Here is a 121,896-nt window from a genome sequence, read left to right on the forward strand (position 1 = left end):
TCGCGCCATTGCACTCCAACCTAGGCGACAGAGTGAGACTCTGTCTCAACAACAACAACAACAACAAATTGTTCAGGACTCCCATTGCCCTCAATATAAAGCCCACACTTTGCTAAGGCTGACAAGGGCCTTCACGATGGAGACCACATTCCACCCTCAGCATAACCCTTGCACACCAGACTGAATGCACTGTTGGTATTTTCTGTTCCATCTGCTTAGAATGCCATCCCCCTCATCTCCACTCTCCCCTGGATCTATAAAGCTTTCTTCCATCTAAGATATCACCTCCCCTGGGAAACTTCTCAGCCTTCCCAAGATTGAATAAGGGACCTCTCCTATGTGCTTCTATAGTACTTACGTCCTGTATTACCTATATTACAGCACTCAACACTCTGAATTTCAGCAGCAGCTTTACTCATCAGTTTTCTCAGATGATTGTAAAAACCTTCAAGGAGAGATGTATCTTCCTCATCATATCTCCAGTAATCAGCTCATTCTAGATTCTCAAAAAACATTTGACAGACAGATGAATGCAGTTACTTTAAAGATCTGTTTCTCAGTTTCCTGATTCTAAATTCTGAACAGGGAGAATCTAATTTGTCCAGCTTGGGTCAGTTTCCATCCCTGGAAACTCAATGAGCTGAGCTAGGGGTGTGAGAGTATGGATGGAATCTCTTAGAAAGGAGTGTGGGGTTAGAAGCAATGGGTGGCATGCATAACCGAATTATACAATGTTCTTCACTGAAACAATAAAACTGCATTTTAGTTTTTAAAAGTCATATGTTATATATTCTTCATTAATTCATGAGCCTCCTTTCATTAGTTCATTATAAAACGGTATCACTGTGCCTTCATTTTAATACATAAAATAAAAATTATACAGTCACTTTTTACTTATTATTAAGGACTCATTCATCCAACTGTTCACAAATATTACTAAGTACCTACTATGTGCGAAGCTCTGTGCTAGGGACTCGGTAGATAGCAGAAAATAAAATCAAATCCCTGCTGTCATGGTGCTTACTTTAAAAAATGTAAAACACAGATGTAGCATTTTAAATTAGAAAACTTAATATGAAAGAAGACAATATGATGCTCTGCGGAAAATAACTGGGGGGATGTGATTCAGTTATGAGAGCCAATGAAGGATTCCCAGTCGGGGAAAAAATTACATCAAAGCTAAGATCTGGCTTCTCTGGGAAGAATGCCTGGGATTGGAGAGTTGGGGGAGGACAAGGACGGAACTGGAGATCCCTGTGGAGTTATTACGATAGTTGCAGCAAAAGACTATGATGCCTATGACTGTTGATGAATTCAGGAGATTTTGGGAGCCGGAACTGATTGCACTTTGATTGTTTCTATGTAGCGTGAATTAAAGGGTGGTGCTAAGAATAACAGTTGGGGCACAGGTTAAGCACATGAACTCTGAAGCTAGATTGTCTGATTTTAAATCCCAGTTCCATTAGTAAGCTAGGTGACCTTGGGCAAATTACGTAACCTTATTGTGCCTTGGTTTCCTCATCTAAAAAGTGGGTGATAAAAATAGTAGCTACCTTGAAGATTGGTTGTGAGGATTAAACAAGTTAACATGCATAAAACATTTCAAACATTGCCTGCATGTCAATTTACTTACAAACTGAAAAAGAGAGGTAAGTTTCCGTGCTTCTGGCTTGAGCAATGGAGCGATACAGGTGACATTTATTGAAATGCGAAAGACCAGCAGAAAAAGAGACTTTGATGGACTGAAAATCAGAGTTTAGCCTTAGATACAGGCTTGAGATTGCTCAGACCTCTTGGACATCTCTCTTTGGGCAGGAGTCTGATTTCAGAAGAGATCCCTGGGATGGAGATGTCAATCTGTAAGACTTCCAAATACAGGCAACATTTGAAGCCCAGGGAATGGAAAAGACAAGCAAGGAAGAGTGTGTAGAGTGAGCAAAGTGTGAATACAGGGCCAAGGACTGACCATGAGAGTTCTGAAAGCCAAGGAGAGAATGAGGGGCCAACTACTGGTTTATGCGCAGTGCTTTTATACACATGCATTAGACAAGTGGAAATAGAATATCTGGTATAATTTGAATATAAGGAATATTAAAACAAAGGACATCCTTGTATTTCTATTTTAATGGAGCTTAAAACTCTAATTTTCTGTTTAGCCCTGTTACATTGATTTTGTGGCTTCTCCTATCCCTCACTGGAATCTCTGATCCAAAGATTTAAAAGAAAGTCTGGAGAATTTGGAGATATGAGTAGTTTCATGGCTAGATCTTCAATGGTGAAGACAGAAGGTGGGGCATAAACTAGAACCAGGTGATGAAATGTCTTATAAGCTATCACAGGAGTTTGAACTTGATAACAATAAGGAGCCATTCAAAGTGTTAAGCAACAGTGAAGCATGATTATTTCGTATTTGAGAAAGATCCCTGTTGAACAAGGTAGAAAATGCATTGAAAAGGAACAAATCCAGAAGCTGAGAGGCCAATGGTGCATCTGTAACAGTAACCCAGGAAAGAAAAGGCAAGACAAAGGCAAAGAAAAGACAAACCAGGACTGTGGGTGAGGCCAACGGTTCCAATTCAAGTAATGACCACAGCAAAAAACAGATAGGACGAGGTGACTGACTAGTTAGAGAAGGTAAGAGAGAGGATGACGCCATGGCCTCTGCTTTTGTTCAGACTATTCTGTGCCTTTAAAATATTACATTTTTCCTAATCCATCCTTATGCTCCATGCAGCACCCTCAATGTCTTCTGTAGGGATAACCCTTTAATTTTCAAATATGTTCTCATCCTGTCTCCTGATGAATGCATGCAGTCATTAATTAGCTCAAGTGGAAAATAAAGATGCAGACTTACTTCATATGCACTCTAGGTCCCAGGCCTGGGTAGAAAAAAAAAAATCTATTACCTAAACCACAGAAGCTAAAATCCTCCACAAAGAAGAAAATACCCCAGTGATTGACTTGGTCTCCACATCATCTGGCTTAACTAAGTACAGAAGTATTAATATGCTAGACCCTATTTATTAAAATAATTTAGCTCATCATTGTGAGAGAAAGCCCATGTTTCAAACAGCAGTATTTTTGTAATAAATAAGAAGTCCCTCAACAAACCCTGTTAAACCCCACGTGGATTTCTGTTAATGGGGAAGATTTCCCAGTGACCTAGCTTAACACTGCTGCTGCACATTAATTTGCTTTCCAGCTATACATAAATAAATAAGTGGCTGCCTCCTTGATGTGAGATGGAGGACCCAGGAGAAGGCATTTTTACCTCTAGGTGTCTTCCCCAGACTTCTTATGCTGTTTACAATTATCATATTCATCATTTTTTTCTTCTCCCTCTTCCCAATTTCTTTCTTCCTAGTCTCTCTTGAACCTATTCCTATCAGACTTATGCCCCCACCATTCCATCAAAACGGCTTGTCAAGGTCACCAATGATCTCCATTTTGCTAAATCCAATGGTCAGGCATCAGTCCTCATTTAACATGATCCATCAACTGCATTCAGTGCAGCAAATCACTACCTCTTCCTTGACACACATTCTTCATTTGGCATCAAGAATAACACATTATTTCCATTTTTTCCTACGTCATTGGGCTTAGCCTTCCTTGCTGGTGTTCTCTATGGTCTCTTAGTGTTCAGAATACCCCAGGGCTCAGTTCCTAGTCCTCTTCTCTATAACTTAAACCCTTGATCATCTCAACCAGTCTCATGGTATTAAATAACACTTTATCCTGACAACTCTTCAATTAGTACCTCCTGGTCTCCAGCCTTACTCAGCATCTCCACTTGGGTGTTCAATAGACATCTCAAACTCAATGTGTCAAAAATGGAACTCCTCATCTCCCTTCAAAAACTGTTCTACTCATAGCCTTCCTTATCTCAGTTGATGGCAACTTGATTAAGCCAGTGCTCATGCCAAAAATCTTGAAGTCATCTTTCTCTCTTTCTCTCACAATCCACATCTAATCTTGTTGATTGTGTCTGCAAGGTACACCCAGAATCCATTCTCTTCCTACCTTTCCCCTGCTACCATCCTGATCCACCAACTCTCGGCTCAAAGTCACTACAATATACTCCCAGCTTCTCTTCCTGCTTATACACCCTTGTCTAGCACCAGCACCATAGCTCAAGTAATCCTTCTTAAAAAGTAATCAGTGGCATCACTTCTTTACTCAAAAACTGCAGTGACACAGGGTAAAAGCCAAAGCCTTACAAATGCCTTCAAGCTCCTGCCCGGTCTGCTCCCTCCCCTGAGTTTCAGCCTCATCTCGTGCTCTCCCCTGCTCACTCTGCTCCTGACCACTGGCCTCCTTGCTGTTTCTCAGACATGCCAGACAAGCTCTATCTATGCCCTCTGCCTTGAATGCTGTTGGATACTAGAGGCCAGCCCCACACTACTTTCATGGCTTTGTTCAAATGCCATCTTCCCAATGCCACCTATCCTGCCGTATTTCATACTGTCACTTGTCCCAGCCCCAGTGGTCCCAGCCTCCTTGCCCTGCTTTACTTTTTTCTTTTTCCATAGCACATATCACTTCCTACTATGTGATGCAATCTGCTTATTTATTAGGTTCACTTTCAACTGTCATCCCTGCTGGAGTCTAAGAACTACAAAGGCAGAGGTCTTTGTTTTGTTCACTGATGTATCCTGAGCACCAAGAACAGTGCCTGGAACATAGGAGGCACACAGTAAATGCTTATTGAATTAATGGAAGATTGTTTCAGGCTTCAATCACAAGGGGCTCCTAGTATAAGGCAAATATTATTGGACAGGTGATACATTCAGCTTCAGGTTTCCAATCTGAGCCATTAACATATCTTATAAGTTTGAACGAACTACAAGTGAGATGTCTTTGATCCATTTCCTTTCTAGCTCACTCCTTCAACACATTTTTCATCCCAGTGCTCTGGTCCTCTCCTCAGGATGGGGAATGGATACAGTCAATAGTGTCTGCTCAGGGTTTATCCTCCCTAGAGTAATTTGGTCTTCTTTCTCCTTATCCCCATGAAATCTGAACTGTGATCCAATTTCTCAAGGCCTTGAAACTAAAAAAAATGAGAACTAGTGACTCCATTGTAAGAAATAGTGCAGATTGTAAATTAAGCCAATGCTACTGTTAAACCAGATTTAGCTCATTGACATCTAGAGGAAATACAAACGATCGCCAAAACTTTATAGCAAGAGAGAAGGGTACGGTATAGTGGGAAACCCAAGCAAAGGGCTGGGTTGGGAGCTCTATGTTACTAGAGGCTAACATGAATGTCCCAGAGGAGCGAGAAAGAGGGGCACGACTGGAAGGAACAGATCATGGGGCACACATCTTATTTTTGCCTAAGGTGGACAACTGGGCGAACTCACCAAAGGTTTTGTGAGCCCCCCATCATGCTGCTGGCACCTAGGATAGCCGGGTGGAGGCTTCTCCAAGAATTCTAAGAAATACCCATGGAATGAGAAACGCCCAGGCAGATATGTGGCGAGTGCTATCTCCCACTGGAGCTCTTCTGGAGACCCTGGGCCACTTCCACAATGCTTTCTACACTGAGAACACTCTACACTCTCACTCTACACTCTCACTCTACACTGAGAACACTCATTAGGATCAACTAGAGGCAGGTTGAGTTTTTATTTCACTAAGTACCCAAGCTCTTGTGCATAATTAATCCTCAAAAAACTCTAATTTCTTTCCCAGCACTGAATTAATCTTGGTCAAAAAAAAATCAACATGATAAATACTAGGCACATAGTGGGCATTTGACATCCTTCTTCCCATGTCTCTCGTTTTCCTCTAGTACCCGCCCTCCCGTTGAGATGGCAATTTTCCATATTTGCTTCTTTCATGGCATATCTGTATTTCTTCGTATTTGGCCCCAGATGTCAGATTGGCTTGCATTACTCCAGGCTGAATCATTTGATTTCCTGTCCATGTTCCTAACCTTTCCAGATCCTCTTGTATCATTTCTCAGTCATTCCCACTGTTTACAATACCTCTCAATTTAAAGCCATCTGCAAATCTCATTAACAAACCACTGACTCCTTCTCCCTCACGATCACAGGACATGTTGAATGAAACAAGACCTGACAGCAATCCTCTCCTCTCCATTTCAGGCACCACTTCTCTGGGTTACTTTAACTTATTATCATTTTTATATTATATTGTTATTGCACATGTACTCCCAGTCTAGGCATATCTAATATGTGAAAATCAGGATTCATCATTTTTTGAAATTAAGTTATTCACAGGCTGGGCGCGGTGGCTCATGCCTGTAATCCCAGAACTTTGGGAGGCCGAGGAGGATGGGTCATTTGAGGCCAGGAGTTCCAGACCAGCCCGGCCAACATGGTGAAACCCCATCTTTACTAAAAATACAAAAAGTAGCCAGGTGTGGTGGCCCACGCCTGTGGTCCCAGCTACTTGGGAGGCTGAGGCACGAGAATCATTTGAACCTGGGTGGTGGAGGTTACAGTGAGCTGAGATCTTGCCACTGCACTCTAGCCTGGGTGACAGAGCAAGACCCGTCTCAAAAAAAAAAAAAAAAAAGTTATTCACCCTAGAAAAACTTAATTATATTAATCCCTTTACTAGTGACTTTTCCTAGTATAGTTAAAATACTTTGCTTACAAAGTAATAATTACCCAACTTTTCAAGGCTGGTTACAGCCTTGAATATGGGTGTTTAACACCCTTTAGCTACATCTGTCTGTAAGAAACTTTTTCCTAGTAGAGTTTTTGAATAAGATTCAAATTCTTCCACACCAATATTAGTAAGCATCTGAGGAACACACCAGTTTTCTCACTGGTTATTCACTGGATCTTGTCTTCAACTTTTCTCACCGCTTTTCCTGATATACTCAAAATATTTCCAAATCTCACTATTCTTCCTTCCTTAAAACTTTTTGTGTCCCTTCTATGTGCCAAGCACTGTGCTCAGTGCTGGGGTACAATAAAGAAAAGAGTCTCCATCCTCTGGAGCTGTTAATCCAAGAAAAAACATAAAGGGAAATAGTACTTTTGAGTACCTGCCATATTCTGGACCTGCAATGTGTATAATCTCTTTTAGACCCCACAGAAACCCCATCTGATAGCTGAGAAGACAGGAGTTCAGAGAAGTTAATTAATTTGCCTGTGATGCAGAATACAAATAGACAATTTACAGAAGAAATACAAATGGACGATAGACATATGGAAAAAATACTCAACCATACAGTTATTAACTGGTTTATTAAGTAAATAAAATGCTACTTTTTAACCTATCAAGGTGGTAAAGAGAAAAATAATACTCTACACTGGTGGGGTTGCAGTAATACAGGCTCTCTTGCATAGGGCTGCAGGGAACAAAAGGGGCATAATATGTAACAAGGACCACTGTAAGAGGAACTCACCTTAATGTCCATCGCAAGGGAATGAAATAAACAATGTTACATCCATCCAATGAAATTGTACATAGCCACTAAAAATCATATAGAATATGTAATGACCTAGAAAGATTTACCAAATATTAAATGAAAAAGGCATATTACAGAATAGTAGATACTATTGGATGACAATATATACAGGATTGTGTGTGTGTGAGTGTGGAGAAAATAAAAGACTGGAAGAATGGATAATATGTTAACGGGGTTATTCATAAAAGACGGGACAGAGTTCTTTCTATTGGTATCTTCTACATTTCAATTATTTAAAAAACCCAAACATAAAAATGTTCATACATTCAGATCTTGTTATGCAACTATATTGCAACAAACAGCAATGCAGACTAAGAGTCAAGTAACTTGCTCAGAACCACCCATCTGGTATATTATGTTAAGTCTTGCTTTCTAAGTCTGAAATCCACTTTCTTTCTACAACCTACTCATTCAGCTGCATAACCCCAATTATATCCTAACTAGAGTAATCCCTTGATGACCTTTCTAGTTTCTAGGCTTTTTATCACGAGATAAATTTCTCCCACCAAAATGGTTTGTTGTTCTAAAATCTGTAAGCTGGCACTCTTTCTGCATTAAGCAACTCTTTATCTTTTCAAAGCCCACTTGCTGGCAGGTCATCCTGATTTTCATCATCTGCTTTTGTTCTGTGAAACCTGACAAGGGCTTACGAGGTCTTCAGCATCTCTCAACAGCAAACATTGGTATTTGGGTTTGAACAGTTCTTCGTTGAGCAGGGCTTTGTTAGCCCTGGCCAGCTTAAATGCCTTCAAGGCTTCACTGTGACAACAGAACTGCCACCACACATTTCTAGACACATCCCAAGGGTGGGCAATTGAGAACCACCCTATGATCGGCCACAGCTAACCCTCTGACCTCATCTTGCGCTACTCCCTGGCTCTCTGGCTCCATTCCAGCCACACTGGGCTCTTTGCTGCCCTTCTCATAAGCCCACAAAGGCAGGGATTTGGTGGTGGGGAATGGGGTGGGGGGGGGGTGTTCCTTTCATCTGTACAACCAGTTCCTGTATTCAATTCCCTCTCTTTTAAGCACTTAATTTGCTTTTGATCCCTTTTAAATTTGATTCAGCTTCCCCAACTGTAAATGAACTAACCAATGAAACTAATCACTGATTCCACATGTTCCCAAGCTGTGCACCTCTACCGCAGGGTCTCAGGGTCTTCCAAGGTCTGAACTGAAAACTGCGTCTGCATTTCCTTTTACCTTCTATGTTTTGGGAAGGTATCTCTATACTATCTCTTTGGGACAGAAGAGAAAAACTACATGGATGCAAATCAGTCATACTGCATTTAAATTATGTGTATCTCTCTCATATTTTTAGTTCCTTGAGGGCAGTCTTTGTAACCTTCTCTTCATATTCTCTCCAAATAAATGAGTGCCTGGAAATCACAGGTACTCAAGACCTCCACAGCAGCCTCCTCCCTGAGAGATTAGGTGGCTGGAATGTGATTAGACACGTGGGCATCTCCAGGCTTCCACACAGCAGTCATTATTGAGTGATAGATGTCAATCTTGGCATGAACGTGATTTGCAAGGCTCCAAAACCAGAGATTGGATTAAATTTGCTTAAATTTCCATTAGGCTGTGTGTGTTCCTTATTTTTTCCTTTCTTTTTGGTCTTTTTCCTCTTAATTTCTACATCTACTGTACACACTCTCCACTCCCTACCGTTTTCTAAACCATTTTAGCAGTAGTCAACCCTGTGAATTGGATGTCATATGCAATACAAAATGTAAATCATGTTCATTAGATGAAAAACGCAATTTCCCCCCTCATGGAGAAAACTGGGACAACACATATCAGAAGGGGCACAATATGACAGTCTTCAAATAAGTCAGTGTGCTTCCTGCATTTAAAACTGAAATCTGTTTGGTCTTAATTGTGATATTTGCAAAGTATCATGCTTTCTTCTACACCGAAAGATTTCTTAGCTTCTTCAAAATGTGAATTTGTGAGCAGACTACTTTCTCCAAACCAGGATCTGGGGAACCAATCCTAATTGTATTTATACATGTTAAAGTTCCCCTGTTATTTCCACTCACTCAAAATGCAGGATAAATATAATAGCTTCTCTTCCACTTGGAAAAGCACAAGCTTTGGAGCCCTGAGTTGGCTGCACTGGAAATTAGAAATGTCTTTGATGAGGCACAGCTGTCTTCATTTCTTAGTCACAAATGTCTAAAGCATTCCAGGAGGCTGACTCATATACCTGGAGAGGGACCATGGTTTCTCATTCTTTCTCCTGAAGCCCTTGTCTGGTCAAGAAGAGACCAGTTTCTCCTTTGTTCTGCAGCTAGGAACTACAGGATGATCTTGAGTAAGACAAAACCTGACATTTCTTCATCACCATTTGCTTTTTATTCTCTTACATTTGTCTCAAACATAATGTGCAGCACTTAGTGATCTTTCTGCTATGGAGACTCACTGAAGACAAGATCCCAACATGGCAAAACTTAAGAGTTTTCCCACCAATAGCTGCTATCTGCAGCAAAGGAAAGACAACACCTTGCATTGTAGCCTACCATCCACTGAAGGAGATCAGTATGGACATCCAGGAGTTTCTGAATTCCCCAGATAGTCTCAGACAAAAGTCAAGCCTCTGAGATGAGCAAATAAGAACCAAAAATTTCTGAAGCTCTTTGTCATATGGTTCCCAGCTTTGTGACTCTAAATAGTTGTCTCTCTGCAAATAATGCCATTATTCCACAATAGCAACTCCTCTTTTCTGTTCTCTTGCAGCAAGCAAGTGATCATTACTCACCACCTCAATCCACCCAAGGGCTTTCACCTGGAACCCAAAGTGCGTAAGTAATTAAGATTTGTGTTCTTTGGGGAAAGGAGTATCGACAAAGATGTAGCTGGCTTCTCATGTGAGAAAAGTACTTACATACCTGCACAGTTCTACTTGTAAGACCTACGCATTTTACTACATGTAAATTACACCTCAATTTAAAAAAATTCTACTAGCAAAGACACCCATTCTCTCAGAGAACTTGTCCATTTAACTTACAGCTATAAATAACAGGGTTCTCTAGAACCATATACTTTGTCCCATAAACGAAGCAGTAAAAAAACCTGAATATCTTCCCTCCAACTAAAATTACATTATTTTTCTCAGTTAAATCTTCCATTCAATTACAATAGACTATCACCGTACTATCTGGGTGAGCAAAAGGTATAATTTACAAGAAACTTACAGAGCTAAAGGGATGAGAGAACTATAACCCTGCAAGGCTGTGTAAGCATCTGAGGTCCTACACAAACCGGCGGCCTAGAGAACAGGCCTCTAACCTCCCTTAGCCTGGAGTGGCAAGAGCACAAGTGGTCTCAACACATAACAGAAAGAATGGACATTTTTTGGCCAGGCACGGTGGCTCACGCCTGTAATCCCAGCACTCTGGGAGACCGAGATGGGTGGATCACCTGAGGTCAGGAGTTCAAGACCAGCCTGGCCAACATGGTGAAATCCCATCTCTACTTAAAAAAAACCACAAAAAATAAAAATAAAAAATTAGCCAGGTAAGGTGGCAGGTGCCTGTAATCCCAGCTACTTGGGAGGCTAAGGCAGGAGAATTGCTTGAACCCGGGTGGCAGAGGTTGCAGTGAGCCGAGATCGCACCAGTGATCCGAGATCGCATCATCGCAGTGAGCCGAGATCACACTCTAGCCTGGGTAATAAGAGCAAAACTCTGTCTCAAAAAAAAAAAAAAAAAAAAAGAATGGACATTTTTAAAAAACCCACTATGTCTATAGCTCAGTCCCAGCCCTACCTGAACAACTACATTCAACCACCAAAAAATTCTTCATGATGAAAAGACTTACCTCAAAGAATAAATAACATTAAGTCAAGAATTAATAAGCAGTCAGGAGATTTGAGATTTTTATTGAGAAAATAGCTATTTTGACATTATATCCAGTTTCTCATTTATCAGAATAAATTCTTTACAATATTGATCACCATCACCACTTTTTAGTGTATTTATACACAGTCTCTGAGTAAAATATATTCACACTCGGCAAGGCTAGAATATTGAAATTATGGCCAACATTGCTTACTTTAAGATTGTTTACTTTATAATGAAGCTAGAGTAGTTGTGCAACTAGAACAGATGTTTTTAAAATGTTTGCCATTCAAAGATAGGCTTGGTGGGACAAAACTAATATACATACTACATACATATATTTCTTGTCTTTACTGTCAATGTTTCAGAACAGTGACGTGACATTATAAACACCTTGAATTCCCACTTCAAAATGAACAGAAAAATGGAAAAACATTATTTCCCATTTCATAAAATTAAAAATCAAGTCAGAAGAGAAGTAAAACTCATTTTTATGCATTTAACTTAAAAGCTTGAGTACACGACTCCTCCTAGAGAGAAGGAAGCCAGCACTTCAGAAGTAGCCAACGGTCCAAAGAATAAATGGCCCCATGACCTTCTCTATGGTTCATGACTTATTGAGGGCTGATGCAAACTCTGGCAAGTTATTTTTCATGATTTCCAAGGATCTGGGATATGTAAACGAAATGATTAAAAGACATTTCTCTGAATTTGCAAGAAGACGACTGAAGAATCAGAACAAAGATCCAACAGCCTTTCATGTGGCTACATGTTCACCATTACACCACAACTCAAAACCCACAGGTGAGCTTTCTCTCAAATACACATTCAAAATGGTGTTCCAAATAATGCAATTGTATACATTGCAAAGACACACAAAATGCTTCCTTACGCATGATTAGTAATCTGGTTTTAGACTCTGAAGTGATATCAAACATGTCTGCAGGCCTAATGAGGTTTAAATAAAGCTTAGGTTTAAATGTTTAAATGTTTAGGATATAGAATCTGCTTAGAATTTAGTGAAAACTATGAACCTTAGACTGTCTTCAATAATGAACAAAACTTGAAAATATTAAACTTCCTTTGCTTTCCCTTTCTATTCACAAACCTTCAACTCGAGTTACCCTTTCTGATACCTTTGTTCAAGAATGTTAATTCTTATCAGAAATCCATGGCAAAGAAAAATAATTTTGTGTCTTTTTAAACTCCTAGAGTACCTCTCCACTTCAATCACAATTTAAGTCCAGGGCAGGTAACCTGGGCTCCTAGCAAACACTATACCCCAACAAGAGTTTGGGAGCCAAATTATTTTGCAAACCCTTAAAAACACAAACTAAAACTAATTTATCCTTATATCTCTGCGAAAATTAGCATTTTGAACATCCAATGAAACTTCAAGTTTGAGGATAATGGGATTACTGACCTGACCTTTGATTGCACGTAACTAACAACAAGTTTCTTTAAAATCTGGTTAAGAAATATGAAAATATTGAAAAGTAAACATAAATTCCACAAAGCTGAATGGCAGCAAAAAATATTTCTTAACATCAAGAACATATACAAAAGACGATCATTACCACCCAAATTATCTCTGTTGCTCAGGATTTCAGTTATAAAAATAGCCAAATCAAGACAAAGACAATTACACCTTAAAACAAAAAGCTACACTTTCTTCATTAAAGGTGAGCATCTTGTCACACTGTGCATATGGAGAGAGAACAAGTACAAGGCACGGGAGAAGTACCACATCAAGGGACAGAACTTTTTCAAAATATTTTATCCTCAAAAGTAAACCCCGCTACCATAGAAAGAAAAAAATATAATTAGATATTTTAAATCACAGCATTTTTGACATCCTAGGGAAAAGGAGTTTTTGGTTTTAGGGTTTTTTTTTCTTTTCTGGTAAGGCAAAATAGATCTTTAGATATCATTTGTTACAAACGAGTTTTTCTTAAGAATGAAATAAAAATTGTATTTAACTTCTATCATATATTTATTCAACTAAGTTGAATACTATGTTTGGAAAATTAAAGTTTTAAATCATAGTTTATATAGATAATGATACATTTAATCTATGAATTTACTTTAAAGCCACTTTTATTTTGAAATACTTAGACTCATAAGAAATTACAAAAATAGTTCAGAGATCCCAGGTACCCATTGCTTAGCTTCCTGTCTTTACATGTAAGCATTTACATCTAGGTTTTAAAAGGGTTAAAGTTTTTGATAGTTGATGAAAAACTGTCCAAAAAAATGTAACAAGCCTGGTAAATGCATATTTTTGGAAGAGGTTCTAAGGAAACACTACCAAGTTCAAATACCACTTTTATCACATGCAGCTGCCTTAACCAACAGGTTTTCTAAGATACTATCCCCATTACCTATTTCTGCCTCTTTCAATGGTGTTTTTCTATTTTTACAGACTTCTGAAAATTTTAGCTTTGACTGAAATAAGTTTCCCCATTCCTTCATGTTAATGTATCTAGCAATATTGAATAGAAATTATAAATGGAAATAAAAATGCTTGCTTTTATAAAATCTCCAGTCTTGCAGCACCCCCAATATAATACAAACAGACTTAAGTTGAAATTTGGTTTGTTAATGCCCATCTTTTGTGTGGTCAAAACACAGTTTTGAAGGAATGACCACCTTCAATGTTCTTTACAGCTTCTTTAGTGTTACTTAAAAAAAAAAAAAAATCTGATGGATGATTGATGGTAGTTTGTTCATGGAAGATCTTCATCTTACGGGAATTAGCTAGTTTTTCTAATCATATACTACCAACAAAAATAAAAACAAGCATGTTCCCTTTAATCATATTATCCTCCACCATCACTTCCAAAAGGCATTGACTCGCAGTATTCTGTTTAAGATTGTGGGCCATTTATCCCAATGAACTCAAACTTTATCCAAAACATATCATGACAGGCTGGTCCAGCAGTCTGTTCAGTCTGAAAAAGTGTTCTGTGCTCTGTTCAGATTGACAAAATGTTCTTTTTGGCCGGGCGCAGTGGCTCAAGCCTGTAATCCCAGCACTTTGGGAGGCCAAGGCAGGTGAATCACATGAGGTCAGGAGTTCAAGACCAGCCTGACCAACATGGTGAAACCCCGTCTCTACTAAAAAAAATACAAAATTAGCTGGGCGTGGGGGCACATGCCTGTAATCCCAGCTACTTGGGAGGCTGAGACAGGAGACTTGCTTGAACCCAGGAGGCGGAGGTTGCAGTGAGCCGAGACTGCGCCACTGCACTCCAGCCCAGGCAACAAGAGTGAACTCTGTCTCAAAAAAAAAAAAAAGTTCATTTCTAAGAGCTTCCTACATGTGTGTCTGGTCCCTAAAGTACTTTGTGCTCAGTTACAGCTTCCTGTCATCTTATTTGCATATACATAAACAGTTCAACTAAGTAACCCAACATATAAACTCTCACTAAAATCACATGCTGCATCTTAGGAAAGGTGATCTGGAAGCATTATGGACTATAGTGAGAATGTAAGGCTAATGGCAGTTCGAAGTAGGGATGACACAAAAACGAATAAATCATATTGACAGTCATTCCTTCTACTAAAAAAGACAAATACTTGTTATTCTAAAATGACCTCTTTTGATTAAAATTTCAGTTCATAAAACATTACAGTATGCTTCTTTATCAAAGTCTAATATCAGAAGAACATGAGCTCCACGTTCCTGTAAAACTTTAAACACATTTTTCTTCCTAATAGTATTGAAAGAAAAATTGACATAACCTAGCATTATCTTTTGACTTTGCCCATGGAGAAACTTGGAGTTAAATTTACTACTTAATTTTAGAATCTGTCAGTGTTGATATGGTTCTACAAATTTTTAATTTTTTTAATTTAAATTTTTAAATTTTTTTAATTTTTTAAAATTTAAAATTTTTAAATTGTCCTGTTTTACATGTAATATACATGTAATGTACTTGTACGTTATAACTGTAATATATTTCAAATACTTTTTGGAGGGTCTGATACAAATCATAATTAAGCCAGGCGCGGTGGCTCACGCTTGTAATCCCAGCACTTTGGGAGGCCGAGGCGGGCGGATCACAAGGTCAGGAGATCGAGACCACGGTGAAACCCCATCTCTACTAAAAACACAAAAAAATTAGCCGGGCATGGTGGCGGGCGCCTGTAGTCCCAGCTACTCGGAGAGGCTGAGGCAGGAGAATGGCGTGAACCCGGGAGGCGGAGCTTGCAGTGAGCCGAGATTGCGCCACTGCACTCCAGCCTGGGCGACAGAGCAAGACTCCGTCTCAAAAAAAAAAAAATCATAATTAAAAATGACTGGCCTTGACCAAAGCATAAGCAGATGTCTGATGAATGTGCTAACCACCCTTCTCCAATATACATCCATCCTAGAGGACAATAAAGTCTCACAGTCATGATTTCCAATATAAAATATTTAGGTTTCAGACTGCTGGAATAATAGATTTCAGATTGCTGGAATCTAATCATCTGCCTTTGAAGATGACTGACACACACAAACACACACACACACACACACACACACATACCCTGTTGTAGAAGTAATGTGCAACTCATGAGGTACTTTCCCTAATCCAAACAGATGACCAAGATTTTGAAGACTACCTTACTTCTCACTTAGTTAAAACTTTCAAGAAAAAATATTTACAATGACTTAAAGACTCCTGTATAAATAACTACCTAAATACAGAACAAATTGGGAGGATGTGGGTCAAACACAGCTGAGCTCCACTCAGCTCAAATTAGATGAGTCTTTTGACTACAAAACTCGTTTTCTTAACATATGGGTTCCTGCACGACTTGATAAGATTTGCTGAGCACCACAGTAATCTTTTAAGACACTAATCAAAAACATGGTTCTACATTTTAAAAACCTCAGAAGTGGTTTTAGGACAACCAAAGCACCTCAACCACTAAAATAAGCAAGTTTCTATTATAAGTAAAATTACCACACAGCAAATCCCTTAACAGTTCAGCAACCAATAAATAGAAAATATTCGTTAAAAGCTGCTATTTCTGATTGCTCCTTTGTATTCTTCAACTGTAAGTGAAACGTATGAAAAATAATTGGTTGTCAGAAAGCTTTTGACTACATGATATGCATCTTATGAAAGAATATTAGCCTGAGCCAAGCACAGAAAACTTGGACCAGATGCACAGTTTTTCTACTACCCTGGCCATGGGCTCCTCCTGAGTAGTGTCTAACAAGTGGGCAAGTTCAGTAAGATTTTACAGCCTAGCATAGTAACGATAACCAGTACATTCACTTCTTCTGGAATTAATACAAGAAAGACAACTAAAGATGTACTACAAAGACATAGGTCTAAAACTGCCACATTCGCCCAAGTAAACTAATAGACCCCTTCCTAACCTATATCGAACACATCAGCAAAGACCAATGTTATACTGAAATGAGTATTATCAGATGTTATTATACGTAACCACCTTTAATATTTATCTATGTGCTACTAAACCCCCAAAAGATTAGACTTATGAGAGCATAATTAAAAACCACATTCCTCATCACTTTTTAAAGTTAAATATGGTCTCTTCTACTGAAGCAATTTATCTTTTTCTGGTTCCTAAAATAGGCATCAAATTTCTAAACAGAAGTAAAAAGCCTCAGCCAAAAAGCCACATATTAGGTATTCAGCCTGGTCTAAGAAAATTAAGTTAATAAATTGAATAAATTAACTCAAATAAATTAGGAGTGCACATTCAGAACAGAATTGTAGCTTTTGGTCAGCAACATGTGAACCAAAGGCAAAAATCTGCCATGATTAAGGCAGTTCTTTGTATACAGTACGAAGTGTTTTTCTTCCCCCCGCCCAAGTTCATTTAGCATTCTCTTTGATGTTATTAAAAATGCAGTGCCAAGCTAGAATACAAGCTTCCTAATAATAATAGTAAAAACAGATGGCATAGAAAGTTCCTTTTGGTTTAGAGTCTTCCTTAATACCTATTATGGTATCTTCTTTTTGCCTTCACACCCTTGGTGTAAGAGATTACTGCAACAATCATTTGACTTTGGCCACAAACCATGACTATCGTCAGGGTGAAAGCCGTTGGAAGGAATTATTTTCTTCTTCTGCTGGAGTCAATTTAAGTGTTGGCAGTTTCCGAGGAGGAAGCTGAGGGCTTTGGCGAAGATTGTCATCCATCTGTAGAAAGTACAAAAGATACATCTGACTAATGCTGTGGCACTGCTTATGTGGACTGTGGCCTCCCCATCCAAACTACAGCCTAGAAGAGTACAGAACCATATGTTTCCTGGGCTGCTAGAGAAACCTATTTCTTACAAATAATCTCAAGAATTCTAAATGTCATACCTCAAATACCAGCTGACTCAGTTTCTGTAAAAAGCAATGTGGCTCATTCCTGATACCTTCACAGAATTATAGTTAATTCCACAAAATAAATATTCTACTGAACTCAACCATAACTTAAAGAGGTCTTCTGATAGTAAGTGTAAAAGCAGTACTGTTACACTAAGCTCCAGTTTGCAAACTATGTTCACGTACAGTATCTTACTTGATCTTCCCGATACGCTAAGAAAAGGCAGACACAGACCTTCCTCGTTGTACAAATGAGCAAAACAAGACTCTGTAAGGTTAAGTGATTTCCCCACGTCACAAGCTAGTATGAGAGCTAAAACTTGAACCCAGGTCTTCTGATTCCAAAACTATTATTCTTTCAACTATACTTCTTTACCTCAATGAAAATGACCTGTATTCCAATCAAAAAAGACCAGCTTTTTAGAACTGAGAGTATGCAGACCAAAGGAAGCTAGGACATTAGGCAAAAAGAAAGATAAATTCTTTAAATCTAATCCAGTGGTTTTCCAAACACTGGATCAGTTCTAAATGAGGTAACCCACATCAAGCTCAAATAATACAGTGGTGGACCTCAAAAACTGTTAGCCAGTGTCATCAGGCCTCATTGCCCTATGAGTTTGTAAAATAGTAAGTAATACTATTTGTATCAGGAAAAAAAAAAGCAAGCTTATCAGTTACTGGGGAAAAAATATGTAACCTCTTTGTATTTTTCCTACTAGAATCACACTTGAAATTTCTTTTGTTGGCTCTCTCCCCTCCCAGTTCCTCAATGTTTCTCTCATGAAAAGAACACCCCAAGTGGCAAAATATCTACACTGGTGAAAAACTATAAACTATATCTAGAGCAGAGAACAACAAGAAGGAGAAAAAATAAAACTTTCACATGGAAAGAAGAAAAGAACACGGTGCTGTTAATAAGAAAGGATAAGCCCAGTGCTTACAATCTTAAGAAACATTAAGAGACAGAGAGGCAGACACACAGCAAGAAGTGTTTTTGCTTTGTGTTTTTTTGTTTTTTTTCAGACGGTGTCTTGCTCTGCTGCCCAGGCTGGAGTGCAGTGGCGCGATCTCAGCTCACCACAAGCTCCGCCTCCTGGGTTCACGCCATTCTCCTGCCTCAGCTTCCTGAGTAGCTGGGACTACAGGTGCCCGCCACCACGCCCAGCTAATTTTTTGTATTTTTAGTAGAGACGGGGTTTCACCGTATTAGCCAGGATGGTCTCGATCTCCTGACCTCATGATCTGCCCGCCTCAGCCTCCCAAAGTGCTGAGATTACAGTAGTGAGCCACTGCGCCCAGCCGCTTTGTTTTTTTTTAAAGCAAATTTTTTGGATTTCCTAGCTTAAAGGGTACTAATTGTGTGGCAAAAGTAAACCCTATACACTTACCTGATCTTTCCCCAATCAGGCCACTATGGGCTTCAAAATACTATGTTACATACAACTTTAGTGAAAGTATATTTAAACAGTTTTCTGAAAAATAAACTCTATAAAAAAACTAAAAGGGTACAGTTAAGCGTGACCCAAATGACAATATTAGCTACAGAAAGGAAAATACGAAACTATGATAAAATGATTGAAGTAGACTTGACCTTTTCAATCAAGTTGGATTCCTTATTTACAAGTTGTGTGAGTTTCTGCAGATTTGCATCTACCGTTTCTTGTCCAGCTGGAGAGATGCCTAAGAAGCCAGGACAGAAATCAGAGAAAGACAGGAAATTTTTAAAGCCTTTAAAGCTATTTAGATTGAAAGAATTTTGAGTCTACCCACCCTGTCCAGTGCCCCACCCTCCCCCAAAAAAGGCAAAGAGGAAAACCATTCTGGGTTTAAAGGCAAAGAGAGGAATTCGAATGCTCCAAAACTAAACCCTGAGCTAAACGGACAAAAATTTATCCACTAAGTAGACACTGCTAACCAAGTGTTCTGCAATTGGCCACAATAATTAGTATTTAAAAAAAAAAAAAAACAGCACAGTAGTCCTGATTTCCTTCTCAAGTTTAAGCTATTCCTTTCTCGCATCCATTTCAAATAGGTCTTTCGTCACAACTATCTGGATAGTTTTCTAAGGCAGTAACTCCCAAAAAGTTGCCCACCAGATATCCAAAGTATTTAGAAGAACTTAAAATTACAAATTCCTAGGATTGATGCCTAAAAGATTCTAATTTAGTAAGTCTGGAATAAGACCCAGGATTTTTTATCTGTCAAATAATCAGGTTTGCTAACCACTGCTCCCAAGTTAACAAGGTTGAACATTACTTAATTTCATGACTCCCAAACTACTAACCCCTTCCTGTATACAGAATACATAACCCACCATAAAATAATAAACTGTCCACCTAAGCCAGCTATCTTTATAACCTGTTTCTTAAAAGGACAATTTCAGCCAACCCTCCCAATAGAAATTTAGTATCTGAATCACTTAAGCACAAGGCCCCCACTCTCTCAACGAAGCACATCCTAAGTAACAGGTGCCCTCTATTTACTATACCTCCATTCTGATGCAATCAGTTTTCAAGTAGTGGAATCATGGGAGTGTACCTCACCAAAATCAATCTGCTGCTGATTTCTGTTCATGCAGGAAAATGCTAGAAGCAGCAGGTAAAAATCATTTAAAGTACTTGCCCATTTGCATTAGGATAAATACTGTTTTTCAGCAAAGACTTAATACCTGTGGTTTTAACCTTTTAGAAGAAAATGACCCATTTCAAAGGGGTAATATTTAAAGAACAAGAAGCAAGAAATGTAAAAATCCAGAGGAATAGATAAAAGGCAAATATCTACTTATCTATTTAAACAAGAACTAACATGAGAATAAAAATGAAGTCGGAAAAACACAAATCCTTGAAGTGCTATAAACCACTATTTAAAGACAATACACAAACTTCTAAAATTAAAATAAGTAGTGGATTTTGCTTATACATAGGAGAATATGCAAACAAACATTAGCTGAAAAAGAGCCAGCTTACCTCCAAGACTAAGCCTAAAATAACTGCTCAGGATGTCATCGCAAAAGCGACAGAGGTTGGAGAGCTGTTTCAGATGTTCTTGCAGCTGAACTTTAGGAAACCGTACTTTGTAAAGAGGTGCAAGGAAACCAAAAACATAGGCATCCAAGGTAGAAGGCCTAGAAATAAATTAAGGATTTTTAAAGCACATAAGACAATATTAACTGAAGGCCGGGTGTGGTGGCTCACGCCTGTAATCCCAGCACTTTGGGAGATCAAGGGGGGCAGATCACTTGAGGTCAGGAGTTCGAGATAAGCCTGGCCAACATGGTGAAACCCTGACTCTACTAAAAATACAGAAAAAGCCGGGCATGGTGGCAGGCACCTGTAAACCCAGCTACTTGGGAGGTTGAGGCAGGAGAATTGCTTGAACCCAGGAGGTGGAGGTTGCAATGAGCCAAGATCATGCCACTGCACTCTGGCCTGGGCGACAAGAGCGAGACTCCATCTCAAAAAAAAAAAAAAAAAGAAAAGAAAATATTAAATTAAGGATTTTTTTTAAGCATAAGAAAATACTAACTTGGGATGTTTTTTTTTTTCAAAATTCTCAATTCTGAATTACACAGTATACTCTCTTAAAAGGTTTACTATCCATTTTAGTTTATAAAAATGATGCAACTAAGGTTTTACTCATTGAGTAGCTTAGACTATAGAAGAAAATGAAATTGTCCTTATAGATTCATTTTTACTCACAAATGTTAAATAGACTGGAGGCAGAGTGGAAGCAGTCTCAGATGTTTTAAATTCACACATGCAGCCTATTAAGTCAATGTTAGATTATCACTGGTAGAAAAAGTTTCCGATAAAAACCCATTAAATTTTTTTGTTTGTTTTGGTTTTTTGACACGGATTTTCACTCTTGTCACCCAGGCTGGAGTGCAGTGGCATGATCTCAGCTCACTGCAACCTCCACCTCCCAGGTTCAAGTGATTCTCCTGCCTCAGCCTCCCAAGTAGCTGGGATTACAGGTGCCCACCACCACACCCAGCTAATTTTTTGTATTTTTAGTAGAGATGGGGTTTCGCCATGTTGGGCAGGCTGGTCTTCAACTCCTGGCCTCAGGTGATCCACCCAACTCGGCCTCCCAAAGTGCTGTGATTACGGGCATGAGCCACCGCACCGGCCTAAATCTTGTTTTTTTTTAAGTGAAAAACTCATCTTTTGGGGAGATAAGAGGACTTGCTTTAAATAGCTGCTCACTGAATATATGTGCACAAAATATCAAAATGATTTTTAAGGGAATACTCACGTATCTCCAAAGAAAAACTGAGATGTTCCCAATCTGTTTGATAGAAGATTTAGGCACTCCTTGGCATCTCTGTATATCTAATAAGGATGAAATTATGTCTCAAAAGTAGAAAAGATACTCTAAAACTACTTTTGAGGAAGGCATCTCTAGGTAAACTCATGTTGCATTTTATCTTGTCCTTTCTCTCTAGGGCCCTTGCTTGAAGAATAATCCATACTATACCTGTGCTTCCACTTCTCGGAGGTGGTAGAGGGGAGGCTGTCCTCTGGTCAGGAGAATCCTGTTCAGTGCTCCCTTAGACATTCTTCCAGGCAGGATCAAACTCAAAGGAAAAGGAATTTGTGAAGCAAACCATGGCTTTGTCACAGTAAAGTAATTGTCACTCTCAACCCAGAATGTGTGAAGCTGCAAAAGAAGAGAAAAAACACTACAAGGATGTTCTTTTATTAAATGAAAGATCACTCAATCAACATGAGAGTTTTTTATAAATATCTTTACATTAAGTGTCTTCATACAAATTTTCCAGTTAGAATGACTCAGGATAAAACAAGATTATTTTAAATGTGTGAGTTTTGTTGACTGCTATCTTCCAAACACCCAGAACAAGGCCTGACACACAGCAGGTGTTCAATAAACATTTGTTGAATGAATGAATTACACCCAATTCTATACATGGAGCAAAAAGATCCATCTCCCACAAAGAATTTCCAACATGACATTTTATTTTACTTTGTTGTTTCACATACTAGTTGAATGCCTAACAGAATCCAATTTCACAGTAATATGAAGGAATTAAGATTAACATATAAGTAAAATTTTCTCTTAAGACTTTTCTCATTGGTATTTTTCTAAACAGACTATGTAAATTTGCAACTAGGCTACTAAAATACTGTAATATTTAAGAACACTCACCACTGCAGGGAGAAGCTTCTCTTCGAGGAGAGCAATATAAGCCAATGTATCTGCCCCTTGTTTTGCTGAGAGTTCATAATCAGCATTATATTTCTATTAAAAAAAAATAAAACCAAAGAAACTCAGAAGTCAAAGAGCAGCCCAAAGACAGTAAAACTAATCAAATCAGGATTCATATTTTCCCTTATAAATAGTAAACGTGGTATTAAAATGGGAGAAAGAGAAATACAAATCCAGTGAAATCTACTGCTTAATGCACATAAAGTTCTTAGCACAGCATCACATACACAATACGGTCAATAAATGTTACAATATTAACTACTATTATTTTCATGCTTGTTAATGACCTAGTTCAGTGCATGGCATGTAGTACAAACTTAATAAAAGCAACTATTATTTTTAACAAGAAAGAAACAGTTCCAATTGGCTGTGTTTCTCCCCATGAAAAAAGAAAAAACCTTCCAATTTATAAAAGTTCAAAATGTTACTGACACAATTTTTTTTAAGTACAGTATTGGCAAAACAAGTAACTTATGCATTCATATAAATCTTTACATGTTTAAACATTTTGGATACATAACTCTCTACTGTTAAAACATTTAGATACATTATTCCATAAAACTGCTATAAGAGCTTTTTAAAAATAACATAGTTGCTAGTTGGTGAGAACTCAGGTGTCATGCCCAGCACAAAACGTGTACCAACTATGTGACAAAACAGACAATCCCATCAATAAGTGTAATAGTGAAAATGGCTAAATTAAATCTACTTACATATAAATTTCAATAAAATTCAAGCAAAGTTTATTAAAATATAAATTGACTACCTCTTCATATGACTTTCAAATCACAGAACTCATGCTTTAGAGCAGTGATTCTCAAATCTGTTTTTAAATCTTGTCTCAGGTATCTCCAATTGTCTAATGAGTTGGCAAAAAAAAAAAAAAGAAAGCCCAACATGCAGGGATCAACAATCTACCAATCTACTTCTTCAAAGTGAACCACCCACCTGTTTTCTTAAAAAGTTTAGTATTTTTGCTGGCTGAGAAACCATGTCGTCTTCAGTTGTCAAAATTGGTACATCACCTATAATCAAAAAACAGTTTACATACAAGGACACAGTGTGATTTCCTCTGAGAGAGTCCAATATCCTAAAAACTATAGCAGTTGCACATTTAGAGGGGAAAAAATGAGTAAGCTTGTCTTGGGTTTTTTGCTGTTTCACAAAGAGCAGTTCTAGAGAACATTTTCGTTTCTCATAATTTCCAGTGATTTCGCTTGCACTTTGAGATATTACTCAGAATGATCAAACCATAAACAACACAGAGCCAAGGTCACGGTAAGAAACTAAATCCTCAATATTATAGCTATATACCTCACAGCTTTAAATGGAGGAAGAAGAAAAAAAAAAGTGCAGAAAGGGGAGTGTAAAGGTTTACACTATACCTCTTGAACCTCTCCAGGTGTTATCTATCACATTGACTTTCAAGGGTGCACCAGAAAATTTGGCATAAGCCTGAAACAGAGTTTGCAATCAAACATTTTAGACCAAGTGCGTAATGCAAAGCTGCAGAGCAGCTTTACTTCATAGCCCCATCCCCCAAAGGCAGAAGGCGACTGATACTGAGACCGCATCCCTCCCCGTAATCTCAAGTAGGGACGCGGGCGCCAGCCACCCGGCTTTCGGGGACTTTGCTCCCCAAAAGGTCCTGGGGATGCAGAGTAGGGAGGGCGCGCCCCTTGCTTCGGGGTTTCACTCCACCTCCCAGACAGCTTTGTGAGGCGGACAAAACTCGGAGCCAAGCGGAGAAGCCTTGACGTTGCCGCCGGCGTTCGGCGGCGGTACAGGCCAGGTTGGGACTCGTCGGTGGGAGGGAGCCCAGGGCAATGCAGCGTGCAGCGGCCCGGCCCGGCCCTCCTGGACCCCGCAGCGCAGCGGGAAACTGGGGCAAGGTAGCCTCGCGCCTCCGGCCCCGCCCCTTCCTCCTGCGCCCTGGCCCGCGAGGCGGCCTCACCATCACCACCAGGGACTCGCTGTGAACCGATGGGAGCCCCCAGCCGCCTCCCCAGCAACTGAGTTCCAAGGGGGCCGCCATCTTGCGGGGGCCGACCTTTACGATCCCGGAAGTACTTTACCTCCTAATTTCCGGCACGTGAACGCGGGGGCGTGGCGAAGGGAAGGAAGGGTAATTTGGGGGCTCTTGAGAGATGAGGGAGAGAACGACTGGAGGGATTAAAAAGAACTCTTAGGAGCAGCTTGGCCTAAAGGGTAAGAGTTCTGCGCCTTAAGTCAGACAGACCCACCTGTAATTCTTCAAATATTAATATTTATTAGATCCCTAGAGTGTTCCAAACCCTTTGAACATTAAAGCTGTGTGATGCCTAAATTAACCTGTTTGTAAAACAGGGATGACCCAGTATTTACAAGATTGTGGTATTTAAAATGTCATGGAGAGAAAGAACTTGGCACACAGGAGGCACTCAGTAATTGTTCAACACCTTCTCCCATATATGTGGCCTCTGCCTGCCTTTCCAGCCTCATTCTGTTTTCACCCTCATGTTCACTGGCACCACCCTGCTTAAAAGTTACAGTATTTCTGAACATCATGTAAAGTGTGCCCACCTTCAGTGCTGGTCCTTCAATCTGGAATATCTTTCTTCCCTATGCAACTGCTCCCTCAAAAATGAGCTTAACTCACCTTCCCTGTGATGTTTTTACAAAGTTAGGAGCTCTGGGTTCCTGCAGTCCCTTGTGCATACTTGAATTGTAGTTTCTCTCCCTAGCTACAGACCTTTTGCCCTTCACAGAAGAAGGCTAGCTTCATAGGTGTGGGACCTGTACAGCCACACAAGGCTCTGTGCTTAAAAAGACTCCTCATTTGGCTGATGCTCTTCCGTCACTGTCTTGAAATTCTTAAGTTTTGAACAAGGGGCTCTGCATTTTTATTTTGTACTGGGCCCCTCAAATCATGTAGCTAGTCATGTCTGTGGGCCTAATGAGCACAGACTAAATGTTTCTTGACGTTAAACCTGACAATTTCTCAGAAAAACTATTAAAGAGGAAATTCTGGTCTTGGGAATGCTATGATCCAAACATATGACTGGGTCTCAGAGTTAGAACTTGGGTGCTGGGTCTTTTTTCTAGAAGGCACAGTAGTCTTTCTGGGATACCCTCCCAGTCATGCCTCTGAGTTCTTTCCTTTCCTCTATCCCACTGAGATGGTCGGATCTTCTTAACTAAAACTCAGAAGAAACCTCTGCAACTTTTCGTAAAATTACTGTTCAACAAATATTTGCTAGGCACTCCCTTACTGTTTACATAATCATCTAAATTACAGTGCCAGCCTGCTAAAGTCTTTTTTACATGTTTCAAAACCAAGAGTTCTCAGAAATGAAAAAGAGATATGTCAGAAATGAGAATTCATTAATAATAACTGTATAATTGGAAAATGTGCAACATATGTACCATTACAACTGTCGAAACATTTATTGAGCAGCTCCTATGTCTTAGACATCATAAGGCTCTGGAACAATACAGAAATATATAAAACATGAATTCTGTCCACAGGAGTTCACAGTGCACAAAGGAGATATACACACACCAAGGTGTAACAAGTCAGATAATCACGAGTAGGGTTAGAAATATAAGCAAAATACTACAGAAACACAAAGGAGGGACAATGCATCCTCTGTGTGATCAGTGGAGACTATCTGTTGAGTCTTCAGTATAAAGAAAGTAAAGTAATTCAACTTTCAGGTTGTAATGGTGCCTCCCTGTTTTGAGGGTTAGAAATGCCAAGCCATAGACTGACAAAGGCAAGGCAGGGGGAAAAAAATCCTAAGCCATAAAGCTGAGGGTCCATATACTACAATCAGGCATTTAAAACAATCATACAGAAAGAATGTGGATTTCCTGAGCCTTGTTTGTAGCAGGACTGAGAGGAGTGAATGAACATTCTTAGTGGACACATAACACAGTTACTCAGTTTGGCCTTCTTCCGTACTGCTGCTGCTACATACAGTGATTTCATTTGCATTGAAGAGAAGTTAAATCTCTTCCCTTAGTGTTGAATTGAGACAGAATAGCATGTCATTTAATCTGATGAAAGAATCCTTACGCACAGGTTTATTAGTGCATAGATAATAGCAATCTTTTATTGCTGCAGTTCCTCTTGAGAGTCTGTATCTGTTAGATTGAATTTAAAAACTCTAACATAGCTGATTGCACAAACAGGCTGAATACTGTTCCAGAGAACCACACAGAAAATTGAAACCTTCAGAAATTATGCCTGGTATGGTCAGTTGGCTCTTCTGCCTTTTCCTGGCTGTTTTAGAGTATTGTTCAGAGTTCATCTAAATCATAACTTCAGATTCCTCCCGGGAAGAATACTATCTGCAAAACATCCATGTTTGTGTGGGATGGCCTGAATCACAGCTTTATAATGAGTATCCCAGACAGTGTTTTCCCGGAAAAAGAAATCTTATTTTTCAAAAGATGATCATTAAGAATGGTTTCATCTGGTGATAGTCATCTGAACTCAGGCAACCTGACCTTGTCATCCATACCCATCCTTCGTGTGTTTCTTAACTTGGGAGCCACAGTGCAAGGTTTGTTAGGCTCTTTTTGTCTGGGTGATTAAGAATCTGGGAAATGATGCTGTTGGGAAAGATGGAAAGGTTTGTGACAAGTGATGGTGCAGTATATGGTCCCTTATGGGAAAATTAAATTGTAAAGTCTTAAATATCCCTTTGAACTTGAAGATTCTGTAATTTGTGTTCAGATATAAAATCCTTAAGGAGGGGAAAGAACAAACACTGAATAGAAATCAGGAGAGCTGAGTTGACTTGGCCTCTGATTAGCCATATGCGCTTGAGCCAATCATTTTACATTGATATCTCTGCTCATTCATTTATGAAGCAAAAGTTCTTTTATCTCTGAGATGCTATCATTTTGTGTGTAATGAGCATTTAATAATTTCTGACATTTATGGAGCAATTTCTACATGCCAGAAGTTGTTTCAAGTATCTAACGTAACTCACTTGATCTCCATAATGATTTCATGACACAGGTACCTTCCTAAGGTTAACTAACATCTTTGTGTCCCTCCTTGAAAATAGAAGAAAATATCAGTACCCATATAGCCAGTAGGTGGTAGAACCAAGGTTTGAACCCAGGCAGTTTTGGCTTCAGCGTTTATACTCTTTTATTTTTCAATACTTTAAGTTTTAGGGTACATGTGCACAATGTGCAGGTTTGTTACATATATATACATGTGCCATATTGGTGTGCTGCACCCATTAACTCGTCATTTAGCATTAGGTATATCTCCTAATGCTATCCCTCCCCCCTCCCCCCACCCCACAACAGTCCCCAGAGTGTGATGTTCCCCTTCCTGTGTCCATGTGTTCTCATTGTTCAATTCCCACCTATGAGTGACAACATGCGGTGATTGGTTTTTTGTCGTTGCGATAGTTTGCTGAGAATGATGGTTTCCAGTTTCATTCATGTCCCTACAAAGGACATGAACTCATCATTTTTTATGGCTGCATAGTATTCCATGGTGTATATGTGCCACATTTTCTTAATCCAGTATGTCATTTTTGGACATTTGGGTTGGTTCCAAGTCTTTGCTATCATGAATAGTGCTGCAATAAACATATGTGTGCATGTGTCTTTATAGCAGCATGATTTATAATCCTTTGGGTATATACCCAGTAATGGGATGGCTGGGTCAAATGGTATTTCTAGTTCTAGATCCCTGAGGAATCGCCACACTGACTTCTACAATGGTTGAACTAGTTTACAGTCCCACCAACAGTGTAAAAGTGTTCCTATTTCTCCACATCCTCTCCAGCACCTGTTGTTTCCTGACTTTTGAATGATGGCCATTCTAACTGGTGTGAGATGGTATCTCATCGTGGTTTTGATTTGCATTTCTCTGATGGCCAGTGATGATGAGCATTTTTTCATGTGTTTTTTGGCTGCATAAATGTCTTCTTTTGAGAAGTGTCTGTTCATATCCTTTGCCCACTTTCTGATGGGGTTGTTTTTTTCTTGTAAATTTGTTTGAGTTCATTGTAGATTCTGGATATTAGCCCTTTGTCAGATGAATACATTGTGAAAATTTTCTCCTATTCTGTAGGTTGCCTGTTCATTCTGATGGTAGTTTCTTTTGCTGTGCAGAAGCTCTTTAGTTTAATTAGATCCCATTTGTCAAATTTGGCTTTTGTTGCCATTGCTTTTGGTGTTTTAGACATGAAGTCCTTGCCTATGCCTATGTCCTGAACGGTATTGCCTAGGTTTTCTTCTAGGGTTTTTATGGTTTTAGGTGTAACATATAAGTCTTTAATCCATCTTGAATTAATGTTTGTATAGGGTGTAAGGAAGGGATCCAGTTTCAGCTTTCTACATACAGCTAGCCAGTTTTCCCAGCACCATTTATTAAATAGGGAATCCTTTCCCCATTTCTTGTTTTTGTCAGGTTTGTCAAAGATCAGATGGTTGTAGATATGTGGCATTATTTCTGAGGGCTCTGTTCTGTTCCATTGATCTATATCTCTGTTTTGTTACCAGTACCATGCTGTTTTGGTTACTGTAGCTTTGTAGTATAGTTTGAAGTCAGGTAGTGTGATGCCTCTGGCTTTGTTCTTTTGGCTTAGGATTGACTTGGCGATGCGGGCTGTTTTTTGGTTCCATATGAACTTTAAAGTAGTTTTTTCTAATTCTGTGAAGAAAGTCATTGGTAGCTTGATGGGGATGGCATTGAATCTATAAATTACCTTGGGCAGTATGGCCATTTTCACGATATTGATTCTTCCTACCCATCAGCATGGAATGTTCTTCCATTTGTTTGTATCCTCTTTTATTTCATTGAGCAGTGGTTTGTAGTTCTCCTTGAAGAGGTCCTTCACATCCCTTGTAAGTTGGATTCCTAGATATTTTATTCTCTTGAAGCAATTGTGAATGGGAGTTCACTCATGATTTGGCTGTCTGTTATTGGTGTATAAGAATGCTTGTGATTTTTGTACATTGCTTTTGTATCCTGAGACTTTGCTGAAGTTGCTTATCAGCTTAAGTAGATTTTGGGCTGAGACGATGGGGTTTTCTAGATATACAATCATGTCATCTGCAAACAGGGACAATTTGACTTCCTCTTTTCCTAATTGAATACCCTTTATTTCTTTCTCCTGCCTAATTGCCCTGGCCAGAACTTCCAACACTATGTTGAATAGGAGTGGTGAGAGAGAGCATCCCTGTCTCGTGCCAGTTTTCAAAGGGAATGCTTCCAGTTTTTGCCCATTCAGTATGATATTGGCTGTGGGTTTGTCATAGTTCTTATTATTTTGAGATACGTCCCATCAATACCTAATTTATTGAGAGTTTTTAGCATGAAGGGTTGTTGAATTTTGTCAAAGGCCTTTTCTGCATCTATTGAGATAATCATGTGGTTTTTGTCTTTGGTTCTGTTTATATGCTGGATTACATTTATTGATATGTGTATGTTGAACCAGCCTTGCATCCCAGGGATGAAGCCCACTTGATCATGGTGGATAAGCTTTTTGATGTGCTGCTGGATTCGGTTTGCCAGTATTTTATTGAGGATTTTTGCAACAATGTTCATCAAGGATATTGGTCTAAAATTCTCTTTTTTGGTTGTGTCTCTGCCAGGCTTTGGTATCAGGATGATGCTGGCCTCATAAAATGAGTTAGGGAGGATTCCCTCTTTTTCTATTGATTGGAATAGTTTCAGAAGGAATGGTACCAGCTCCTCCTTGTACCTCTGGTAGAATTCAGAGTTTATACTCTTAACCACTGTGTCATACTGCCTCATGTAGCCTCCTGTGTAGTCCATTAAAAAGCCCAGTTTCACCCAAAGTGGAGATATCAATGCCATGATATTATTGTTATTATTTATGTAAATAATATTTGTTTAGTATTACACCATGAAACAAATTCATTAAGCAGCTTCTGTATGCCTAGCACACTGCAAAGCTGTCAGGGAATAAAAATTTATGTTCGCCTGTAATCCTAACACTTTGGGAGGAGGATCACTTGAACCCAGCAGTTCAAGACAAGCTTGGACAACATGATGAAACCTTGTCTCAACAGAAACACAAAAGTTATAGCTGGGCATGATGGTGTGTGCCTATAGTCTCAGCTACTTGGGAGGCTGAGGTGGGAGGATCGCTTGAGCCCAGGAGGAGAAGATTGCAGTGAGCCATGATTGTGCAAAAACTTATGTTCAAGCTTTTAGAGGCACAGTTGATAAAACAAGGCCCACATATTTGAACTAACTAGAGACTATTAGGAAGTACCATTTTTGTCAAGAAGACAAGTCTAATATGGTTTTAGACAAAGGCTTGAATGTACTGCAATGCTTGGCAAAGGCCTAATGAAAGAAGTAAGGTGCTAGCTTATCTCGAAGGGTGGGTACGTTGCATTTAGATTGGCACAGAGTAAGGCATTGCATGTGGGCTGTGCTATATGAGTGAAGGCATAGAAACAGGACCGACTATGGCAAGGAATCTGAAGATGAGTAAACGAATGCTGGGTTTGATTATAAGCTGGAGACTGCTCAGGGAGAGTATTGGTTGACTAACTTGAGAACCAGAATTGGAAGGCATGGTAATTTATAGTTTTGAGAAAGTAAAGACGAGTAAAAGTCCAAATACAGTATTAGTGGATTTACATAGTCAAGGATGGGAGGTAGACAGCTATTGTTACATGGACATTATAAGAAGAAGCATTTTATAAACCCATAAACTATTAAATAAAGTAAAAGTGTGGTGGAAAATGCTGCTGAATATTATTGGAGGAAGGTCACTTGGCACCCTTCCGCTGAGCATTTTTGATAGAGGAGGTTGTTAGAAATCAGTGGCAAGGGATTACTGGAGAAAAGGGTATAAACAATAAGGACAGGTCTAAGAGCATGAGGAATATGACTGATGAAGGAAGAAGAGAAATGGGACAGGATCGAAAGACTCAAAGTTTTTGAAAGAGATGACATGGTGAATCTACACACATATGAGGACAAAATTGGCTATTAGTGAGTAAAAGTCTGAAGATGCTGGAGAGAAGAAGGATGTGATCCTAGGAATTGCCCTAAGAGTTGAGGCTGAGATCCAGGGCTTGAGCAGCGGGGCTAACATTGAAAATGAGAGACATGCTCTCTTTCTGACACTGGAGGAAGTTTCAAGGGGAACTATGGGATGCTGAGTAGATAAATCAGTTACCTTCAAATTTCCCTATTACATTAGAAAACAAATAAAAAGTGCCTGAGAGAAAGAGATTGGGGCTTTAAAAAGACAGCTGGGCACAGTGGCTCACAGCTATAATCCCAGCACTTTGGGAGGCCAAGGCAGGCAGACCACTTGAGGATCACTTGAGGTCAGGAGTTCCAGACCAGCCTGGCCAACGTGGTAAAACACAATCTCTACTTAAAAAAAAGAAAAAAAATTAGCTGGATGTGGTGGTGCACACTTGTAATCCCAGCTACTCAGGAGGCTGAGGCAAGACAGTCTCTTGAACCCAGGTGGCAGAGGTTGCAGTGAGCTCAGATCATACCACTGCACTCCAGCCTAGGCGACAGAGTGACTGTCACACACACACACAAAAAAAGATGGAATAATTTAGAGACTATATCAGGGGTTAGTAAAAAGTGAGTGGGAGCATTGCTGACAGTGGTAAAGGTCAAATGTAAATTAGTATTAAGGCGATAAATCAAGGGAGAGCCATGGGCAGACTAATGATTAGGTGCCCCTTTAAACAGATATTCTTTAAATATTCATTCAGTTTTTTTAAATGGAAATGAAGTTGGCCCCAGAATGTAACAAGATCAATTTATATTTTACCAATTATTTTAAAAGTTTTATTTGGAAATCCAGATTTTAGTACCACTTAAAAGTTGGTCCTGAGGATGATGGAAGAGGGATGGTACCCTAGGAGTTGTCCCAGGAATTGAAAGAAGATGAACTCTGTAGCTTCAGCATGATGGGGGCTCAGCCATCCTGATGTCTAGCTAAATTTGTACAGTTGTGTGGCTTCCTGTAAAGGTACTTTGTTACCCAGAAGCATAAAAAGCCAAGTTCATGTGTGGTAGCTATGTAAAGGTGATCAGGCAGTAATATATACTGATAGGGATTCATTTTGCTCCTCCAGCATAGTAAACCTGCTGTCTTTTGTATGAAAAAGAATTAAATGAAACAAAAATGAGAATATTATAATCTGACATTGTGCTCAATTTATGTTGAGGAAATATGACAATTATACTTAAAAAGTGAGGTTCGTAAAGGGTCCTAGGTGGAAATAAGGACCTTACAATGGAAGTAAATAATGGAAATAATGGAAGCCTTATTTCTATACTTCACTCAAAGTGGTAAAACCTAATATACCAATAGACTGTGATGTTAAATATGTATATTGTAATACTGAGAGTAGCCACTAAGAGAACTATACAAGTGATATACTCAAAAATACTAAACAAATCAAAATAGTTTTGTTTCTTTGTTTGTTTTTTTAAGTCCAAGTAACCCACAAGAAGGCAAGGGGCCAGCAGGGGAGTGATAGGTTGGAGGTGGGGAGGTAGTCAGAGAGATGAGAAGTTGAGAATAAACAGAAAACAGGTAACAAAATGGCAGGCTTAAATCCTAAAATACCAAGACTTACTCTAAATGTAAAGTTGATCTCAATACACCAATTAAAAGACAGAAATTGGCAGAGTGGATAAAAAGCCTAAGTCAAATGTATGCTGTCCATCAGAAACTTCCTTCAAACATGACATTGGTAGATGGAACCTAAAAGGATGGAAAAGTTATACCGTGCAAACATTGATCAGGAAAAAAAAAGTAGTATGTGTGTAAGTGTGTGTGTGTGTGTGTATATAAGATATATGTATGTATATCTATAGCAGATCAAATAGACTTCAGAGAAAAGAAAATTACTAGGGACAAGAAGGACATTACATAATGACAAATGGATCAATCCACAAGATGACATATTTATCCCAAATGTGTGCACCAAACAACAGTGCTTCAAGATACATGAAGCAAAAACTGATAGAGGTGAAAGAAGAAATAGACAAATCCATAATTTTAACTATAACATATAAGCTATAGTTCTACCCGACACTCAGCAATTGATAGAACTACTGGACAAAAAATAAGCAAAGATATAGATGAATTAAACAACAGAATCTAATAGACATTTATAGAATGCTCCACCCAGTGACAGCAGAACATACATTATTTTTAAGAGCCTATATAACATTCACCAAAGTAGGCTATTATGAGTCATAAAGCAAACCTCAACAAAAGTTTTTAATGAAAGAATGCAGAATATATTACTTGACTGTGCTGGAATTAAACTAGAAATCAATAACAGAAAGACAACAGTAAAATCTCCAAAAACTTGGAAATTAACATACTTCTATGTAATCAGTGGGTCAGAGAGGAAGTGTCAACAGAAAAGAAATATATACAATTGACAATAAAAATACAACATTTCCTATTAAGAGAATGACAAGAAGCCACAGACTGGGAGAAAAAAAATTTCAAAACATATATCTGTTAAAGGACTTGGGTCCAAAACATACAAATAACTCTTAAAACTTACAACAAGAAAACAACCCAATCATACTGGATTAGAATAGACTCCAAATCCAATGACTGGTAACTGATACGGTTTGGATTTGTGTCCCTGCCCAAAACACATGTCAAATTGTAATCCCCACTGTTGGAGGAGGGGCCTGATGGCAGGTGATTGGATCAAGGAGGGATTCCCCCTTTGCTATTCTCATGAGTCCTGGTTGTTTGAACATGTGTAGCTTCTCCCCTTTCTCTCTCTTCCCTGCTCCAGCTGTGTGGGACATGCCTGCTTTCCTTTCGCCTTCCACCATGATTGTAAGTTTTCTGAGACCCCCTCAGCCATGTTTCCTGTAGAGCCTGTGGATTTGTGAGTCAATTAAACCTGTTTTCTTCATAAATTACCCAGTTTCAGGTATTCCTTTGTAGCAGTGTGATAACAGCCTAATAAAGGTGACCTTATAAGGAAAAAGAGACATAGCAACACAGACATAGACCCAGACCCAAAATTGGTGAAATCTGAATGAACTCTGTGGTTTGTACCAATGTCATTTTCCTGGTTTTAATATCGTACAACAGTTATAGTAGATGTTACAATTGGGGGAAACCTCCCTGTACATTTATTTTACAACTTCCTGTGAGTCTATACTTAATTGAAACTAGATGTTTTTAAAAAGAATTAAAGGTAATGTAATGGCATGTGATGCAAAAAATGGGCACATGAAATATCCAGAGCATTCAACCAGATGGCAGCTAAAAATGTGGACCATCTGCCTTCATGGAACTTTGTATTTCGGACATCTTTTCATCAGCAAGACCATGCCATTTAAATGTTTTCCCAGAAGTGATGCTGAGCTATGTTCAGTGGCCACATGGCTCTCTAGAATCAGTAACAATGAATAAGGATGGACAGCCGGGAGTAAAGATGCTCTCCAGGAAATCATCTTAGAACTGGGTAACCTCACTACACCCCTGGGATTCAGTCAACCTTGGAAATCACTGGAATCCTTAATATAATCTACAAACAATCCAGCATTCTCTGTTTGGCTAAAGATACATTTCAAAATTTTCTTTAAGAAAAAAAATGTATTAAAATGCTTTGTTTGAATATATATATATTTGCTGGATCAATAGTTCTTACAGCCATATTACTAAAATTAAGGGGCTATGGCATAATAAGAATTACTATAATTCTAAACCCATTAACAGTTTGTAGCTTATCCATTTCTTATACTATCCCTGTGAGGAATAATTATATCAAGCTTTATTTGTTTACACCAAACAGGAAAAAATAGATATATTTATTCATATTTCCTCCATTGGATTAGCCAAGTCTACTAGGGAGCAAAAATACTAAATTCACATGCCTCCTATTTTTATGGTAGTAATTGAAAAAGTTATGGATATGATCCCATTTTCTGAAATGTTTAAAAATGAGTGTATAAAATGATCTTAGTTATTTTCAGAACTTAAGTCATTATGTGTATTGTTTAGTTTATAGGGAGTTATATTACTTTTCCAGATTAATAGGCTGCCATCGATAATGAAGAACAAATAAATCCTGCCTTGTGAAATGCTGCCATTTTAAAATTTGCCTGAGGAAAGATTCATTAGTGGAGGATTCTTTGCTTTATACATAAATTGCTTTAAACATCTAACTCTCCTAGCATTTAAAAATAGTCCATATATAAAAATTCTCTCAATCCGCAATCGTATCAGTTGTGTAAAATGAGATATATCTGGTCTGATACCTCAATTTATGGAACTTCCTCTTGAAATGTCAGTCATTACTCACATCAGTGCTTTAAATGCCATCTTAGCAAACTAAAAGAAATTAGTGTACATTTTGAGTAATGAAAGTGACTTAGGAAGAGGAAGGAACAGGGTCCAATGAGTTTGAAATGGTGTTTACAGTTGGGTATTGTTCATAGCTTTTGGAACTGTCTTGCTTACCCTATTCATCAAGGTGCTGAGGCAACAACATTAAAATCAACCCAAGAAGTATACTGAGTAGGTATATGGGAGAATGGCATATTAACTTCTTGATAAAATGTCTCAGTATATAAATACTTGTGAATTATTATTAATTTATATTACTGTGCTTACACCATTTAATTACACCTGCATAAAGCTGCACACTCATTTTTACTTCAAATGCAGGGACTAACTCTTACATCCCCCACAGCATTTAGTAGGCACATAATAGATGCTTATAGTTGATGGACACAAAACATATTCAACTATTACAAGAATAGAACTTTTATTGCTTCTTCAGTTTCAAATGTCTCAAAGTTACCCTTTGCTTTTGACCACAAAGTCTACCCCTCCTTATGGTAGTTTCCCCAGGTGTCTGTGTCCTCTCTTTCCATTGCATTTTCTTCTCCCACATCTACTCAGTAACTGGAGTCTTCCTCCTTTTGCTGACCCTTGACTACAAGGCATTTCCATCTTTTGGCTTCCTAATATGTCATGACTTCTGTTATTGCCACCACAGCCTTCCATTCCCCAGCTCTCATTTCCATCCTAGGGATGAGACAATAAGGCTGTCATGAATAAGCATAATTTATATGCCTTTTTCTCCATTTGTTGGTATGGATAATTAAGTGACCTTCAGCTTTCATTCAAAGTTAACCATAGTGCTGAAAACCAAAAGGATAAGATGAGAGTGAGCAAATCAAGTCCAGAGAGGTGTATTTCCAGTGTGGAACAGTGACTCAGTATAAATATCCAGGAGAGAGGCTTCCAAGAGAGCGTATGTGTGTGCACTGTTGAGGAGAGGAAGGGTTACGGGTGGGAATTGTGGTAGAAGCTTCCCGAGGCCAAAGAAAACATTCCCAGAGGGTCTCTATTTTAAAGAAAAGATTTTCTTTTCTCTGATTTTTTTTATATGTAGATGTTTTCATTATATATTTGGACCTGTTTTTAAAACAGCTTAGTTTTAGATTTATTCTTCGAGATAACTTGTACCTATGGACATCGCCAACAACTTATAAAAATTAGACCAGTTGACTCTCAGTAAAACTTCTCACCTGGTCCATGAGCATCATCTCTTTATTTGGATTTCATAAGCCAAATCACATCTTAAAATTGACAAATATAATTACAACTCCATTGAACATATTTTTCTCCAGAAAATCTTTTGAGTACAAAAACGACATCTAGAGGTGACTGTCAATATATCTTTTCTTTGCACATACTACATATTTGTTGCCGTGTTTTAGAAATATTTTAGGAGAAGTTTGGGTAACAGAACCAGCAGTGCCATTTATTGAATTCTTCTTCACAATAACTGAAGGGATAGTATTCTACTTGTTTTGCAGATATAACCCTTTCAATCCAACTAACATTTATTGAGTTTACTAAATGCTGGCACCAATGATACCAAGATCAATCAGATGTAGCTCTTGTTACTGAATGGCGTACATGGAGGAGATAAACACGGTAACATCCACTCTGTGTGGTGAGTGCTGTTGGCGATTAATTGTTACGAGGTTATAGAAGACGAATTATTCACCCGTCTGCAGAGGGCTTGGGGATGAAACAGTGTCAGTAAAGCACTCCTGGAGGAGGTGTACCAGGGGAGGTGTTCCAGACAGAAAACAGCTGAAATAAAAACATGGAATAGAACAATAGTATATTGTGGTCTGAGAACTACGTATAATTCAACATTTCAGGAAGGTAAAGTGAGCAGTAGATAATGATGAGAAATAAGACTGCAGGCACAGTCAGAGGCCTATTTACCCACACTAAGGAATTTGGAGTTGGAGGCACAAAGGGTAAATATCTTGTTTCAAAAAGTGATTACATGAGGATTTTTACCCAGTTCTGTTTGTCTCCAAAGCCATGATTTTTACATTAAACCATATTTACTTCATAGACATTCTTCAAATTAGCCATTTACCAAAGATGTAAATAAGTTATAAGAAGAAAAACGATACTAATTTGGAAAATAATTGAAAGCATTATTTGGAAAAAGCCAGTGTAGTATCTCTATTTTCAATTTGAACTTTGAGTCCAATGATGAGACGTTTTCTAGTCCCATATTTTATACCATACCATGCACTCCGCTTTTGTTAACTGTCATTAATAGTGAAATGACAAACTGACCAGCATCTAATACTGGGGTTACACTGGTGGGTACCCTACAACAGGCGTTTTGTTCTTTGGTGTCCAGCCACTACCTTCAGTAGCTGCCTGACAAAGATGTGAATCTGAGGCCACACTACCTCAAGGGCACCTCTACCAAGACACATCTGCTGGGCCTAATGAAAACAGAGGTTTCTCCCAACCCTGGCATTGGAGACTGACATGCCCTCAATGGATGTCAGGGGAGACCCAGTCACTAAAGATGACTCTCCTGCCCCTAACCCATTAGCATGTCCCAAAAAGAAACAGGAGACCAAAGACCTTTGCCTTGTATAACAGTCATGCTGCCTCGGAAAAGCTGGGAAGTCCCCTCTCAGTGACCCCATGCTCTATCCTAATGTGAACGATGTTCATGCTTTTTCATCAAATCTTTTAAATAGAAAGGGTGCAGAGAAAGTCAACTGTAATCACTTGGTGCAGAGCAGAGTGCAGGGACAGAGAGCATTTCATATTCCAGAAGAAATTGTCCAAGCAGTAAATGTCATTGTGGTGAGTCCTGTAATTGGAGATAGTAGAGAAACACTGGACAGCTGAGGAAACTCCAGAAGGAAAAAAAAAAGGAAAAAAGGAAAACCTAAGAACAAAATAAAAGAGCCTAAAATTTACACAGAATCAGAAAAAGACTTCTGAACAAAATAGCATTGATGGTGCTGGGAAACTTAATTAGTGCATACCCCTTACAGCAGGAAGGTAGGTAGAGGAACTGTTATTTTAATGAAAGATCATTTGAAAAAAAAAAACATTTTTTCTTTCTCTTTAAAATTTTAACTAAATTCCCTGATTCTTAACAGAACAGGGAATATACATTTTTCACTAAGAACAAGTGTGTTTTCTTAAAATTCCATGTTATGATCTGTTACAGGTGAGTGGGTGGCAAGTAGAATATTGTGGTTAACTCTTGGGATGGAGAAGGGATAGGGGAATCGATATTAAGAGAGGGATATAGAAGAGGCTTCAGTAAGTTGCAGTTTGAATACTGCAAACTTTAGTTAAGTAGTAGGAACTAATGTTTCTTGAGTTATTCCTTATACCTTTATAAATCCCTAAATACTACAAACATTTCATAAACTTTTAAAAGTGAATTGGAGATTCGGGCAATATTTAGGGAAATGAGAGGGAGCAAGAAAGAAATCGGAGGGGCAGAGGATGAGAGGAAGAGAAGAAGTAAGGAGAGAGAGAGAGGAAAAGGGAAGGAATGGTTCTGAACCTAGTGAGCTTTTGGAAGGGTTAGGTTAGAGGTCACTTCATGCTGTTTGCCTTATCAATTCTTACCCTGATTGAGTAGCTCTCTACCTGTTTCTCACCAAATGGCTCAAGCAGCTGCCATGGTATTCTCATCTCTATGACCCAGCCACAAAATAGCTCCAGCCAACATAAAGCAGTTCTTCCTAGTAGAAAAAAGAAAAAAAGAGCAACTGCAATTCCCTCAAGAAGAAAAGAACAAAAACAACGAGTATATATGTATGAATGAACCTAAAGCAGTTCTAAACTACTCCCCTTTGGGGACAGAAGCAGATAACTTTGCCAAATTCAAAATGAAATCCCATATCTCTGAAGACCCCTTTCTTGTGTTACTGTATAATTTACATGCAAGTTGTCTGCATAGTTAATCGTCCTCTATAGCATCTGGTATTTATCATCAAAAGCAGCTTGTTGAGAGGTTCTGGAGAAGCTCTTCATGTATCCTGGGTTTTAAACATTCTTCCACAAGTCTGTTTCTTTAAAAGTTAAAAGTGTAGCTGAGCACAAGGAGGATCTGGTATTAAGTAGTAGGGAGGGTCATTCATACTTGGGATGCTGCTAATGTGGCCTGCATGATTCCGGGCCAGAGAGGTGAAGATAAAGGGAACTAAGCGTTACAGCTAAAAGAGTTCTGGAAATCTCCTAGTCAGATTCCTCAGTTTCCACATGTGACAATAGCTTTCACAGGGAACCCCAGCCACCATGACTGAGCTGAAACTGGAAGCCAGGTTTTTCAAGTGTCATTCAGGGTTGATTTAGGGTTTTGGTTTTCTCCCACAAAATGGAGAAAATGGGAAAATTTTAGATTATCCATGTTAGAGGGATGATGAATGTGTGTAAATGATATTGTTCAGATTCTGTGAGTGGGACCAGCACCACATTGGACTGGCCTAGGGAAGTCAGGATTCTGCCTTCCAGGTAGGTGCTCCCACATATTGGTGACCTGGAACATCTCTCTGTGTTCATTCTGGAGATGCAGATCTGGGTCCCGCAGACTCAGACCTTTGCAGGACACTAGGGTGGCCCCTTGTTGTTTCTCATCTGCTATGGTCTTCCTGCCACTGTGGCCTATGGGTTTGATTTAGAAATTCAGAAAAGACTAGAAGCGAGCAAATAGATAAAAGGTTAGAGAAGTGTTTCTCCACTAGGGCAAAGCCACAACTTTTCATATTATTTAGCTCTTATTATTCTAAATTTTAAATTGTCTTTTATTGTTTCACTTACCGTGTGTAACTTTCACTTTTCAATTACACATGGCAAGAGAAAGAATAAAAAACAATTTATTTATTTTTATTTTATTTTTTGAGACAGAGTCATGCTCTGTCACCCAGGGTGGAGTGCAGTGGCGTGATCTTGGCTCACTGCAACCTCCGCCTCCCGGGTTCAAGTGATTCTCCTGCCTCAGCCTCCTGAGTAGCTGGGATTACAGGTGCCCACCACCACACCCAGCTAATTTTTCTATTTTTAGTAGAGAGGCTGTTTCACCATGTTACCCAGGCTGGTCTCAAATTCCTGACCTCAGGTGATCCACCCTCCTCGGCCTCCCAAAGTCTTGGGATTATAGGCATGAGCCACCGTGCCCAGCCAAAAAAAAAAAAATCTAAAATTTAGAATAATAATAAGAGCTCAGAAAATGATAGTAATTAAACAAAGTTCACACGGAAAAGTTGCCCTTGATACATCTTGGGACAGGGTGGGTTTTCCTTATTGTTCTTAGCTCCTTTTATTAATATTTATTTTAATGCCTTAATGCTACTAAACAGAAAATTCAGAAAACATTGTAGATGTCTTCCTTTTTACTCTAATATTCTCCAGCTTTTCATACATTTGCAAAAAGAAATAGATTATGGATTTCTCAAGGTTTAGCCGCTTGTTATTTCCATGTGTAATACAAATAAGCATAGTTAAAGGTTAATTTAATTAGCAAATTTGCAGTTATCTGAATTAAGTGTACTTCAAATTTAATTTACAAGACCTGACAAGTTTGTGAATAAGTTAATTCATTTCTAATGTATTTTAATATACCCGAACCACAAAGCATCTTAAACTTTGTAAAAAGAGTGTGCACAGAGGAATGAGCACTAGATGTGAATTCTAGAGAACTGGGGTCCAGGCTCTGCTGTATATTGGCCTGAGCAGTTCACTTAACTTCCCTGAGTCTTGGTGTCCTGTTTTGTATAAAGGGGGACCTGATCCCTCTTCTGCCTGGCTGGCAGAGCACCGTGAGACTCTGGAGAAATGACATATGTTAGAGATGTTTATAACCTGGAACACGGTATACAGTATGTTTTGTTTGTGGCATTGTTGTTTTGTTTTGTTTTGTTTTGTTTTGTTTTTTGAGATGGAGTCTCACTGTCGCCCAGGCTGGAGTGCAGTGGCGCGATCTCGGCTCACTGCGACTCACTGCACCCTCCGCCTCTCAGGTTCAAGCAATTCTCCTGCCTCAGCCTCCCAAGTAGCTGGGATTACAGGTGTGCGCCATCAGGCCCAGCTAATTTTTGTATTTTTAGTAGACATGGGGTTTCACCATGTTGGCCAGGATGGTCTCGATCTCTTGACCTCGTGATCCACTTGCCTCAGCCTCCCAAAGTGCTAGGATTACAGATGTGAACCACCATGCCCGGCCTGTGGCATTGTTTTTAAACTAAAGCATGTATTATAGTTTTCCTGAAAAGTAAAGATTTCCAGAAAAGGAATTGGGAAACTCTTTTACCCTCATAGTTATAAAATATGGAGGTTTCCTTCCTCCAGGTTGATCAGCTTTCCTCTTGATATGGTTTGGCTTTGTGTCCCCACCCAAATCTCATTTGAATTGTACTCCCATAATTCCCACGTGTTGTGGGAGGGACCTGGTGGGAGATAATTGAATCATGGGGGTGCTTTCCCCTGTACTGTTCTCGTGGTAGTGAATAAGTCTCACAAGATCTGATAGTTTTATCAGGGGTTTCCGCTTTTGTGTCTTTGTCATTCTCTCTTTGCCTGCTGCCATCCATGTAAGAGGAGACTTGCTCCTTTTTGCCTTCTGCCATGATTGTGAGGCTTCCCCAGCCACGTGGAACTGTAAGTCCAATTAAACCTCTTTATTTTGTAAATTGCCCATCAGCAGCGTGAAAATGGACTAATACACCTCTGCTCTAGTTCTTTTTGGAAATAGGCCTCTTCCCTTTGGTTGTCTTGCCACTCACTGTCAGATTGGACACTTCTCCACACTGGACCTCAACATCACCCTGCTGGCAGGCCCACAGGAGTTAAAATGTCTGAAGAGGGAATGGCCCAAAAAGGAGTCTCACTGCCATTGCAAGAGCTGGTTTAGAATAAAGGGGGCAGGGTGGATGATGAAGGATTACTTAATGGGTACAATGTATGTTATTTGAGTGATGGATACTCTAAAAGCCCTGACTTCACCAATTTGCAATCTATGCATGTAACAAAATTACACTTACACCCCATATATTTATACAAATAAAAAGGAATTTTAAAGAAGAATAAAGGGGTATGCTGTTCATTCATATAATAAACATGTATTGAGCACCAACTATGTGCCAGGCACTCTTCTAGATGCCTGGGGTGCATAAATGAACAAAGTGGACAAAAATTCCTTCCCTTGTGGAGCTTACACTCAAGAATATGAGACCAAGGAGATAAAGTCTCAGAAGGAGCAGAGAGAAGGAAGAGTGGATGATGCCCAGTGAACAATAGGATAAAGCTTAGGAGTGTTCATCCTCATTCATAATTCCATAGTCCATAAATGTGTAGACCCAGACTTGACCATAATGTGACTAGATACTAACAGGGAGTAATTAAGTTTATTTTTTCATATGAATTTCACAGGCGTATACAATAGCATGGTTAAAAGAACTAAATTAATTTTATGGTGGTAATTTTTTTCAACTCTCTGATATTTTGTGTCAGCTCCTACTTGTCCCAGCCATGCCTATCTGTGGTCTGCGGGCCTTCAAAGGGCAGCCTTTGTGTTGCCCAAAGCCAGCACAGTGGTGCTTCGTGCAGGGGCATCCCTGTGCCTCCTGGAATTCGTCTGCCCCTTGAAGCTAGGTGGCTGGTGTTCGTGGCCAGTCCTCTAAGAAGCAGGCATCCCTACTACCGTCCACCATGTGTGTCCTGTCTGCAGAACGTGGCTACTACTCAGATCCTGTTTCTCACTCAAGTTCTACCTCAAGGCTCGCACTCTGTCAAATGATGTACTTCTTGGGGTCCATCTGCCTTGGGGGTGGAAACTGTGAATAAAACTGAAGCCCAGAGAATCATTGAGAGACTAGGTACAAGCCAGTGGCAGAACCTCAACCAAAATGCCGGGCTTGTGACCCCTAGCCCTGGGCTTGTGCACATACCACACAGTGCTCTGAAATATCATTGTTTGGGGCGTTATTGTCACTTTTCTTCTACTGATGTGGATGGCATGTTGGATTTTATCAATATCAGTTATTCAGATTCTTCTCAAATAGTAATTAGTTGGTTTTGAGAGTAATTAAGGCAATAGATGCTCCTACAAGAAAAGAGAATGAAAGACCCTGATTTGTGTATTTGGGGTAAGATCTTACAACAAACTGGGCCCAGGTCTGGAATAAATGTGGACAACTTCTAGCAGAGCATCAAAGCATTAAAAAGTTTATTAACACATCATATCGGTGTCAATGAAAATCAAATTGATATAATTTTCAAAGAAGAAACTAATGATACTTTAAGGCTGTGTTTATAGTAATACTGTCTTTTTGAAAGATACTTTGTTTATGTACTATATTAACATAGAAAAATAGTAAGCAGTTTCCAGCTACAATCAGTGGTTTAAATTAAGATATAAATGTGGGTCTACCAGTGAGAAACTAAGGCAAATGTCTCCATCTAAGACAGAGTTGCCAGATAAAATATAAGATGATGCCCACTTAAATTTGAATTTCATATGAATAACAGGTAATTTTTTCTTATAAGTAAAAATTTCAAACTTAACCGGGCTTCCCACATTATTTTTTTTTTAAGTTTCTTTTGAGACAGAGTCTCGCTCTGTCGCCCAGGCTGGAGTGCAGTGGCATGATCTCGACTCACTGGCTTCCCACGTTTTTATTTGTTAAGTATGGCAACTATAATCTAAAGGACAAAATCTGCTTCCAAACACTGCCCCTGAATAAGATCCAAAGTACATATGATAGCCAATTAATTTGGAAAATAGCTCAATACAATTTCAAATCTCACAGAGGCAGGGTTTCTCAACATTGGCACTATTGATTTTGGGGCAGTTAATTCTTTGTTGTGAGGGGCTCTCGTACATTGTTCAATGCTTAACAGCACCCCTCGCCTCTACCACCAGATGCCAGTAGCATACCCTAGTTGTGACAACCAAAAATGTCTAGACATTGCCAGATGTCTGGTGGGGAGGGGGTCACAAAATCATCCCTGGGTGAGGACCCCTGTTCTGAGGGAAGAAGCTTATTTATAAGTACAGTATATGTATTAATATCTTAGTAGAAAACTAGCTTGTCCTGATCTTGAACAAAGAAGAGGAAAGCCATATTTTATGTAGCCTTTATTTTAAAATGTCATGGGAGAAGCACCAATGGAAATGATTGAGGAACTAGAGAGCTGGTAGACGTGGGATTATTTTGCAGTCTGAGGCTCTATGACAGAAGCTTCTGTTTGCTCCAGCAGCTCTGAGAGAAAAAGGCAGTAGAAAGTACTCATGACACGGCTCAGGTTCCCAATATAGACTTCATCCAAGGCTTTGAAAGAACAGTTAGTACAGATTCTGCTGATTTCTGGAAAAGGAGTGTTTTATTTGGATAGCAATAACTGAAATTCCAACCTAGACCACCTAGCTGAATAATTATATGTGTGTGTCCAAAAAAAAATTGCCAAAAGATGCATTGAGAATCAGAATAGGAAAACTGTTTACTGTTTGATTTTTCAGAAAATAATTCGACAGGGAATTTTGCTAAAGTGTTGTTCCTTCTGTTTTACCCAAGAAAACATATGAATTTAGTTTGCTGTCTAAACCAAGAAACTAATGTGGTTATACATATTATGGGGAAGTTTTTAAGGAATTAACCTTTAGAGTCTTTGTGGCTCTAATTACTGCTCTTCGGTTGTATAGTGAGAGTCACTAAGCATTCCTTCCTCCAAGGAATTTTCAGCATAATCCTATTTTCCACTCAAATTCTTTGTGATTGCCAGATTGGAGTGAAAAATCAAATCTACTTCCAATGAAGAAAAACTCAAAAAAACAGTGGTTCAAACAAGTTTCCAAAGAGAATACATGAACTTCTTATTCTGCCTTTATTAATTGACACCTACAATTTTGTATTTTTCTCAGGATAATGCAAAAAAAATTCTTTTGAATCATTCTCACTAAATTTAGGGGCCAAGTGTCCTAGCTATATTGCTTTTTTTAAAAAGTTATGTTAAAGCAGCCAGCCTTGGTGGCTCAAGCCTGTAATCCCAGCACTTTCGGAAGAGGAAGCAAGAGGATTGCTTGAAGCCAGGAGTTCAAGACCAGCCCAGGCAACATAGTGAGACCCTGTCTCTACCCACACCCTACCCCCTAAAAAAAATTATCTGGATGTGCCTGTAGTCCCAGCTACTCAAGAGGCTGAAGCAGGAGGATTGCTTGAGCCCAGAAGTTGAAGGCTGCAATGAGCCATGATTGGACCACTGCACTGACAAAGCAACTCAGTTCTGATCTACAGTTCATTCTTTGGATAAACATAATACACAACACCTAGAGATACAGCAAAAACCCATTAACCTTAAGACAAAGTCCAGAATCCTTACTGCAGTCTACAAGGTCCTAAATTATCTGATTGGCGCAGACTACACTTTCCCCAACTCCAAGGTATAGGCTAAGCTGCTCTAAGTTAGAGATCAAAAAAATAGAGTGGCTCAAATGAGATCAAAGTTGATAATTCTCTCACCTACCAGGGTAGAAGTATGCAGTGGTCAGTAGTTCAGAGTTTGTGGAAAGTTTGATCCCTGAGGCCATCTAAGTAAGGTACTTTGACCCATGTACTTTCTATCTTGTTGCTCCCCACCCTTTAAGACATTCTCCTCATCCACATGGTCAGAGCTCACTCACCACTACCCTCACTCTGTCCCAGTCTGTAGAAAGGTAGGCAGGGAGGCCAGCAAATAGCTTTCTTTTAAATTTGTGTTGCTGAGTGGGTCCCCCAGGAAACAGACTCTGAGATGGAGATTAGTGTACAGGAAGTTCACTATGGGGTGCTCCATGAATTATCACCCACTGGAGGAAAGGAAGGAAGCAGAACTGGGAAGATGGAAAAGTTAAGCTGCAGTACAGTCACGACAGGGTCTCAACCCAACTGATACGGGGTGTTGAAGCTGAGCTGGTCCTTCAGAGCTGGGATGAGACCAGATATTGGCTGCAAGCCATTCCTGGAAAGGGATGTGACCTTGAATGAGATGACTTTTCTTAGCTGAGGCAATTCTCAAAGGGACCTGTCAGCCAGTAGCCTTGCAGTTGGACAGATGGCAGCACAGCAGAGCATCTGGGACAGGATGTGACCTGGAAATAGCATTGATATGGTTTGGCTGTGTCCCCACCCAAATCTCATCTTGAATTCCCATGTGTTGTGGGAGAGATCCAGTGGGAGGTAATTGAATCATGGGGGAAGGTCTTTCCCATGCTATTCCTGTGATAGTGAATAAGTTTCATGAGACCTGACAGTTTTAAAAGGGGGAATTTCCCTGCACAATTTCTCTCTTTGCCTGCTGCCATCCATGTAAGACGTGACTTGCTTCTCCTTGCCTTCGGCCAAGATTGTGAGGCCTCCCCAGCCATGTGGAACTGCAAGTCCATTAAACGTCTTTCTTTTGTAAATTACCCAGTCTCATGTATGTCTTTATCAGCAGCATGAGAACAGACTAATACAAGGGTAAACCACTTCCATTCACCCCTCATTATCTAGAAGGTCTAGAACAGCCACCATAGTTGCCACAGAAGCTGGGAAATACAGTCTCTAGCTAGGAGGCCCTATGCCTAGCTAGCACCAAAAGGAAGAAGGGAGAAGGGATAGTGGGGAGCAATCACAAGAGGGAAGGAAAATCATTGTTTGAATTTGTTCAGCTTATTGACTGTTTTAGATCAAAAACCACTTCATTGAGGAAAGCAACCCACCAAACAGAAGCAGAAAGAGAGCTAAAAATGGAATAAGAACAACTGAGAAACTGCTCATCCAGTAATATATTTTAAATAGTGAGGACTACACCAAACTTAGGTAGGCTTCAGAATGAGCCAGGGACAACTCCCCAGAACTCTGCAGGAAGGGGCTCCTGAGGACACACTTCTTCCAACCTGCACCTGAAACCCCAAGTCACAAGGACAACTGATACTTAGATGCTTTTCTTCCTAAGACCTGCTGCATATCAGAAAAAGTCACTTAAGGGAAAAGATAAAATATGCTGAGAAACGATTCTGTTTCTAAAAAAAAAAAAAAAGAAAGAAACTCAAACAGTAATTGTATTGACCCAAGATAGCACTATTAAAATGTATCACTTTCTGTTAGTGTTGCTTGGATTTTCAACATAATAATGTTCTGTTTAAAAGAAGGAGACCAAAGTATGCTTATTACCTGAAAGACAGAATATTCTGTGCACCAAACCCCCATGGCGTGCAATTTCGCTTTATATAACAAACCTGCATATGTACCCCTGAACCTAAAATAAAAATTAATAAATAAATAAAATTTAAAAGTAAAAATAAAAATAAAGGAAGGAGACCAAGAAATACTTAAGGGCCCACTCCCCTTCTTTCTGAACAAAATAGCCAGACCAGCCTCTGCCACTGATTGAACCAGGGATTGGAAACTAACATAAAGCAGCCACCACCTCTAGGATGAGCATAAGATTATCAGTAGCCTATGAGGAAACTTGGTAATAAAACTCTGACTGGTAGTGACACTGTATGAGGTAGTGTGGGCATCTAACTAACCAATGTGGTCCTCCTCTTGTGGACAGGGAGAGGGGTATGTGGTGTGTACAACAGGAAAAACACATTAAAACTCTAGAAACCCAAACAGAGGGAGTAGGAGGGACCATAAAATATCTGACTTCTCAAATGGCTGATGAGCTCCTAGAGGTGTCCTTGGTCTCTTCCCCAGAGGCAAATTTCAACTCGAGGTTGAAGCTAAGAAGCTTATCAAGACTCGGGGCTTCTCACTTTCCCCTCACAGGCCCGCTCCAAGGCTGTGATTTCCTGGGCTCTCTTTGCCTTGGCTTCCTGGCCATCAGTGTCCATCACTTGAGACAATCTGAGTGTCCCCACAACAAACACCTGAAATACGCCTAATGAGAAAACCTCATCCCATCTGCAAAGTATGCTGGAACTAAGATCCAGATTCACAACTCAGGAAATTTCACTCTACTTAAGTAGTGGCATTCTATCTTCAGATTAAAGTGTGTTTGAAAATCTTTACCCCTACTGACTGGGGCTGTCACACGAGGTCCCACTTGGCCCCGTCTTGGGACTCTCCTGCACAGCACTTGACTCTGCTACACATCCTCTCTCCTCTCCCCTGTGCCGTCATCCCCATCATCTCCCAGAAACTCAGTGCTGGAACACATGAGATTTCTCAGCTGCATATCGGCAGGGCCAAGGGATCCTCAAAACAAGGCAAGTTTCTGCCCTGTTCCCCCATCAAAACTGTGTAATTGTTTTGTTTTCTTTTTTGACACAGAGTCTCGCTCTGTCGCCCAGGCTGGAGTGCAATGGCGCGATCTTGGCTCACTGCAACCTCTGCCTCCTAGATTCAAGTTATTCTCCTGCCTCAGCCTCCTAAGTAGCTGGGATTACAGGTACCCGCCACTACACCTGCCTAATTTTTGTATTTTTAGTAGAAACAGGTTTCACCATGTTGGTCAGGCTGGTCTTGAACTCCCAGCCTCAGGTGATCTGCCTGCCTTGGCCTCCCAAAGTGCTGGGATTACAGGCATGAGCCACCACACCTGGCCAAACGTGTAATTTCTTAAACCCAAAGGGGTCTAGCCAGGATCCTGCATTGTCATATTTTAAGAATAAAGTGCTATCTCCATGAAGGGCCCCACTTTGAGCCCTATTTATGTTTGCCTCTGGGATTTAGCTGTAGCTGGACATATGTGATAGTGGGTAGGTGACAGCCTGCCCAGGGTATATTTGCACCCTGGCCATGTAGCATGGGGTTGAGAAAGCAGGCTCCAGTATTCCACTGGTCTGGGTTTAAACCCCAGATCTACTGGAAGAGTCCGTATCCCCTCTAATCCTTCATCTTCTCGTTTGTAAAATAGAGACATAATAATAGTTTCACAAGGCTGTTGTGAGAATTAAATGATATACAATTCATTCTTGGCATAGGGCCTAGAACGTAGTAGGCACTGATAAATGACAGTTCTAATAGTAGATACCCCATAAGTAAGCCTCTTTGAAGGAAGTTTACCATAAGGTAAGAAGAAAGTCAACTTGATCCAGTAACAAAACCTCAGAAGAAGAGATTCCAGACATAGCTTGGAGCCCAGCTCTTGGCTATGTCTCCTTGCCCAGCTTCCCTGTAATTCATCACTGAGTCCCATGTAGAGGTGGGATTGTAAGTAAATTGTGAAAAGAACGGTTTCAGTAAAAACTCCTTAAGGCTTTGGGGTACAGCACAGTGTTGTCTTGATGCCACCAACACCACTTCCTACAATACATATGTCCTCCCTAACCAGGAAAGAGATAGCACCTCAAATTTTGCTTCAAATGCTGCCCAGCTTTGGAATCTCACAGTGTCCAAAGCATCAGAGGATGCTCAATGGATGTAGCAGTGGCCTCCAACAGATATGACCATGGTCTTCAGGTGATGTGCCAATGGTATGTAGTAGACACAGCTCTGGTTCCCAACAGAGGTACTGATGATTCCAGCAGTCATGACAGTGGTCCCTCGCAGATGTGGTGGGATCTCTGGAACAAGCAGAATGATGTTCTGTGGATACAGCAGGACCCTTGGAAGCATTAACATTCTCAGACTGATTGAGATGTTAGGGAGTTCAGATATCTCTTAGGCTCAGCAAGAGTGGTACTGGAGCCCAAGGATGTGGTGTTAGCCAGTACTTGGGGGAAGAGAGGGAGAAAGTGTCTGATACCATGGAGTAGCTGCTGGTATTTATTTATGACCATGTGTGGGTTATAGCCCAAGGTACAGACATTTGGGGTATGAGGAATGTGAAGAAGAGACTTTGAATTGGACAAGCGTGAGGAAAATAGCCAAGGAACTATGGAGTATACTTCTATTACCTGGGGTCACCATAAGCATAAAACTAAGAGCTTCATTTACAGCCCTGTATTTCAATGAGAAAGTGGAAAGAGCACCGGACCAGCAGTCTGGAGAACCAGATGTTAATCCAAGTCTGTCACTTAATCTCTTCAAACCTTATTATGAGGAAAAAGAGTAGCACTCAATAACTGACGTCTTTTCTTTGATAATTTTATTTCATCACTACCAGATTCAGATAAAGCCAAAGTCTTGCTAACACTCATTGCCAGTTGAAATGTGGTGACTCTCAAAAACTTGGAAATGTCACCATTCTGGTAAGAAATCTTTTAATGGAAACTTTACATCTTCTAAAATAATTAACATTCAGTACTCAACCTTAGAACATTTTCCAAATTTAGATGAGAAGAGATGAAGCAAGAAAAAAAGGTGTAACCCTATCATACTTTTCCTTTTGGCGTTGAAATAAATATCCAATTAGGGGATGGGGAAAGTTTTGGTTTCTTTAGAACTGAGTTGGTGGCAGCAAGAGCTAAGTAGGGGCTGAGCATCTCAGGTATGGACTTCCCCTAGATGATCCAGCCATCAGGTTCTGCCAAGGTGAGTAGGCCCTTGTGGGGCTTGCATGGCGTGGTCACAGTGGGAGACCCTCTATAAAGGCCTACAAGTACTTAGGGAGGTAAGAGGACACTCCCTCAAGGGCTGAAGCCTGTCTCACCATTGAGGGGAGTGAGATCACCAGTATCCCTGAGGGATAAGTCCATGTTCTGGTGCCGATCCCTATGCCTTTTGGAACATTTCTCCCTCTGATAAGAAACCTCCTGATAATACTGTGTTTCACTGGAACAACATCATCCTCATCATTAGTAAAATGATTGCTGGTTGTCAACATTGACGGAGAAGGTCCCTGGGGAAGGTCAGCTGTTGCAGGAAAGACTGGCATGCTGGCTCCCAAGGCAAGTGTTCCTTTCCATGATGAAGGCACCAGGGACCAGGGTCAGGCCTTCAGTCTCAGAGATGCAGAAACTCTTGTCAGTGCCTGAAAGAAGCTGAAGAATAATAAGCAGACTGCCAATGTTGTCATTAAAAGGCAAGGTGTCTTTTACGAGGTGAGCATTAGCATCAGCCTGGCAAGTACATTCTTAGACAAACTGCAAGGAAGCCAATTTAACAGAAAGTTGCTTGGCAAGCAACAAGGGTGATGTTTAATGGGGTCAGTGTATAATTACATGATGCATCCATTTCCACCATGTGGTTCTGTCTGCCTCTTGGACCAGAAGGGCTGTTTTTGGGGCCAGGAAGACCCTTCCCTGGACAGTATTCACGCATCCACTGCCAGACTTTGCCTCACTGACTCTTCCTGTGTCACACATTTCCAAACCTCAATGACTCACCGATTCCCTTTCCGATTGACATGGTCTTGCCTTAAACGTGTTGATGTCTTTAATCAAGACAGATTAAAGTGAAGTTTCTTTTTTCTGGAAGATGTGACTGCATACTGTTTTGACCCATTATATGTGCTCAGCTGGCAAAGGGCTATGTCCCTTCATAGCCTAATTCTTGGGGTCACCCCATTGTTGCCTTCCTCCCATATAACACCTACAGTGTAGTGTTGAAATGTCATCATGTTTTATTTCATTTCATTTTTATTTTCTGTGTTCTTTTTCTGTGTTCCACTGATTTTTTTGAGTGGGATTGGTCTGCGAAATGGTATTATTTTTAGCACAAAATGAATCCAGTGAGACAAAATCTTATAACAAATTCAACTGTTTCATTGTATGAAAGCAGGGCAGGTTCTTTACTGATGACAGTTTCTGTTTGAGAAACCAAACTGAGTTCTTCATAAATGATGAACAAATAATATACACATATCATTGTATTTAGAATTATAGTACTGCTAGCCCTAAAAAATGATCAGTGAAGTATTGGCAATGGGAGGCGATAAGTTTTTGTTTCTCCTTTTCATAATAGATTTTGCCTGTCCTGTTAGTGATTTGCACTGCCCGCAGCTACCCAAAACCTCAAGCATAGACAAACTGCTTAAAATTCCAACCTTGGATGAACTGATTCAAAACGGTTAGATTAACCCATACCACACTCCCTGTGCTGACACTAATGAAGAAACAAAAGAGCAAAAGAGTTTACACTTCCCAGGTGTCAATCTTCTATTTGCTTTAATCATTTTATATTTATTTATTGATCCATTCAATTATGTTGGTTTATTCCTACTTAAGTTGTTCCAAAACATTTAAGACAGATGGTAAGAACACAAGATAAAAATCAGGATCAAGAAAAATAAAAATAAATGTTAGATGACAAAGATGGGAGGAGGAATTAGAATTAGAAAGATGTATAGAATGCTGGTTCCTACATAATTATTAAAATGGAGGCCAATGTTCAAGCTGGGCTTCCTGGTGGCAAAAGCATACATGAAATTATAATAGGTACGAAATAATACCGTAAAGAACACCTCCCCAAATAAAGAAAGCTTTTTCTTGGCACTCGAATCTGAAAGAAATTTTTTATTTAGATAAGAAAATCTCGGTGAAAAGGATGACACAATACCACAATACAATCGAACAACATGCAACCCAACAAAATGTGTGTTTTTTTAAGGAATTTTGTTCTTTGTTCAATTTCTTCCATCTACTAATTTTTAAATAATACATCCTCTGTCTATTCATTTGGGATTAACCTAAACATTTTAATATTTAATAAAATCTAAGTTTAAATCTTTTTACCTGCTTCTGAAAAATACAAGGGGATTATAAGACTAATCAAATTGCTTCCCATGCCACTTTATTTGTTGTTTTAGTTGAGTGTTTTAGTTCTATTTTGCTTTTTAATTCTACAAATTAAACACTATTATTATTATCATCACCATTGTTTTATATGGCCAGTGTTTACGTGTATTTATTTATAAATGTCTTTGCTCACCATTTCTTCTTGAATTTCAGACTTTCAATTTGGATTCATTTTCTGTGAGCCTCAAGTATATCCTTCAAAATTTTCTTTTGTGAGGATCTATACTCAGTTTTGTCTTAAATGTCTTTTATTTTACTTTTATTCTTAAACGATCTTTTTACTAATTGTGGGATTTGGGATTGATCTTTTTTTTTCTTTGACACATTGAAAATAATATTCTGGCTTCCATTAATGCTGTTGGAAATACTGCTATACCTCTACTTTTTATTCCTTTGAGGTGATTTGTTTTTTATCTTTGGCTACTTTTAAGATAGATCCTCTCTTTGACCTTGTTGTTCTGAACTTCCGCTATAATGTGCCAAGGAATTATTTTATCTGTACTTATCTGCTTGTGATTTGGCTTATCATCTTTCAACAATTCTGAAAAACTCTCAGCCATTTTTCCTTGGAATATTGTCTCTTTTCCATTCTTCCTCCTATGTTTTTCCAGAGCTCCAATTAGGTATATGGACTTTTTCAAAAACTCTATCTTCTTTTTCTCTTATTATATTTTGAAATCTCATTTCTCTGTACTATATTTTATATGATTTATTTAGATTTATCTTATACTTCACTAGTTACCTCTTTGTGTCCAGTCTGCTGTTTAATTCATACATTGATTTTAATTTAAATTATATTTTCCACTTACAGAAGTTCCAGTTCAAATATACTTTTTTTTTTTTTTTGAGACAGAGTTTTGCTCTTGTCGCCCAGGCTGGAGTGCAATGGCATGATCTCAGCTCACTGCAACCTCTGCCTCCTGGGTTCAATTGATTCTCCTGCCTCAGCTTCCCTAGTAGCTGAGATTAGAGGCACCTGCTACCACACCTGGCTAATTTTTGTATTTTTCGTAGAGATGGGGTTTCACCATGTTGACCAGGCTGGTCTCAAACTCCTGACTTTAGGTGATCTGCCCACCTCAGCCTTCCAAAGTGCTAGGATTACAGTTGTGAGCCATCGTGCCCAGCCCAAATATACTTATTTTTTAAACGTTTTTTATTTCTTGTCATTATTTTCAAATGTCTGTTTTACTTCTTAAAGCATATTAAATATATTTATTGTATAGTTTACTTCTGATATTTCTAATATCTGCAAGTCTGTGAAAGTGTGATGTTGTTGTTTGCTGTTTCCTCTGGTTCTTACTTGGCGTACCTTTTGCCTAGTATACTTTGTCTTTGTGTGTTGGGAGGGGAGTTCATATTCTTTAGAATGTTATCTGTAGGATTTTTTGAGAACTGGTTAAAGTTGTTGTCCTTCAGAAAGGATTTTCTTTTACTTCGATTGCCTGGGAGGACTACCAGTTCTCTCTTCGATTTTTTTTTTTTTTTCCTGGTCATGTTTTCCACTTCCACTGCATTTCTCACTGGCTCAACTATAGTAGCCAGTGAGAATTTGGAACTACAAAACCACAAGAAGCAACATCAACTATGAAGTATTATTGATAAAAATATTTAACTTGAATCTAATCATGAGAAATAATTGATCAAATCAAGACCATAGGACAGAATCTAGGACATTCTATAGAGCCTGGATTCTTCAAAAAAGTCATACACACACGTACACTTTATAAGATAACTTAGAAATCAAAAGAAACTACAGAGACGAACAGCCCAATACAAGGCATGCCCTTCATTGACTTCTGGATTTTTTTAAGTCATAAAAGGTATTTGGGAGTCACTAAAGAAAATTAGAATGCAGACTGTATATTAAATGACATTATGGAATTATCATTACTTTTCTTAGGTGAGATAAGGATATTGCAATTATACAAGAGATGTCCTTCATCTAGGAGATGGCTGCTGAAGTATTAAAGGGTAAAGTATCCTGTGCTTATAACTGGCTTTCAAACAGACAAAAAAAAAAAAAAGCCAGTCCAAAATGGCAGTGGCAATGGATATGTATACCCCAAGCAGTACTAACAGCAGTGCTTTGAAGTAAAAAAGTGAAATGCAGTAGCAGCCCTCTGGGCTTGGGATATTGTGGTTAATAACTGTGCCATCTGCAGGAATCACAGCATGGATCTGCATAGAATGTCAAGATAACCAAGAGTCTGCCACTTCAGAAGCTTGGACCATTGGACAGGGAGCCTGTAACCGTGCTTTTCACTTCCACTGCCTCTCTCACTGGCTCAAAACACAACAGCTGTGTCTGTTGGACAACAGACAGTAGGAATTCCAAAAGTATGGGCACCAGAAAAATAATTCTTCCATCAAACTTAACTGTTTTGTGATTCATTTAATGACTTGCCCTTCTGTCACTTGCTTATAAATTAGAACTGTGTCTTTTCTGCTTTGTCTTTGCCATTTGCTGTTCTCGCAGCCACGTTGTATTCTGTGTCAAAGTCCAGTTGGATTCTAGAGCAAATGCTGTCTCTTGTGTATGTGAAAAAAAGTGAACGTAAATGAAGGGTCCCCTCTTCCGAGGCTGAAAAGCCACCTTTTGAAAGTGAAATGTGCCGGGCGCGGTGGCTCACGCCTGTAATCCCAGCACTTTGGGAGCCGAGACAGGCGGATCACAAGGTCAGGAGATCGAGACCATCCTGGCTAAGATGGTGAAACGTCGTCTCTGCTAAAAATACAAAAAAAAATTAGCCGGGCATAGTGGCAGGAGCCTGTAATCCCAGCTACTCGGGAGGCTGAGGCAGGAGAATGGCATGAACCCGGGAGGCGAAGGTTGCAGTGAGCCGAGATTGTGCCACTGCACTCCAGCCTGGGCAACAGAGTGAGACTCCGTCTCAGAAAACAAAAAACAAACAAACAAAAAAAGAAAGTGATATGTGTGTTCATTAGAGCCAGAGCAGGGTTGTCCTGTGAGTGCATCGCTTAGTCAGAGGACTCCAACCGTACAAGGGGGAATGTGGATCGCTGACCCTGAAAACAGAAGTCAGCCCTGTCTTCCTCTGGTGTGATAGCAGCAGGCAGCTGAATGAGGAAAGAACGTGGGATTCAGAGTCATCAGACCCAGCTCTGAGTCCTGGTTGCATAGCCTGGCTACTGATGGCAATCTCGGGCACGTTGCCTGTCTACCCTGAGCTTTCCTCCTCTATAATGTAGGCTTCTGAGAACTACATGGCATTACATGGGGCACAGAAAGAGGCTTTATAAAATGCAAAACCACTATACAAATGTAAACATTGCTTGCATATGACATGTTGCTTTCTCTCCTTAGCTTAGAAAAATAAATTTTAAAAAATTGTAATATGTAATCTTGGCTGGCAAATGTGTGAACTCAATTTAAAAACTGATGTCACCTAAAATTGAATTAACACAAGAGTTCAAGTTTCCCTTACTATCACTACCTCATCACAACTTGTTAAAATGTTTTGGGCCACAGAAGGAATTGCCAATTCTAGTACTAATTTGGTAGCTATAGAGAATCTTCAACCGAGAAACAGTTTTGTTGCAGTGGTTCTCGAAATATGGTCTGAGGATTCCTGGGGGTACCTGAGACCATTTCAGGGGGTTCATGAAGTTCTCCCTCCAACTGCAAGTCTATGTGAAACTAGTTTTTCTTCATATACTTTAACCAAAGCAGTGCATCAAATGAAGAAGCAGACTTGAGAATCCAATTGTCTTCCACTGTCAGACATAAAAGAGATTTGCAAAAAGGTAAAACAATGCTAGTCTTATCACTAAATTTTTTTGTTTTGAAAAATCGTTGATTTTAATAAAAGTATGTTAATAAGTGAAAAAACATATTATCTATACACAGACACATACACACATATGTATAGGCATATGAGATAAAGTAGTGACTCTAAGAGCACTGTTTATAGTACTTTGTTTCTTAGAGACAGGGTGTCTGTCATCCAGGCTGGAGTGCAGTGGTACAATCATAGCTCACTATAGCCTCAAACTCCCAGACTCAAGGGATCTTTGTATCTCAGCCTCTACATGAGCCACTATATCCAGCTTAGATTTTTGTATTTTTTTGTAGACACGGGGTCTGTGTTTTGTATATTTTGTAAGGACGGGGTCTATGTTGCCCTGACTGGTCTTGAACACCTGGCGTCAAAGAATCCTCTTCCCTCAGCCTCCCAAAGTACGAGGATTACAGGCATGAGCAGCTGCACTTGGCCTCATTGTACTTTTCTTTCAACTTTTTTGTAGGCTCGAAATTTCCACAAATTTTTAAATTTTGTGGGAAAGTGTAAAAACAAATCAGAAAATCACATGAATTCCCCTAGAGGTGTTCTCCTCTACTCCACAGCCAAAATCAGGAGAGGCAAGTTTCTTGTTCTCTCCTTTTGGGAGGAGGGTTTTTGTCTAAGCTACCCTACACTGAGGGTGCGACTCCTGATGTCTCAGTTTTCTATGAAAGGTTTCCTACTGGGCTTTTCACCCTAGGATGTCTTTTTCTTAATCTCTTCAACCCATGATGCTGATACAACAGAAGTTTAAGGTCCCAGGTTTTATCAGACACTTTCGGGGTAAAATCTAGCTTTGGCACTCGCTTTCCCTCTCAGGACTCAGGCTTTCACTTTATATTTGGTCTCTATACGTTTCTTGCTTTCTTGCCAGCTCAATAATTCATTTAATTTTAAAATTTCTACCACAAGTTTTTAGTTATTTTCACTGGGAGGATCATTCAGGGTATGTCATCACATTACACTACTAGAAACGGAAGTCTCAATGCAACAGCATTTTAAATGGAAGTTAAATTGCAATCACGTTTCTTCCAATTCTTGCAGAGATTCAAATAGTGGTTACAGCCACAAGCAAGAGATTCAAATAGTGGTTACAACCACAAGCATGTTTTGAAAAAAAGATTCTTTACTGTAATACTGTAAAAAAGCTGGTGGCCCTAAGGCATAAATCCAGCATGTTCACATTTCAATTACTCAGTTGAAAATATAGTTGTCTCAACACAAAAAAGTGGTCTATCAAACCAATCTTTCCCCCTAATTTGTGCAGCTCATTTATTCAAATTACTGTGAATTCAGAATTCTACATTCTGTACAAAAAAAAAGTATGAAGATAGGCCAGATCATGAGAAAACACCTTCTCAAAAGTCATAAATACGTTCATAACAATGTGGAAATAGCCCTGTTGACAAGTGCAGTACATCTCTTTTTTCATGCTTTTTAATTTGCAAGGACATTTTTATATAAGAAGCAGGTTTCTAAAGCCAATGTCATTCATGGTTTCCTTTTTAGCGTAGTGGGCTTGGGATCCTCAGGACTAGGCTACTGCCTGAGGATGGTCCACTCCCCTTTACTCAAGCCTCCCCTTAAGATTTAGGATAGACCTTTCCCCTGGATAGCTGAGTAGGTGATCATCAGTTTCCTTAGTTGCAAGAACACCAGCCTCAATTATTTATTAAAGAAAAATAAAGAAAAAAGTAAACAGACATGATCCTGCAAAAAACAAATCTCAGAATTATAACATCACATGATAACCCAGTCCCTGATTATCACAGAATAATTATTCCCGAGTGTCACTTACAGGTTGTAGATGCTGGATATTTTTATCCTGAGACCTTGTTTGGCCTGAACCAGCCCTTGAACTCTATTTGTCTCATCTCTACGTTGGACAATATACCTAGCTGTACCTGCACATACACATGTGAGATATATCAGATCTCTATATAAAGTAACACAGACTCCACCTGAGTTTGGAGCGCAGTATTTGCTCTAGGTTACAAAAGCAGCTGAAATCACTCGTTCTACTTGTAGTCAGGGCAATTAAAATTTACTCTAAGTCCTGCTGTATTTTCCTTCCTTTTACAAGAGGGCTAGGTGCCCCTTCCCTAACAGAGTATGCTCTACTTGTTCAAAGATTGTCAACAATAACCTACAGTTTCCCTGTTTCCTCTTATTTAAGCTTTGGGTGATAATAGATTAACAAACTCAGTTACAAATGGAAACATCTGAACTCCACTGTCTTAATTCATTTAGTGTTGCTGTAACAGAATATCCAAGACTGGGTAGTTTATTTTAAAAGAAAGAGAGAGAGGTCTATTTGGCTTATGATTGTGGTGGCTGAAAAGTTCAAGTTTGGGCATCCGCATGTGGTGATGGCCTAAAGCTGCTTCAACTCACGGTGGAAAGCAAAAGGGGAGCTGGTGTGTGCAAAGAGATCACATGGTGCGAGGGGAAGCAAGAGAGAAACCAAGGAGCCAGGGCGCAGGCTCTTTCTCACAACCCACCCCATTCTAATCCATCCCACGAGAGTAAGAACTCACCTTTGCGGGAGGGCATTAATCTATTCCTGAGGAATCCATCCTCAGGATTCATACACCTCTCACTAGGGCCCACCTCCCCACACCACCACAAAGGGGATCAAATTTCAACATGAGTTTGGGTGGGACAAACCATATCCAAACCGTAGCACCCACAAAAATAAAGACAATAATGAGGAAACCACTATGTGCCAGGCAATGGGTTAAGTGTTTATATTCATCCTCCAACTAAGAGCAGTACTATTGGCTTTTCCACTCACCTGAAAACAGGTCCCATTAGCATCCTCATCTTATGAATGACCATTCTAAGGAACAGAACCATTAAATGGCTTCCCAAGGTCATATAGTCATGGAGCCAGTATTAAAGGCTGTTGCACTCCTAACCAGGACACTACCCCTTCTTGTTTTTACCGGCCGCTCTCAGACATATTTCAAGATCATGCACCCTGGGAATCAGTTTCAGGTCCCTGAAGTCAGAAGCCCAGTGCTGTTCATTGAGAGCCATGATATGTCACGCACCACCCTAGAGCTGGTTCTTAACCCATAAGGTAGCTATCATTCCCATTTCCCAGTGAGGAAAGTAAGACACCACTCCTTTATCCCTCCAAGAGCGTACGGGACTGCCCCAAGGCCACACAGCTAGTAAGTGGCTGGGCCAGGTTTCAAACCCAGGTGTGGCTCCACTGTGCTACCTCTCCAGATCTTACATAGCATTAGGATTCCTTCACAGGACAGGGCTATATCATGATGTATTATGCTGGTGACCACAACCATTTTGGCAATGGCTTTCTAAAAATATAGAGAAAAAAAGCAAATACTAAAAAACTGAGTTTTGGGCTTCACATAATATGTGAAGAAGGAAGTACATTCAATTAATTACAAGAAATGCATTCTCATGGCCTCAATTCACATAGTCTGCCCCAGAAGCAAAGTTTTATGCGTTGATTAGACATTCACTCTCCCTAAGGCAGTGCAGGCAAATAGAAGGACACTGTGCCTAGGGTCAGAAGACCTGAGTTCGAGTCCACTTTCTGTCATTTCCTTGGGAGGGTTGTTCAATCTCCCTGATGTTCAGTTTTCTAATCTGTGCAGTGGAAATTATAACTATAGTACCTGCTGAAAAAATTGGTGGGTTATAATTATAACTATGGCACCCATCTGTCCCACCTCACTGTTGTAAAGATTAGATGAGATCAAATATAAGACAAAGCTCCCTATCTGAATGAGATATTTAAAGTTGATTATTATTATGATGTGGGTTTCTAGGCAGTAAAAACTTACCATACTCTTCCACAGAAAAAGAAAAAGATGATGTGTGGGTATATGTGTACATATACATAAACATGCATATATATGCACGCATGAATATGAGTACACGTATATATGTATTAGAACATTGTGGTGTGCAAAAGAAGATGAGAAAAACTAGTCATAATCTCTCGCAGAAGAAGCCCTGATAAAGTATGCTAGGGCAAGTCTGCAGGCCTCTGATTTTAGCTGCTTAACTATTGGATACACAGACAATGTTGAAAGATTGTGTTCAAGACACTGCAGCCCTCAGAGAACTAGCCCCAAAGCCCATGACCCCACAAGCAACTTTAGGGAGCTGCTGTGGATGGAGCACCTGGCCCCACTGGAAAGGCACTAGAAAATGAGCTCTTACTTTGCAGGAAGTGGTCAGGGGAACATCAAGGAAAGAAGAAGGAATCATGAATGGGGCTTGGGGCTCACTCAGGAGGAGCTCTTCCTGATAGGTGCTTTAAAGGAATCAGTGCTCAAAACCCCTGGATGTGATGAGCTCATTCATCCTTGAGGGACCCTTTGTCGCCTCTCACCTGTCCTTCTGAGGTCCTCCACACGTCCCCCTTCTCTGTTCTTATTCCAAATTCCTCTACTACATTTACTCACCTTGGATTTCTGGGTAAACTTTATTAGATTTGTTACATCTATTTTCCTTTCCCATTTGTCAATTTTTAAATGTGGTGGCCAAAATAACCAACATCACTAGTAATTATACCCATATTCAAAAACTCTTCTGGTGAAGAGGCGTGGCAGAACTCCACAAGGAAATCCTATCGTGAGGATTATATAGGTCGCAAAATCATTTTTAACTGACATGCATGATAAAGCACATGCTACATACCAATGGAATTTAACGCTCAAATGGAATAATAAACTATGTTTGCAGTATACATTTCCCTAGATCCATACATGAAATCACATTTCTGTTAAACAGTTTTCAAATCAGTGACCAATTCCCTCCTACTTCTCCTGAAATTTATATGAGCCCGCATCATTTTAATGCCACTGGAAAGAAACACTATACTTAGAAGGAGATGAACAACAGATTTAATATTTTTTAGTTTGTGGTACTAGAAGGCAAGATGGTAATTCTAATGCCCTGTGTGCCTCGACTCCTAGATCTGAGTAGTCGATAAGAAAGTAGGGAAGGGACTACCAGCAAGAAAAGAAGCCTACTAATATTTCCTTCTCCTTCCTTCTGTGTTTTCTTCTGCTTAATAATTGAGTCTAATATTAATGGACAAGGATTGCCAGAAAAGGCATGATCTAGAACAGGGGTCAGTAACCTTTTCTGTAAAGGACCAGAGAGTAAATATCTGAGACCTTCGCAGGCCACATGGGCTCTGTTACAACTACTCAACTGTGCCATTGTGCCACAAAAATGGACACAGCATTGCTGTGTTCCAATAAAACTTTAATTATGAGCCTTGAAATTTGAATTTCACATGATTTTCACATCAGAAATATTAAATTCCAATCATTTAAAACTATAAAAAGTATTCTTAGCTCACTGATCCTATAAAAACAAGCAGTGGGCCAGATTCAGCCTATAGGCTATAGTTGCCAGTCCCTGGTCTAAAACTTTTAATACATTAAGAGTATTCGTTACATTAAAACCACTGAAATTGAAGTCATTTTCACTCTTTCCGCCCATTTACTTTTCCCTAAGACTTTAATTTTTTTCCCCACACTCTCATTCCCATTCTGATTTACCAGGACATTACTTCTCCTCTCTACCCCACATATTTGTTTTATCGCACTATAAACCTCACTGGAGAATAAAACTGTTTGCCAAAGACCCACCTGTAAACACCCAGCACTGCAGCAGGCACTAACAAAGCAGAAGACACAGAACTTGCAGCCAATCATGTGGACATGGGCAATAATCCATTCCCTTCTCCTTCTTTCTTCCTGGTAGAGTCCACCTCTTATAATAGTCTGAAAAAAACAGATTGTTACTTTTCCACCTTTCTGGCAAACAAAGGCGTATGTCTGTGACCAACTCCTGGACAGTAAGACCTGAAGAGAAGTCTGTTGGGGTGCTTCTAGGAAAGGTTTTTCTCACCGGAAAAAAGAAAGCTACAAGAGCAGAATCCCCACCCTCTCCTTGTTTCCTACTTTTGGATGATATCATGTAAAGAGACAATGTTTAGAGCTGCAGCAGCCATTTTGCAACCATGAGGGAAGTCCAGGAATTGGTCCACAGGCATAACATCATTAATTCACCAAAGCACCTCTGCAGCTCTCTCCCCATGGACTTCATGTTGTAGGAAATAATAAATCCCCAAGATGGGAATTTTTTTACCATTTATTACACTGACAGACTTCATTCTTGCAAAGCTTACATTGCTAGAGGAATGATGTGACACATAAAATGAAAAACCCGTTACAAAAAAACATAAAATATCATGCGGGACACAGCGGCTCACACCTGTAATCCCAGCACTTTGGGAGGCCGAGGCAGGTGGACTGCTTGAGCCCAGGAGTTGAAGACTAGCCTAGGCAATATGGCAAAATCCCATTTCTAAAAAAAAAATACAAAAATTGGCCAGGCATGTAGTGGACACATGTAATCCCAGCTACTTGGGAGGTTGAGATGGATCACTTGAGGCCAGAAGGTTGAGGCTGCAGTGAGCCGAGGTCGTGCCACTGCACTCCAGCCTGGGTGACAGAGTGAGACCCTGTCTCCAAAAAAAAAAAAAAAAAAAAAGGAAGAAAAAGAAAACTTAAAATACCATAACTCCTCCCTCCTTGGCAGCTCTATTCGACCTAAATCAAAATACGTTCATATCTCTCCCACAGAGTTACTGCTCTATATACATCTTCTGCTTTACAGACAAACTTCAAAAAGTTAATCTATCCTTAGCAGGGCACAGTAGTGCACACCTGCAATCCCAGCTACACAGGAGACTGAGGCAGGAGTATCTTTTGAACCCAGGAGTTTCAGACCAGCCTGGGCAACACAGCAAGACATCCCCAGCCCACCGCACCTCTGCCACTGTCTCTAAAAACCCACCAACTTATCTACCCTTACCATCTCCACTTCCTATTCTGTCATCCTCACTCCTCAAATAGCAATACTCTGCCCTTCTTTCACCCACATTACTCCATCAAACTGCTTTCAACAGTCACCAGTGACTTCCGAGTTGATAAACCCAAGCACAGTTTTTAGCTCTTATCTGGCCTGACCTCTCCACACAGGTCAAAATAGTAGATACTATTCACTATGCCTCCCCTGCACCATACTTTTTTTTTTTGGTTTGTTTGTTTTGAGACAGAATCTTGATATGTCGCCCAGGATGGAATGCAGTCGTGCGATCTCGGCTCACTGCAACCTCCACCTCCGGAGTTCAAGCGATTCTCCTGCCTCAGCCTCCCAAGTAGCTGGGATTACAGACTCCCACCACCATGCCCAGCTAATTTTTGTATTTTTAATAGAGATGGGGTTTCACCATGTTGGCCAGGCTGGTCTCAAACTCCTGACCTCAAGTGATCCACCCATCTTGGCCTCCCAAAGTGCTGGGATTACAGGCGTGAGCTACCATGCCCGGCCCACAAAACCATACTTTCCAGATTTTCTTTTGCATCCTTAAGTATTTATTTCTGGCTTCTCCTTCTACTAGGCTCTTAATACTAGTGTTCTCCAGTGTTCCTGTACCCCCCTCCCGGTTTTTTCTTATTTTACACACTCTTCTTATATAGTCTCATCTGTACCTACAGCTTTAGTGAACTAATTAGAGGTAATTTGTAATTAGCAACACTGACTTTCCTGTTGAAAGTTAACTACTAAAATTCTTCCATGTGACAGTTCTTTTAGTTAGGACAAACATGCCCCCAGGAATTGAAGTAATACTATTCATTTGCTTGCAAACCGTTTTTTCCCCATAGATGAACTTCAACCCAAATAAAATCAAACTATCCAAAATTCCCAGCTACTTGGGAGGCTGAGGCAGGATCCAAATTCATGTAATTTTCGTGTATTTTGCAAGTTTGTTTTATGTCATATTAATTCATTACACTCTGCATCATATTTTCTTTTTTTTTTTTTTTTTTTTTTTGAAACGGAGTCTCACTCTGTCGCCCAGGCTGGAGTGCAGTGGCGCAATCCCAGGCTGGAGTGCAGTGGCGCAATCTCGGCTCACTGCAAGCTCCGCCTCCCGGGTTCACACCATTCTCCTGCCTCAGCCTCTCCGAGTAGCTGGGACTACAGGCGCCCGCCACCACGCCCAGCTAATTTTTTGTATTTTTAGTAGAGACGGGGTTTCCCCGTGTTAGCCAGGATGGTCTTGATCTCCTGACCTCGTGATCCGCCCGCCTCGGCCTCCCAAAGTGCTGGGATTACAAGCGTGAGCCACCGCGCCCGGCCTCTGCATCATATTTTCTTAGCAAATACATCTAGACACCTGGCACTCAGTAAGGAATATTCCTGGCATGATAATCATTGTTATCATTAGACATTGCAGGAACCACCATATGGATGGATAAATGTGTTGTTTAATGAAGGCAAGCAATTACTTTAAGAGATCCTAGTTGTTAAAAACTCTCTCTGGACTTCAAGTTTGGTATATACATAATTATTAAATGTATACATAATTATTAATTGTAACAAATGTCCGCACAATTGATTTCTGGCTATTTTTCTAAGGATTTTACACTTTAGTAAAATATATTAAAGAGGTTAACGATAATTTTTTAATAAAGACCCTTAGTAAGATTGAAAATGAGTGATTTTTCACACTTCTTTTCTTGCTTTACTAATCGTCAGTGCCTAATTGCTACAGCAAAATATCTTCTAAATTCTGGGGAGGAAATTCTACTTTGAATTGCACACTAATCAAAAGACTCCTGTTTCATTTACTGAGCCCCTATCTGTGCTAAGTAGTTTTTGGAATAGCTTTTTTCCTGTCACTTAAGCACCTTCCTTTATTATTAACAGTGAACTAGATAGGAGTCCAAAGTCTGCCTTTCCCAGTGCTAGAGTATAAATGTCATCACACAGTAGAATGTAAACATCTTTTTTTTTGAGACAGGGTCTTGCTGTGTCGCCCAGGCTGGAATGCAGTGGCATGATCATGGCTTTCACTGCAGTCTCAACCTCCTGGGCCCAACCAATTCTGTCACCCCAGCCTCCCAAGTTCCTGGGGCCACAGGTGGGCACCACCATGCCTAACTAATTTTTTAATTTTTTTTTTTTTTTGAGACGGAGTCTCGCACTGTTGCCCGGGCTGGAGTGCAATGGTGCAATCTCGGCTCACTGCAAGCTCCACCTCCTGGGTTCAAGCAATTCTCCTGCCTCAGCCTCCTGAGTAGCTGGGATTACAGGTGCCCACCACCATGCCTGGCTAATTGTATTTTTAGTAGAGATGGGGTTTCACCATGTTGGCCAGGCTGGTCTCGAACTCCTGACCTTGTGATCCACCAGCCTCGGCCTCCCAAAGTGCTGAGATTACAGGCGTGAGCTACCGCGCCTGGCCTGATGTTTTAATTTTTATTTTTATAGAGATGAGTTCTCACTATGTTGCCCAGGTTGGTCTCCAGCTCCTGGGCTCAAGTGATTCTCCCACCTCGGCATCCTAAGTGCTGAGATTATAAGCATAAGCCACCATGCCTGGCCCCTTTATCCATCTTTTAATGTTAATAATTATATCCATTTCTGTTTCCTTCAAAAATTCAAGTGGAAAACCTGACATAAATAATGGTAACTTTATTATTATACCTGTATCAATTAACACATATGTATAAAACTTCTACTTAGTTGTGCCAAATATCAGTGCACAGTATGGGCGATTTCCCCTACTTGTGAAGAATAGTGCTGTAGTCACCCCACAGGAGCAGGATAGATCCCCACTCTCAAAACTGGGTTTGGATGTCAAAATCAATAATGCCATCACACATGCAGCAAAGGGGTTTGAAAGGTTTATTGCTCACATAATACGTTTTTTTGGGGAGAGTAAGATGGGCTTCCAAGCTGGTCTGAAAACTAGAGAGAACAAGAAAGGAGGATGGCTTTGGGATTCTTACTGTGGTTAGGAGTGGGGCTGTGGTGAGGGTTCCTGTAAATGGGCTAGGGCTTACTGTTGGAACTTCCTGCTAGTGCCAAGGAAGGAGCACCTAGGCATTCTTATCAGTTTGCCCAGATGTGGGGCAGAGAGGAAAGGAAGTGGTGGGGCTTGAGAGCTGTCAGTAGTCAAACATCAAAAATTAAGTCATACTCTGTATTACAACAATTAGAAAAGAAATAAAATGTAGTATATCAGTTCTCTATTGCTACAATATTGTTACATAACAAACAACCCCCAAACCTCAATGGTATACAAAAATAAATGTGTCCTGCTCACACATCTGGAGTCAGCTAAACAGCTCTGCTGATCTTGCCTGAACTCATTCATCTGTCAGCTTGATCTTGGCTGGCTTTGCCAGGTGTGGGCTGTACCCTGCTCCATGTCTCTCATCCTCCAATAGGCCAGCACAGGCATGCTATCATGGCAAAGGCAAAGGTGCAGGAGTAAACCAGCCCAATCACACAAGCACTTTTTAAGCCTCTGCTGTGGCACTTTTGCCAAAATCCCATTGGCCAAGCATGTTACATGGCCAAGCTGTGAGATGTGTACACAGAAAAATGAAAGATGTGTACATAGAAGAGCAAAGAATTGGGGCCATTTTTGTAACCTACTGCACCTATTAATGGATTACTAATATGTCACAGCTCTTATCCTAGTTTCAGTATTAAGAGAAGGAAAGTCAATTCAATGATATATTTACTACTAAATATTAGGTACTGTACTTAGAATTAGAGTTACAAAAATAAATGAGATAATCCTAAGGAGCTCACAGTTGGACACTGGAAAAAAAATCAAACAAATTAATACATTATTAAAACAAATGAGATAAAATCCAATGTAAGTACATGAATAGATATTTTAACAAGAAGTGGCATGGAAATGAAAATAAACTCTTTTGTCTCCTTTATCATATATTTCATAGCTAATTAAATTAATTTTATTATAATCAAATTTACTGTAGACCTGAGGACATAAAGAAAAAGTTTACTGAGACTCCCCAGTGAATGGCTGCATAAAAATGCAAGCCCTCTAAAAGCAAAACCAGATTGTAAATTCTGTTAGGCTAACAGAAAGTCATTTGATTCTTTTGTTTTTTCATTACACTTAGTAGTCAACCAAAATTTATTGTGTGCCTATATGTGTGTATTAGTCAGGGTTCTCTAGGGGGACAGAACTAACAGGAGAGATAGGAAGGGGAGTTTGGGTTCTCTAGAGGGACAGAACTAACAGGATAGATAGGAAGGGGAGTTTATTAAGGAGTATTGACGCACGATCACAAGATGAAGTCCCACAATAGGCCATCTGCAAGCTGAGGAGCAAGGTAGCCAGACCGAGTCCCAACACCTCAAAGTAGGGAAGCTGACAGTGCAACCTTTGGTCTGTGGCTGAAGGCCCAACACCCCCTGGCAAATCACCAGTGTAGGTCCAAGGGTCCAAAAGCTGAAGAACTTGGAGTCTAATGTTTGAGGGCACGAAGCATCCAGCACAGAAAAGGATCAAGGCCAGAAGACTCAGCAAGTCTGCTCTTCCGTCTTCTCCTGCCTGCTTTATTCTAGCCACACTGGCAGCTGATTAGATCGTGCCTACCCAGATTGAGGGTGGGTTCGCCTTTCCCAGTCCACTGACTCAGGTGTTAATCTCCTTTGGCAGCACCCTCACAGACACACCCAAGAGCAATACTTTGCATCCTTCAATCCAATCAAGTTGACACTCAACATTAACCATCATGATATGCAAGCTATTTTGCTGGGAATTCGCTAGGATCGAAAATTCCTAGTTTTTTTGTTTGTTTGTTTGTTTGTTTTGGTTTTGAATCTTTAATGAGAAAAAAATACTATTGTGCTCAAGAACACTGTGTATCTGGTATGTCATTGGGTCAAGGGTTGGGGACACACATGGCAAAATTCGGAAACAGGGTAACATCAACAAAAATACACACGGTCATAAAAAGAAAAACTGGCACCTGGCACAGTCAACTCTCAGTTTCCTCATCATTCAGCAGCATGTTGGGGACCCTGCAGCTGATGGGGAACACACGCCCAGACTCTGGGCACTGCAGGGTGCCCTCCAACACATCCACCTCCAGCAGCACGTGGTGCGTCGTCCTCACCACAGAGATTCCTAGCAAATACTCTAGGTATTTTAAATAGAAGAAATGTTAATACAGGGAAATGATTACATATATAATAGAAGAACTGAGATGTCAAACAGAAGAGTGAGGCAATCCACATTTTAGCAACTCCACTAAGTGACCTCCAATGTCATGGCTGGAGGGTGCAAATGGTGAGAAGGCAGAAGTTAGAATCATGGTGGACCTCACCTGCAAGAGTCACAAAGAAGATGCATCCATTCAGGTCACAGAGAGGGAAATACTCTAGTTTCTACCTTCTACCTTCTTATTGCTCTCTACTCTCCCATTTTATGTAGACTGCTGACAAGCATGCAGTGGAAGGTGAGCACCAGATCTGAGAGGAAACAGGCAATGTCTGGTGCACTGCACAAGAATTCTCACAGGCATCTACTAGGCTTGCTTGGTGACTCACTTAAGGAGTAACCCTATTTTATGTATCAGAGTAGTCTATGGTGTGATATAGTATATTGTTTCTTTTGATGTTTGGTTTCATTTGTTCCCTGTAGGCACCTAATCACTGTTTTTTAAATTCCCCAGGAGATTCTGATATACCCAAACAGCTGAGAACCACTGAATAGTGGTTTTCAAAATTTTGGGCATCCAAACATTGTCTTCACAGAAAATCCTAATCTCTGAAGTCTACTGTACAAAACATAGAAAGGCAAGGCTGTTCCACTTGAAGCAAAGATTGGGAGCCTAGATTCCTCTCAAACCCAGGCCACTCCTGGGAACAAGGTCTGGAGATTTGAAGATTCCCAAATCTAGTTTATCTCATTAGTTGATATGTATGGACATCCTCTGTGTCTTTCAGTGCTCTCTCATGTGTAGACATATGGTGCCCCATTCCAAAGAGTGACTTTAGTGTGATGTGGCATTAAAGGAACCCTGGATAGACCTGTATTGGACCTTACATATTAGAGAGCTCTGCAGATAGCTCACAAATCTCCAGGTCGATAGCTGTAAATTGAGTGATAATTGGTGTCAGGTTATTTTAGCACAGTTTGGGGATAAAATGGTGCATTAATCTCCCAGTTTGTGGCTTATTAAACTTTGAAATGGAATTATTTGAGACATAAAAGAGATAGCAATACTTTGCTGGATCTTCTCCATTAGTCGAGATTGTTACAGAGGAGAAATTTTTGCCACTGTTTATCAAATATTTTTTCCTCTAGTTAATCCATATCATTCCGGGAGCTTTGCCCAGGAAGAGAACGAATTACTTGCGTTCCTCCGATCTCTTTCAAGTCCTACTCCCATACCTTTAAACTGTCATACGGAATCTTTGGTGACAGAGGAATAGAGGTGGGCAAGCAGGGCGTTTGGAAACCATACTGAAAACAAATTATCCATAAAGCACAGATTCACCAGCCTAGAAATGGCTCTGTCTGGATGGATTCCTTGAGATGTGTTTTATTTCCATTAAAAACACAAAAACTTTCAAACTTTCACTGTGTCTCAAAATGATAGAGAAAAAAATTCAACCTTTCAAGTATTCAAGAAAAGCTTGAAGAAATAAAAGAAACTCTCTGCTCTCTGGGCCACTTTAGGAGGCAGAGCGTTCCTGGAGAACTTCAGGATTCATTCGCAAGGGAACCCAAGGTGGGCGTTCAAAGCCGATCCAAAGGATATTCTTCTTTTTAGAAAACAAAAGGAGCGCAAGGGGTGGGGGACTGAAGGTGCCCAAAGCGGGTGGGTCAGTCACTTTCTGCCTCCCTTTCGCCCCTTTCCTCCCGCTCCTTTCTCCCCTGTGGCCCCGAGTGCCTCTGCTCAGCACCCCTTTCTCTCCAGCCCCGACTGCCCATCTTCGCTCCTACCCTCGCGCGTCGGGGCCGTGTCTACACCCACCCCAGGACCTGGTCTGTCCAGGCTCCTTCCCATCCTCACACACGCGCCTTTCTCCCTGCGGCCCCGGCTCGCGGCTCCAGCTGCCCAGCTCTTCCCAGGACAGGGGATCCCGCCAAGGGGGCCGCCCCCGTCCCGGCCCTCCCCCGCCTGGCCGCACTATAAAGCGCCCGGCCGCGGCCGCGGAGCCCAGCAGCCAGCTCCCCAGCACCGCGCGGCCGGGACGCGAGCGCGCCCCCGACGGCAGCCCGGACGCCGAGCACGGGTCACCTGCGCCGCCGGCCCGGGCCCCGACCGAGGTTCAACGCACGGCCCGGGGACCCCCAGGCGGGGCCAACGCCGCCGTCGCCCCCGGCTTCGCGGGGAGCAGGAAGAGCCAACATGCTGGCCCCCCGCGGAGCCGCCGTCCTCCTGCTGCACCTGGTCCTGCAGCCTTGGCTAGCGGCCGGCGCCCAGGCCACCCCCCAGGGTAAGTGGGCTCCGGTCGGGCCCGGAAGCGCCGGGCACCGGGTGCCCCATCTGCTGAGTGAGTGGAGGGACCTGCTCGGCCCTGTGCTCCTGGGGCCTTGCTCAGCCCCTCTCTGTCCCTCCCGGGCCCAATCAAAGCATATTGTGATTGGAGGTAGTGATTAGTCTAGAATTTTCCGAAATTCGATTATCCAATGATGAGAACAATTGCCTAAATAGTTGGGGGATGCAAAATTGTTTCAGACTATGAAAAGACGTGGGGTTGCCTTCAAAACTTGCTACACGGTCCTAGACCTCTTAACATGTTAGGCTCTGGTATAGGGTGAATTCCGGGTCGTGTACCCTGTGCCGGTTCCCTCCAGGCAGCCTTGCTCCCTAAATCCTTCCTCAGGTGGAGCGATGTTCGCCCAGAGTCTGCTCTTGACATCCCTGAGAAAGACGCAGAATTACTCTGCTTGCCCTGCCACCTGCATTTTCTGCTCTGACTTTGCTTGAACGACAAAAAGAAAGTTTCTTTCAAGGGTTGGCTTGATGTCTTAATTTCTGAGGTAAATAGGAAGGGCTGAGAAACTGGTCTTTTTCAATGAAATCAGTTCTTTGCAGCAAGATGGATGCAGCTGGAGGCCATTTTCCTAAGTCAATTAAGGCAGGAACAGAAAAACAAATACCATGTTCTCACAAGCGGGAGCGAAACAGTGGATACATATGGACATAAAGATGGAAACAGTAGACACTGGGGGGAGGGTTGGGAAAACTACCAGTTGGGTACTACGTTCACTGGGTGATGTGTTCACTAGAAGCTCAAATCCCGCCTTATGCAATACACCCGTGTAACAAACTTGCACATGTACCCCCTGAATCTATAATTTAAAAAGAAAAAAGAAAGAAACTGGTCTTTTTCTACGAAACGGTAAAAATTCAATAAATAATGTGAAAAGATACTTGGACAATCCTCAAACCCCTTGGTGAAATGGGGTGAAATAGCCATTGGGTAGAAAGCAGTTAAACAGAATTTTTTTGTAAAGACCAAAAGGAAGACATGATTTAAGCAAAGAAAGATCTTAGGGCTATAACTGGCCCTAACTGGTCAGGGGTGAGCTTCATCTGTTTGGGTTGATTTATTACTGACTGTGGAAGTAAAACTGGAAGAGACACACAACTTGAAGTAAAAGTTGTTTTTCCTCTTGTAGCCACAACAAGGACGCCTATGAGGGCGTTCTCAACTTCCCTGCCTCCCGCTGCTGGAATCACCTATTTAAACTGCATTTCGCCAAATAACTCATTTTCATTCCAGACCAGACAACCAGAATTGTGGTTTCAGGGGTTAGAGTACTGCTAACTTTTAGTTTGTGTTCAAATATTTGAAATGCTGTAGTCTGTGCCCCATACTTCTAGGAAAGTAAAAAAGGAAGCTTTTAAACACTTCAAAAGTCTTATTGTGATGATATTTGGCAAGTTTGAATTTATAGGTATAATTTTTGTGTGTTATGTACGTTCTTGACTTTTGAACATACAGCTTTATGGTGTGCATTAGGTATGTCTCAGACATACCTGACCATTTTATGGAGATTTGAACTCGGCCTATACAACCTAAATTATCTGGGTAATTTAGTTGCTGTAGATGATCTGATTAAGTTTCTGATAGATTCTTTTATTGCATTATCTAGTCTGCAATTATCAGGCTTAACAGGATAATGTGATTATCTCCTTCTTCCTCTGAGCTTCATTGCTAGTCTTAAATTAGTATATATTCAATTTACATACCATGGTAGCTGTGCTCATTGGTAGCAGTAATTTCACCCCTAACAGTAGAAGGTTGTGCTTTGATCCTGGCACTTTTACTAAAATGTAATAACATTAATAGAAAATGGTAGTGTCTCATTTCCTTTTCAAAACACTCTCTATGTTCATTACTAACTAATCCCATCTCTGCCTCTTGAGAGAGATGCAAATGAATCAGACGAACCATAGATTGAAATACCGCAAGTTTAGTTGAGTTACATCATGAACCTGATCATAGTCAAAGCAAGAATCAAGAGTACTAAGAGTTTTGTTTTGAAGGTAGTTCCCATACTTTAAACACATATCTCTCTTCTGAAGATGTTTTGTCCTGAATGGAACTTTAAAACACATTGCCTTATTTCCCTTTGCCCTCATTAGTGGAAATGTAAAGTTTCCAATTCTCTTGAAAATTAAAAAATCCAATTTCCCTTTTGAAATGCAGTAGGCAACAGTGTTTATGGTTTAGGGATACAGGCACTAAGAGGAACACAGTAAATGTTCTGCTTTCCAACACATCTCATATTAATTTCATTATTGTGTAAGGACCCCTGGTACATGTGAAAAATACAATATAGATCCAGTTTGAAGACAAATTGCCTTTTAAAAAGGGTAGACATTCTTGAGTAACTAGTTTTTTGCCTGTTTGCTTTAGAACTTTCATTCATTCTTTTCTTATTACAAAAGCAATACCTGCCCATTGTAGAAAAGATAAAAGTTAGATAAGCAAAAAATCAAATAAAAAGAAAAGAGGAAATTTAAAACTTATATTTATGCAACTATATGTATAACTATATGTTAATAGACGCTATCCCTGGGGATAGCGTCTATTAACATTAGCATGTTGTTATATTGTCTTTCATTTCAAATCTTTTTCTATGCAAAAATATATTTCAAATGGAATTACGTTATACATATAGTTTTAGAATGCTTTTTTCTTAATGTATCATGGACATCTTTTCACATCTGTAAGTATTCAGCTACATTTAAAAAATAGGTAGTCTGCTTTTTGGAAGAATCAAAATGTATTTAGCCAGGGTTGTAATATAGAACCCTTAAGTTGTTTCTGGTTTTGATATTGTAAATAATAATTTATTGAACAAGTGCAAGTGTCACAGGATGGTTTGGGATGAATTTAACCATCCCCTCAATCTCAGCCAAGCCCTTGTTTTTTTTTGCTAAGGGCAGTTAATGTTTTCATAGCGAAATGCTATACCAACCGAGCTCAGGTTTACCTCTCTTCCAGTTAGATTTTCACCTAATTCTTTCCTAAATAGAAATTCTAGAATTACCACTAGTGTCTAATATTCTTGTACCTAAATCATTTACCATGTTATCCATTATTTCTCTAGAATAAATTCCCATAAGTAGAATTGCTAGATCAAAGAGCACTTGTGTTTTAGGGCCTTTGATACTGTTGTTTAAACTGTCTTCAAAATGTTTCTACTAGTTTAAATGTTACACAGAAACAGAAACCACATCATTTTGTTTTGTTTCCACGTTGGGATTTTTTTAAACAGAGAAATGTTGGAGAATTGTAAAGGCACAAGGGGAACACTTAGGTCTCACAAAGGTAGCAAATCATTTTCTGCCAGCACATCTACCACCATATCCATGTTTTCTGCTTCATTTCCTGTCATTTGTCACTGACCAGAAAAACACAATTGGCTCTGGTCCTGGAGGTGCCTATGGGACTCCGTGACAGAAATTCACTGCTTGGGGACATCAGTAAAGCAATGGCTTGGATGCTTTCACCAGTCCCCCTTGTACTTTAAGCCTTTAGTGCTTTTCCTGGTGGGCATTTTCAGAGCTACTTGTTCAGACAAACCCAATTTTGTGTTTGCAAATTCAGTCCTCTCCTGAGGGCTATACCCATTGATGAATATTGTGCTGTATTTCTTCTGGCTCAAATGTCCAGCCACTATAAAAGTGACAGGGAAGAACTGGTGAGTTTGGCAATATGGAAAAGGGATTATAAGATTAGTTTACATTACTTTGTAGCTTACTGTCAAATTGCCCCCCCAAACAAAAAAACCCTGTGTTCCCCAAAATTGAATCTTTCACTTATACACCTTGTTCTCCCTTCTTCCCAGTCTTTGACCTTCTCCCATCTTCCAGTCAGAGGCTAAACCCAGGCGCTCTGCTGCCAGTCCTGACAGACCCCACCCTGAATGATCTCTATGTGATTTCCACCTTCAAGCTGCAGACTAAAAGTTCAGCCACCATCTTCGGTCTTTACTCTTCAACTGACAACAGTAAATATTTTGAATTTACTGTGATGGGACGCTTAAACAAAGGTAAGCAAATTTGCTGAAATTATTTTCTCAAAAATCTCCTTTTTCTATTCCAGGATTAGGGGCATAGAGTCTTTGAGATGGTTTCCTTATACAATTATATTCTCACTCACTAGTCATTTCAGTTTTTAATACTGAATTCTTCTTACTGTACATTTACCTATATTGGTGGGTTGGCGGGGGGGTTCAGGAAGAAAGTGACATTGGGAGAAAAAAGGAATTGCTGTGACCAAGATGCCTTTTGACATTGTCTCATCCTCATGTTATTCTGAATCCAGTTCTGGAACAGGACAAGGGACAACTCAGCCATTATCTTAGGCAGCTCAGGCTGCTATAACAAAATACCATAGACTATGTGGCTTAAACAATAGACATTTAGGTCTCACAGTTCTAGACAGTGATAAGTCTAAGATGATGGTGCCATCTCAGTCCATTTTGTATTGCTATAAAAGACTACTGGAGACTGGGTAATTTATAAAGAAAAGAGATTTATTTAGCTCACAGTCCTGCAGGCTGGAAGTTCAAGGGCATGGCCCTGGCTTCTGACAAGGACTTTCTTGTGTCACAACATGGTGGAGAAGGTCAAAGAGGGAGCAGACGCATGGGAAGAGGCAAAAACCTGAGGGGCATCCTGGCTTTGTAATAACCCACTCTCCCAAGAACTAATCCATTCCCTTGAGAACTAATCCATTTTCACAAGAGCTGAAACTCACTATCTCGAGAACAGCACCAAGCCATTCATGAGAGATCCAACCCCATAATCCATATGCCTCCCACAAGGCTCTACCTCCCAACACTGCCACATTGGGGACCAAATTTCAGCACGAGTTTTGACACGGACAGACATACCATATCCAAACCATACCACCCGCAGATTTGGCTCCTCATAAGGGCCCAGTTCCTGGATTGTAGATGGCCATCTTTTTATTGTGTCCTCACATGATGAAGACAGACAGCAAGCTCTCTTGTGTCTCTTCTTAGAAGGTCACTATTCCCATCATGAGGGCCACACCCTCAGGACCTCATCTAAACCTAATCGTCTCCCAAAAGCCCCACCTCCAAATACCATCACACTGGAGATTAGGAGTTCAGTCTATGAATTTGGTGGGGCGGGAGGAAGGGGACAGATACAAACATTCAACCCATGACAGCCACCCCGTACCATTCGTATGTTCCCTTTGAAGCCAGTGCTCAGTAGACCTAGCTCCTAGCTCCTTAAGCACCTACCTGGCCATGATGGAAAGAATATACCTCAACCAGTAGAACAGGAGGAATAGGGCTCTTTTCTCCCTGTGCATGCCAATTTACACAGGCCTGTCTCTGGTTTGGTCCCTCTGCTGTCATTTGTTTTGTTGCCATAGTGAGTTACTATAAACACTGAGAAGTGGGTCCCAAAGAAAATGGTCACTATTTTTCATTGCCTTCTCCTCCACTCCTGCCCGGGGGACAACACCTGTTCCTGTTTATTAAGGAATGTGACAGATGAGTGTTCCTGCTGCTTCATGCATTTAATAAAATAGGAGGACTGGTTCTTCTGGCTGGGTTTTATGTTTATTTCAGTTTGCTTTACGAAGTAGACACTTCCTAGTGCTTCAAACTCTCTCTTAGATTATACATGTGATTGTACACTTAAATCTGTAGGCATTAGGAAATGAAAAAAGCTTCTAATTCTTAACTTTCATAGGACTCTAAAGTTAAAAGTATAAAGGAATGAGACTTTAACCCCTTCTTTTCTGTCAGATTCCAACGTGCTTCTTGCCTGCTTCCACTCTACTCCCAAGTGCGCTTTCTCTGTATGTGCCTCACAGCCTGTCAGGGGCTGTGAGGAGGTGTCAGATAATAAAGTGAGTCTGAGGACATGGCCAGCAGATGGGTCAACCATTCCTGTCCCCCTTTCCCCATCTTCAGCCCTAGTGAGGGGTGATTCTGCCCATGTCTCTGCCTTGAATCAAACAGCCCCATTTTGCCTAGCATCTGTTGAAGGAACTGCTCATCTTCTGACAACCCAGCTACTCAGTTTGTGATCTGTAAAAATCACCATTCTTCATCTGTGGATCAGCAGCTTCTCCTAACCTGTCTATTTTAGAGGCATTGCAAAGATTTTTCTTTTGGTTCATCCAGCTTAATGGCCAGAAGTTCCTCTACAGAGTAAAAAACTGCTCTGAGCTTTTGCCCTCACTGCCTCTCACCCTCTATTTCTAAATTGGCCAGTATGTGTGAGCCCATTGTGGAAAGTCTGGGTTGCTGGGAAACAGAAGGAAGCAACTTCCCTGAACTGATCCTTTCAGTTTGTATAGACAAGAGTAACACTAGATTTAATGGGCAGTAGGTAGAGGGTAAGGGAATCGTTAGTATGTTTCCTCTGAAGAATCACTAGTAATGTGAGTCAGCTGTAAATACCAGTTGATCAAAAATTTTAGGGGCTGTAATCCCAGCACTTTGGGAGGCTGAGGCAGGCAGATCACCTGAGGTCAGGAGTTCGAGAGCAGCATGGCCAACATGGAGAAACCCCATCTCTACTAAAAATACAAAAATTAGCCGGGCATGGCAGTGTGTGCCTATAGTCACAACTACTCGGGAGGCTGAGGCAGGAGAATCACTTGAACCCAGGAGGCAGAGGTTGCAGTGAGCTGAGATTGTGCCGCTGCACTCCACACTTCAGCCTGGGTGACAGAGCGAGACTTTGTCTCAAAAGAAAAAAAAAAATGAGAGGAAAAGATGAAAGGGTTGAGATGAAGAACTGAAAGATGAACATCTTCCTACCCTCCAACCTATTAGGAAAGATAAATTGTTCTTAGAAACTATGGGGGCAGAAGGACTCCTGGAAGAATCTAGAAATGAGAATTCTCATAAGGCAAAGAGGGATTTATGCCATTATTAGAGCTTGAAAAGTTGAAGAATGACATAGAGAAGTTGTTTCACTGGAGCAGTCGGAAAAAATACGAAGATTTGCCAGCACTGGTGAATATAAAAGTTTCAGGAAGGAGAAGTCCATTCTGACTGGAACAATAAAAAGAAGTCACTGGGTCCATCAGATCCAAGGAAAAGACAGAGCCTGTGGTTGGGACTCCCCACTGCGGTGTTCAGTGGTGGCCATGCTGGCTTGACATAATTCTCCCCACAACCCTCCATAAATTATCTTCCTGGACATGGTAGGCTCCAGACAGCATTCATCTGGCCAAGGTTCAGCTGATCTCCTCTTTTGCTGATTTGCGTGGAAAACGGTGAAACAGAAGAAATCCAAATGGATCTCTACTGACTTAAAACACCTGAGTAGGAAATAAAACACCCCCTTCCCTCCATTAAAGTCCAGGACTGGGAGATGAAGGAGGGTGACTACACAGCATCAAAGAGCAGAATTTGGTCATCTGGGCCCCGTATGACCTCCTGGAACAAATTAAAATGTAGCTAATGAAGACTGCAAAGAAAGAGTTTGCCACTGAGCTCTCTGCTTCTACTCTCACCCTCTCCAAGTCAGCATACCCCAGGCCACCTCATTACTGTTCAGAAACATAATTTGGATCAAGATACATCTGACCTCTGAGACCTCTAGTGGCCCACTTTCCAAACTGAATAATGTACCCATGTCTCAGCGAGGCATTCGGGGCTTCCACTGCATGGCCCCAGGCAGCCTTTCCAGTTTATCCCTCATTCCAACCTCCATGCAGCCTGAGCTTCACCAAGATAGGCTATTGCCATTCCTTGGGGCCACGCATGCTGCCTCTCCTCCATTCTTTTGTTCCTGCTCTCTGCTCCCTCGACACATGTCCTACATCACCTCTCGACACCCAAATCCTACACATTCAAGACCCATCTCCAGCTCCTTCTGATATTCTTTCTAATATGACTTTGTACCTCTTAAGGAAGACATTCATCTTAGCTCACCTTGTACTTGAATTACTTCTAGGTCTTCTCTCCATTTGGTTGGGAGCTCCCTTGAGACAGGGACTATACAGCCCTTATCTTTGCATTCGCTGCAGCACCTAGCAAGGGGCTTGTACATAGAAGTGGTTCATGGACAGATTGAAAAGAATAAATGGAGGCTGAGAAGAGTAGACTTGTTTGTAAAAAATGACATACACCATTGTGAAATTCTGGGATTCCACAATATCTGACACATATTAGGTAATTAAAAAATATTATTTATTTATTTATTGAGACAGAGTCTTGCTCTGTCGCCCAGGCTGGAGTGCAGTGGCTAGATCTTGGCTCACTGCAGCCTCTGCCTCCTAGGTTCAACTGATTCTCCTGCCTGAGCCTCCCGAGTAGCTGGAACTACATGTGTACCACTACGCCCAGCTAATTTTTCTATTTTTTAGTAGAGATGGGGTTTTGCCATATTGGCCAGGCTGGTCTCGAACTCCTGGCCTCAAGTGATCCTCCTGTCTTGGCCTCCTAAATTGCTGGGCTTACAGGTCTGAGCCACCGCACCCAGCCAAAAAAAGATTTTTTTTTAATGAATAAATGTTGAAGGCCTTTTGGAATAGGATGTAAGAGGATACAGGTAGTATTTCTAGTAGAAGTGGATCTGCCAGGTTATTAGTAATACAGGCTTTAAATCTTGATAGAAATAAGCATCCTGCAGAAACCACCTGGCTGGATAGAAGATATGGCTGGTGATCTTCTAGTATCTGGCATAAAGACAGCTTTCCAATCTGTATCCTGAGTTTGAGTCACAAACTGCATCACCATGAATACATCTCTGAATCTCTCTTAGCCCTGGTTGATTGCCTATAAAATGGGGATAATAATAGCTACCTCACAGGCCAGTTGCAAGAACTGAATTATATAAGGTATAATAACTTTCTTCAGATTATGAGGCTCAATAAAATTTTCATACTCTTAAACAGTATTAGAGAGAGAGAGATTTCCACTATTTAGGCAACTGTTTTCTAATGATGATGGTTTGGTGAACTCTTGGCTTGCCCTGATGACAATTTCACCTTTCAGAAAAAGAAAACAAGAACTGCTTCTTTAGTCTTAGTATGATTGTCTCAGAACAACTTGGTGCTGTGAAGTGAAGGAAACCCTAAGTGTTTGCTGTAATGACCAGAGAGTGTCAGTCAAACTCCTTAGCCTAAGGATAGGACATGTTAAATAGTTCAGAGTAGTGATTCTGAAGCTTGCAAGCTAAAGAGAAATATAGATTAAGAGAGATGGTGGAGCTTAAAAAATAAAGTTTTAGACCCAGTAATAAGTGGAAAAAATGAGGGGCCTCAAACGTTAATAATAATATTTATGGAGTCTTTTTTTTTTTTTGAGACAGAGTTTCGCTCTTGTTTCCCAGGCTGGAGTACAATGGCGCAATCTTGGCCCACTGCAACCTCTGCTTCCCAGGTTCAAGTGATTCTCCTGCCTCAGCCTCCCAATCAGCTGGGCTTACAGGCATGCGCCACCAGACCCAGCTGATTTTTGTATTTTTAGTAGAGACAGGGTTTCTCCATGTTGGTCAGGCTGGTCTCAAACTCCCAACCTCAGATGATCTGCCTGCTTCGGCCTCCCAAAGTGCTGGGATTACAGCCGTGAGCAACCACGCCCGGCCCTATGGAGTCTTTTTAATGTACCAGGACTGTGTTAAAAGCTCAAAGCCTATTTCCCCTTTTAACTTTCACAATATTCCTATGTCATGCCCTTGAATTAGCTTAATTTTAAAGTGGTCATATGCAGAAGATGGAAAGAATTTTAAAATTTGACACAAAACTATAATAATTAGGACAAAAAAGCTAAAACCTAATTGAGTCAAAGTTGGTGATTCACACACACATAAGATAATAAAATGGATGTTTTTAGCCATGTTCAGAATAAGATATGGAAGTATAAAAGAAATAAGCCTACCTCCTGGAATAGGTAATGGGAGATTAACAGGTGATGGAGGTAAGTCATAGATGGCTCTTTTATTTCTGTCTTACCCATCAAGGGGAATGTTCTTCAAATTGTCAAGAACAGTTAAAACAAAAATCTAAGCTAGATGAGGAGATAGCAGAAAATGCCCACTCTCTTTAGTGATATTAACTATTCAGGTGCAGATGAATTACACATTGGGATATTTAGTGAAGAAAGTGATAGTGGAGCCACTGTTAGTATCATTTAGAAATCATGGAGAACAGAAAGGTCCTAAAAGACAGGACAGGAAAATGTTTCCATTTTTATAAAGAAGGGAAGGGTGGATTCTGAAAACCACAGGCTACTGAAATTTAGGACAGAGCTCCAGAGGGTTATATGATTATTCATGTATTTTGGGATTGCCTAGAAAAGAAATCTGGGATTTTTTTTAAGACAAAATGGATTTACTAAGATAAATCATGCCAAACTTTTTTTTTTCAGTAACGTTTCAAAGCTGATAGATAAAAAAAAAAACAAACCATGCTGTGAGCATAATGTATCTGACTTCAGAAAAGAATTGGATGAAGTCACTTATTATACCTTTCTAAATAATATAAAAAAGAATGAGCTAGATAATAGTACTACTCGGGGTTGATAAGTGACTGTATAGCAAATTATCTAGTGGTTTTTGACAGGGCTCTGTCTTGGGTATTGAACTGTCCAACATGTCAGTGACTTGAGCAAAGACAGCATTGTATCGTGTTTGCAATTCAAAGCTAGAAAAGAGTTGAACATGTTGGATGCTATCATTCATATTTACAAAGTCCTACCAGATAATACAATGGGCCAAAATCAATCAGATGATATTTAACAAGAATAAATGAAAGCTGTCAACTAGGAGTGAAAAGCAAATTGCAGAAGTTCAGGATGGGAGACATCTATCCTAAGAGTTCTAATCAACAACAAATCCTAATCAGTGTTGAGGATAGTGCCTGACACATAACGGACACTCAAAAATGTTTGCCAAATGAATGGATGAACAGATACTGTGATGCAACTGTTTATAAAAAGCTCCTTACATTTTAGGTTTCATTAGTGCATACATATGGCCAGGTTAAGGAAGCTAATAGTCCCACTGTACTCTTAATTGTCCAGGCCACTTCTACTACTGTGTCTAGTCCTGGACACATTTCACAGGGACACTGTCAAGTCAAAGATTACCTTGAAAAGAGTCACCAAAAGAGCACCTATCCGGACCCCATTTTTTTGTTTTGTTTGGTTTTGTTTTTTGTCTTTTGTTTTTTACCACATTTAAGTAGAAAAGTTAAAGGAACTAGAAAAATGAAGGAGCCAGACAGAAGACATGAAAAATATGAAAATTGCCTTACAATATTTGAAAAAAGGGCTAGGTGCAGTGGCTCATGCGTGTAATCCCAGCACTTTGGGAGTCTGAGGCAGGAGTATTACTTGAGCCCACACATTCAAGACCAGTCTGGGTAAAAAATTAGGAATAATTTTTTTTTTTTTTTTTTTGAGACAGAGTCTCACCCTGTTGCCCAGGCTGGAGTGCAATGGCGTGATCTCAGCTCACTGCAACCTCTATCTCCCAGGTGCAAGCGATTCTCCTGCCTCAGCCTCCTGAGTAGCTGGGGTTACAGGCAGGCGCCACCACGCCCGCCTAATTTTTTTTGTTGTTGTTGTTATCCTTAGTAGAGATGGGGTTTCACCATGTTGGCCAGGCTGGTCTCAAACTCCTGACCACATGATCCACCCACGTCGGCCTCCCAAAGTGCTAGGATTACAGGCATGAGCCACCGCGCCCAGACAAAAATACGTTTTTTAAAAAATTAGCCTGGCTTGGTGGTACATGCCTGTAGTTCCAGCTGCTCAGAAGGCTGTGGCAGGAGGATCACTTGAGCCCAGGAGTTTGAGGCAGCAGTGAGCTGTGATCATGCCACTGCACTCCAGCCTGGGCAACAGGGCAAGATCTTGTTTCAAAAAAATAAAAATAATTAAAAATAATTTTTAAATAATATTTGAAAAATGTCATTTGGAATGAAGATCAGACTAAATCTCTCTCTAGCTCTGAAGAGTAAAATTAGGATCCATTGGTAGAAGACAGAGGAAACAAATATTGGCTCTGTATTAGGAAAGTCTTGGAGAGTGATCCAAAAGTGAAATGGACTTCTCTGCAAAGTAATGAGTTCCTTGTTACTGGAAATGTGCTGGTAGAGGCTGAACTTTTATTGAAGGAATTTGTGAAGTGAGATATTAAGCTGGATGACTTATAATGCTAATATTTTGTCATTCTACCAAGGCTAGAGAAGTTTCATGGGTGCTTAAGAAATTGCTTTGCAGCCCTCTCCTGTAACATGACCTTGGGCTTCTGTGCACACTCACAGCTTTGTTGTCTACTAGATAGTTGCATACTATGATGAATCTCATACTTTTTCAAAACATAAAGTCCTCTGCAGATATTTAGCATAATTGCTGTGTTTCCTTTCACTAGATGGATGTGTGTGTGTGTGTGTGTATACTCTGTATACTTTACATTTGTTCAAATGGCCATAAGAAAACTTTGAAACAGACTGCATTTATCACAGCTAGAAGTCACCCAGAGTACTTTCAGAAAAAGCAATTTGCTGATTTACCTTTTATATGTATTTCCAAAGCACTAAAGTTACAAAGACCTAGTGTATAGAGCATGAAGATAAATAAGCAAAGGCAAACAAGAATATCCATCGCAAGAGACATTAATGTCAAGGAGGCAATTTTTAAATGTACAATTATTTAAAAAGAAGAGGAAAGGTTGACAATGATGGCTTCCATCATATGTTTAAAAGTGCCAAAGAGCAAAGCCATTTGCCAAACAAAGCAAAGAGCTCCGAACTACCTTTGTGAGTTTGCTGCTTGCAGGCCAGGCCACTCTGGACTCCTTTGCCCAAGCAGACAAAATATTATCATTTCCAGTTCTTTAAAGCTGGCACCCTGCTTCATAACTTTGACATTCAACATATCATAATATTTTTGACTACCAGGTCCACTTTTCAAAAAGCATCTTTTGAAAATTCTTTCTGAAGATAGCAATATTTCAAATCTTCATTGCCTGGGCTTGCTTTTTCATCTCCTGCCAGTCACTGAAATCATATTTAATCAGACTGGGCTATGTGGTTCCTGTGTCCGGCTGGTCCCAAGCATGGAAATGTAGCTTTTGGACAGTGCCATAAAATCAGGCACTCCTAAGTAGCTGGGGTTACAGGCAGGCGCCACCACGCCTGCCTAATTTTTTTTGTTGTTATCCTTAGTAGAGATGGGGTTTCACCATGTTGGCCAGACTGGTCTCAAACTCCTGACCAAATTGTCAATTACACAAAGATGCCAAGTTTAGAGGGAAAGGATTTATATAACCAACAAAGTGTTCCACATTTTAAAAAAAGACATAATTGTGAGTAATAAAATTCAGAGTGGACACACTCTATCTATTTTTTTCACTTCATAAGTAGTTGTAGTGGTGCCCTCAGATACTATGGGATGTGGGAAAATCAGTAAGATATAGACTTGGCAGCATGAAGGGACTTAAGGTGGTGGGAAGATTAGGACCAGTCCTGGGATAAGGAGTTGAAACGTTATTTAGAATCCACTAGGGAGTTATTGAAGGATTTCATTTGCTTGCTTGCTTTGAGAAGGCAGTAACTTGATCAGAACAGTCCTACAGGAAGTTCAATCTCTCAGTCCAAAAAGTCCGTGCAGAAAGAGACCTAAAGTAGGAAGGGGAGTCAGGAATCTAACAGAAGCCCAGAGGTGGAGCAGAGTCAGAGACACCGTTTGAGATCCGAGCACCCACTGACTGACAGCCTTCAGTTCCAATCCAATCTGCACTGCATTCTGGGTACTAACCCTGCAAGATAACCAGCTGCAATCTCCAAGAAAACCTTTGCAGCTGGTGGTGAGTGAAAACCAAGGATGCGAACTCAATGTGCTGCAGCTGAAGAAAGCCGGGCTTGGGAAGTGGGGAGTGCTGATTGGTCAGGTTGGAAATGAAATCATTGTGGGTCGAAATTAGGTTTTCTTAATGTCTTCTGTTCCTGGGTGTGATGGCAGAAATGATTGGGCCAGATTACTGGTCTGGGTGATGTCAGCTGATACCTCCAGTGCAGGGTCTGCAAAATATCTCAAGCACTGATGTTAGGTTTTACAATAGTGATGTTACCCCCAGGAGCAATTTGGGGAGGTTCAGACTTTTGGGGCCAGAGGCTGCATGACCTCTAAACTGTAATTTCTAATCCTGTAGCTAACTTATTAGTCCTGCAAAGGCAGACTGGTCCCCAGCCAAGAAGGGGGTCTTCGGGAAAGGGCTGTTAACAATTTTGCTTCAGAGTCAAACCATCTACTGAATTCCTTCCCAAAGTTAGTTCAGCCTATGCCCGGGAATGAACAAGGAAAGCTTAAGTGTTAGAAGCCAGATAGAGTCGGTTAGGTCTGATTTCTCTCACTGTCATAATTTCCTGAGTTATAATTTGGCAAAGGCAGTTTCATACCCAGTGACTGTTTTCCTGAGTGCTCTCCAGGGTGGTGGCCAGGCAGAGGTGTGGTCGAGCCGGGAGGTGGGATGGTTCCAGCCTCAGGGGCCTGGCTGCTTCTTCCTTCGTGGAGGGACAAAAAGGTCATCCTCCTCCCTCTGTAGTGTTTTCCCCTGCGTTTTGCTCCTTCTGCTATGTGTGGATGTGTTGGGATAAGATAGGGCAAGATGAGCACCGGGAAAGGGGGCTGGCAAGAGGAAGGGAACCCTGTCTGTTCTCTTCCCCTTCCCGATGATGCTGCCTCTGGAGAAGGTGAGGAAAACTCGCACCCAAAAGGCTGCAGGCTCCTGGGGCCAGAGCTTTCTGCTTTTTCCAGACTCCATATGACTGATGTGAAAACGTTGAGTTTCCTGAGCCTGCTTGCCCTCTGGGTAGTCTAACTGCTCTGATGATAAAATAAGTGTAGAGGCACTGAAGTAAAGAATTTGCAATAAAAAAGAAAATGAAAAATGGAAGCCATAAGAGAAATGAGTATTGGATCAAGTGTGAAGAATGGGAAATGTCAAGGCACTTGATAATTTTTCTGCTAACAAACAGACATTGTGAAGGTGGACGTTTCCATGGTTTTCCTTGCCTGCGTTTTCTTTTGCTATTGTCATGAGATCTAGGGGCATGAGGGATTTGTCATTTGAGTGTTACATTGCAACGAAAAGCAAGGCAGAAGTACAGAATCCACTTAAATGAGAGTATGAACACAATAGGAGATGTTGAATTGCTGCTCTCTAAACTTTATTTTCTATATAAAAAGCTTTAAATACAATCATTGAATTATTCATTGAAAGTTTGTATTAACAACATTTAATGTGCACCTGCTATATATAAAGTATCCCACTAGGTACTATTCATCAAATTAAACCCAGTTATTTAGTTATGAAAATAAACCAGGGCCCACATACCGTGTGAAGCCCTGTTAAAAGCAGGCAACATGCCCAAGAAAATATGTTTCCTTTGAATTTCACAGAAATCTTAGTTTGAGGAGGAAAAATCAAGAGTTTTTGTTATAAGCCACTATGTGTATGCTCTGAAACAGTTAATGTAGAGAACAGAGGTAGTGGCCATAACTGAAATAAGGAGATAGTGAGTGAGTGTGTGTGTGACCTAATTCAAGTTTGGTGGTCCAAGTGGTATTTTTCTTGGCCTGTAAAAACTACAGGTATTTGCAAAACTGTTCTAAATAGTAATGTAATAGAAGTTTTTAAAAAATTGAGTTAGTGCGTATGTTTGGACTCAATTTCTCCCTCTTTTGGTTACTATATATGGTTCTAATTTCCAGCTGTGCAGTTACTATTGTAAATTCTCAACATTTAAAAAATTTTCAGATACAGATTATATTTACTGATAATAATTTTTACATATTTAAGGGGTACATGTGAATTCTCAACAATTAATATTAAATAAAAGGAGAAGAATTCTGTTCTATCCCAGATTAGAAATACCTTAGAATTTCTATTTGTGTCTATTTTCCTCCATTCCATTATTTTCTTCCTCTTCATACCACATTTATATACGTCTTACCATTTATTTATATTTATTTAATACTTTACTTCAGGAAACTTAGTATTGTTCTGGAATCAGAAAGCCCTTCTAGCTAGTCTGTCTTGCCAGGTCTTTCTGATTCTTCTCCCTCAGGAAGCAAGTGGTGGTGACCACATCGACATAAGAGATTTCCCATCTAACTCCTCCCACCATCTCTGTAGGTCACAGAACCTCACACCAACTGGCTCTCTTCAGACTATGGTCAACTGGAAAATCGAGTGAGATTTCAGAAGGGTGGGAAAATGAACCTAGAAAGTCTAATGTGGAGAAAGCCTTAAAATACATCCTTCATGTTCCACTGTAGTCATTATTTTCTTTGGCGATACTGCAACATAAATAGGTATTCTTGGCTAGTTCATCTGTGGGCAGCACCATCTTGGCATTTACACTCTTCAGAAAAGGTACCTGAGGAGAAAGATGGTCCAAGTTACTTGCCACAAATCACACAGACTAACAGCAGCACAGTCTGGGTGTATATGTGTAATATATTTCTTTTTATTATTTGTATATACAAGTAATGGTTTTTTCTTGTAGAAAAGTTAAAACAATGAAGATGAGCAGGAAGAAAAAAATACCATCCAAACACCCAGCAAATAACCATATTAATGTAGATATATTTTCTTCTAATCTTCTAGGTATGTATGTTTACATATATGTACATATATATACACATGCACACTTTTTTCTAAACCCATGTTGACCTATAACCTCCTTTTTTTAATACTTAACAAAATACTGGGAATGTCTTTTTGTGTTTTTAATATTCAGCTATTCCATAGTATTCCATTTTATTATTATACTGTAAGTAGCCAGCCCTCTCCTTTTGGACATATATGTTGTGCCAAGTGTTGATTACAATAAGTATTTCTGAAACGAACATTCTCATCCATACATCTTGGTGCTGCTTTTTTTTTTTTTCTGTAACCCAGGACAGTGCTGAAGTGCTTCTTTTTTTGTTCTTTAATTTCCTCAGTTTTAGTTCCTAGAAGTGGCAATGCTGGGCTATTGGGTTTACACATGTTTAAGGTTCTGATGCACGTGACTAAATTACCCTCCAGAAAAGGTCCACTTTAAGTTCTACTTAAGGCTTTCCCACCCTGGGACAGCTGAAGACTAGCCAGAGCCTTGCAGCTGCAATGATGTGTTTACCACCTCCCTTATCCAGCAACATTTGCAATTAGCCTCCGACCTTGTTCCTGGGATTGTTTCTGGTGAAAATTAGCCAGGCCTGGCTAATTTTTGTATTTTTAGTAGAGACAGGGTTTCACCATATTGATCAGGCTGATCTTGAACTCCTAACCTCGTGATCTGCCCACCTCGGCCTCCCAAAGTGCTGGGTTTGGGAATGGTACCTGTGGATGCACCTGGAGGCGTGTTTAGACACTAGCTGAAATCACTTTGGTCTTTCTAACAAACTTTAGCCAATGGGCTCCACTCACAAAGGGTCAGCTTCCAAGAGCAGATTTTAGCTCAGGGCCTCTTATGTTCAGGACAATAATGGAGTAAAAGAACAAGGCCGAAAACCAGAAGATATGTGGGCTTAAACAGATATGTGAATAGCTACCCACATAGGAAAAACAAAACAAAACAAAAAACAGAAAATAAGGTGGGAGTCCTTCTACAACCATGGATACCTTTTCTTTTCTTTTCTTTTCTTTTTTTTTTTGAGACGGGATCACTCTTTTGCCCAGGTTGGAGGGCAGTGGTTCGATCATGGCTCACTGCAGCCTCAATCCCCCAGGCTCAAGCAATCCTCCACCTCAGTGTCCCGAGTAGCTGGGACTACAAGTATGTGCCACCACACCTGGCCATTTTTTTTTTTTTTTTTTTGAAATGGAGTCTTGCTCTGTCACCCAGGCTGGAGTGCAGTGGTGTGATCTTGGCTCACTGCAACCTCTGCCTCCCAGGTTCAAGCAATTCTCCTGCCTCAGCCTCCTGAGTGGCTGGGACTACAGGCGAACACCACCATGCCTGGCTAATTTTTGTATTTTTAATAGAGATGGAGTTTCACCATATTGGTCAGGCTGGTCTTGAACTCCTGACCTCATGATCTGCCCACCTTGGCTTCCCAAAGTGCTGGGATTACAGGCATGAGCCACCGTGCCCAGCCTGGCCAATTTTTTTAAATTTATTTTTTGCAGAGATGAGGTCTAACTACGTTGCCTAGGTTGATTTCAAACTCCTGAACTGAAGCGATTCTCCCACCTCAGCCTCCCAAAGTGCTCGGATTACAGGCATGAGCCTCTGTGCCCAGCCAATACCTCTAATTATCTAACTGAGCATTGTTAAATTCAGGGATGGGTTGCTGAGGGACGATATGACAGATTACATTCCATTTGATGTGTGCTGACTAAGGCCTGTGCGTGCCTAGCATTGCTTTAGTCATGGAATGAACCATACTCACGTTCAGATTCTAGTCCTGCCGCTTCCTATGTCCTTGAGCAAGTGCCTTCACTTATCTGAGCCTCACTTTCCTCATCCACAGTTATTCCAATTGCATTTGGTTGCAGTGAGTAGAAATTAAGTATTTAGGCTGGGCACAGTGGCTCACACCTGTAATCCCACCACTTTGGGAGGCCGAGGCAGGTGAATCACTTGAGCTCAGGATTTCGAGACCAGCCTGGGCAACATGGCAAAACCCTGTCTCTACAAAAAATATATAAATTAGCTGGGTGTGGTGGCTCACACCTGTGCTCCCAACTACTTAGGAGGCTAAGATAGAAGGATGACTTGAGCCTAGGAGACAGAGGCTGCAGTGAGCTGAGATCATCCCACTGCACTGCAGCCTGGGGGACAGAGTGAGATCCTGTCTTTAAAAGAAAAAAAAAAAAAAGGGAAGAAATCAAGTATTTAAAGCACCTAAGGACAGCCCCCAGCCCCATGGTAGTGCTCAGCAAGTGTTTGGTGAATGAATGGATTCATACTCTAAGCTTACATAGAGTTTACTTTGCTTTCAGATGGGGTTCTGCTTGCCCATTGTACTAATCACTATATGAGAATTGTATTGTTTATTTTCAAATTTGCCACATATTGTCTGTTTCTCCATCAACACAAAACATTCTCAGGAGGAGAGTTGGTTCCCAGTGCCTGAAACAGTGCCTAGCACACAGAAGATGGTGAATCAATATTTGTGGTTATTTCTCACTCACATTCCGTCCAGCAACCCAGTCTTCTAACCAGGAGGCTGTTCAGCACAGGACACTTGCCACACCATTTGTTGACCCTCCACTTCCCCCTCTTCCACTTATCACACCATTTGTTGACCTGTGCTTGCTTCCAGCCATCCTCCGTTACCTGAAGAACGATGGGAAGGTGCATTTGGTGGTTTTCAACAACCTGCAGCTGGCAGACGGAAGGCGGCACAGGATCCTCCTGAGGCTGAGCAATTTGCAGCGAGGGGCGGGCTCCCTAGAGCTCTACCTGGACTGCATCCAGGTGGATTCCATTCACAATCTCCCCAGGGCCTTTGCTGGCCCCTCCCAGAAACCTGAGACCATTGAATTGAGGACTTTCCAGAGGAAGCCACAGGTAGGAACCCACAAACCATTCTCTGAAGTGGAAAAATGAGCTGCCAGTGCCTAGGGAGCGCAGAGGAGTGTCCTGAGAAATTCCTGCTGCAGGTCAGTGGGTCTAATGCCGCTTGCACATCAGAATCACCTGGGGAGCTTGAAAAGCAAGTGATAGGGGGCTGCCCCTAAGACAAACTGAATCCGAATCTGTCAGGTGGGGCCTAGCATATTTTTATGCTAGGGGCATCAGCATATTTTTAAAACACCAATTCTAATGTGATGCCAAAATTGAGAGCTTGTGCTTTCAATGATAAGTAGAGACTCTGGATACAATTGTAACGTTGGAAAGGAAGGGCAGAAGTAAAAATAACTACCTCAGGGTGATGACATTATCTATTTTCAATTTTCTATAATGAAAATAAAAAAGAATGATTGGAAACTGCCAAGCTTTCATAACAGCATTTTCACAGGTCTTGTCAGAACGTCCACTAACAAAAGGGAGCTTAGCTTAGCTGCATTTGGTCTTAAGATACCATCACCTCTGTCTTCTGTTTTACTCCATGTTGATGGTATTTTTATTATTCTGTCATTGCACTTGCTGTAGAAATTGCCGCATACATTTCTTTTAGAATTTTGTGCTAGGCAGTGCTTTGTTTTCTATAAAGAACTAGTATTCTTTGTCCTTTCCAATAACGTATAACTGGTTAAAGTTCCTGAATTTCATCCACTATATAAGCTAATGTCAAATCAGTAACTATGTTCATCTATAATGGCCCACATTACTTTTGTCTGCTACCTCTCAATCCTCACTTTCCATTTGTTAATTCATTATATTAATATATGCTTTAGTTACAAGCTACGCTGAGTCCTTTGTACAGAGAAGCAGGGTGTAAACAATAATTTCCATTGCAAGTAGGAATGCTGTGCAGTTTTAGATAGTAATATAAAAACTATGAATCTGATCCTAGAAGTTTTGCGCTTGAACAACAGGAGGCATTTTTAATCGGAAATTCCAAGAAAGCTAAAATCCAAGGTTTTTGGGGATTTTTGTTTTTCAGTCATCTATAGAGAGATTTTTAATGTAGATTTACATATGGAAAAAAATAGAAAGATATGCTAAACTCTATTTCTGCATCCCCAAAGTAGCACACATAATCAGAATGACAGTCAGAAATTGTGTCACTGCTCATTTCAGAAATTAGTGTTCACCACCAAATAAGTCAATTTCTAAAAGTCAGGACTCAGCCCTGACAAAGTCATCAGAAACTGTACTTACTGGAATTTTCTCAGAAGCTCTACCTCCTTAGACCATGGTAGTGATCACAGTGGCTCAGTCTCCTAGTCACCCACTCACTCATTCAGTCAGTCAACAAATAGGCACATTCTAGGCATTAGTGCTACCATGGTGGGCAAAGCCAGTCATTTTCCTGACTGCAGAGATTATAGTCTGATGTCCAATACAATATGTGTTAAACAGCACATGTTGCCTAAATCTTAGCTAAATCAAAAAGCAGAATTCCTCTGAAAATCCTTAGTTGTGCTCATTTCTAAAATAAGGATGATGACTTTGGCAGTTAACATAAACGTTTTGTTGTATATAGATATAATAAAAGTGATTGCAAGCAGAATTCACAAGATAAAAGGGCAAGGAAATTGACTTTTTGACTAACAATGAATAATATCAACCCGTAATGTAAAAATATGATGCCAACTACCTAATGATCATAGAAGATATCATTTATTCATTCTCATATCCAAAGAAATCAGAGGCTTTTCTAGACCCTTGAGCCAAGACATCCAAAAAATAATACTGCTTAAAATTGGGGTTAACACCTTATTTATTATGATCTAAATTCCATAAACAAATTACAGACAATTCTTAAGAGGCTCCTGTCACAAAATAACTCCTTTGCCATGTAGGAAAAGAGCCTTTTGTTTTCTCAGCCCTCTTGGTGACAATGCCAGCATTTTCCTAGGCTACTGGCTACTTACATATTCACTTTAGTCAAAAAGATAGGGCTGGCAGGCTTTAGGAAAAAATGTGATCCTACAAAATTATGTAAGATGTCAGAGGGTCCAAGTATACAGGACTACTTGATTATGAAAATTGCGTGAGTAGGCAAGCACATTGGCTTTTAACAGTGTCAGCAATCTGTGGTATGAATGTGATTTCTTCCAGGACTTCTTGGAAGAGCTGAAGCTGGTGGTGAGAGGCTCACTGTTCCAGGTGGCCAGCCTGCAAGACTGCTTCCTGCAGCAGAGTGAACCGCTGACTGCCACAGGCACAGGTGTGGGCTCTTGGGCAGTTTGCATACCTTCATCAACACAAACTCCAAAGACCCTGAATAGGCTGAGTCCCATCACCGAAAAGTGGGACTGTCAACAGAGCAGCCCAACAAAACGTATCTATGAAAATCGGGCTCTTGAACAAAATCCAGGGCAAGGAATATTTTCATTATGCTTTTATTTTTATGATTCACATGAATTTAGACTTAGTCAGTGGCATTATTATCATTATTTTTTTTAGCTGAATTAAAGAAATTACCCCAAATTAAATTCAAATATTCTGGGTTTTTGAATCATCTTGTCATGATGATTTCCTGGGGAATAATTTGGTTTTGAGTCACTTAGAAATGACCATCACTGGCTGAAAACTCTTTGCCTTTTGCTGTTCCTACAGGGGACTTTAACCGGCAGTTTTTGGGTCAAATGACACAATTAAACCAACTCCTGGGAGAGGTGAAGGACCTTCTGAGACAGCAGGTAACAAGCGGGACATATCATCAGAAAAGCCCCGGTCTTCTCAGAGCAGCTCCCCACAAGCTAGTGGAGCTGCAGGACTGCCCAGGCATGGGGGCGGCCTCTGAACCAGATTTCCGGGGGCCCACGCAGCCCCGCACACCAGGGCTGTGCTGGAAGTTCTCTGGAAATGGGGGCCAAACTCATGATGAACACACCATGGCTCTAAGCAGAGCAGGAGCCATCAAGGGCTGCTAACGCCACTGTAAGAAGTGTTACAGAGAGCCAGGTGCGGTGCCTCACGCCTGTAATCCCAGCACTTTGGGAGGCTGAGGTGGGTGGATCATGAGGTCAGGAGTTCGAGACCAGCCTGAACAACATGGTGAAACCCCGTCTTTCCTAAAAATACAAAAATTAACCAGGCATGGTGGTGCATACTTGTAATCCCAGCTACTCAGGAGGCTGATGCAGGAGAATCGCTGGAACCCGGGAGGCGGAGGTTGTAGTGAGTTGAGATTGTGCCACTGCACTCCAGCCTGGGCGACAGACTGAGACTGTCACAAAAAAAAAAAAAAAAAGTGTTACATAGATAGCTCCACATGGATTCTTTCATTCCTGGATGATATCAGGCATTCCTTTTCAATCCTTTTTTCCCCTTCTCATTTTTAAAGGTTAAGGAAACATCATTTTTGCGAAACACCATAGCTGAATGCCAGGCTTGCGGTAAGTGCTTTTCTAGTAACGGGCTCGCCTGAGTCGGATGATGCAGGCTGATGAAGGGCTTGTGGTGAGGCTGTGTTGACCGCAGTTTCTGAAGGTCTACCACATAGTTGGAGGGGATGGAGGAAGAGTTCAATAGGAAACCAAATTTTGTTTTGCTTTCCGTATATCTTCCTGGCGGTGAATACGCCTGTGGATGATTGTTTTTCTCTAGGTCCTCTCAAGTTTCAGTCTCCAACTCCAAGCACAGTGGTGCCCCCGGCGCCCCCTGCACCGCCAACACGCCCACCTCGTCGGTGTGACTCCAACCCATGTTTCCGAGGTGTCCAATGTACCGACAGCAGAGATGGCTTCCAGTGTGGGCTCTGCCCCGAGGGCTACACAGGAAATGGGATCACCTGTATTGATGTTGATGAGGTAAAAGTTCACTTAGACAGGGAGGGGATCCCTAAGTATCCTCCTCATCCTGCAGCTTTTAGAAAAAGAAGCCAAGCTGATGATTAAGGGCTGACTTGGGCTGTCCTCCAGGCTCCATCGAAAAACCACTTGCTTGGAGACCCTGAGACACAGGGACGGCGGAAGGAGACATGACCCAAGGTTATGGCTGCATTTGTCATTTTTCCTCTGTGTTTCCAACTCTTCTACTGGTCCATTGGCTACAGTGCTGAGGTTTCTGCTTTACACGCTGACATTTGCATTGGTTATTTCTCTTAAGTAGTCTGTGCTACAATTTTGTTTTTCCCCCACTTTTGCAAATATGGAAGGGGAGGACTTTTCTAAGGGTATATTTCAGGAGTCACCATGGATTTCTTCAGGCTTCCTAAAATAAAGGAGCAGAGGGGAATCTCACACCAACAAGGGGGAGGCCCTGTAACCTATGAGTAACTAAACGTGACCAGGGAGGGCCCCAGAGGAGGCACATCCAGCAAATACCAGCTGTTTGACCGGCTAGCAGAGCCCCAGAAGAGACTGTTTCAAGACCCTGGTTAGGCAGGCCAGGCCTAGTGGCTGAAGCCTGCAATCTCAACACTTTTTTTGGGAGGCTGAGGCAGGAGGATCACATGAGCCCAGGAGTTTGAGACCAGCCTGGGCAACAAGAAAAAACCCTATCTCTACAAAAAATATGATAATTACCTGGGCATGGTGGCATGTACCTGTGGTCCCAGCTACTCTGGAAGATGAAGTAGGAGGATTGCCTGAGGCAGGAGGTTGAGGCTGCAGTGAGCCATGATGGCACCACTGCACTCTAGCCTGGGCACAACCGTGTCTCAAAAAAAAAAAGAAAAAAAAAAACCAACATGGTTAGGCAATCACCAGTCCAGTTGCAAAGTAGTGTTCATAGCAGGTAGCAAGGCTGCCACCAAAATGTGCCTTCAATGTGCTTTTCTCCTCCCACCCAGCCCAAGGAAGGCTGAAAGGAGAAGCTCAGGGGAGAGATGCAGGTAGGGAACTTAGGCACACTGGCTCCCTGGGGCTCCTGCAGGCCCGTGGTAACCTTAGTAACACTCAGCTGATTACCTTCCCTAGTAGTAAGCAATTAAGATGGTCTCTAGTAATCCCTCAATTGGAGAAACATCTGCATACATTTCACTGAACTGCATCTGGTTTTTATCTGTGAGCTGGAATTTTCCTCTTTCTGAAAGGGCAGGAAGTGGTCATGTTTTTTACATTAGTTGAAGTGGTTTAAAAAAAAAAAAAAAAAACCAATCTCCAAGATCCCTAGAGCCTTGGAATAGCATGGACTTGACAGGAGGCAGGCACAGGCCCTGAGGGATTACATGGTACTGAAGAGGCACCGGCCCTGGCTTTGCCTTCTTGAGGTCTTTCTGATTGAGTAGTTTTGCTGATGCTTTTGGAGGCATCTAACAGCCTGCTAAGCGGTCCAGGGACATAGTCCTTTCACAGAGATTTGCAAATTCCATGTCAGAATATCAGGGGGCTTATTACATTGAGAGGTAGGCTGGTTAATATCAAGGACCCTTTCAACATGGATGTGCCATTATTCTACAACACAGCAAAGCCTACTAAAAAGCAACCTCAGATTGTGTGGTCAGGGATTCAGTGGGTAACGAGTTGGAAGCCTTTATTTCCTTTTATTATTTTTTCCACCAAAAGATAGTTAAATGACTAAACAAGTATGTGCAAATAGATGAAGAAAAGTTTGAGAGTGTTTTCTCGGTGTGGCTAAAGACTTTGAACTTTTTTGTCTCCAGTGCAAATACCATCCCTGCTACCCAGGCGTGCGCTGCATAAATTTGTCTCCTGGCTTCAGATGTGACGCCTGCCCAGTGGGCTTCACAGGGCCCATGGTGCAGGGTGTTGGGATCAGTTTTGCCAAGTCAAACAAGCAGGTAGGCTGAAGTCATGGTTTCTATTCATTTCTCATCTTAACAAAACAACTGTGGTTGGTTCCCACCTCTTCGGTATAACCCTTTACCTCCATGAGCAGCCAAGGCCATGTGGAATGTCATGGTGCAAAATGAGCAAATTAGGAAGTTTTTCAACTGTTTCTGAGTATTTACATTTATAAAATCTAGAAGGGAGGAAGTTTTTAAGATGAGATAATAGAGTATCTCTAGAAAAACAGTAAATGGGGTAATATGGCTATTGGCATAATTTCAGTCTTATTTTATTGATAGCCTTTGAACATTTTGTCCTGAAGAATAAGTTGAGAACCAGGGAGACAAAAGCTTTGAAAAATTAGGTCACTTTTGTAGAGTCATTGTTGCCAATCCGAAGCTGTTTCAGAGATGAGGGGATTTTAAGAGTAGAAATAATCCCCCAAAGCAACCTCCCCTTTTTCTTATGTAAGCTATAAATTGCCATAAAGTACTTGAGTATTTGACAGTCTCCACTTATTTCCAAATGCTCTACTATATCCTGGTCATTATTTAACTGACTGTGAAATCCTTTTTGATGTTTTTAGCCCTTAAAAATGGTTGTTCTATAAATATCTTTTACTACCTTAGGGAAATTATTAGCTTTGAAGAAGGGCAGGGGTTTATTATTTCCTAGCTGCCTATCAAAGGGTTCTAGAGGGCACGATTTTTTTTAATTATTGTTATACTTTAAGTTCTAGGGTACATATGCACAACGTGCAGGTTTGTTACATATGTATACATGTGCCATGTTGGTGTGCTGCACCTGTTAACTTGTCATTTACATTAGGTATATCTCCTAACGCTGTCCCTCCCCGCTACCCCTACCCCATGACAGGCCCTGGTGTGTGACATTCCCCACCCTGTGTCCAAGTGTTCTCATTGTTCAATTCCCAACTAAGAGTGAGAACGTGCGGTGTTTGGTTTTCTGTCCTTGCAATAGTTTGCTCAGAATGATGGTTTCCAGCTTCATCCATGTCCCTACAAATGACATGAACTCATCCTTTTTATGGCTGCATAGTATTCCATGGTGTATATGTGCCACATTTTCTTAATCCAGTCTGTCATTGATGGACATTTGGGTTGGTTCCAAGTCTTTGCTATTGTGAATAGTGCTGCAATAAACATATGTGTGCATGTGTCTTTATAGCAGCATGATTTATAATCCTTTGGGTATATGCCCAGTAATGGGATGGCTGGGTCAAATCATATTTCTAGTTCTAGATCCTTGAGGAATGGCCACACTGTCTTCCACAATGGTTGAACTAGTTTACAGTCCCATCAACAGTGTAAAAGTGTTCCTATTTCTCCACATCCTCTTCAGCACCTATTGTTTTCTGACTTTTCAATGATCTCCATTCTAACTGGTGTGAGATGGTATCTCATTGTGGTTTTGATTTGCATTTCTCTGATGGCCAGTGATGTTGAGCATTTTTTCATGTGTCTGTTGGCTGCATAACTGTCTTCTTTTGAGAAGTGTCTGTTCATATCCTTTGCCCACTTTTTGATGGGGTTGTTTGATTTTTTCCTATAAATTTGTTTGAGTTCATTGTAGATTCTGGATATTAGCCCTTTGTCAGATGGATAGATTGTAAAAATGTTCTCCCATTCTGTAGGTTGCCTGTTCACTCTGATGGTGGTTTCTTCTGCTGTGCAGAAGCTCTTTAGTTTAATTAGATCCCATTTGTCAATTTTGGCTTTTGTTGCCATTGCTTTAGGTGTTTTAATCATGAAGTCCTTGGAAGGCATGATTTTTTAGACAAGAAAAGGGAGGCCAGCTAGACATATAGGAATGATAAGAAGCTGTTAGAGTCCTCTAAAGATGAAATCTCTAAGAACAAACCAAGGAAACGTAAGGTACTTGGTGTAAGGTAGTAAGGAGTGCTTCTCAATAGATTTCCAGTAACATGGCAGACAGAACTGAAGTGGAAGGGAGCCACCTTGCTAAATTTAACAGCAAATGTTACTGCATTCCAAAGTCAAAGAAAATAAAAGGAAATGGCGCAGTGTCCAGAAACAAAGAGAAAACTCAAAGCCAGAACTGTGACTAGAGCTGATGCCACAGCAGATCCTGGGAGGTTGGAGTTGGGTCCAGGTCTTAGTAACAGGGACCTGGCTTTTACCACCTGTGTGGAGTGGATGCAGCAATGTAGTCTGAGAACTTTTTAAAGGCCTAACACCCCTGCATAAGTCCAGGACCCTCAAAGAACCACCCTATCCATTACAAGGAGACAGGAAACCTTTATTAGCCCTAAGAAACAACAAAGAAGCTTGACTTCAGCTTTAAGACATGGTTGACAAAAATGAAAATTGCCCACAACAAATCAAAGCACCACACTTGTACCACATATAGTTGTGAGTTCCAAATCTGTTATACATATAATGCAGAAACACAAGCCAAAAAATTAAAATAATAACCAGCCATGAAGAAGCGAAATCCCCAGGGCTCTGACTCAAGTCAAAGGCACACCACTCTGTAAAGACACGCCAAAATTCAGGGCCAATGGAATGCCCACAGGCAAAATTCGGGCTACTGAAGATATGCTCATAAACAAAAATGGCAGTTTATATAAAGAAACTACCATGAGGAAACATGATAAATGCAAAGTAAATATAAAAAAGTAAAGAAATAAATACCATACTTAAAGAATAGGGCAATGCCCCAACTGGGCAACATGGCAAAATCCCATCTCTACAAAAAATACACACAAAAAAATTAGCCGGGTGTGATGGTGCATGCCTGTGGTCTCAGCTACCTTGGGAGGTTGAGGTGGGAGGATCACCTGAGTCTGGGAGGTCGAGGCTGCTGTGAGCTGTGATCATGCCACTGCACTCCAGCCTGAGTGACAGAGTGAGACCCTGTCTCAACAACAACAACAAAAAAGCACAGGGCAATGTGAGAAAAACAGACAAGTTTGTAAAACAGACAAATAAAAGTTTTATCAATGGAAAATTGTTGAACTTAATAGATGGGCAAAACAGATTAAACACAGCTTAGCAGGGAATTCATAGGCTAGGAGGTGAGTCTAAAGAAATCATCTAGAACGCAGCACAGAGAAATAACGACATGGAGCATATAAACAAGAGGTTAGGAGTCAAAAGAAGATATTAACAAGAAAGTTCGATATTCATCCAATTGTAGTTCCAAAGAAAGACTAGAAAGCAGTCGGGGGAAGCTGAGAATGTTCCAGAATTGAAAAAAGCTAAGAATCCTCATATAGGAGAACTACATTGAGTCCCAAGCAAGATAAAAAATAAATAAAACTTTCCTAACCTAAAAAGGTGGTGGAACGGATGAATTACACAAGTTGTCTTTTCTGAATAACTTTCAATACCATGAAAGCAATTCTCATTTGCAATTAGATTAAGTACAAACTGGTATAAATGCAAGGGAGATGGCACAAATAACCCTCAGATTACCATTCTACCCGAAATTCTGCATCTTCACTTAACACAAAGATAGCAAAACAAAGGAGATTTGCATTTCTATTTAAGCAGCATGTCTCGCTAAACTTTCTCTGAACTTTTCTGCACTAGGTCTGCACTGACATTGATGAGTGTCGAAATGGAGCGTGCGTTCCCAACTCGATCTGCGTTAATACTTTGGTAAGTATTTCTCACAGCTGTTGTTATCAAAGCAGAACTGGTTATTAAAACAAGTGTATGTTTATAGATCATAGCTTCCAAACACACCTAGAACATGTTGGCATAATATATTCGAATATTGGCAGAATAAAGGCAAAAGTTTGTGCTGAAATAGTGTTTAATATGAGTGGTTTTATAAGTAATTTTTATGTAAGAATAATTTTATAAGTGCCAAGTTTGTTCTTTATTTTCTATCAAAGTTGCAATATTAGGCTATTAGATAACTATTTATTGAATAAATTAGTACTCCTGTATTTTAAAATTGTGAAGAGCTTCATAGTTTATATTAATAGTTCAGTATTTTACTGGTGACTACACAGTCCCCAAATGGCATTATTTATTTTCATAAAACTTTTCAATCATGGGGTCAGGAAATCGAGACCATCCTGGCTAACACGGTGAAACCCCATCTCTACTAAAAATACAAAAAAAAATTAGCCGGGCCTGGTGGCGGGTGCCTGTAGTCCCAGCTACTCTGGAGGCTGAGGCAGGAGAATGACATGAACCCAGGAGGCGGAGCTTGCAGTGAGCCGAGATCACACCACTGAACTCCAGCCTGGGCAACAGAGCAAGACTCTGTCTCAAAAAAAAAAAAAAAAAAAAAACTTTTCAAAACTTTTCATTGTATTAAATTGAAGTGCTTAGCACTTAGGGATGCCTACAACTTAAGTATTCAGATATGGGTTTTATTTCTGAAAGTTCCTATCAAACTGTGTCCAAGATGAGAGATGTACCAGAGTTGACTATCAAGAAAAGAACTACTGATTGTGTGTATGACTATTTGGAAGTTATCCAACCTCTAGATTCCTTGTTTCCTTGTAAGTAAAACCACTTTACGTTTATCAAGTCACTTATTTTAATCCTCACAACAACCTCATAAACAGGGATTATTATTATCCCCATTTTACAATTGAAGAAACTGAGGGACAGAAATATTACATCAAGTCCAGGCATGGTGGAGCATGCCTATAGTCCCAGCTCCCCAGGAGGCTGAGGCTGAAGGATCATTTTGGTACAAGAGTAGTTTGAGGCTACAGTGAGCTGTGATCGCCACTGCACTCTAGTCTGGGTGACAGGGAGACCCTGTCTCCAAAAAGAAAAAAAAGAAATGTTACGTATTTAGACTAAGGTCACACATCTTCCAGGTTGGCTACAGAGCCTGAGTTCTTCTCCACAATGCTATATTGCTTAGGAATAGATGGGGATTTATTGCTTCTCAGCTTTTTTTTTTTTTTTTTTTTTTTTGAGACGGAGTCTTGCTCTGTTGCCCAGGCTGGAGTGCAGCGGCGCAATCTCGGCTCACTGCAAGCTCCGCCTCCCGGGTTCACGCCATTCTTCCGCCTCAGCCTCTCCGAGTAGCTGTGACTACAGGCGCCCGCCACCACGCCCGGCTAATTTTTTTGTATTTTTAGTAGAGATGGTGTTTCACCGTGGTCTCGATTTCCTGACCTCGTGATCCGCCTGCCTCGGCCTCCCAAAGTGCTGGGATTACAACCGTGAGCCACCGCGCCCGGCTGCTTCTCAGCTTTTACCAGGACAAAGTAGTCTGCAAATAGATTTGCAAGATCTTGGTGTAAAGGTAATAACTGAGCCACCTAGAGAGAAGGAAAGAAGACAGTAAATAGAACTCCAGGAAACCCCAAAAATGAAGGACTAGGCTAAGGAAAAAGAGCAGAAGCCAGAAAAAGGAGCAGCTGACAGCACAGCCAGGGAGGCTGAGAGATCGAGACAGGTCATCGGAAATCATGCTTTGGATTTGGCAATTAAGAGGTTGTGAGTGACTTAAATCATTAAATTGTATACTTCAAATGGATGTCTTTTACGATCTGTAAATTTTATGCCAACAAAACTGCATAAGATGAAAAAGATCTAATGTACAGCATGGTGACTGTAGTTAATACTGTATTATATATATGAAATCTGCTAAGAGAGCAGATCTTAAGTGTTCTCACTGAAAAAAAAAAAAAGGAAGGTAACTATGTGAGTTGATGGATGTGTTACTTAACTGACTGTGGTAATCATTTCACAATGTATACGTATATCACATCATCACACTGCACATTTTAAATATATTCAGTTTTGTCAATTATACCTCAACGAAGATGAAAATTTTAATTTTGATTTTTATACATATTGTATAATATATAATATATATTACATATATAGTGCAGTGTAATAATATATATTATATATATAAAAGCTAAAAAAATCTGGCCCCTGAAGTGTCATTGCAGTAGAGCTGACAGCTCATTTGTCAGTTTCTCAGCCTACCTCATCAGAAATTCTCAATGCAGGCCACCAGCATTTCTCTGTGCACCCATTCCTTTGTCATTCCGTTGTAAAAGAGCCAAGGAACAGAAAGAAGAAAAATTAACTTGCTTTTTAAGCAGATAATCTCCCTGTCCCCAGAGTAAACTTCTCCCAGGACTTCACTGGAACTTTTGGCCTGTCCCCTATGCCCTCCATGGTGGTGGCACGGGCAACTCAGTGTCATTGGTTCACAGTCCAGCCTTCTTCCCTCACTTCTATTCCTACTTTGTCTGAGTGGCCGGACACAGCCTCCAGTCTGATGGTGTTTTCATCAACATTCACATGATCTTACATGTAAGCAGAGAGGAAGGCGTGGGTCTATTGCCTGATTCCTGCCAGCAATGAGTACCTGTGAAAATATACACAATTAACTGTACCTTTGCTCAAACTGTACCTTTGCCCACAGCTTTCAGCTCATCACCTGATCTTTGTTCCTTGCAGGGATCTTACCGCTGTGGGCCTTGTAAGCCAGGGTATACTGGTGATCAGATAAGGGGATGCAAAGCGGAAAGAAACTGCAGAAACCCAGAGCTGAACCCTTGCAGTGTGAATGCCCAGTGCATTGAAGAGAGGCAGGGGGATGTGACATGCGTGGTAAGTTGTTTTTTGACTTTCTCTATCATTTTTCCTCTTCCATTTTTAACACCAACTCTCTCCAGTTTCTATGTGCTTCGGGGTAAAAGTACTCCAAAATGAAAGCATTGCAATTAAATGAGCATGGAGTGTAATAGGAACAGGGTCCACTGAGTTTGTGGGGAGCAGCCTGGCATCCATCTAACCATCAGCTGCCTTTTCTCTCCCTCTTGGCTGTCGGGTAACACTGTCCACTTGGGCACCTGGATGCCAGAGCCTCCGGTGAAGCCCCAGCTCCCAAGCACCTTCTATGGAAAGGCCCAGAAGCCAGCAGCAGGGAGGTGAAGGAACATTCTTCTCCCCTTTCCTTCTTCTGCCCCATCTACCTGCCTGTATAATGACAACATACCTGCTGTCATCTCTAACTGTCCTCATTCTTACAACTTCCAGAGTCTGTCTGCTTCGACGTTCCTGTGGGGGGTGGGCCATCACGTAGAGGTGGGGACTGTCATAGTCCTTCCGGGAGAAACCTCCCGTCTTCCATAGGTGACTGGCAGGGGCCAGACGGTGCCATGCTCTATGTCTACCTCCACTCCAATCAGGGACAGCTCCGTGAATGGTCACGCCTCCTGTGCATTCTCTAGCCATGGAGCTGGTCTGGGGAGGGGAGGCTGGGAAGAGAGTAGAGCAGTCACAGCAGGGCCTGACATGGGTCTCATGCTGAGCTTGTAGTGGGCCCTATGTGAAGGAGAGGGCATGCTCCTGCCATCCATTCCCAAATCCAAGGATCCAAAGTCCTGGGGATCCTAGGTACTGAAAAGTCAGCAGACTTCAGCTGCCCCCCTCCTCTGCACTTCCTGGGGTGCCAGGCTCTCGGCAGGTGGCCCGTCAGACTCTGGAGTCACTGGTTCACAGTGATCGACCCTGAGTAGCAAGATGGATTCTCGGAGCCCTTTTCCATCTTTATCTCAAAGTTATGCTTCTTTATCTTTATGCATACACAATTTTCCACAATGAGCCTACCACTTTTCAAATAGGAAAAATAAGAGTCAAAAATGAGTTAAATAAATAAATATAATAAAGTCAGCCCTCTCTGGCAATACAGATATTCAGTAACAAGGTCAGATGGAAGAATGTGCTGTATCGGAGGGGGAATAACCCCAGCAAGTTCCTGAATTCCTCATGGTTGGGCTTATTACCAAAAAGCAGTCATTGAGAAGCAAGTGTATATCTCTGTTGAAATCCCCATTTTCTGTGAACAAATTGACAACTCCCCGGGGATGGTGGGTGATGGGGCTCTTAATATGTTTTTGAATTTGTAATAAGGCACAACGACAGATGGTAAAGGATTAATAAACTTGGTGTGACTACTAAAATAATTGAATCTGCCAGAAAATGGCTCATTAAAAATGTATTTGTTCCTAGAGGACATATTTCCTCATTAAAGTGAGTCAAGGACTAACCTCCTAGATCAGCCTTCCAGGCCTTCCAAAGGCCCTGCTGGGGCAAGTGAGCAGGAACCAGGAGCCCAGGAGGGTTTCTCTGGAGTCCTGCCTCCTAAATCCTGGTTGCAGAGGGAGAGCACGGATGATTGAGAATAGGCAGGCTGCGGCTGAGGAAGTCACTGGTCTGAAAGCTCCTTATTTTGGGTGGTGAGGCCAGGAAATTTAACCTGTGCTCACATAAGTCTGATTTCCCTTGGCCCAGACTCTGCTCCTCAGACTCTCTCCCTCCCCCCTCCTTTACCTCCCGTCCCAGGTCAGCTTTCTCTCCCTCTGCATTTCCAGTTCCCTGTGACCTTCTGGGTCCCCTCCTCCCATCTCCCTTCTGCTGCTCTGCCTGTTCCTGGAAGTGGGAGTGGGAGGGAGAGTTTTCTAAGTCTCCCTTTACATCTTTTGAATAGTGAACCATTACACTATTCAAGTGCAATTAAATAGTTTCTAAGCCCCACCGAACAAGGCTGAGTGACTCTGGGCCCTCCCCCTGGGAATGAGCAAAGGAGCAGAGAGGCCCTTGTCAGCCACCAGCTCCCTGCCAGGCTCAGCTTCCCAGGCCTCTGATGGGCTTTCCCTTTACAGTGTGGAGTCGGTTGGGCTGGCGATGGCTATATCTGTGGAAAGGATGTGGACATCGACAGTTACCCTGACGAAGAACTGCCATGTTCTGCCAGGAACTGTAAAAAGGTAAGGGGTGTGGGGTGGCAGTAGGCACACATGCACTGTGGCTTTCCAAAGTCACATCTTCTATGGGGAGAGATTCTGTGGATCTAATTTAAAATTGTACTTGTAAAGTAGCTGCATCTCAGATGAAGTGAAACAGCCACCAACAATAAAGCCACAGTGTCTTGAGGTCAGAAACAGTTACTGGCTTAACACAAATGTAGGATGTCACTCGGAACTGCGTTTTCCCCCTAAGGACAACTGCAAGTATGTGCCAAATTCTGGCCAAGAAGATGCAGACAGTGATGGCATTGGCGACGCTTGTGACGAGGATGCTGACGGAGATGGGATCCTGAATGAGCAGGTACCTGCTTCGCTGGGAAGGCCTGTGAATTGCCACGTACCAGGGATGATGGGAGAAAGCCTGTGATGTCAACTATGTATATGAATCATCCCAAATGTTAGTTTCCATGCCTGCATTCCACAGCACTGCAGCTTTTTACCCTGTAAGATTCACAAATGTTTGAAATATAAAACTGACAAACTTGGGCCACCAGAGTTCTGATGCTTCATAACAATGGGGGAAGTGGATTTGGTAAAAGTATGAGTGATGTTCTATCCTTCCATCTTTTAGGATAACTGTGTCCTGATTCACAATGTGGACCAAAGGAACAGTGATAAAGATATCTTTGGGGATGCCTGTGATAACTGCCTGAGTGTCTTAAATAATGACCAGAAAGACACGGATGGGGATGGAAGAGGAGATGCCTGTGATGATGACATGGATGGAGATGGTAGATTTGTCTTGCTTTTATCTTTTATTTGGGATTCAATTGACCTTGTTCCATTGTTCTCTGAGAGAGTAGGAATAGAATGACTGATTCAGGGCCTTCCAGCTGTGGGTGGCTCACTGTGGCCTGCATCTGGAGGACCCAAGGTGGACTTGTGTCTATGGAAGGAGACCCCACAGCCCACTCCACTACCTAATGGCTCTGGATGTTTCCAGGACTCTGTATCATTGCCAGAAACTTTATAGGACCCCTTCAAGCAGTGTCTTGTCAGGGTGTGTCTTTTTGGGGCATCTCCCTTCCCATTTCTACCTTTCCTCACTCTCCACTATCTTTTCTACATGTGAGAGACCCAGAAGTGGAGAACTGAATGAGAAGGCATTGAGCAGGGTCACAGACTACACATCCCATTGTGGGCATTTGAAGGAAAAACCTTTTTGAAATATCACCTGCCCCAACACACACATACACACACACCCACACACACACACACACCCCACTCCAGAACATGCACACCCCCCTAAAACATGACCTCACCTTCTGCAAGCCTAACTGATGACCCATTTCCAGTGGTATATGCTGGTAAGGAAACCACAGAAAGACCTAGTTGGTAGCATTTTCCAGTTTCCGTGATGTAACGCCATACTGTCCTCATTGCTGATTTCAAGCTACCAATGTGACATAATCAAACACAAAACTGAAAAGAGAGGGACACAATGGACCCAGCTCCAGCACAACACTGCCTAGAGCCCTAGGGTCTCAGTCATAGCTCAGATACCCACGAGATCCTCCCTCTCCAGGGTCAGTCCATACAGCCATCATGATCCCCTCCTTGTGGTTGCTATCATAGCCCTTGACATCTTGGACAAATTAGAATTCAGTCATAAATACTTCTGAGGCTCTTCATTTTTAAGTCTCCCAGAATCCATCCTTTGAAGCTACCTCTGAATAACTGCAGAAAACGGTAGTCCCTGTGTGACACTGGCCCAGGCAGAAGCGACTCACCATGAGCCTGATCTCTCCAGCACCTAGAAGTCAGTGACATTCCCCTGACTCAAGGTAGCATTTCTTTCTTACAGGAATAAAAAACATTCTGGACAACTGCCCAAAATTTCCCAATCGTGACCAACGGGACAAGGATGGTGATGGTGTTGGGGATGCCTGTGACAGTTGTCCTGATGTCAGCAACCCTAACCAGGTTAGTAGGATACTGGGGAATTCAAACTCCAGGATGAATTCCTCTATGCAAAGACTCACTTAAGACAGGTGTCTAGAAAAACAGCAGCACCTCTTAGCTGTTGCCACTTACCTAACAAAGCAGAGGTGGAAAAATGACACACTGTGAGCCTGAAGATGGTGGGATCAACACCACACGAGATCTGAAGCCCTAGGGACTATCTCCCAGGCTGTCGATTGCCTGTGAGGTTAGTAACACGAGCTTTATGATGCTCAATACAAGTACTTTTCCTGCAGAAATGAAAACGGAACATGGAAATTAACCATTGGGAGCCTTGTGTCCCTTTAGTCCCTAAACCCCTACACAGCCTATGTATGGACATTTCAGATTAAGTTCAGCCAGGGATGTGTTGCATCTCCCTTCTCACTCCTCCTCCCTGTCTGGATAATTGGGTATGATGTGTCATTTATTTTTAAAGCCCTGAGAGAGGGGAGTCATGGTTGCCCTCTGTGACTCACTCACGATTTTGGCTGAATTTCAAATTGCAGAAGCAAAGCAAAATCAACTTGCCTTCTCCCCATGCCTGTGGCTGGCTGCCTCTGACCCGTGCCAGAGTTCCATGCCTCCACCTGCCACCATGCTACCCCAGCGCCCCTTTCCAATCAGCTCATCTGGTGTGTGGGCAGCCCATCCATGTAGCTTGATATTTTAGAAGGCTTTTTTGAAAATTCAGCATTGTGCCTACACCAATATGGTGTTGTCCTTTTGCAGTTTTGCACCACCCCAGTTCCAGAGAAATAATTCCCCAAATCCAATGATGATGGGTGAGGTCTGCCTTCTCTGGAACATTCGGTACGTGCAGGCCCAGGAATAAATAACATGTGCTGTTCTCTTTGCAGTCTGATGTGGATAATGATCTGGTTGGGGACTCCTGTGACACCAATCAGGACAGGTATGACATGTCTCCCAACTGCAGAGAGCCAGATGCAAACATCCGGAGAGGGTTTTTTTTTTTTTTTTTTTTTTTTTTTTGAGGTGGAGTCTCGCTCTCGCCCAGGCTGGAGTACAGTGGTGCGATCTCGGCTCACTGCAAGCTCTGCCTCCCAGGTTTACACCGTTCTCCTGCCTCAGCCTCCAAAGTAGCTGGGACTACAGGCGCCCGCTACCATGCCCGGCTAATTTTTTTGTATTTTTAGTAGAGACAGGGTTTCACCATGTTAGCCAGGATGGTCTCGATCTCCTGACCTCGTGATCTGCCCACCTCAGCCTCCCAAAGTGCTGGGATTACAGGCATGAGCCTCCGCGCCCGGCCCGGAGAGGGTTTTAAATTTCAGAACTTCCTGCTGCTCCATTCCTTGGGATCTTTCTGGGTGGACTGAGCTGCTGGCGGGATAATAGCCCTGCCTCTGGTCAGAATTACCATGAAAATTCTCCCTGAAAGTTCTGTATAAGGGATAACGGTGTCAGAATAGGTTACTAGGCACTCCAGCAAGCGAGATCTATTTCAGGAGAGGTAATATAGCATCATGCTTCACAGATGGGCTCTGGAATAAGACAGCTAGATATAAATTTCAGCTCCTTCTCTTACATGCCAGCTAACCTCAGGCAAATTACCTAATACTTCTGTGCCTCAATTTTCTCATCTGTAAAATGAGGATGACAGTAGATCTAGCTCATAGGACCATCGTGAAGATTGAGTTGATCCACGGAAAGTGCTCATTATGATTTCTGTAATATACATAGCACTCAATAGACATTAGCTCTTTCATTTTTATATTCTTTCAGCTCAGGAAAACTTCACCATCATCCCAAAATAGAAGGCTGTCAGTTTGCTGAGGGATTGCTATTATTTCCTGGTCCTTGAAATTTTTTTAATTCAGTTTTCCTTATTTAAGTGGAATTGCTCTGTGGAAGTGAGTTTTGTGAACCCTCCTAGCTCAACACGATGGAGTCCTACATTAAGACTCAAGTCTGGATCAACTGATCAGATTCTGGAAGAACATCATCAAAAACAGACGTGTGTCACTCAGCCCTAGAGGCATCTGCAACCCAAGGTTCTAAACCCTTTTGTCTCCTTAGGGAATTCTTACAAAGGCAGTCAGGACAAGGATGAGAGGGAAAGGATTCTAAAAGACAAAGCAAAAAAAGATGTAATTTCTCTCCTGATACCTGGATTAGAGGTTGCCCTGCAGAAACCAGTTCCTGACCCAAACCTTACTCAAGGACAGCGCCTATGAAGCCACAGCTCTTTTTTTTTTTTTTTTTTTTTTTGGAGATGGAGTCTTGCTCTGTCACCCAAGCTGGAGTGATCTCTGCTCACTGCAACCTCCACCTCCTGGGTTCAAGCAATTCTCATGCCTCAGACTGCCACGTAGCTGGGATTACAGGTGTGTGCCACCATGCCTGGCTAATTTTTGTATTTTTAGTAGAGACAGAGTTTCACCATGTTGGCCGGGCTGGTCTCGAACTCCTGGCCTCAAGTGATCCACCTGCCTCAGCCTCCCAAAGTGTGCATCTCTTTCATTATGCTCTGTGTCCTTGCTGCGAAGTACATATAGTCATCCCTCAGTATCCCAGGATATTGGTCCCAGGATACCCCTCTGCCCCCAGGATACCAAAATCCTCAAATACTCAAGTCCCTTATATAAAATGATGTAATATCTGCATATAACCTATACCTGTCCTCCTATATGCTTTAAAAATCCTCTCTAGATTACTTAATACCTAATACAATGTAAATACTAGGTAAATAGTTATTATACTGCATTGGTTTCTTACTTGTATTATTTTTTGTTATTTTTTATTGTTCTTTTTCAAATCTTTTCAATCCTCAGTTGGTTGAATCTGCGGATACGGAACCGCGGATACAGAGGCCTGACTGTACTAGCTAAGTGAACTTAAACATATTTCCCAGTCTCTTGGCATCTCAACTTCTTCATCTGCAAAGAGGAGATGAATAAATGCATCACTCAGGTTATGGTGAAAATTCAAGATAATGTAGGTAAAGCTCCTGGCACAGCGCTGGCCCAAGGGTGACATGCACAAAACAGAGGCCATGTTATTATTGGTATCACAGTACAAGGAAAGGCACATCAGCAACAGAGCCTGACGTCAGATGTCCCTCTCCTCTTCTGAGGGGAAGGTGGGACTGTATCCTGACAACTGCCGTAAATGATGTGCATCAAGAATGTTCCCTGGTGCAGGTCATCTTGCACTCTGACTACCGTCTACATTAATTTCTAAAATATCCTGTCCCACCAGCCTCTAGATATTTGCCCAAAACAAATGACTCATTCTGCTATGCTTTAATTCCCACAAAGTTGAACCTTGGAGAAGAGGACAGGAACTGCTTGTTTTTAATGTTCAGGGCTATATAGAAGGGCTGCTAATGGAAATAGCTCAGTCTTGTGTTTTATAAAGCAGACCTGCTGCATGCACAGGGAGGGATTCTGCTGTTTGAGCCACATCATCTGCTTGTCCAGGCTGACTTCACTTTCTCTGGACCCTTTCTGTCCCCCTGTACCATCTGGAAGGTGTGGCTCTAGAGCATGGTCTGGTCCCTGGCTTCCCTCTCCAAAAGGGTGCAGGGGCAGCTTCTGGCCCAGGACAGGCCACAGGTGGACCAGGTCTAAAGGAGTACTCATTCTTTTCCAGAGTAACCATGAGAGGTCTCAGCCTCCAGGACACCTCTTGGAGGCAGACTCATCTTCAGATGGCCCCTCAGCCTAGAAAGTCAGGTGGACAGAGAAGGAGAGTTCTGAGAAGTCCTTTAGACCAGCACTGAGCCCGGCCTACATACTCCCCTCGAGAAGGCGTGGCCCTGTTCACTTTGCCCTTCTCCCTATGGCGTTCAGGTCTGAATCCTCATTGGATCCATTAGCCAGGGATTGTGAAGAGTAATATAACAGAAAACACTGTAGGGCTTCCTAAGAGTCCGTACTTTTTCATATATTGAAATTTAATATGCAAAATTCTGATTTTCATCATTTAATCTTCATAACAACCCTATGAGGTAGGTACTATTCTCATTTTACAGATGAAGACACTGAGCCATAGAGAGGTCAGGTGTCATGCCTGAGGTCACACACTGGCCAGTGGCTGAGCCAGGATTTATACTGAGGCTGTCTGGTTCTCTGCCTGTCACTCTGTTCCCCTCACACATCCTCTGAGTTGAGTATCATCTAGCAGTTCCCAGGGACTGATAGGAGCATCTGGTCACAAATCATAGAAATAGACCCTTATCTTCTTTAGGAGGAAATGACTCACTTGTTTCAAGAGGTTGGGGATGGGAAAATTGTCTCTGAGGCCCATAGGGCAGCCTTATCTAAGGGAATGACCCCAGTGGGTTTTTTAAAAGCCAACCCTGGTTTAAAAAAAAACCTCAAGCACAGACCCTCCTTCCTAAGAATGGATCCTTCCTGTTCCCTGCTAAACTGTGAGCCACATCACCTGTCCTTTCTCCTGCAGTGATGGAGATGGGCACCAGGACAGCACAGACAACTGCCCCACCGTCATTAACAGTGCCCAGCTGGACACCGATAAGGATGGAATTGGTGACGAGTGTGATGATGATGATGACAATGATGGTATCCCGGACCTGGTGCCCCCTGGACCAGACAACTGCCGGCTGGTCCCCAACCCAGCCCAGGAGGATAGCAACAGTAAGCAGGCTCAGCCCAGAGCTGCACAGCACCCCTGGGCTCCCTTCAGCCAGGCACATGGGGGCACGCCTCTCTCCAGGCACCAACTCAGAACATCCCCAGCTCCCATCAGCTGCTTCTCCACACCCAGCTTCTCTGCATAGCTGCAGCTTGTGTGGACAGCAGATATCTGGTAGACACCAGTCTCCAACTCAGTCAGGACTGAGCTGCTTTGCATCTTCCTGAACAACCCTAGGATGCCATCACACAGGTCAGGGAAGCAGCCACACACTGTGGCTCAGTCCCCAAAGGGCTTGGAGAGCTGCTCCACCATCTTACCTGTCACCTGCCACCTTCCCCTGGGAGTGCCAGAAAAGGAGCAGAATAGAACGGCACAGTAGAAGTGGTATATGCTGGGTTCACAAACACAGATGCCTGCAGGGGCCAGGCAGATAAGAAAATGTCTGCACCAAGCCAGACATGAGACAGCAGGGAGTGTTGAGTGTTGGGGACTGCAGTGATCTGGAGAGGGCATGCCCATCCACAGCAGTGCACATGCAAAAATGCCAGCACGTTAGCTGAACAACACACACGTGGGGGCCACATTCAGTCTAGGGGCCACCAGAAGTTAGTCTTAGAGATATTCTGGTAACAATAATTTCCCTGTTTTCTACACATTACGGTCCAGAAAGTACTGTAGACATTTGCTTATGTGAGGTCAAGCTTAAGATCCACCAGTTGGTGAACCCAACTGTAGGTAATAAGAACTTCTTGGGGACAGAGTGGAGGGCAACTGTTCAAATTGATCTTTCAAAAAGCTCTGAGAGGACTGGCCTGGTCACCCAGTACGAGGACTCCAGAATGGTGCCTGGCACCAGCTCAGGCATGTCCCCAGGGCTCCTCTCCCAACACTGATGGGAAATCACGGCCCTGGTTGTGAGAGCTTGAGCCCTTCTGTTCCTCATGCAGCCCCTTTCCCTGCCAAGGAGTGGCGGTGGGTATGAGCACTATTGAGCTCCTGTCCTTTCTCCACCCCACTCAGGCGACGGAGTGGGAGACATCTGTGAGTCTGACTTTGACCAGGACCAGGTCATCGATCGGATTGACGTCTGCCCAGAGAACGCAGAGGTCACCCTGACCGACTTCAGGGCTTACCAGACTGTGGTCCTGGATCCTGAAGGGGATGCCCAGATCGATCCCAACTGGGTGGTCCTGAACCAGGTGAGTGTCACATGGGTGGCAATGGCTCAGCCTTGCCTCTCAACAGAGGCCCTTCTGATAGTGGTAGGTCATGTTTAGAGGGTGCAGACAATGAGCCAGGCATTCTTCACATCACTCTTATTCCTCAACAGCCTTATGACAGACTACTTCAATTATGCCCATTTTACAGAGGATGAAATTGTCTGCTACAGCTTTCATGATTGTAGCAGCTTTAATGATGGTAGCACTGTGGTAAGTAGCTGAGATGACTGGAATTGGGACCCAGGCAGTCTGACCCTAGAACCCACGCTTCTGATCTCTGCAAGACTGCTTTCTGCATATCCTCCTCATTGTGTAACTAAGAAATGCAGGCACAGAGAGGCTTGGTAGATTTCCAGAGTCACAGAGAAAGTCACATTGATTAGAAGTATATGTTGTACGCACCCCAGTTAAGGGCCTATTCAATCAGCTTAAGTGACAGTCTCAGCAAACTTATTTCTATTCAGCTTTGAGGTTTTTTTAACCTTTACAAGCACATGCTTTCTTTGAGCACATAACACAATAGAGCAACTATTCAGATAATGAAATCTTTATATGGAGGTCAGACATCACTGGCCACTCACTCATGGTGCCTGAGGTTTTGAGCTTCCTTAAGGTCACTTGGCCCCTTCAAGACTGTTCTGAACTCCCTCAATTCTCTCTGCAGGGCATGGAGATTGTGCAGACCATGAACAGTGATCCTGGCCTGGCAGTGGGTATGTGCAGGGCCTCAGTTGCCACTCGCATAGAATTCTTCCAGCTACTAGTGTGGTTTGTCTATTGTTCTAATCTTATCTGGTCCTTACAGGGTACACGGCTTTTAACGGAGTTGACTTCGAAGGGACCTTCCATGTAAATACCCAGACAGATGATGACTATGCAGGCTTTATCTTTGGCTACCAAGATAGCTCCAGCTTCTATGTGGTCATGTGGAAGCAGACGGAGCAGACATATTGGCAAGCCACCCCATTCCGAGCAGTTGCAGAACCTGGCATTCAGCTTAAGGTATTGGTGGTTTGCAGTCATTCATCTCCCTTTCTTCTGGACCCCTCATCTTTTTTCAGATGTTGTGTTTTCCCATATGGTACTTAGTTAATCTAAAAAAATTGATGCATTTATGCTAACGTTAGAGTCAGGGAAGACTACAGCTGACCCAGGGCCTTGCCTTCATTCCTGTGTACCAGCTACATTCTAACCTCTAATGGGGGAATCCCAGCCTACATGAGGTCAGAGAGAAGGAAAGTTTAAAGTGCATCTCCAGGCACACTGTGTTGGAAATTGGCTAATAAATTTCATGGATAGGTCCAACTTTGTACAGGAGGGCTGATGGGCTACTTCTGTCACTCCAGCTAGGACACAAGGCTGACTTAAATAGCCAGACATTTGATGGGAGCCCTCATTGGGCAATGTAGGGAGCAGTGGATGTGCAGCAGGAACAACATGGAATGTGTAATGGAATACTGGGCAAGGCTTAGTAGTAAAAGGTTGGGGTCACCTCCATATATGGCATTTAAGTGTTTATGCTTTGTTCTGAATCTAAGGCAGTCAGATTATAACCATGATTGTAACCTGGATCATCACTTCAGATCCAGAAAGCAGGAAGGGTGGTGCCTGTGTCCTGTCCTAAAACCTTGCTTGTGTCATCATCCAGGCTGTGAAGTCTAAGACAGGTCCAGGGGAGCATCTCCGGAACTCCCTGTGGCACACAGGGGACACCAGTGACCAGGTCAGGCTGCTGTGGAAGGACTCCAGGAATGTGGGCTGGAAGGACAAGGTGTCCTACCGCTGGTTCCTACAGCACAGGCCCCAGGTGGGCTACATCAGGTAGGTAGAGGCCCCATCTCCTTACCTTGCTCTAGAAGCAAAGCATTCTCTGTTCTGCAGCCCAGAGCCTTCACTTCCCTGAGCAATTCTGACCTGAGATAGTCCCCAAGGACATGCGAGGACTTTTGTGACCGCAGGATGGGGAACCTAGAAAAGAGGTGGGGGAGAATGTACTCAGGGTCAGACCACCCAGACAGGACAGTAGGACCAAGATGGGGATAGAAGGAGCAGAGCTGAGGGGACGACCCAGCATTGTGGGGTTGGTGCATTTGGATGGCTGTGCCCTTCTGCCATGCTCTACAGAGAAGCCTGAGGGTGGACATGCCAATCGGTACGAGGTAAGAGGTGTGGCGGGGTCTCTTCTCCACACCGTCCCCTGTGGCACCTCTGGGCCCTGTGTAATCACTTACTAGTGCACATTTCACCCTGACTGCACTATGCCCCTTACAGTCTGTCTTCCCTACTGGATCACAAACTGCATGAGGGCAGCGCTTGTATCTTCTTTTTTTTTTTTTTTTTTTTGAGACGGAATCCCACTCTGTTGCCAGGCAGGAGTACTGTGGCGTGATCTCAGCTTACTGCAACCTCCGCCTTCCTGGTTCAAGTGATTCTTCTGCCTCAGCCTCCCGAGTAGCTGGGATTGCAGGCACGTACCATCACACCAGGCTAATTTTTGTATTTTTAATTTTTGTATTTTTAGTAGAGACGGGGTTTCACTATGTTGGCCAGCCTGGTCTCCATCTCCTGACCTCGTGATCTGCCCGCCTCGGCCTCCCAAAGTGCTGGGATTACAGGCATGGGCCACTGTGCCCAGCCATAGCTTATTAATCTTGATCTCCCCAGTGCCTAGCACAAAGCCTGACATCTACTACACGTGGCATGAACTGATCGTCATGTAAGCCAAAGTAGTCTTGTTTCTTTATAGGACTTTTTGTTTGTTTTTTAAGTATTCTCAGGAATTAGGAGGCTTAGGGCTGTATCTTTGAAATGTAGATAGTGGTCTTCTTCATTTGAACTTGCAGATCAACACCCATCCTAGCCTATGTAGTATATTTAGGAAGGAGTACTGAGTGCATTCTCCTCATCTGGGCAGGAAAGCAGCCTCATGGAAAAAAGAAAATCATGAGGGCAAATTCACATTTTGTTTCTCTTTGTGACATTATGTCAAATGTACTCTGTCTCACAGCAAGATGATCATGTTCTCAGCCCTATTAAGCCCAATGCCCCTTTTTTATAATAAATATTTTGAACCGTCCCAAAGTGGAATCATAGAAATTACAACCTACCTACACATATAATCTAGAAAATCAATGTGAGCCCTAACAATATAATAGAGAAATAAGAATAATTTATAACAAAATAATTTAAATATTTGAGCACAGCCACACCAGAAGACAAAATGAAACAGACACTTGCACCCATGCCTAGAATCACTACGAAGGTGACATTCTAACAGACTGTTGTGTCAGTGACTTAAATGTTACACTGGTGTTGATGACAGCGATGTAAATTTCTCAAATGGTACACATTTTTTCTCAATTTACCCTGGAAAATATAGTTTATATTAAAATTTATGCAAAAAATACTTGCTGTTTACAAGGGAAAGGGAGTCAGGTTCTAGGCCCTGATAGTTACTCTTTACCTACCCTGGTGTCTGAGGAACACTCCAGAAGTGTATGGAATGCAGGACAGGTTTTGATTGTTCTCTCCAGGGCACTGCACGCCATCCAGCATCCCTGGCTGCCATCACTCAGTGCCACTGGGACAACCCAAAGTGTCCCCACAGATTCCTCCAACTCTACTTAGGGAGTGCAGTCTCCTGGGGAGAATCATTGCTCTGAGATTCCACCAAAAGATATAAATCAGACCAAAGGAAAAGCAGAAGTTTTTAAGCATGGTATCTAGACAAGGCAACTTTCATGACAATGAAGACACAAAACTTTCTCACTCAAGACATCAGGTTTGGTTTGGTTTGGTTTGATTTTTAACTCAAGTTTGATAGTGTGACCAACATCATGTTAGGCCTTGTGAGAGACAGAAGTTGGGAAGAAACACCCCCCACCCCTCAACACACACACACACGGACACACACAGTCCCTGCCCTCAGGGACTTCCAGTCTAGTAAGTGGGAACAGCTACAGTACAATCCAGGTGAGCGAAAAATGGAGCCTAAAACAGAGTAAAGACGCAAGTACGTGTAAGAAGTGGGGCCCCTGGGCCTCACAGTGGGCACTTTACCCGGGTTGGATTTCATGGAGGCCCCTCCGGCTGTGTTGTCTGCAGGGTACGATTTTATGAAGGCTCTGAGTTGGTGGCTGACTCTGGAGTCACCATAGACACCACAATGCGTGGAGGCCGACTTGGCGTTTTCTGCTTCTCTCAAGAAAACATCATCTGGTCCAACCTCAAGTATCGCTGCAATGGTAACGTGCATTCTCGTTACTGTTCAATATTGTTACTAGAATTAGTCAAACCCTGCCACCTTATTTTTATACCGCACTTCCCCCTGAAAGCCCAACGCCCATACCACATAGTCATTAAAACCTGATAGTCCCTGTGTACCAGAAGTAAAAAGCAGATCGCATTTATCCTATTTTATCCATGTGGAAATTAAGACCCATAGAATTTAACTGCATGGTTTAGGGTTTGGGGTTCAGGGAGAAATCCAGTCAGATTTAATTTGCAGGAAGCCTTTATTTTCATGTGGTTAAAACATAATCACAGATACGAAATCCATTCTGCCTGCTGGTTTTCTGTAGGGCCGGAAAGGAGCACTCCTGGGCTTTAAGCCAACGGTTTGCAAAGCAGCCTGCAGGAGAAAATGGCGGCGAGGGCCTGCGGGGCCTCCTGGGCAGGCTAACAGCGCCCCCTACAGGACGCCTGCGCCGCGGGCGGGGGCCGGGGTCCGGGGTCCGGGGTGGAAGGAGCCTCGCTAACCTCCCTGTGCCCATTCCTATTGCAGACACCATCCCTGAGGACTTCCAAGAGTTTCAAACCCAGAATTTCGACCGCTTCGATAATTAAACCAAGGAAGCAATCCATAACTGCTTTTCGGAACACTAAAACCCTATATTTTTAAACTTCCTTTAATTTTCTTTATATACACTGTGGCTTTTACCAACCCAAATATATCAAAACGTTTTATGTGAATGTGGCAATAAAGGAGAAGAGATCATTTTTAAAAACCGTGTTGCTCAGACATTGCTCTCACGTGGCTCAGGCTTTGAGGTGCCCGTTCTCGGAGGGATCCCCGTTAACTTGCAGGGTGGTGGTTTCTTCTCAAACCCGGTGGCCGATAAGATGAGCCTATGCGTGAATCACAGGGCCCAGGCCAGAGGTTTCATCTGGGGTCCCCCCAATTCGCTCCATACAAAACGCCTAACCGTTCCATGCTCACCTCGGTAGCCTCCTTATTTTGGGTAAGGGGTCTCAGAAACACGTGTTCGGGGTGGCACCTTCCTTAGGGAGGCGTTTTTCTGACCAAGTCCTGGGACAGATTTGCCCAATTCTTTCTGATGCTGTCCTCCCATCCCACATCTTCCACAGACGTCTATTCCGGCCCCTTCAACGTAATTCTTAAGCTTATTTATATATTTGGCTCCCTCTAGTGGAATGTAAGCATATTGACAATAAAGGATCATGTCATTGCAATCAATATTCCCACAGTATCTGGAATGTAGCAGATAGCCAATAAATGTTTACTGAATTAATAAACGAAGAACGAATGAATGAATGAATGCCTCTTAAGTGAAAGGATAGTAGAGTGTATGTGATCATAAAAGTCCTCAACTCAAAAAGTCACAACATATCCTCTATCTGTGGTACCAGTAGCTGGATGTACAGGGCAGAAACTTGCCTAATTTGTACACTAGCCTTTCTTGTATTTCAGTTGTAAGTCAAAGATCCAAGCAAAGTTTTATAAATTCTCTAGAAATTTTGTTTCAAAGAATATTGCTGTGTGGTTATATATTTTCTTATTCCAGAATTCCTAGAGATATATTAAATCATGTATGAAGAAAAAACACCACAGTTTTATCATGACTTTAACAGTGAGAAAATACAATGGTGCATGCATGAGATCTGGAGGATTTCTGGACGTCCTCCTCATGTACAGCCTGGAGATGTGTGTTGCCTTGTAATCCAGGACATCCGATCTCCTACATCAAAAACTCTAGTGGGGCCGGGTGTGGTGGTGCTTGCCTGTGGTCCCAAGCACTTTGGGAGGCCAAGGCAGGCAGATCACTTGAGGCCAGGAGTTCAAGACCAGCCTGGCCAACATGGCGAAACCCATCTCTACTAAAAATACAAAAATTAGCCAGGTGTGGTGCCACTTGCCTGTAGTCCCAGCTATTTGGGAGGCTGAGATGGGAGAATCGCTTGAGCCTGGGAGGCAGAGGCTGCAGTGAGCCGAGATTGCACCACTGTACTCCAGCCTGGGCAATGAGAGTGAGGCTGGTGGAAGGAGGCAGCAACCCACGCCATGCCCACCCCTGGGGCAGCCTCCCTGCTGTTGGCTGTGCAAGCCCAAGAACGCAGTATGTCCACAGGAAATAGACTCTCTTGGTTAAATCTTTTGTGTCTATAACTGCTTTAGAAACCATGGGCCCACAGGAGATCTAGAACATAATTCCATCCCTTAGGGAGCTTATTACATTTTTGGGAAGACAAAATTTGTTATTTATGCAAAACAAGAAACAAAGACGCATGTAGAACCAGCAGTGTGCTGAAGCCAGCTCCTACCAGCTCATAAGAGCCAACTATTCAAGTTTAGGAATATTGTGAGCCAGTTAAACTGTTGGTAGTTTGAAATTGGCCATGGTGGGAGTATTTACACAGAAACTGGCAAACACTACAAATCAGGGCTCCAGAGAACTGGTTGTTAAATATTTATCAGCACACAAGTGATTATTCTACCTTGTCCTATTCCTAGTTGGCCCTCTTTGTATTTTTGAAGCTGATGTAGAAAACTTGAGGCTTTCAGAAAATTTCTTGCATAAGAAATGAAGTAAGAAAAGTGAAAATGGGTGGGGTGCTATGGCTTACACCTGTAATCCTAGCATTTTGGGAGACCTAGGCAGGAGGATCGCTTGAGGTCAGGAGTTTGGGACCAGTCTGGCCAACATGGTAAAACCCCATCTCTACTAAAGATACAAAAATTAGGCCAGGTGCAGTGGCTCCTGCCTATACTCCCAGCTCCTCAGGGGGCTGAAACACAAGAATCTCTTGAACCCGGGAGGCGGAGGTTGCAGTGAGCTGAGATCGTGCCACTGCACTCCAGCCTGGGCGACAGAGCAAGACATGTCTCAAAAAAAAAAAAAAAAAAAAAAAGTGAAAATTAGGAAGCACTTGACAGAAGCTAGCCAGTTGCAGACTCAGGGGATGAGCTAGCAGGTATGGTATGCTCTCCCCCAGGTAACTCCCTGGGCTTCTTGGATATTTGTTATACTCAACCTTAGCACAATGACTCAAATTCCTATTACAGTTCCATTAGGTTAGTAAGAGCCTCATTTGAATCTTACACCTCTAGGACTGAGTGGCCATCAATCTCTCACCAACTAGTATGAATTCATTCCAACGCCCATTCACCTCCTGACTTTTCGTGGAGATCGAGAAGACTGAGGAGCTGGGTACGGTGGTGCGCGCCTGTGGTCCTAGCTACCTGGGAGGCTGAATGGGGAGGATCACTTGAGCCCAGGAGTTCAAGTCCAGCATGGGCAACATAGCAAGATCCTTTGTTGTTTTTTTTTTTTAAAGTACTGGGGGAATGGGAGGCGTGGCTGGGAAAGAAAAGAGGCATTGTCACTGTAGGGAAAAGACCATGGCTGAGTAGAATCCCACGGGAAGTGTGGGAGATCTCTGGGGGCAGGATGAGGGCACTGGGGGCAGCCAGAGGAGGCCTGGGGGCATGGGAGCAGGTGCACAAAGGGAGGTGCAGCCCTTTTTGCCTACACCCAAGAAGGAGGAAAAAAAAAACTCTTCCTTCTCCCCATCCAGGTTATTAGTCCTAGGCTCCAGAAGTATTACGGTGATTATCCTTAGGTTAATTTTTGAGACAGGCTATAGAGTTAAAGAGAATGAGGAAGATATAGAATCCAGCCACCTGCTATTGAAATAGCTGTAGGCATTTTTTATGGCCTAGGCTAGAAGATAACTGGGAACAGACTCAAGCAGCAAAAAAGAATCTGGTCCAGAAGTGAGGCCGTGGGAAAACTAGATAATGTACAGCATAAA

General features: G+C 41.5%; 2 protein-coding genes and 1 pseudogene across 7 annotated transcripts; 2 read left to right on the plus strand and 1 right to left on the minus strand.

Moving 5' to 3' along the window:
• Positions 1 to 16,720: 16,720 nt before the first annotated feature.
• MTX3 (metaxin 3) lies at positions 16,721 to 24,909 on the minus strand. 3 transcript variants are annotated; one of them, XM_030800608.1, is made up of 9 exons: positions 24,808 to 24,909; positions 24,239 to 24,308; positions 23,802 to 23,878; positions 22,794 to 22,886; positions 22,104 to 22,286; positions 21,882 to 21,958; positions 20,594 to 20,751; positions 19,219 to 19,307; positions 16,721 to 17,453 (listed from the first exon to the last, which is right to left on the minus strand). In XM_030800608.1, the coding sequence occupies exons 1-9, from the start codon at positions 24,886 to 24,888 to the stop codon at positions 17,343 to 17,345; spliced, it is 939 nt and encodes a 312-aa protein (XP_030656468.1). In that variant the 5' UTR covers positions 24,889 to 24,909; the 3' UTR covers positions 16,721 to 17,342. The 3 variants fall into 3 exon arrangements, with proteins under 3 accessions (XP_030656468.1, XP_030656472.1, XP_030656479.1); XM_030800612.1 differs by lacking the exon at positions 19,219 to 19,307; XM_030800619.1 differs by lacking the exon at positions 24,239 to 24,308 and having other exon boundaries at positions 24,808 to 24,886.
• Positions 24,910 to 24,948: 39 nt separating this feature from the next.
• THBS4 (thrombospondin 4) lies at positions 24,949 to 118,850 on the plus strand. Of its 4 annotated transcripts, none has more exons than XM_030800646.1 (23): positions 24,949 to 25,061; positions 34,647 to 34,742; positions 75,825 to 76,028; positions 91,245 to 91,492; positions 93,653 to 93,761; positions 94,154 to 94,236; positions 94,884 to 94,935; positions 95,147 to 95,349; positions 97,146 to 97,283; positions 100,848 to 100,916; positions 103,707 to 103,859; positions 105,917 to 106,021; positions 106,254 to 106,361; positions 106,632 to 106,791; positions 107,865 to 107,983; positions 108,862 to 108,914; positions 112,430 to 112,623; positions 113,645 to 113,823; positions 114,509 to 114,557; positions 114,650 to 114,846; positions 115,493 to 115,665; positions 117,949 to 118,088; positions 118,628 to 118,850. In XM_030800646.1, exons 3-23 carry the CDS (start codon positions 76,010 to 76,012, stop codon positions 118,687 to 118,689), a joined length of 2,613 nt encoding a protein of 870 aa, XP_030656506.1. In that variant the 5' UTR covers positions 24,949 to 25,061; positions 34,647 to 34,742; positions 75,825 to 76,009; the 3' UTR covers positions 118,690 to 118,850. The 4 variants fall into 4 exon arrangements, with proteins under 4 accessions (XP_030656506.1, XP_030656510.1, XP_030656493.1 ...); XM_030800650.1 differs by having other exon boundaries at positions 34,647 to 34,690; XM_030800633.1 differs by lacking the exons at positions 24,949 to 25,061; positions 34,647 to 34,742 and adding an exon at positions 71,682 to 71,953.
• On the plus strand, positions 55,846 to 56,235 carry LOC115837109 (annotated as a pseudogene).
• Positions 118,851 to 121,896: the final 3,046 nt, after the last annotated feature.

The sequence above is a fragment of the Nomascus leucogenys genome, chromosome 2, assembly GCF_006542625.1.
Source record: "Nomascus leucogenys isolate Asia chromosome 2, Asia_NLE_v1, whole genome shotgun sequence".
NCBI lineage: Eukaryota > Metazoa > Chordata > Mammalia > Primates > Hylobatidae > Nomascus > Nomascus leucogenys.

Excerpts from the sequence above, each read along its gene's own strand:
- THBS4 (XM_030800633.1), top strand. The coding sequence starts at position 71,866 with ATGCTGGCCCCCCGCGGAGCCGCCGTCCTCCTGCTGCACCTGGTCCTG. Across the intron at positions 93,762-94,153 it reads GCTGACTGCCACAGGCACAG|GGGACTTTAACCGGCAGTTT; the intron begins GTGTGGGCTCTT and ends CTGTTCCTACAG. Across the intron at positions 114,558-114,649 it reads TGATCCTGGCCTGGCAGTGG|GGTACACGGCTTTTAACGGA; the intron begins GTATGTGCAGGG and ends TGGTCCTTACAG.
- MTX3 (XM_030800608.1), bottom strand. The coding sequence starts at position 24,888 with ATGGCGGCCCCCTTGGAACTCAGTTGCTGGGGAGGCGGCTGGGGGCTC. Across the intron at positions 24,309-24,807 it reads GCGAGTCCCTGGTGGTGATG|GCTTATGCCAAATTTTCTGG; the intron begins GTGAGGCCGCCT and ends ACTCTGTTTCAG. Across the intron at positions 19,308-20,593 it reads TTTTAGGCTTAGTCTTGGAG|GCATCTCTCCAGCTGGACAA; the intron begins GTAAGCTGGCTC and ends CTGGCTTCTTAG.